Below are 144179 nucleotides of genomic sequence, written 5' to 3' on the forward strand. Positions count from 1 at the left end.
AAGATATCATTTACCACAGTTAAAATGGCTATTACCAAAAAGAGAAAAAGATAACAAATGCTGATGAGGATGTGGAGAAAGGGGAACTCCAGTATCCTACCAGTGGAAATGTAAATTAGTACAGCCACTATGGAAAATGGTATGGAGGTTCCTCAGAAAACTAAAATAAATCTACCATGTGATCCAGTAATCTCACTGCTGGGTATATATATACAAACAAAAGGAAATTAGTATATTGAGGAGAAATTTGCATGCTGATGTTGATTGAGCACTATTCATAATAGCAAAGATGTGGAATCAGCCGAAGTGTCTACCAATGCATAAACAAATTATCTTTAAATGTGATATATATATATATATACACATATATACACACACACACACACACACACACACACATATATATAGAGAGAGAGAGAGAAGGGAAAACAAGAGAGGTTGGTTAAAGCAAAACAGAAGAAATGAATTCTAGTGTTTGATAGCACACTAGGGTAAATAACTACAGTTAACAATCACTTATTGTATATTTAAAAATAGCTAGAAAAGAAGATTTTAAATGTTCCCAACACTAAGAAGTAATAAATGTTTGAGGTATGAATATTCTAATTACCCTGATTTAAGCATTACACATGCTATGCATGTATCAAAATAGCACATGCACCCTATAAACATGTACAATTATTATGTATCAATTAACAAAAGATCATGGAAAGGGGAATTATAAACAGTAACAAGGACAAAAATACAAATGCAAGAATATTCTTGTTAAAAACATTTTTGGGGACTTCAACTTATTTTTGATTAAACTTTCTATTCCATAGTTTATTGAGATATCCTTAGATTTTACCCATTGTCTGTTCCCCATGACCAGGATCTTATCTAGGATATCATATATTTAGTCATTATGTCTCCTTAGGCTCCTTTAGCTTATGACAATTTTTTCAGATTTTTCTTATTTTTGATGACCTTGTTTTTTAAGTTATTTTTCTTGTGTAACAAAGCTGCACTTGTACCCCTGAACTTAAAAATAAAAGTTAAAATAAATAAATAAAACTTTTTTTCTTGTTTTTTTCTTATTTTTGATAACCTTGACTGTTTGGTGGTATACTCGTCAGGTATTTGTATAATGTCCCTCAACTGAGGTTTTACTGATTTTTTAAAAAGTCGTAATTAGAATAAAATTATGGTATTTTGGAAGAATGACCAAAGGCATGAAGTGCCATTTTCATTACAGTATATCAAGGATACACATGATCAAGATGACTAATAATCGTTTATATTTACCTTAATCTCTTCACTGAAATACTGTTTGTCATACGCTCTATTATAAAGTTAATCTTTTCCACCTCTTTCCATACTGTGCTCCCTGAGAAAATGTCACTATGAACAGTCCACACTTAAGATGACAGTTATTCTCTACCTTTTTAAGGGTGGAATACCTACATAAATTATTTAGAATTCTTCTGCAGGGGAGAGTTGTCTACTCTCCATCATTAATTTGTTTTTTAAATAATTTCTGTCAATATGGACTCTATTTTTTAAATAAAATGTTTTATGAAGTTAAACTCTCAAATTTGGTGCCAACTCAGATTATTTAGAATCAAAATACAAGGAAATAAATAAATACATATATATTTACACACATGCAGAACATAAAGTTTCTAAATATGCTAAGCTCTTGTTTTATTTTCCTATATGTTTGTAAGGAAGGCTTGTCTAGTAGCAGATGAGCCTTTCTTCCCCACATATTGCTACTTTATTTTTTAATAAAAATTGTATACAGTCATGGTGTATATATATATATATATGTGCGTGTGTATATATATATATGATTTTTACAGTCAAGTAATGTACATATTAATGTCTTCACATAGTTGCCTTTTTGTGTGTTGTGTTGTTAGGGCACCTGAAATCTACTCTCAGCAAATTTCCAGTATACAATACAGTATTATTAACTTCAGCCATCATGCTGTACATTAGATTTCTAGACTTATTCAGTCTTTGACCAGAATATTCCCATTTCCCCCACCTCCTCGGCCCTGGTGTAACCACTTTACCCTGCTTCTATTTACTCATTTTTTAGATTCCACAGGTACATGAGATGGTGCAGTATTTTTCTTTCTGTGTCTGGTTTATTTCAATTGGCATAATGTCCTCCAGGTTTATCCATGTTGTCATAAATAACAAGATCACCCTTCTTTGAAGGCTGAATAACATTTGTGTGTATGCGTGTATTTATATGTATATATACCACAATTTCTTTATCCATTAATCATCAGTGGACACTTTAGTTGCTTCCATATCTTGGCTATTGTGAATAATACTGGAATGAATGTGGGAGTGCACATATTTCTTTGACATACTGAGTTCATAAGCTTTGGGCATATGCCCAGATGGATCCTATGGTAGGTCTACTTACAATGTTTTAAGGAACATACATACTGTTGTTCATGGTGACTATACCAATTTCCATTCCCACCAGCAGTATACAAGGGTTGCCTTTTCTCCACATCCTTGCCAATACTAATCTTTTTGATAATAACTATCTTAACAACTGTAAGGTGACCTCATTGTGTTTTGTTTTGCACTTCCCTAATGATTTGTGATGTTGAATGCTTTTTCATATACCTGTTATTTATATGCCTTTTTTGGAAAATGTCTATTCAGGTCATTTGCCCACTTTTAAATCAGGTGTGTTTTTTTGTTTGGTTTTGTTTGTTTGCATGTTTGTTTTTTGCCATTGTATGAGTTTCTTATATTTTCTGATATTAATCCATTATAAAATACATAGTTTGCAAATGTTTTTTCCTAGTCAATAAGTTGTCTTTTTTTGTTGACTGTTTCCTTTACTATACAGAAACTTTTTAGTTTGATGCCACTCTTGCTTATTTTTGCTTTTATTGCCTGAGATCTTGCTGCCATATCAAATAAATCACTGGCAAGGCCAATGTCACGGAGTTTTTTTTCCTGTATTTTCTTCTAGGAATTTTATAGTTTCAAGTCTTATGTTTAAGCCTTTAATCCACTTTGAGTAGTTTTTAGGTTTAGTGTTAGATAAGGATTCAATTTTATCCTTTTACAAGTGGGTATCTAATTTTCCCAACACCATTTATTGAAGTGACTATCCTTGTCTCATTTTGTTTTTCTTGTGACTTTGGGAAAAATTGGTTAACTGTTTGTGCTTGGGTTGATATTCAGGCTTTCTAGTATGTTTCATTGGTCTATGTGTCTGTTTTTATGCCCATACCATACTGTTTTGATCACTATAGCTTTGTAGTATAATTCTAAATCAAGAAGTGTGATTTCATGTTTTTTCTTCTTTGTCAAAATTGCTTTGGCTATTCAGGTGCTTCTGTGGTTCCAAAAAAATTTTAGAATTATCTTTGCAATGGTATATGAGCTTTGAACAGTGTGCTATTCAGGTGGATAGGGAGAACTTAACTAATAATGACTTTTAAAAAGCAGGTGTATATTTTTACCCAATAGTGTTTATTCAGCTGCCAAATGTGGAAACGAATTGCCACTGTAGATTGATATTGACAGAAATAGCAATAAATAGGAAGGCGCAGCTCCCCTTCTTTTACCTCCTAATATTTCTCTAGTGCTGAAAAATAGGTCTCTGAAATACAATTTCTACAGTCCTAACCTAAGCATCACAAAGTTGAGTACAGGAATATGGATCTGGAGCCTAGGACCCATAGGTAAATGACTAGTACATCTTCCCCCCTGAGACCCTCTGTCCTCTCCAGGTCTGCCATATGGATGCCATCTATTTGCTTCCGTATGGCAGACCTGATTGCATTTTTTGGGTTACATATCTTCCTCTTTCTTGAATTAGATACTCTTCTGGCATATATTTTTCTGTGGTTTAGGAGACTATTCTAAGGGCCGGATATTATTACTGGAACACCACTCTCCAAAGTCTTCTTCCTTCAGTGACTTCACATGACACTTTAAAGCTCTTGGAGTTGGAAATTCACTCTTGGGAATTCTCTCTCTCTCTCTCTCTCTCTCTTTTAAAGAGTCTCACTCTGTCACCCAGGCTGGAGTGCAGTGGTGTGGTCTCAGCTCACTGCAACTTCTGCTTCCCTGGCTCAGGTGATCCTCGTGCCTCAGCCTCCCAAGTAACTGGGATTACAGGTGTGTGCCACCATGCCCAGCTAATTTTTGTATTTTTAGTCAAGACAGGTTTCCGCCATGTTGGCCAGGCTAGTCTTGAATTCCTAGCCTCATGTGATCTGCCTGCCTCAGCCTCCCAAATTGGTGGGATTACAGGCATGGGCCGCCACGCCTGCCCCATCTTAGGAATTCTCTATGTCTTTTTCTATATTCATATTATCTTCCATTACCTACCCCCACCCACCACACACACAATCATAAGGAAAACATAAAGAATAGAGAAATAAAGGAAAGATCATTTCTTCAAATGTCCAATAAATTGTCATATAGAAAAGGCATTAAAGCCTGTATCAAAATATCACATGTACCCCATAAGGATATATACATCTACTATGTACACCAAAAAATTGAGAATAATCTTTAAAAATAACAAATAAAAATGTGAATAGCTAAAAAGAAAATAAAAGGCATTAAAGCCATTATCTTTTGCTCCACAGAGCTGAGATAGAACTGATAGATACAATTATGAGGTCAAATTTGCCATAACATAAAAATAAAACTTAAACAATTTACTCAATGCATTCTTTACCATATCGAGGGGTGATATGGGATTAAGAAAATAATAAGTCTGAGTTTGATTGCTTGTGCTTGGCTACTGTTAAGATATATCTTTTTCAGAATGAACTTGCCAAAAATAAGATGAAACAACATAAAATTTAGTTTTCTGACATGTACTGCCAACAGGAAGAAATAGAGGTGCTTTTAGGATGCTATCCTGATAACTTATGTTCCTGCTTGAGCTTGGACAGTGAAAACTCAAAGGCAACAGCTTTGCCCATGAATATGTACCTATTATAGAAGTGAAGCCCAGGACATTGGAAGGCCAGGAGGCAACCTCAATTATCCAGGAAATGTGCATTCACTGCAAAACAACTATTATGGGATGTAGTATGTTCAAAGGGCAAGGATGTCTGCATGCGTCATAGGAAGCTGAGTGTTTGGGATTTAAATGTGGACTTTGACTTGAGGTCTGATGATTCTACTTCCTGACTGTAAAAAGGGACAAGTGTTCATCATTGTATCCATGAGATATGTGGTTAAAATTCCTCTTTATTGATTGTAAGCTTGTCATCTATTTGAAAGATTGCCTGGGGCTCCTAAAGTTAAAAATATTACTCTTAGTACTTTTGATTTTTGTGGCTCTTGAAGAGGTAGTGAAAATAAATGCTTAGAAGCCTCTTTTCATTAAAAACAAATAAAAAATGGTAGAAGGAGAGAGGAAAGATTGCAACTACAAAAAAGAAAGAAGCTGTTAATCTAACCTCTCGTGATGGTTAACAGTGTTTTGCTTATGTATCACGTATTTTGAGAGCACATAAGGATACTAGAAAATAGCAGAAGGCTATCTAGTAGCCAGTGAATTCTTGGAAAGCAGGAGGTGCAGAGATGACAGAATAAGCAACAAGAAGACAAGTAGAGGAGCGATCTCATCATGGGTACCAGGAAGATGGCTTCAGTGGTTTTAACAAGGAAAAACAACATGACGGGCATGGTGGCACATGCCTTTAGTTCCAGCTACTCAGGAGGCCGAGATGGGAGAATTGGATTGCTTGTGCCCAGGAGTTCAAGGCTGCAGTGAACTATGATTGCGTCACTGCACTCAAGCCCGGGCAACAGAGTGAGATCTTATCGCTTAAACAAACAAACAAATAAACAAACAATCCTACGCCGAAAAGCCTCTTTTCTTTTCTGGTACTCCCAAGTAAGTTAACTCACGCAAAGCCAGGAACATCACAGCACGGTTGTAGAGTCGGGGAAAAAATTAGGGGAGGGTATACATCAACTTTCCATATCATCCTCTGTGTTAATCATAAAATGTGTGGTTTTTGTTGATACATGCTGATCTTCCTCTGTCCCTGTAGTACCTGATATATGTGTTGTATGAGAATGCTGCCTAATTTATGCGCTACACATACACTACTAAAACACCCAAAGCGAGATTATTTATAAAATATGCTCTCAACAACTTTCAAAGTCATACAATATGAGATAAAAGTTGCAAACACAATTAAAATAGTCCCTCTGTGCACTTTGGAAATTTGTGACAAGGAGCTAATATTTTACCCAAATTACTAGGTAAAATAAACTTTATTCAATATGTACATATGTAACCAAACGTATCAGTGGGATTATACAGGATTAGTTCTCTGGGAAGCAGATTCTGAGAAGCAGTTTAGCTTGCAAGATGTTTATTAAGGAGTGTCCATGGAGTCCACATCTGTTGAAGGAAGGGGAAGGAAGCAGGAAGCAGCAGGGAGAAGTTGATGGGCAAAGTAATCTCAATAGCAGCCTCCACCAACCCTATGGGGAGCTCTGAAGCTATCAGAGCCCTTCATTGTTGTCCAGACTCGGGCCAACTTGGCCAGGCCTTCTATATGGAGCGGTCATTTTATCCAGGCAACCCTCTGGAGGGTGTGTGGTTGGTTATGGCCGCTCTGTAGCTGGGGCAATCTCTGAAGGGGCTGACAACATTCTCACCTCTTAGAGCACCAAGTCCTTCATTGTTGGAGGATCTGGGAAGCACATCAAGTGTCCACCCCCTGGGATGTCTGTGTGTCCAGGACTACACCAGATAATATGGAGAAGATAGATAAGTAATGTATCTAAGATACAGTTATCTCTCTCAAGTGAAAGAGAAAGAGAAACCATGTGTCACACACATTCAAAGTAGAGCATATTTAATAGCATCAATTCTGACAATTGCAAGTTGTGTAAGCTTAACTCTTGTATGACTCCAATTTTTGTTTGAAAGTTATAGATAACACCTTTACTAAATTTATTTATCAATTCTAATAGTTTCTAATAGTTTTTTGGTGGAGTCCAACTATAAGATCGTATTATCTGCCAACAAGGATAATTTGACTTCCCGCTTTCCAATTTTGATGCTCTTTCTTTCTTTCTTTTTTCTGATTCCTTAGCTAGGACTTTCAGAACTACGTTTGATAACAGTGGTGAAAGTGAACATCTTTGTCATGTTCCAGATCTCAGAGAAAAGGCTTTCAGGCTTTCCCCATTCAGTATGCAACTAGCTAAGGTTCTGCTGTATATGGCTTTTATTATATTGAAGTATGTCCCTTCTATAGCCAGTTTTTTGTTAAAGATACATCAAAATATAAAAAAGAAAACTACAGGCCAGTATGTCTGATAAATATTGATGCAAAATTCTTCAGTAAAATACTAGCAAATTGAATTCAGCAACACATTAAAGAGATAATTCATCATGACCAAGTGGGATTTATCCCAGAAATAGAAACTTTATTGGTTTTCTACTTCTGCTGTAACAAGTTACTACAAATTGAGCAGCTTAAAAAACACAAATTTGGCCAGGTGCAGTGGCTCACGCCTGAAATCCCAGCTCTTTGGGAGGCTGAGGCAGGCAGATCACCTGAGGTCAGGAGATGGAGACCAGCCTGGCTAACATGATGAAACCCCATATCTACTAAAGATACAAAAAAATTAGCTGGGCAAGGTAATGCATGCCTGTAATCCCAGCTACTCGGGAGGCTGAGGCAAGAGAATCACTTGAACCCAGGAGGCAGAGGTTGCAGTGAGCTGAGATTGTGCCATTGCACTCCAGCTTGGGCAACAAGAGTGAAACTCTGTCTCAAAAAAAAAAAAAAAAAAAAAAAGCCCAAAAGACCCACAAATTTATTATCTCACAGTTTAGATCCATAGATCAAAAGTCTCAGCTTGTTTGCTTTGGGCCCGCTAAGGCTGAAATCAAAGTGTCATCATGGCTGTATTCCTATCTGGAGGCTCTAGAGGAGAATCCAATTCCTTGCTCATTTGGGATATTGACAGAATTCAGTTTCTTACAGTTGTAGAACTGAGCTCCCCATTTCTTTGCTGGCTGTCATTTGAGGGCCAATCCCAGCTTCTAGAGGCCACCTACATTCCTTTGCTTATTGCCCCTTTATTCGTCATCAAAGTCAGTTACAGTGGGTCCGGGCCTTCTTGTGCTTTGGATCTCTCCTGCAACTTCTTCTGTCATATCTCAGATGAACTGTTCTAGTTTACTCTTCCACTTTTAAGGGCTCATGTGAATAGATTGGACCCACTCAGATAACCCAGGATAAGCTGTGTGTTTTAATGTACATCGCCTTAATTTGTAAATTTTTTGTCATGTTACATATCTACAGCTTTCAGGGATTAGGGTGTGAACATCTTTGGGAGCCATTATTCTGCCTACCACAACAACTTACAGAGTTATGTGAGGAGATGTGAAATGCCTATGTGGCTGGCATGGAGTAAACTCTCAATAAACAAAGTTCATGTCTGGAGTTTGGAAAAAGACACTGAATAATAAGTGCTGGAATCATCAGTAGGGCTTCATGGAAAAGAGGGACTGAGTTTTGAAGGAAGGAAAGGACTCAGATAAAGGAAAGGACAGAAAAGAGGCTATTATGTCATGTAAATAATATAAACAAAAGAACAAATGCTTCAAGTTGTAGCAGCAAGACACAGGCCTTGATAAAAAATTGAACTGAATTCAAATGCTCACGCACTTGTTATGAGGTTTGTTATCTTAGACATTTAAATATATCTCTCTGGGTCTCAGTTTTCCTGTTTTTATTATTTTTTTCTTATCCGTTGAATGTCTATATTCTAGAAGAAAAGCAAGGCATTTTCATATCCTCTTTCTGGCCCCTCAGTTTGACTAGTTACTGTAAACTCACATTGGCTTCACAACCATATCAGTAGTTATTCCAGAAGGCTAAGCAGATTCATCTGTAATCTGCTCATGTCTTTCTAAAATGTTGAAGTGAATAGTTCTGCAAGATTCATGAGCCTATGAAGAGAAGGTCCAGAGTGGCAGTCTCCAAACTTCTTTGATGCTTCACCCATCAGAGAAAATTTTGGAAAATGTATTTCTGATACATGAATAATGAATATGTGTTAGTCTATTATATTAAATATTATACTACATTAAATGATAATTCTTATCTTATATAAAAATAGAAGTGTTAATATTTTTATTTTACATTGTAATTTATTGTTTTGCTTATATAGTCTCTAAAGTGATTTTGGAACAGCAGTCTTCCTAAATCCAGTTCAGAATGCCAGCGTGTACTTTCTGACCAATCTGTCTCTATCATATCACACATGCTCTTTGTTCATAACCTGATATATAATCCTTTCTTTTTTATTTGGTCAAAGAACTATTCCAACATGGACCTAAAAAGGGTATGTTTGGTTTCATGGTAAAAGACTGAACTGAGGTGCCTTCTATTTAATGGTGCATAAAGAACTATGCAGATCAACAGATTTTTTTTTCAAACAGCCCAAAGCTGCTTCTGATCAAAAATTCAGTGAAACTTGTTCAGGAAACCCTGGAGATTAGAAAGGAAGGCAGAGTAAGATCAGCTCTGTGTGCATTTTCCCTGAGGCAACCCCATCTGGCTAAAGAACCTGGGTCTCAGTCCCCAGAAACTGCCAGGTGGCCTGCCAGTGTAGAGAAGAGAGATCTTGGGAAGTTCCACCTGTGCCTTTTTCTTCTATGGGAGTCGTTCTATGGGTTCAAGCTTCTTTTCTGAGGACAATACTGCATCCTGCCTCCATTGCTTCTTGTCCCCCTTTGTCATGATGGAGTATGCCTCTGACTTTGATATTAGGATTGGATCCTTCCCTGAATCTCCCTCAAATAGCACTTACTCCTCCAATTTAAAATCTAAAACTTGCCCTATGCATACCTTCCCTCCCTCATTACAATACTAGTTCATAGGGTTTGATTTTGTAGAGCTTTGTTAAAGAAGCTTAGATTTAATAGTTTTAAATGAGTCGTTGATTATTTTGTTCTGATAAGTCAATATTTTAAGATGATGTTCTTGTTCATGGATTCAATGAGCATAAAATTTGTGGCTGGAATTGATTGGGAGCAGATAGAAGGACTCAGAGTTGTACTAGCCAATAATCCAGCCATGGTGTGATGGGATATTCACATGGCTCCCCTGCCTATGTCCTTTTTTGGAATGAGAAAAGAAAAAGTTGTATCAGTGGTTTACAATATTTATGGTAGCTATCAGCAATGCACATTGAATGAGCAAACTGCTAGATGCTATTCTTCACTCAATGTGCTTGCTTAAGCAAATAATAAGAAAAATATATTTGAAAAGGGAAGACAAAGTTTGATCATAAATATATTCTTTCTGAACTTCTGCTTTCTGGTCATGTAATTCACTTTGGGGATTACAAAGGAAAAGTGAAAGTAGAGTCAAATTATTAAGTAATGCGTTATTAAGGAAGTCAGATGTGTCAGGTTGGGGATGTTCTGGCACAAAGTTAAAAAATAACTTTTGTCCTGGTCCTGTGCTGGTACCAATTGACTATGTGATATTTGGCAAAATGCTTAGGTCTATAATTTTTTCAGCTATAAAAAAAGATATTCAATAATAAAAACTTTAAGATTTCTTCTTGTTCTAAAATTCTATGATTATAAAATACATAAATAATGGCTGAATTTAGAGAAAATTCATTCTTTCCTCTTTTCTTTTATTCAAGCATTATCCATCATTCTTCAACCATTGTCAATTTTTCATGTGTACTTATATTTTATTAATCTATTGCATATGTGAGCCTATCTCAAAGCCTGTTTAAGAGGAAGCAGCATATGAATAAATATTTACTATATGGTATTTAACTGTAATACAGAATAAATAAAACCAAATATAATAATAACCATTATTTCTTAATAAAATGCATATGATCAAAATTACATTTTTTTGGACTTGTAATATTGCAATGTTTTGAAAGCAATAAGATATTTTCACACTGAGGAAGCCAAGTTCAGTGGTTTGTTGATAATTTGAGGAAGTGCACATATAAGTCACATATAGAAGGCACCATTAACTTCTCTGGTGAAGAAAGGCATTAGTATGGGGAATTCAAAAACAATTACATTATATCTTACTCTGAATGGAGCTTACAAAATTATGCTTAAACATGTCAATGTCTAGTGTCTTAAGGACTAACGATACTTCAAATTACATAATGGGATTCCAAGCCAGTCTAGTTTCACATGCAACCAGAGCTCTGAAGAGAATGAAAATTATCACCTCTAATTCCAAGCAAAACTGACTTCCTTATTTCTTCAAGTTTACTTTCTCTAAGCAATTAATATTTTCATTTAAATAATACTTTTTGTGGATTGGAGAAAGCTTGGTGTCAGAGACTTGTATTTAAGTTCTGACATCTTCTTTTACTAGCCATGAGACATTGAGCAAGGCCATAAATTCTTTGAACTTCAATATCATCATTTGGCATGTAAAATTTATAATAGAGTGATAACTATACTATGTTCTTCAAAGGGATATGGCTAAGATATAACAAAATTGTTAGTGTGGAAATTATTTTGAAAACTAAGTTTATAATGACTTACCAGGGATAACATAAAACAAAATGTAACAATATAAAGAAACAAGTGACATTTGCTGAATTAATTATATTACATACAAATGCTATGAAGTAAACTGAATTAAAACAAAACAAAACAAAATATGACTTTACCTTCAAGGATGACATGATCTGCCTTTGAAAACATATAGGCAAGAACACCTAATATTCTTCAACTAACACCATAGAAGTTTGACTAAATCTCTAAAACTCTCTGCAGCTCAGTTTTCCTTAGCTATAAAGAGTGAGTATTGGTTTGGTAGTCCCCATGTTTTCTGGAACTCCTTAACGTATTATTTGAGGAGACTATTTGGAAGAAAGCTGACATTTTTAAAAAGAGTTGGCATTAACGTAAGAAAATGTTGTAGTATATCTTAATTGCAGAAACAAGAATTGAAAAGAACAATAGTATCTTTAAATCATATCAATCTCTAAGAATAGTGAGTAGAATGATTGACTAAATAATCTACAAATGAATAACACTCAATAGTGACTTGGATGTTTATGATAACCATGACAACAAAACACCATGTTGCTAACCTATTAAGACTTTCTTTAAAAATGTAAAGTACCGTGAGCCATCATGAAAAACTGCTAGGTTTTCAATTAAACTCTCAACTTTGGCATCTGTGCTTCATAAGACCATAAAATGGGCACTGTACTTTGCACGGTGCCATGTGATACTGTTTTCAGTAACCAGAGCACTAAAATTCTGCAAGTAGCATCAGTCCTAGGCTGTCAGGCAGAACAAGGCACGGGTGCTTCATCTTGAGGGAGTGGAACTCTGCATTTTTCAAATCAAGCCTGTAATAAAAATGATCCCTTAGACCATATAGTGCTATATATACCTATATCTATATAATCTCATATGATGCTGCCAAGTAGGTACAATAGGTAGAATTCTCCAATTGTATAGATGAGGGAAAAAAACACATGTGACTGAGGTTACATAGCAAATAAATGACAGAGCCAGAACTAGACCTTGTATTTTTTAACCTACAGTCTAATCTTGTGTTTTGTATGCTTGTTTGTTTTCCTGCTCCAGACTTGTCAACAATAATTATGGCTATTATTTTCCGAGCACTTAACTACGTGTCAGGCACGATGCCGAGTTTTTCAGATACTCCCTTTCTTGTAATCAATTTTTTGTCTTTGCTGCCCCCTCTGTCAGAAAGAAAAAAAAAAAACTCATTGTATTTAATAAGCAAGGAAACTGAAGCTTGGGTAGAAGAAACACAGCACCTTGCAGATGGTCACATAGCTACCAAGAGGTAGAGCCTGGACCCACAGTCATGTCTGCCTGGCTTCAGCTTTTCCTAACCCCTCACTTGGGCAGCTTGTATATCTCTGGCAGCTGCCATCTCAGAAGTTTCTTCCTCAAGAGGTTGTGTTTCCTTGAAACAAAAAGCAGTTTGACTTAGAAATATCAAGACAGTGCAATGAAAGACCTTGCACTATCGCCCTTTTAGGGTCTATGATATCTAAGATTGGAGTGTGATGTTATTTTATGTAACCTATACATGCTGAGTTTAAATCTCATGCCAGTCACTTTGGAGCTGAGCTCTCTATAAGGCAGTTTTTCTCAATTTCTACACTACTAAACATACTCAGTAACTGTGGATAGGGTTCTATGCATATCTACCTTCGGTCTTCCTCTTGTTTCACATGCTCAGAAGGATTTTTCTCCTGAACATTGACAAATATTATTTTAAAACTTTCACACAATTCAGGATGCTCAAATATATTTCTCATTGTATTTGAGCATCTTAGAAAGTAAGATACTCTTGAAAAACATTAATTCCATCTTCCATTACAAGCGCCTATTCCGCCCCTTCTTTCTTTTTCCTTCCTACCTTCTTTCCTCCCTCCCACCATTCCTTTCTTCATTCCTGCCTTCCATTCTTCCATGTAATAATAATTCAGTGTGGCTGCTAATCATGAATGTGACCTTTGAGAACTCACTGTTTAGCTGAGGCAAGAGCCCATGTAGGTGTTAAACAACCAACATATAAGAGTAACAATGTGTCACAGAACATACATAATGTATATTTTAATGTCAACTCACAGAGATCATAAAGAACAATTTCCTAAGAAACACCTGAACTGACTCCAGTAGAACCAACATACATAAAGAAGGAAGGAGAGAGGAGAAAATTTTGTAAATTTCAAAGAGAAATCAATAGATTAATATTAATTCAGTCTCACCTCCCAGCAAATCATTCTACTCTGTTGCTAAGCAGTAAGTACAGACCATATGCACTTCTCCAGTTTAATATGTAGTCTCAAACCTCTTTTTCTTTGCCTCTGCTGCCCCCTCTGCCTGGAATAGACTCCCAACCTCCCATGCAAACCCTCCTGACTATTTTTGAAGGTCAGCTCAAGGGTAAGTCTATACCATCCTCTGTGAAGCCTGGCTGCCTTCCTCTAGCCTCCCACAGTGTGTTGCACACAACTCCACTGTAACGGTCACCACTTTGCTGTGTAAATGCTTGTTCCTGCTCTCTCTGTGCCACACTGTGTTATCTGTTGTTTCAATCCCAGAACATCAACAGTGTGGAGCATTTAGTAAATACTCAAGATATGTTTCAGGATTAGATAATTCTATAAAAGCCTGTGTCAACCTGTTCTATATAATAATTTGGGTATTAGGATAGTGCCTCTAAGTGTTAAAGGCTCCATGTAATTCAGACTGTTCTCAAAAATATTTACTCTGTGGTTCGACTCTGAGTAAAATAATGACAAAGAAAATGGCTGAGAATACGAGAACCCACACTATGGAAGGAACTACATGCAATGAAAATAGCTAACTGAAACATAAATATGCACAGAAAGAGATAAATAAGGCATTCATACAACAACAGTGTCTGAGTCTACCACAAGTGGGTTATGATTACAGGACGCTGTGGAGCAGCATGAATAAAAGATTAAGTGGTGCATATTTTAGGTAGGTGGATGGGTGAACACTGCAGAGAACTGGTTTTAAAAAAAAGCAAGAATATTCAGATTAGGTACTCAGAAATACCTAATATAAATAATTCATTTTCCTCTGAGAGTGAAACCCAAAAATGACAGTCACTAAAAGTATATTTACATGACACCTTAAACAAATTTTGTGTAATGTTTTTATAATAAAAAAATGAAGCAACCTCTAGATGGAAAAGGTATTTCACACAATGTGTACCACCAATATACAGAGACTGTGTAGAAGTGAGAGTGACCATAAAGGTTTCCCCACTTCATGGTAGGTCAAAACCTAGCAGAGACTGTGTTTAGAATAAAATAGAGTATGCAATAGGTACTCATTATTCTCACTTATGCTGACTTTCCAAATCATCCCTGGTAGTAAAGACCTCTGGCTACTTTCCAAGAAATTAGCAAAAGAAGGGAATAGAATCACTGGATGTTAGAGCTTGAAGATTTTGAGGTTCTTTTGCCACCCTTATTTTCAGATGAGGATATCTTTCACAGCCCAGAAAAGTAAAGAAATCTACCAGGTGGTCAAATATTTTAAAATGACAGAATTGGGGCTAAAATCCAGGATTCTCGATTCCCAGTCCAGTGCTCTTTCTTACACACTAAGCCATGCCAAAATCCACTCTAAAATAAAACCCTAAATCTACTAGCCTTAACATTTATAAGGTGTTTCCACAAGGACATACGTTTTGCTCCATGCCTCATGTGAGGTCTTTGTTTCCTTCTTGTTTAAAGAAAGAGTGACCTGGACAACAGTCTCATAGTGACATCTGGTGACTAAGTCCGGGTAATACAAAACATAAGAAGAAGAAAAATAAAGTATCAATGTGCTTTTGTTTGTTAAGATTTAGGTAGGACAATTAAATCCAAAACTTAGAGGACACATTGTAATTCCTAAAGATTGTGTTTCATGGTTCCCTTCTTCTTTAATATGTCTACAAACAAGGTGATGTTTTATATTAATTCTCTTTTTGTAATAACAGTGAATTATTGCCAATCCTGTGGCATCTGGGTCTACATAAGCTATTCAAAAAAGATTTATGAGAACCTACTATGTGACAGAAGCAGTTGTAGCTCCTGGGGACACAAAGCCTAGTTGTGGAATTAACCCAATACAGCAAACTATGAAATAATGTGATAAGAGCTAGAGTTAAGATATACATAAAATATGCTGAGGAAAGAGTGACTGACTGACTGGTAAGTCAGAAATGCTTTAGAGAAAATGAGAACTTTTTAACTTAGCCTTTAAAAGTTATTAGGAGTCCACCTGACTTAAAAAAACAAAAATTCTCAATTCATTCTCTCAAATGTAACAAAAAGCATCCAAAATAAAAATATATTTTTATTAAAATTCATTCCATGAGTGTGATCGTCAGTGACATTGCTTCGTTATTGATTAGCTTAGTCCCTGTAAAGAAAAACTATATGTTGCTGTTTCTGGTCAATAACACAGGTAGAGAATACCTAGTATCCTCAATATCTTCTATTTCCTATTTCAATTTCTGGTACAGAGGTCTAGGGAAGAAACCCTAGAGTTGACTGCCTTTAAGTATTCAATTGTTACTTATATAGGGTCTTCTATATATTAGGTTCTCTTTACGGTGTTGGAAATGAAACAGTGAACAAAATCCATGCCCTCATTGTACATATATTCTAGAGGGGAAAACAGTCAATACATAGATATGTCACATATGTAGTAGGTTAGATGGCTGTAAATAGGAAGAGAACTGTGCAGGGATGGGGTTAGATAGTTCTGGGGTAGGAAAGCGTAATCTTAGATACGGTTGCCAGGGAAAACCTCCCTGAGAAATTGGCATTTGAGGAAAGGCCTGAAGGATGTGATGGAAGAAGATAAGCAGATATTTTGCAGATATTTAAGGAAGAGAGCTCCAAGAAGAGGGACAATCAGAACAAAAGGCCTTTGCTGGGTATGTGCTAAGAGTGGAAGCACACCAAGGAGGACAGTATGGCTAATGAGTGAAGCCTGAAAAAAGTAGAAGAAATTAGGTCTGAAAAGAAGTGGGGACCAGATCATGTAGGGCCTTGTTAGCCTTGATAAGGAGGGTGGTGGGAATCACTGTAGACTTTGGGACACAGAGGTGACAAGACCTCTGACCCAGATGCTATGTTCAGAACGGATAATAAGGAAGCAAACGCTGAATCAGAAATACCAAAAGTAAAGGATTGTATTTATCCAAGAGACAGCTGATGGTCATTTCAACAAAAGTTAGCAGTGGAAGAGGAGTAATTAGATTCCTGACACATTTAAAAGGCATAATTAACATGACTGATGGATCAAATATGCATAGGGAAATGAGAAAAGTCACTTCGAGAGTGACTCTGAATTGCTTAGGCAACGGGAAGAAATAGACATTTAATGAGATAGAAAATGTGCAAGAGGACCAGGTTTGGAGGAGCAGGACATCAAGAGTCCAACTTAGGATATATTAAATTTGATGTGTCTATTAATTGTGCAGGTAAGGATGTCTAGTAGGAGTTGAATAGAATCTCGAGTTCAGGGGAAATAACATTTGACCATCATCAATATTCAGATACTATTCAAAGGCTATGTGATATCACCTTGTGAGTGAATGCTGATAGAGAAAGGATCTAAGGACTGAACCCTAGTGAACTCCAGTGGAGGGATGAGATAAATGAGTAAACAGAGCTTAGGGGAACATCTAAAGTGAATAGGAAAACTGAGAGTAGCTCCCAGAAGTCAAGTGAAGAAAGTATTTTAAGAAGGAGATAATTACCCGCTGAATCAAAGATACCGAGAGGCTGATTAAGACAAAGACTAAATTTATCACTGAATTTAGCACTATGGAAACCATAGGTAATCTTGAGAAGAGCTTTTTTTCTTAGTATGGTAAACCTTTTGAAGTAGATTCAAATGAGAATGGGAAGAGAGAAAAGGGAGAGAAGCAACATAAGAAATCTCTTTTAAGGAATTTTATATAGAGAGAAACAGAGGAATCAGTTGATAGTTGGAAATTATTTTAAAGAAAATGGGTTATTTTAAAGAAAAAAGGTATTACAACATGTTTGCAGTATTGTGGGAATAATCAAGTTGAGACAGAAAATTATTTTTTAAGGAAGTGTCTAATTGCTGAAGTGAAAGAGAATGAGACCCTGTGCATAAGTGTGATCAGATAGGAGCATGTACAGCTCAAGTAAGAACAGGAAGAAAGAGACAATAAACATGTACAGATAGGATGGGATGGTCGATGTGGTGGTGAAAAGACATGCGAGTTATTACTAATTACTTCTATTTCCCCAGTGAAATAGGAAGCCAGGTTCATAAACCAAAATGAAGAGGAGCAAGGCAGTATTGGAAGTTCAGGAAAAGTAATAGGTGTAAAAATATATAAAGTAGAATTACCAGGGAGTATGAAGATACATTTCCAATTAAGGATGAAGAATTTAAAGTGAGGCCAGCCAATACCCCTGCTTTGCTTCAGCTACATCAGCTGCATAGGTTCAGGCACAGAATACATGGAACATTGTATTTAAATAGGGCCTGGATTTTACAAAAGTAACACAATGAAGAAGAGAGATGCAAGGCTATTTGAGGGTGTTTGTGGGAGAGATTGTAAAATATTAGCTAAGTAAGAAGGGGACTGCAAATTTTAGGGGTATAAAGGAATGAGGAAAAGTGTAAATACAGTGGGGTCAAAGAATGTTTGGAGCCAAGGCACTAGAGGCAATTAGCTGAAAATGTAGGTGATTATTGGTGAGTGACATGGTTTAAATGAAAAGTATAGAAGGGTACAATTATCCATCATGAAAAGTTCTAGGGTACAACTAAGATCTGAGTAGCTGAAGTAGAATGAAAGTAGAATGGACCTTTCCATATCCAGCCAGGTTCAGTGACAGAAGGTTAGGAAACAAATTACCAACCACTTGAGAGAACATATCCCCTAAGTTGTTTTAGCTATTTTTCTTTCAGCATATATTTGTTGGAATGCCAACTATGTTCAGTTCAATTAATATGGGCTTCTTAAATAAGGGCTCCAGCACTGGATAATCCTGCCATTTATTTTGATACATTCCATCCTGCTGCTCAGATCTATTGGCATCTACAGCATGTCTTTTGAGAAGATGGGCATTCACATCCCTATGTCCTAGCAAATTTCCAACTCAGAAAACCACATTAGGCTTCTCTATATATCTTCCAACTATTTCAATGGAAAATACAATTCTCTGATTTCTTCCTATGATATTTATCAAAGAGAATGGTGCCTGCCAGTTCTAGGGTGGGGGAACTCAATACAAATCACCAACCTTTAGATGACACCCCGTCTTCAAAGTGCTTTCAAAGTCTGGCAGAAAAAAAGTACCCAGTGGCTATAAGACCACCCAGGAGTTCAGTCATGCATTCTAAGTAGCAGATCACTCGAATGTAATTGGCTAGTGAGTTCATTTTACTCTTCTCTTCTTGGTCACATGTTACCGCCCTTGTACCCTGCACGTTCTCTTTCCCAGACTTACAAAGCATGTTCTCTTGAATTCGTTCTCTTTTTAAATTCACACAGTCTTAATGATTCTTCTTTCACAAGAGTCTTTCACTCTTACAATTCAGTTCAAGTCATCCACATGCTTATTAGGAGCAAGGGTCTGGGACTTAGGGGAAAAGGGAATAAAAAGATGAATGAAATTTGATCCCTGCAGTCCAAGAGCTTGCTGTGAAAAAGGAAGTTTGGCTTACATTGCCTCCCTAATCCCTTGGCTAGGCCAGAACAGAATATTGTCTAAAACCTCCTCACGTCAGCAGTCCTCTGGGGTGGTGACTGGAAGTAGAATTTAAACAAAAATATAATTGACACATAATAATTGTGCATACTTATAGGGTACAATCTGTTGTTTCAATATGTGTTTAAATGGGTGCATTGTGTAATGATCAAATTGAGGTAATTTATCCACCACCTTGAAGAGAGATTTTTGAATATTCTCATTGCGAAGAAGCAGGAATTTTTAGCAGACAACTGAGATGCTTCTTGTTCACACTAAGTCATTCTGACGATGGATTTACATAACTTGTTGTTTTGTGTGTGTGTGTGTTTTTGAGACAGAGTCTTACTTTGTCGACTAGGCTGAAGTGCAGTGGCACAATCTCAGCTCACTGCAACCTCCACCTCCTGGGTTCAAACGATTCTCCTGCCTCAGCCTCCTGAGTAGCTGGGATTACAGGTACATGCAACTAGGCCTGGCTAATTTTTATATTTTTAATACAGATGGGATTTCACCATGTTGGCCCTGCTGGTGTCAAATTCGTGGCCTCAAGTGATCTACCAGCTGCGGCCTCCCAAAGTGCAGGGATTACAGGTGTGAGACACCAAGCCTGGTATATTTACATTTCTTATCTGGATCTTTCCTTTAGTAAGTGCTAAGGAATCCTACTTCCCCCAATATTTTTTCCTATTTCAATGTTTTAGCATGTATCATGTTACTACTTTGCAGACACTTGATTTTCCCCTTTGTTTACTGTAAAGTATATTTTTATAGCCTTTGTAATAGAAGTATTCTAAAATCTGCCTGCAACCTATCTTTCTGACTCTGCATTTTAGGGAATAATTCTCTGTTGTGGAATGAAAAAAAACAGAGCCTGTGGAGTCAGAGATCTCATTTCAAATTATAGTTATCCCTAGGAATAAATCTGAGTGACAGGTAGTATGGTATAATAATAAGTATAAAGCTATGGTTAAGGAAAACTCAACAACCTTATCTGTAAATTGGGATGACAACAGCCTACGTCAAAAAAATGTGAAGGTAAATGAGATAATGTAAGGCTGATACTTAGTAAGCATTTTAAAAACACCCAAAAAACTATTGCCATGATTACTCTACTTACTCTATTTCTCTATGCTCCAGGCAAATGAACTACTAATGACCCAGGGGTCCTTCCCCATTCTCTTCTTCACAAGGAAATATTCTCTCTCTGTGTGCTGTTTATTAAAATCTACTGCCCCTTTTAGAGGCCTTTCCAGATCATCCCATGGCCAAGAACGATCACTGCTTCCTCTTCTTTACATACAGATGTTTTTCTCCTGCTTGACAATTATTTTTGTGCAATTATTTTCCTTTTGATTGTGTTTTTAATGTCCCCCCACCCCACAATTTTCCAGACTGTTTGCTCCACGAGAGAGGAGACCATCATCTCTGTGCTCACCGTTGTATGACCAGTATCCTGAGGAGTGGCTGTTACATAATTACATCAGGCACTCAATAAAAATTTGATGAATAAACACTGGATTTTAAGGCAGGTATCATATCTTACACAGCATATCATATCTTACATTTTATGTCCCTCACATAAATACCACAGAGTGAAGTATATGACAGATAAGGTCATTTCTCTTGATAAGTACATAGTCCAGTCTGAAACAGATATGCCAAAAAAAACAAAACTGGAGTAAACAAGATGAATTGTTTTAATAGAGGCACTGTATTAGTTTCCTAGGACTGCCAGAACAAATCACCTCAAACTTAGTGGCTGAAAACAACAAAAATTTATTGTCTCACAGTTATAGATGCTAGAAGTATAAAATTAAGGTGTCAGTGGGATTGGTTCTTTCTGGGGGCTGTGGAAGAGAATCTGTCCCAAGCCTTCACATTGTAAAGTACAGTACTGGAGGGATAGGACTTCAACTTGCTCTATCTGAGATAGAGAGGAGCCATTTGTTGTGAATTGAGAAGAGAGGTATGTTGAATCCATAATAAGCACATAAAAACTTGGCTGGTTCATAGGAGAAGTAACATGTTTCCAGCTCTAGTAAAAAACAAATTGAAGTGGCCTTTAAAAAGGTACAGAGTACGACAGAATGAAAAATAAATGAACAAGAATACAGAGAGGATGTGGTAAATTATCATGTTTCCCTAATATGTTATTGGACACTAAATCGTATTAGAATTATTTATCAATAATAATTCTAAACTGTTGCAATTGAAAGAATATATTAAGTGGTGTTATTTGAGAAGCGCCAGGGCATTCTCATTTCTGTCCAATGGGAGAAACATTTTCGTTTGAGACCTCCGTGAATAATACAGTCTTTTAGTTAGGAGAGCTGCATTTTGAGTGGTGCAGGCAGAATGGTGATCTCTCACCCACACAAACACTAAGATAGAGAGAGACAGAGACAGAGACAGAGACAGCAGAGAGAGACAGAGAAAGGAAGTACAGGTACTCAGATAGAGATAAGCCATTTCTTGACATTAAGAAATAAAGTAGAATCCACTGGAGGGAAATAAAACCGCCTCAGGAACAGAATTAATTCACATACACATGCAGGTAAACACACACTGCTTGATACTTACTGTGGACTTTGAAAATTATGAATGTGTGTGTGTGTGTGTGTGTGTGTGTGTGTACATTCGGCCCTCCATATCCATGGATTTTGCATTCACAGATTCAACCAACCATGAATTAAAAACATTTGGAAATAACAAACATTAAAATATAACAACACAACAATAAAAATAATACAAATAAAAAATATAGTATAACAACTTTTTACATAGCATGTATGTTGTATTAGTATAAGTAATCTAGAGATTACTTAATGTATACCAGAGGATGCATAGGCTATATGCAAATACTATGCCACTTTAAACTGATAAGAACAGATACTAAACTTCATCTTAGCCAAAAGTCAGAGAAACAATATAACTATGCCATTTTACATAAGGGACTTGAGCTGAGCATCCTCAGATTTCAGTATCTTTAGGGTTCCTGGAAACAATTCCTTGTTTCATATATATATATATGTATATGTATATATATATAAATATGTATATATATATATTTATACATATATGTATATACATATATATATATATATATATGATAGCTACTGAGTGACAGGTGATATTATACCATACCACTTGTCACTCAGTAGCTGTATATGCATATGTATATATATACATATACATATGTGTGTGTGTGTGTGTGTGTGTGTATGCTGTCTTTCCTCGGTATCACAGGGAATTGGATATATATATATATATATATATATATATATATATATATACTTTTCAGTACAAAAAAAATTGAACACAGATGGGTATGGTACCAGAACAGAAGGTAAAGACACATGAAAAAAATTTGCTACAACATGAATGGAACTGGAGATCATTATTTGAGAAGAAATCATCCAGGCACAGAAAGACAAGCATTTTATTATTTTAGGTGAAAGACAAACATTTTATTTTAGGTGAAATAATCCAGGCACAGAAAGACAAACATTGCATGTTCTCATTTATTTGTGGGATGTAAAAATCAAAACAATAGAACGCATGGAGATAGACAGCAGAAGGATAGTTACCAAAGTGTAGTAGTAGGCTTTGAGGGTGAGGTGGGGATGGTTATTGGGTACAAAAAATAGTTAGAAAGAATAAATAATATCTAGTATTTAATAGCACAACAGGTTGACTATAGTCAAAATAACATAATTGTACAATTTAAATATGAAATTAAATATATATACAAGACTAGAACACCAAGTTGAATGACTCCAGCTTGCGAAACCCACATCGATCACCATGCTTGCCCCAAGGGAAGCTGTACAATGTCTGGCTCGTCCAGAACCCCATCATTTATCACTAGCAATCTATTGTCCATAATCATGTTTAAATTAATAGCATTTTAAAGGTACAAATATTTTTCAAAAAAACAAATAAGTATTTAATTCGCCTTTTAAAAGCTTTTTAAAAACGTTTTTAAAAACTTTTTTAAAGTCCTGAGGACTATTTTCTTTAAAGTCCTCAGTTATAGAACTCCATATATTGGACTATGATAGCCTTACCTGATTCTTGCCAAGAATCTAGTGCCCAGAAAATGCAAATACAAAGTAAGCAACTGAAAAATAAACAAATAAATTGGAGGTATGCTACCTGTTGAAATATGACCTAGCGCAAACACCTATGCCACTTGCTTATGAATCATATAGGTTTTCGGTGTGCAGAGTTTTGACTGAATGAGGGAGTTTACTCTGGACTACAAGGGGGCCCCTCTGTCAATAACGTACTCCATTTGTGTATTAAGTCAAAAATGAAATGGAAGAGAAAAGAAACATCGATGACCCCAAGTCTCTTTAATTGAATGGAGGTAAAAGGGAAACAACGAATGAGAAAAGTACTCTGCCCTTTTAAGAATCTTGCATTCACATTCCTGATGAAGTTATTTTTCCTCCTCTCACTGATTCCCATTTCACTCTATTACATAGCACCGTGTTCCCCAGGAGCTCCTGAATGAAGGGCATCACTCAGCTGTGTTAAGTATCTGGAAAAATAAATATACTAGTTTCAATGTCTAGGCTATGGGTATTCCTTTTTACTGAAGGTATGACATATAGCTGCCCAGGCCTGACTAAATTAATAGTAATAATAATTAATAATGGCAAATTTTTATTCTATTAAGTTACTTGGCTTGTCTTGTAGAAATAGCAACATTCATCTGAAATGCCCCCTCCTACACTTATGTCTAAGGACAAATCCCACATACACCACAGATAACTTCATTTTACATGTTTTATTCTGTTACCAAACTAAATTTTTATCATATAGTCTGTTGCTCACTGAACTCTTCAGTAATTCTCAACATACCATGTAAGGTATTAAGCACAGTCCCAACACAGAGCAAATGAGCAATAACTGTTAGTTATTATAACACTATTATGTATTTTCAGTGCATTAAACCACTGGTCTGATACCTAGCCCAACATTCTATTAAACCACATAATCCAGTTGAATAATATATGATAATATAATAAAATGGCGATAAGTGCTAAATATCCAGATAGAAACACAGATGGAATCAGACAGCTTTCCCAAGAAATAGAGAAAATAGTAGATAGGCAATCTAGGCCTAAGCACTCTAAGCAGAAGCTAAGTTATCACAGGATATCTTGGCAATCTGTGGCACGTGAACCCTTTTCTTCTGGAGTCTGGAACTATGTTGCAACTCTCACTTTCTCCCTATCTAGAGACTCAGTTTGTTCCCTTGTGATTATCAGCAGTTGAGAAATCCTTAGACCTTCTGAAAGGACTACTTTTTAAATTTATATATATAATATTTAAAATACATATCTTTATAATATGTATTTAAATATATAATATTTAAATTAATATATATTTAAATAAATAAATTTATATTTAAATATATAATAATTAAAATATATTTTTAATGAACAGAGAGTAAAGGATTATTTTGTACAGAAACTCCTGGTGCCCACTTAAAATCCTTTCTTGTTTCCGAGTTTTTCAAATGGGGCCCTCTTTACCAGCTTGCCCCCTCAGAGATAAGCTGTCCCCCTACTTATTCAGATCTGAGATCTGAAAACATTCCTTTTCCTATGAGTTCAGCTAGGACAAAGATGGAGCTTTTTGATAAAATTTGAAAAACACATTTTTTAAAGATGAAAATTTTTAAAAATTGAAAAAAAAAATTTATAGAAAGAGACTTCTAATCCAAATTTAACTTCTCAAACTATGTTTTGACCGGGTAGCATAATGTTTCAGTCTTTCCGGAGAATGCCCCTTGAAACTGTTTTCTTCTACACAACTTCCTCCTTTCCTTTGACTTTCCTGCTCTGGAAGGGAAGAACAGGAAGAGGACAGATCAAATTACTCAAGAGGAAGGACAAGAAATAAGGAACCAAATTATCAACAATTGGAGAAAGAAAGCTGATGTCAGTATCATTTCATATATGATTATGTCAGAGTCAGGTGGATAAGCCAATCCTGTTGAATAGCATACTTTTCCTGCTACTCCTGAAGGGTAAAGAGGTCTTTCTCTTACAAAGCTGTCCTAGCTAGTAATCTTACAGGTGCAAAGAGCTTGTTTTCATGTTATTTCTTAGTAACTCAAAATACCTCTAAAGTTATACATATTATGAAAGTACTACAGTCACAGTGCTGAGAAAAGGAGTAAATAAGACAATGTATATAAAAACACTTGGCTCTGCCCCTGGCTCTGTGGTTGATAAATATTAAGTTAGTATTCATTATTATTATAATTTCCAAAGAGTCCATTACAAGATATAGAAGAAGGGAGGCAGCAATAACACTAAGAGAAAATTCCATTATCTCCAACTATTTATCCTCTAGCCCAACATAATTGCCATTAGAAAGAGCAACTTTAACAAAAATTTTAAGTTGCAATAGATGTTCAACTTTAAATCCATCCCAGAAAAATTTCTAACCAAAGGAGCATAGAAGATTTAATCTTATTTTCTAAGTAGTATAGACTTAATTGTGAGAACAAAATAAAAACTTGGGGAAATATTAGGGAAGAGAAATAAGGGTGTGAAGAGCTGATTATTACAATTCCTTCTTTCCCTTCTTGAATTTTATTGCTGATGGGTAATGAAATATGCAAAGAATGTGCTGAGAAATAACCTAAACAAATAAGCCAGTATACCACAAAGATCATTTGAAACTTAAAAAATTAAAATAAGATATCATCTGCTAAAATAATAATTGGCAGGGCTAGCACAGTTTCTTCTTTCATGTATTTCTTCCTTCATTTGACAAATAGACATACAACTGTGTGTCAAATCGTGTGGTATACTTGAGGCATTCAGAATTAATTGGGCATCATTCCTGCCTTTGCATCAGTCTAATGAGGAAGAAAATCTTTCAATAATGATTTCATGTCCTTCATGTCATTACAGATGGGTAGATAGAGTACTATGATGGCACAAAAGATAGAATTAAAATATCTTCCTGCAGAAGGTCCAAATAAGTCCAATGCAAGGGTGATATTTGAGACGAGCCCTAATGCATGACTAAAACATTTCCAGAAAGCTAAGTGGCAGTGAATATCACAGGCAAATGAGACAGATTTTTTTAAAATCTTAATATCACAAAATAGCCAACAATATTCTAGAAACCATTTGAAGTTCAATGTATCCAGTTTTCATATGTGATGGCAGGAGGGAATCGGGGAGTACTAGTGAATTAGAGATGAGGCTGGAAAGCTTAATTATTCAGGATTCTATACGGTAGATAAAATAAACCAATTCCAGTTAGCTTAAGCAAAAAAGAGAGGGAGTAATGGTGGTAGGGGCTTATTATAAAGACACAAGAATGTCTCACAGAAGCCAAATCTAAAAATGACAATGGGTCTCAGGAAATGCAGGAATCAAGATCTTGGAGATTATAAATTGAAGGAGTGCTCCATTTCTAATATTGTTTCTGCTCCTCTCTGGGCACTTGCTTTATTCTGCTTTCTAGTTAATCCTGCTTTCTTCGTTATTCAATTCATATGTGAGGTAGAAGCTAGCTAGCCACTCATGTAATGCTTCCAGTCACTTTAAACTTGAATTCAACACCTTAGCAAAAATATTCTCCAAAGCTGAGTCATATATCTACTTTTCATCCATTTCACTGTGACCAGGGGCATGAGGTTTTCAAGGTAGAAGTTCCTCACAAGACTAGATTTGTATGAGATTTTGCAAAGATTTGTACATCTTGATAAAAAGTTTAAACTTTGTTTTGCAGAGAAAAATAGAGTAAAGGCAAAGGTTTACAAGGAAAAGATGACTTTTTTTCCCTTTTAGGACTAAGTAGAGGTAGCTGCTGGTTATGAGTAAAATAGACAAGAGTGACCGGATTTTAGCCTGAACTGCTGTGAAGAGTGGTGTCATCATTTATTCAGGTACGACAGGGAGGGAAGTCTGGCAATAGGTTGGGTTGGTATTGGGGAGGCACAAAGTAAATTTGTTGGGCAGTGGGTTGTAGAGCAACTTATCTTTCACTATGTGAAGTTTGAGCTAATAGACTTCCAGTTGGAGACCTCAATTAAGTAATTACATATTTAATGCTGAATCTCAAGGGAGAAGTCTAAGTGGACAACAAATACGAAAAAAAATGCTGATCTCAATCAAGATCAGAAGTGTTTAGTGCACCAGCTTCTGTACCAAATCAATCCATTCAGTTAAAAAAATAATTTATTCTTTTATTGCTATAAAGTTTATTTGGGTATTATTGATTGCTCCTAGCAATGGTTCGGTAATCTAGGCTCTTTCTGTCTGTGGCTGTATCATTCTCCAGGGCCTCTGAATCCTCTGCTAGAGCCTCTGTGTGTTTCAGAAACCATTAGGGTAAACAAAGAGAGGGGAAAATTGTATAGGAGGTTTTCGGAGAGGGGATAAGCTTGGAAGGGGCATACATCACTTCCTCTCAGATGTTATTAGCTCTTACACAATAATGAGGACACCCCTACCTTTAAGGGACACTGAGACATGTGGCCTAGCTGTATTCCCAGAACAATAGGGAAATGTGTTTGGTGAACCTCTAGCCAGTTGTGGCCAGACATAGATGGTACTTGGAGTTTGAAATCACCTCAAGAGACACTATAGAATGAAAAGAGCAGGGCCAAAGGGAGAGCCCTGGAACACTCCAGCATTTAAAGGTCTGGTAAAAAAGGCAGGGCTGGCAAAGGAGACTGAGAAGGGACGCCAGTCAGTTTCAGAGGACGATGGTGTCATACAGTCTAGAAGAGAAAGTGTTAATGAAGGAATTAGCAATTAACTTTCTTAAACTCTCTGAGTGTCTGCACTGACTGTTTTTTTATATCCTTGAGGACAGGTTTATATACCGAAAACTCTTCATAGTTTTACTTTAATTTTCATAATCAATATTTAACTGATTGAAGCTACATTTTTTTAAAAAAAATCCCTGTTCTTTACCTTCTTGATTATCTATCTATCTATCTATCTATCTATCTATCTATCTATCTATCTTTGTTGGGAGCAGGCCCCCCAAAATCTGGCCATAAACTGGCCCCAAAACTGGCCATAAACAAAATCTCTGCAGCACTGTAACATGTTCATAATGGCCCTAACGCCCAAGCTGGAAGGTTGTGGGTTTACAGGAATGATGGCAAGGAACACCTGGCCTGCCCAGGGTGGAAAACCACTTAAAGTCATTCTTAAGCCACAAACAACAGCATGAGTAATCTGTGCCTTAAGAATATGCTCCTGCTGCAGTTAACTAGCCCAACCTATTCCTTTAATTTGGCCCATCCCTTCATTTCCCGTAAGGGATACTTTTAGTTAATCGAATATATATAGAAACAATGCTAATGACTGGCTTGCTGTTAATAGATATGTGGGTAAATCTCTGTTCAGGGCTCTGAGCTCTGAAGGCTGTGAGACCCCTGATTTCCCACTTCACAACTCTATGTTTCTGTGTGTGTATCTTTAATTCCTCTAGTGCTGCTGGGTTAGGGTCTCCCAGACCGAGCTGGTCTCGGCATATCTTACTCTATTTAGAAATCTAATAAACTTTAACAGTAACTTACAGGATATCTCATAGTCTTCATCTTATTTTACATAGTTAATTAAATACTGTTAAGCATTTTAAATAACATTTATAAATGTATTCTATTAATATTTTAGGTACTTCAATGGTCTGTCCAACAAACATTTCTAAGTACTTAAAATTAATTCTTGTAAGTCTAATATATTTAATTCATAATTATGAGTAATCTTAACTTCTTTTTTCTTTTCTTTTTTTTTTTTTTTTTTCTGAGACAGGATCTCACTCTGTCACCGAGGCTGGAGTGCGGTGGCTTGCACTCAGGCTTACTGCAGCTCCAACCTCCCAGGTGTGAGCTATCCTCTCACCTCAGCCTCCCCAGTAGCTGGGACTATAGGCGCAAGCCATCACATCCAGATAATGTTTCTATTTTTTGTAGAGATAGGGTTTCACCATGCTGCCCAGGCTGGTCTGGAACTCCTGAGCTCAAGCAATCTGCCCACCTTAGCCTCCCAAAGTGCTAGGATTGTAGGAGTGAGCCATTGTGCCTGGCCCGATTTTAACTTCTTTTCCATATTCCAGTCACAGTGCATATAAATACAGTAAGTACTTTGAATTTAAAAGTCAAAAGGTGAGCTCAACTATTCAATTTATACAGCTTACATTGGAAACAAGTTTCATTGAATAGTCAATATTCTTCTGAACAGTACACATCACATTTTTGAAATACTAAATATGCTTAAACTTATTGTAACTAATGGGTTTAATTACCTAAATATTTCTATGTTTACTTTAAATATTTTAAGGGTAAAAGTAGGCTTTCCCACAAAGGAAACAACAGTGTTACCACAGAGTCTTTGAGGATACTCCCCTAGATGGTTGGAATATGCATATTCGCCTAAGATATTGACCAGGGACTCTGATATCTGTTACTGTGATAGAACATACTCATTCTTATCTGTAGTCACCATATCAACTCACTAAATGGTCTTGCAGATCTTATAGCTCAGGTACATTACATGCTTCCGTTTGGATTTCACCTGTAATATTTTTTTCCCACAGAACTCTGCAAACCCACCCAGGGTTATATCACTGGATTTAATTTTCTTTGGCTTTTATATTATTTAAAATATCTTCTTACATAGGTCAAAATACTTCTGATCTTGATGGAAACCTACACCTTTGTCATGTTTTTCCTGTTTGGTAAGAACAGATGTTCTTATGGGTCTAAAGAATTCTTATGGCTATACCACGTCACATGGTTCAGTTATTCCACTGACACACACACACAACAGAATCAAAGAACTGATCACTGCCTTTGAAAAGACGTAGACCATTGGTAACTTTGAGAAGAACCTTTTCTGGGAATGGTAAACATTACGAATGAGGCAAAATTGAACAATTTGCCCATATTTGCATATGTGAGTTACTGACTGAGATAAATTTAAAATCAGGTATGTATGATTCATATACTAACCTATTGAACATTATAACTTAGCCTCGCCTAAGTTAAACATCCCAGAACACTTACATTAGCCAACAGCTGAAAAAAGTCGTCTAATACAAAGCCTCTTTTGTTATAAAGTGTTGAGTATCTCATGTAATGTATTGAATACTGTTCAAAAAGTGAAAAGCAAAATGATTGTATGAGTACTTGAAGTATGGTTTTTGCTGAATGTATATCACTTATGCAGCATCATAAAGTTGAAAAATCCTAAGCCAAATCATTGTAAGTCAGGGAGCATCTATTAAATTCTCATGTGAATCAGGTACACATAAAAAAATTTGTTTTAAGTACTCATGTGATATTACCAAGAAAGTGAAAAGACAACTAGAATGTCAAATGAAATGTTTGCAAATCACTTATTTGATAAGAATTTTGATATGAATAAAAATGAAATACCCCATTTTATGTCTATTCTTTAAAATATTATAAATATAATATTTTATAAATACTATAAAGTGACAAAATGATAAGATAGATCCTTTATATGCTCATGTAAAATTCTGCATTATTGAATAAAATAAATTATAAAATTGTAGTCATAATATATACAAAAACTCCTACAAATAAAAAAGAAAAAGGCAGAATACCCAAGAGAAAATGGGACAAAACACTTGGTCAGTGCAAAAAAAGAAGAGTACAAATTAGAAACAACCACATGAAAAGCTGCTCCATTTTAGTTGTCATCAGTAAAATACCAGTTGGTTGGCAAGAACAGAGAGAAACTGGAATTCCACATACTCTTCTGGTATGAGTAGTACATAAAAACCTTAGAAAACTCTAAAATTTTCTACTAAAGCTGAACATATACATACCTATGACTTCTAGATAAATACCCACAAAAATAAATACATAAGACCTCCAAAAGATATGCACAAGAAAGTTCACTGAAGTACAATTTCTAATAGCCAAGAACTGGAGAAAATCTAAAAATCTATCAAGGAGACAATAGATAAATAAATTGCAAAACATTTATACAATTGATAAATCCACAACACTGAAAATGAATGAACTATTGCTACATGGAAAGACAGCGAGTGTCCAGTGGTGTGCTGCAGCCTGCTTCTGCCAGCTTACAAAAGGCAATTGTGGCCTTCCCTTTGAGACTGCACATTCAGTAACTTCTTGCTGTTTCCTTGAAATCTGCCATGGTGGGAATATTAGCATCACAGAAATCAGTAAATGCTGCAAACCAAGGCTTTTCCCCTTCTTTAGAGCTGATTTACTAGCACACTACTAATGTATTTCACAAGCATAGTTCCTAGGGAAACAAGCCAAACACAAACATACAAGTACTACATGATTCCAATTACAGAAATTTCAAAAGAGCAAAACTAGACAGTATTTAGAATTTTGAATAGGAGAATAGTGGATATCCGTCAGCATGAAAGATACTGATGTAAAGGGGATGTGATGAGGGCTTGTGGAGTTGTGTTGATACCCTGTCTCTTGATCTTGATGCTGAATGACCAGTGTGTTCATTTTGTAAAAACTCATCAAGCTGTACACTTAAGACTTGTACATTTTATGTATGTATATGTTAATTAAAAGTTTTCTTAAAAATAAAGGCATAGCATGATTTCATTTTTCATTTGAACTATTGTGTGTATTTGAAGAAAAATGTCTCAAATAATTACTACCAAAATGTTGATGGTATTCATCTCTGGATGGTGATATGTTAAGGGAAAGGACAGAGGGTTATAAAATGGTACTTAAGCTTCTTACTTTTTATACTTCTGTATACATCAAAAAATAAGCATTTTGGCCAGGCGCGGTGACTCACGCCTGTTATTCCAGCACTTTGGGAGGCCAAGACAGGCAGATAAGGAGGTCAAGAGATCAAGACCATCCTGGCTAACGTGAAACCCTGCCTCTATTAAAAATACAAAAATTAGCTGGGCATGGTGGCACACACCTGTAGTCCCTGCTACTCAGGAGGCTAGGCAGCACAATATCTTGAACCGGGGAGGTGGAGGTTGCAGTGAGCCGAGATCGTGCCACTGCACTCCAGCCTGGGCAACAGAGCAAGACTCCATCTCAAAAAAAAAAAAAAAAAAAGCATTTTATTTTAGTAATAAAAATTAACAGAGGAAAAATATATATTTTATTTAAATATTACAAGCATTTTTTCCCTAAAATATGTTCATTTACTACTCCATTTCATCATTACATTGGAAACAGTATTACCACATTTTCTATTTTTCAAAATTCCGAAGCAAAGAAATCTGTCTACAAAGTTCCCTCTGCAAATGTTCCCCTACTTTAGGTAAAGTTAGCATAAGGAGAATGAGAATTAATTACTTTGAAACAATGGAATTCAGATGAACCATTAGGGAAAATTCTTATTTATCTATGGCCATATCTTTTTGTTTATATCAATTTTAAACTTTATACTTTAAATACAATAAAGTGCACATATTTTTAACATATGACAAAAGGAATTCAACAAATATAAATGCCTATGTAACCACCCCCAATTTAAAAAGACTGAAATTTAAAAAAATCAAATTACTTGGAGAAATAAGTTAGAATTTTTATCTTCTAGAGCTATGTTATTTAGCATGCAGTTTAGAGTCCAAGAATGCTATGTTTACAGATTAAGAAGTAGCCAAGGAGGCTGGGCATAGTGGCTCATGTATTTATTCCCAGGGCTTTGGGAGGCTGAGACAAGAGGATTGCTTGTGGCCAGTTCACGATCAGCCTGGGCAACATGGCAAGACCCTGTCTCTCCAAAAATTTTTTTAAAATGAGTAAGGCACGGTGGCTGGTGTTTGTAGCTTCTGCTACTTGGCAGGCTGAGGTGGGAGGATGGCTTGAGCCCAGCAGTTTGAGGTGACAAAGCCAGACTTTGACAATAAATAAATAAATAAATAAATAAATAAATAAATAAATAAAGCAGCCAGTGATTTTTCTTGACTAAGTATTTTTCAAAGGCAAATATGGGTAAAAGGCTGGAAATAAGAGGAATTAAAAATATTTTAATTTTTTTCTAAAACACACCTCATAGATGAGTATAATACTTTGATTTAGTTCATGTTTGTTTCTATAAATTCTGACATGAAGAGTCATCTTCAATCTTTTTCCAATAGTTAAAGAAGGAAGTATAGTATGGCCTAATGCTTATTGGTGGGATTCAGAAAACAAACATCTGCCAATTGTTTTCTTGAGAAAGTTGTCATGGTCAACTACTGTGTGAGGCTGGTGTGCAGGTAGTAAAAGAATTTACCTTAATACCAAGACAGTAATGAGTTTAGAAAGGCGTATTTATTTAGAGAAAAGGGGAGACACATTGAAAGGGAGCAACCGGCCAGACAGCAGAGGGAAGGCTGTCTGCAAAGAGGCAGGGACTTGAGTGGAGTTTTATAAGGGTGCTCCTTAGGCTGAATGCTTGCAGACAGGATGCTTGGTTACAGATGGGCTATGAGCTGGGTGCTTGTAAGAGGATGCTTGGGTGTTAAGTGAGCCATTTGCAGTTGACCCTATTCTTGGAATATTCATTCCCCTCTACCCCTGTTTCTGTTCCTGCCAGCTAAGCCCATTTTTCATTTTTCTTTTAACTCCTTAGCGCTCCGCAAAACTTAATCAATTTCTCTAAACCTCAGTTTTCTTATCTGTAAAAGGTAAATAATAATACAGGGTGCAACAGAAAAATCTAGTGTGGTTTACATAATCACCTCTTAGAGATTTTAAATTATTTCAGGATAAGTCATGAGAATTAAATGAAATAATGCATATAAAGCACATAGTGTAGTGTCCTCCATATAGAAAATGCTCAGTATATTGGTTATTAACTACTTGTTGAACGTTTATCTTCTCCACTAAACTGTAAGTTCCACAAGGCTTTCAATATGTGACAGATGTTCATTCGTTGTCTGAATTCTTCAAATACATCCTCTTCACCATAGCGTCTTATTAATTCAATTATTAATTGAATAAATTCTATTGTTCAAAAATCACTTTTATATTTAACTGAAATTTGCTCACTTATAATCACATCTAACCTTCAAAGAAAACACATTAACCAACTGTACTGCGTAATGTTACTGGGTGATCCCACGTTTTACAAATGAGAAGATATATTCTGGTAAGCTGAATACTTAGCACCCAAGGGTACACAGCTTGGACAGGACCAGGTCCAAAGATTATTAAGAGTCTTCTGACTCCAAACTCAGTGCTCCCTCCAGTGCCACAAGCAAACTCCATAAAGGTATCCTGTGCTGAATAGAGACTGTAGAGTGGTACAAAGACAGACAGACATTATATTAAGTCTTAGCTTTGTGACTTTGAATGACTTACCCAATCTAGCTAAATTTCAGTTTTACCATGTGTAAATCGGGAAGAGTAATAGAACAAACCTTGAAGGGTCCCAATGGTGATTAAATGAGGTGACGTACATAAAATGCATCACTCATAATAAGTGCTCTTTAAGTATTAGTCACTATTATTAGCCATCTCTGATTAGATTTGACAATAGGAACATTGGGAAAGATATAGTACATTCAGGATTTTGTTAGAAAGAGATGAAGAAATTCCCTTCCTTCCTGCCCTAGGTCATCTAGGAGTTGTCATGGTTCATTGTTGACAAATTAATTTTCCCAAATTTTTCACTTTGCTCAGAAAGTCTTCATCGAAGCACCCAAGACTGTACAATCTAGCCCATCTTTCTCCACTTAACTCATACTGTGCTCTCCCTTTCTCAAAGCAAACTGTTTGCTATTCCTTGAATACACTCTGAGTTTTCTGCCTTTGCCTACTCAGCTGGCCCATGGCCCCTAATGTTTCTTCTCATCTCCACTGGGTCAAATCCTACCTGTACCTTATGGTTCTGTTAAAAGCAGTGCTTCCATAAAGTACTCCTAGTAAATGCACGGCCTCTCTCACGGATTATAAGAACACAGTTTATTTTATAAAGCATGTAGCTATTCTCTCCCTCGAAATATCACTATTATTATTAAGAATTTATAGCAGGGATATAATTTTGTATGATGATTCTTCTGGTTAATCCAACCAAGACTGATTTTATATCTATTAGGTAAGACAGTAGCCAGACATAGCCGGGATATGAAAATAAAGTCTCTGCCTTCAACAAGTTCCAGTATTCTTTTCTTTCCTCCCCTCCCCTCCCCTCCCCTCCCCTCCTTTCCCCTCCCCTTCCCTCCCCTTCCCTTCCTTTCCCTTCCTTTCTTGACGGAGTCTCACTCTGTCACCAGGCTCCAGTGCAGTGGCGCTATCTCGGCTTACTGCATCCTCCGCCTCCCGGGTTCAAGCCATTCTCCTGCCTCAACCTCCTGAGTAGCTGGGACTATAGGCGCCCACCACCACGCCCAGCTAATTTTTGTATTTTTAGTAGAGATGGGGTTTCACCATGTTGGCCAGGATGGTCTCGATCTCTCGACTTCGTGATCTGCCAGTCTCGGCCTCCCAAAGTGCTGGGATTACAGGCGTGAGCCACCACGCCCGGCCTATTTCTTTAAAAAATGGTTTTGTAATGTAAGTGGAGGATAATACCTTACATGTTTATTAATAACAATAATATTCATTAGGAAAAAGGGCGCGGTGGTGATTTACACTGATGACAAGCATTCCCGACTATGGAAAAAAAGCGCAGCTTTTTCTGCTCTACTTTTATTCAGTAGAGTACAGTAGAGATTGTATAGAATTTCAGAGCTGAATAAAAGTTCCTCATAATTATAGGAGTGGAGAGAGGAGAGTCTCTTTCTTCCTCTCATTTTTATATTTAAGCAAGAGCTGGACATTTTCCAAGAAAGTTTTTTTTTTTTTTTTTTTTTTTTTTTTTTTTTTTTTTTTTTTTTTTTTTTTTTTAAGGCGCCTCTCAAAAGGGGCCGGATTTCCTTCTCCTGGAGGCAGATGTTGCCTCTCTCTCGCGCTCGGATTGGTTCAGCGCACTCTAGAAACACTGCTACGGTGGAGAAACTGGACCCCAGGGCCTGGAGTGAATTCCAGCCTACAGAGCTGATAAGCGAGGCATTAGTGAGAGTGAGAGAGACTTTACCCCGCCGTGGTGGTTGGAGGGCGCGCAGTAGAACAGCAGCACAGGCGCGGGTCGCGGGAGGCAGGCTCTGCTCGCGCCAAGATGTGGAATCTCCTTCACGAAACCGACTCGGCTGTGGCCACCGCGCGCCGCCCGCGCTGGCTGTGCGCTGGGGCGCTGGTGCTGGCGGGTGGCTTCTTTCTCCTCGGCTTCCTCTTCGGTAGGGGGGCGCCTCGCGGAGCAAACCTCGGAGTCTTTCCCGTGGTGCCGCGGTGCTGGGACTCGCGGGTCAGCTGCCGAGTGGGGTCCTGTTGCTGGTCTTCCCCAGGGGCGGCGATTAGGGTCGGGGTAATGTGGGGTGAGCACCTCTCGAGTTAGGAGGAGGGTAGCTGGGAACGGTGCAGGGCTGAGTTCTTGACAAGCTGCTGGTAGGACAGTCACTCAGGTTGAGGGTAGAACTGAGAGAACCTGAAACTCGGCGTAGGAAGGTTCCACGTGCTGGAGCCCTGCAAGACAGGGCACTTTTAAGGGTTTAGGACAAGCGCCAAACCCTGAGGGCTGTTGAACCAGGTCGCCCAGGGAGCTGTGCACCAAGACTTGTTTAGGGTTTTTATCGGGCCGTACTGTTTCAGGTGTACGGTAGAATTCAGGATATTCTGCAAAGGAAGTTTTTTTTGTTTTTTGTTTTCTTTTTTTGTTTGTTTGGTTTTTTCCTCTCTGTGCATTCTTTCTTCCTTGGAAGTAACAGAGGCAAGCTTGGGAACTGTGTGAACCAGGTCAGCAATCTGGACAGGTCTTTACCAGCAGGTCTTTTGCTGTTTTTCCTGGGTACTGATTTGCAGACTTGATCCAACTTTCTAAGAAAAGCAGAACCACACAGGCAAGCTCAGACTCGTATTAAATTCCAGTTTTGACTTTGCCACTTCTTAGTGGCCTTGAACAAGTTACCGAGTCCCTCTCAGCGTTAGTCACCCTATTTTATGATGAGGATAATATTATCTGCAAATTATTGGTAATAGTAAATAATATATCATGTAAATCTAGCACAGTACTGGGATTTTCGCCACTTCATTTCTTCTTTTACCAAGATGCTCCTCATTGGACTTTAATACACAGGACTAGTCTAAGGTATCACCAGGTAGTCCACTCCTGCTCGGAATTCTTGACCCTCTTTCGGGATTTAGAAGAACAGGACATGGACCAGATGGGTTTAAACAAATTCAATATCTTCCACTAGCTTCACCTTGGGGTTGTTAAAAGATTTTTGAACCACACACTGTGCTCATAACAATCTTCATCTCTTAAAAGGATTTTATTCTTCCTGGTATTGCCCTCACTCTCATCCCTGTATTCCGTGCTCAGTGGCTGACACAGAAGAGTTCTTTATTGATGTCCGCCCCCCACCCCCTGGGATTCTCTGCTCTCCCCTCCCCCTGCAGGCCTCCATCCTCTTCATCCTGTTCATTTTTCAGATCTCAGTTCAAGCATCTCATCCTCAGTGTGGTGTTTCCTGATCCCTCACTCTAATCCAAGTCTTTCTGTTTTATGCACAGGTGGAATCTTATTTCCGTTTGCGTCCAATCATGTATTTTAATATGCATGGATATATGTATGTGCATTTGTATGCACGCGATTAAGAACTAGAATAATTAATAATTGGAAAGCTCCATGAAAGCTGGTTGGGCACTAATTTTGTAACTATTTTATTCCCAGATCCTGTAATTTCTCTAAATAAACCCTGGAATCTTGCCTTATCTCCTTCAGGTTAAAAGCCAACTGCAAGGTCTAATGACTGCAGGATCTAGCTATCCATTGTTTCTGGCCGCCTATGCGTGCACTGGGTGTCTGGCAGAGAGGCTGGGTAAATTGTAGTTTCATTGTAGCTGTCTGAACTTGGATTTCTCAAGCCTACTTCACTGGAAACACAAACTCTCACAGCATTTTGTTTTAGTTTCAGAATCAGAGCAAATTAGAAGTCTGAATTTCCTTCAACACTTGGAAATAATTTATGTATTTGAAATATATTCATAATTAATTCATTATAAAAATGTATTAAATGCTTATTCTGAGTCAGCAGAGGAAGATAGAAACTTTATGAAAGTAGAAGGTGGATCTCCTTTTTGCCTTCATTTTCAGAACATCTCATTTATACCCATTAGTTGAAACATCAATGTCATTTTATTTTCGTCCTGATTATCTCATAAAACATTTCTTAGAGTAACAGCAATACCTATCATTGAAGTTGGATAAAAAATATTTTGCAATTGGTTTGCAACTTAAAAATCTGTTTGCATGACTCTTTTTCAGTGAAAGTAGGCAAGAGAAATTAAAACTCAGAAATATCTCACCTAATGTCAGAGGTAATATTGATAATTTGTGTTTTACAAATGATACATACAACAATAATGAAAAATAAGTCCTATCTATAGGCTCATATCTCATGCCTATTTTTGGATGTATTTTTCAGGGTGGTTTATAAAATCCTCCAATGAAGCTACTAACATTACTCCAAAGCATAATATGAAAGCATTTTTGGATGAATTGAAAGCTGAGAACATCAAGAAGTTCTTATAGTAAGCACATTCTCGAAAGTTTATATGGACAAGTTGTTAGAAAAACTTATCATTCTGTTTTGGTCCAATATTTTATATATAGGAACTGGCCTTTTTTCTTAAAATTTTATTTATTAAAGATCTTGGATCACATTTCATCTGAGGAGGACTATACTTTCAGCTAAATTTTGTCATTACAGAGGTTTAAAGCAGGAGTCAGCAAACTTTTTCTGTAAAAGTACCAGCCTTTTTAGGCCAGCTGATCTGTGTCACATCTAGTCAGCTCTGCTATTGCAGCACAAAAGAAGTCATAGAAAATACATAAACAGTCAGTTCTGATAAAACTTTCCTTATGGGCACTGAAATTTGGATTTCATATAATTGATGTTCAAAAATATTATTTTTAAAACCAATTTAAAATATAAAAACCATTCTTAGCTTGTGGACTGTACGGAAACAGTTAGTGGTCCAGATTTGGCCAGTGGAACCTAGTTTGCTGATTAATGCTTTAGAGAAAGATATTGCATTTTAGTTAAACAAAAATGGACTTTGAGTTAGAATTGAGTTTGAATTCCATCTTTGCCTATTAATACTTTGGATGAATACTTAATCTTTCTGAGCTCTCTTTTCCACATCTGTAAAATGGGAATAATGATCTTATTATTATATGGATGAAGTCAAAGAGCGTATATTTAGCATATATTTGGCATATTTTAAAAACTAGCTCCCTACTTACTGAAATAGCTATTTCCAGTGTAGGACAAAAGAGATAAATAAGTAAATTTAAAAAGCAACCAAAAAGAAAATACTTATATAGAATTACTATATATAATTGATTAGAATACTTGTTTTTTTTTTCTTTTCTTTCTTTTTTTTTTTTTTTGAGATGGAGTTTCATTCTTGTTGCCCAGGTTGGAGTGCAATGGTGTGATCTCAGCTCACTGTAACCTCCGCCTCCCAGGTACAAGCGATTCTCATGCCTCAGCCTCCTGAATAGCTGGGATTACAGGCGTGCACCACCACACCCAGCTAATTTTGTATTTTTAATAGAGACAGGGTTTCTCCATGTTGGTCAAGCTGGTCTCAAACTCCTGACCTCAGGTGATCTGGCCGCCTCGGCTTCCCAAAGTACTGGGATTACCAGTGTGAGCCCCCACACCCAGCCCAGAATACTTGCTTTTATTTTTAAGCATGAGATCCTTTTGTGAATTTTTACAAATTGAGTTAGCTCATGTGTCCAAAAATACATGAAGTCCCTCTAATGATTGCAGGATTCCCTGGTGAATAAAGGTTGTAATTCTAAATTAAAAGGCCATTAGACACACACACACACACACATAGGTATGCATAGATGTGCACACATATAATCATACAAACACATATATGTTTGTATTAATTACAACGGAATTAAAAGTATAAGTAAAAATTGATAGGATACCTCTCAGGTCTTTGGAAGGGCCGTTTTAAATGTGAGACTCTGAAGCTCGAACTTCTTTATCTTTGTGGAAACCCCTCCTCTGCCTGTTGTGCTTATTCCACTATAATAATGTATAGTAGGTATAATAGAAGTGGAGGTCTGGCAAGGTATGGTCTTTACTCCTGGACAGAGCTGCTGTTCCAGCTTTCTTCCTTTCCCAATATTAGTGGTGGAAGAAATCCAAGTTACTCCAGGTTATCAGCAGCCTATCCATAACATAAGGTTATGCAGCAACTTCAGTCCTCGCCTCTTCAGAAGAAAGAATTCAACTGGGGGCAAAAGCAGAAAAAGAGACCAAGGCAAGTTCCAGAGCAGGAATGGAAGTTTATTTCAAAAGGAAAGAAAGGAAGGTGTGCTTGGAAGAGAGCCAAGCAGGCACATGAAGGTGAGAGAAGGCCAAGTGCCCCACTTAACTGTGATCGTAGGACTTTTTTAGGCTTGCCTCTTTCCCATGATTCTTCTCTTAGGGTGGGCTGCCCAGCCCTCCTAACCCTTCGGAAATGAGCACCTGCAATGTGTTTAGGGAAGTAAACACAGGCCCATCTGAGTCTCTCTTCCTTTTTCTGGTGGAGTGTACCTGGAAGATTATACTATACCATTTTTGTCTCTAACACGCATGCCCAGGAAGTTGCTTCTCCCTGGAGTCTGCATTCAGTTAACATTTTGGTGTTAACAGGTGTGGACCATCAAGAGCTGGCCTCTCCCTGGCACTGCTAAATTATTTTTAGAGAGGCAATGCGATCATTGCTGAACCGAACCATCACCTGACATTCTAGAGGGTAGGGGGAGAGCCCCCTCCTGCCTTGCTCCTGTCTAACTACCTGTAACATTAACTTGTGACATAGATTGACCAACAAAGAAGAAAAATAAATGCCTTTCTTTATTTCTCTTTTTGGACCCTCAGCAAGATTAAGCAGTCAGCTTCTTGTTTATTCTCCATGTCCCTAACCAAGCTCCTCTAACCAGAACTCAGGGGGATATTCAGCATAAACACACAAAAGAAAGAAACTGAAAGAATTCCCTCTCATTCCTCCAAGGATCACAGAATCTCCAGAAGCCTCCTAAACTCTCCAGATTTTCAATTTGCCATTTGTCCATCAGAGAGCTTTCAATTAAAATATACCCATGGGTCAGGGACTATTAAAACCTCTGACCTTCCATCTGGTCCCCCTTTAAAATCTTTAGTTCTGCTCTTAAAAGCCCCCACTGCCTCCGAAATGTCTGCCTCAGTAGTGAATGGGAAAATTAATTAGGAGCAGCTTTTTTTCACTCTGCCTTGGGGTACAGGGTTGTCTGTGTTTTCCCTTCTTTGAAAACACCCAGTTGAATTCACAGATCTGTTTACCATTTTGCATCTCTCTAGAGGGATTCTTCCTTTTCCACGTTGTTTTGCCGGATAAGATCGTTTTAAAAGGCGTTTTAGACTTTTGGTCTCAGAATTTTACTGGTCTGTATTTGAATACATAGGTCTGTATTTGAATATATAGGCCCAATGAAATCACATATTAAACTACACTTCTTAATCTATTAATCACTTGAGATGTGTGTCACAAGTAATTTGTTGATACTAGTATATCAAATTTTATTTTTAAAAAAAGGTAAGAATAAGAATTTACACATTTTCCAGAATAGCAAAAATCCATTCATAGATCTCTGTCAGACTGGTTTAAATATATTCCAAGTATTGTCTTGTCACATTATCTCAATTATTATTATTATTATTATTATTATTATTATTATTTTCAGACAGGGTTTCACTCTGTTGCCAGGCTGGAGTGCAGTGGCACAATCATAGCTCACTGCAGCTTGGAGCTCCAGCCTCCCCCGTAGGTAGTACTACAGGCACATGCCACCGTGCCCAGCTAATTCCACCTTTTACTAAATACCTTCGTCATCTTGAAGTCTTGGAAACACTGCCAAATTATTTGTAAACAAGATGAAATGTACTAAAACAGAAATAACAGTAGCTCTCTTAAAGGACTGAGATAATGTATTCGGGCATAGTGGCTCACCCATGTAATCCCAGCCCTTTGGGAGGACAAGGCAGGCAGATGCCTTGAGTGAGACTCTGTCTCTACAAAATATTTTTTAAAATTATCTGGGCATGGTGGCATGTGCCTGTAGTCCTATCTACTCAGGAGGCTGGAATTCCAGGTTTTAGTGAGCTATGATTGCACCACTGTATTCCAGCCTGGCAACACAATGAGACTCTGTCTCTTACAAAAAAAAAAAAGAAATAATGTGACAATACTAGAAACACATTTAAAGCAGCCCTACAGTGATATATAAACAGAATTTGGCTATTTGGGAAAATTTGTAAATTCATATTTTTATTCTTATTTATTTTTTACAAAATTTGATATTCTGGTAGGTTCAACAACTTGTGACACACATCTCAAATGATTAAAATCATTGAGACGTGCTATTTAATAACACAATCTAACTGAGCCTCAAGTCTTTTTGAAGTAGTGAGACAGTGATGTTCTCCCCATATACAGATGAGAAACTCAAGACACAGCTAGGGTTACATACCGAGTTAATGACAACACCTGTATTATACCACATACATGATTTATGCTAATTAATTTATTTAGTATTTGCAATGGATCTTTTTTTCTCCTACTAATCTTTTCGAGGATGTGTTTTGTTCAAATGAGTGAGTCCCAACCCTGATAATAGCAAAATGTTGTTTCCTAGTTGGTAGTGACAAGACTGTTACAAGGAAATTCACTTAATAGTAGCAAAGCCTTATAATGATTTTCTCCTGCTTTTTTGTGAGTAGGTTCAAGATTCCCCACAGTAATTCCTTTTGCTTATAGGGACAGAGGCATAGCTGGCACTTCAGGATATCTGCATCCTACATTAATTACACTGCAGTTTGTGATCTTTGTAATATTCAAGAAAATAGCGATATGTTGGCTGTTTTTCTGTTTTCCCTGCAGGTGCTCACTGATAAGGGATAGAGACTCCTTAGCTGCCTCTTATGTTTGTGCCCTTTTTGTTACAATATTTTCCATATTAGAAATTCTGTGTAAGATATTTTGCCCCTAAACATTTACCAAATGAGGATTTTAATACTATTTTTATAAATACAATTTAAATAACTTTAATATAATTATTAAACAAGTTACAGGAAATTCCAATTTTAAAAAATCGAGTTACTTTAATTCATTGTTGATTCACCAAATGAAAAAAAATTAAAATACATGGTAGAATGAAGCTTGAAACTGTAATTATCATAGTCACGTTGGTTATTAGTTTTTTTAAAATCACCATAAGGATGGAATTATGTTGATTTTATAAAACTACATATTTAAAACTAGAAACGTATGAAGTTCCAAAAGTTTATGAAATATATATATATATTTATCTTTTCATGCTACATAATATCTTGTCATATATTTAAGGGCTTAAGTTAAAAATACTTAACAATGAGCTCTTTAGGGAAACAAGAAATTTCCCAGGAGGGAGAAATTTAAAACAATCAAAAGCACCAGAATCTACATATATTAAATGAGAAATTAGTCTGCTCCTGAAAATATTTCTGGTAGCCAAATTTTGGCCCATAATTTCTTTGTTAAAGATATTCCTCTTCAGACTAATTATTGTCATTGATTTTAAGGGTGTTACTCTGTATGATAGATGGAGTGCAAGAGATTCATTCTGAACTTGTATCGGTATGTTCAGATTATTCTTTGATGAAGATACTTTATAAATGGTTGCTAATCAAAAAGTTTATCACTTGTCTATAACTCTCAGTATTTAAATAAATGTAATTATTAGTAATTCTTGCCATGTCACACCTTGGTCTTTTGGATAAAATATTTTTGTCTGTTTCAATATTTTACACAGTGATATAAACAGATAATTCCATGTAAGTTGCAAGAAGTACAGGTCTTAAGAAAGAATATGATAATCTACCATACGAGGTTATAGTAATAGGATTACACATAATGGTACAAAAATCAGTTTCTCCAATTTTTCTCTTGATTTAGTACAAATTAGAGCATAAAAATTTCAAAGCAGACTTTGAAAATCTATTTCATGCAATAATAGTACCACTTTAATTTTTTAACGTATTACACTTCAAAGTACTTTTGTGTAACTCTGCTTTTCTTTGTTGATTTGGAATAAAAGTTGATTAAACATTAATATCTAACCACTTTCAATTTTTGTTCACCAGTAATTTTACACAGATACCACATTTAGCAGGAACAGAACAAAACTTTCAGCTCGCAAAGCAAATTCAATCCCAGTGGAAAGAATTTGGCCTGGATTCTGTTGAGCTAGCTCATTATGATGTCCTGTTGTCCTACCCAAATAAGACACATCCCAACTACATCTCAATAATTAATGAAGATGGAAATGAGGTAAAAAATAAATAAATAAATAAAAGAAACATTCCCCCCATTTATTCTTTTTCAAATACCTTCTATGAAATAATGTTCTATCCCATCTCTAAATATTAATAGAAATCAATATTATTGGATCTTGTGAATACCTTTAATATCTCATTATCCCTGTCAACTACTTTCCTATGATGTTTGAGTTTACTGTGTTTTAGAAAGATTCTGAGAAATTAATGCTTGATAACAGCTGCTATTTTTTAGTTTTTAGTACTACACACCAATATCAAATATGATATACTTGTAAACCTCCAAGCATAAAAAGAGATACTTTATAAAAGAGATTCTTTTTTTCTTTTTTTTTTCCAGGTGGAGTTTCACTCCTGTCAGGCAGGCTGGAGTGCAGTGGTGCCATCTCGGCTCACTGCAACCTCCACCTCCCATGTTCAAGGGATTCTCCTTCCTCAGCCTCCTGAGTAGCTGGGATTACAGGTGTGCACCACCACACCCAGCTAATTTTTGTATTTTTAGTAGAGACCGGGTTTCGCCATGTTGGCCAGGCTAGTCTCGAACTCCTGACCTCAGGTGATCCACCCACCTCAGCCTCCCAAAGTTGTAGAATTACACGCATGAGGCACTATGCCTGACCAAGAGATACATTTTTTATAGGTTTAATTTATAAAGACACTGCACAGATTTGGAGTTGCTGGGAAATGCACGGATCCAGTATGCAGTTTGACCCAGCAAGTTTTTATTGGTACTTAATGATTATGTCTCAATTGATCAGGTTGAGCTCTGTGCGAAGAATTTGTGTGTGGACATTTGGAGAGGACAAGTTTGGAGGCAAGGTCTTTAGCATGGTATTTAAAGAATTTGCAATCTTGTTTGCAAGTTGGGGCATATACTTGAGAAAGAGAAGACAATGCAGATAAATTGATATATTTATTATGATGTATGTTCAATATGAAAGATCACAAAATATAACATACATTCATCCTTACTTAACATACCTCAGTTTTAGAGCTACCGTATGCAGAAGAGTCCATTTCTATTTAGGTAAGTTCCTTTAGTCCTTTTATTACTGGGCACTCTTAATTACATGTAGCTTGAAATATGTCCAGTTTGATCAGTGAAATGAAAATGTCATGTGATTTAAGTACATATATAATTTTTTTTTCATAGTAGGTCAATAACCTCCGTTTATTGACTAATGAATCAGTGTCTTCTTAATGATTAATATGTTGTTATGTTTTACAGTCAGTGATATAATTCCATACTAAATTTCCTAATGTGATTGGAGCCTTTCATATTAACTACTGTTCTCAATCATAGTAGTTAACAATATAACTTTAAAAAATATTATTAAGCCAGGCGTGGTGGCATGTTCCCCTAATCTCAGCTACTTGGGAGGCTGAGATAGGATGATTGCTGGAGCCAGGAGTTGCAGACCAGCTTGAACAACATAGCAAGACTCCACCTTAAAAGAAAAAAAAAAAAAGAAAAACAAACTAAAAAAACCCTAAAATATATTATATTGAAAAGGCAATACCACTACACGTCGTATAGTCTCAGAATGTTTGTTAAATAAGTGGTGGCATATCCATACAGTTAAATACCAAGGGGTCTTTAAAACATGTTCAGAAAATTTATTTAAAGAAATAAAATATTGACAATGTTAAAATGTATACATATGCTTAAACGTCTCTTTTGATCTATCAAATTTGAGAATTGTCTAGGTACAATGTGGAAAAGAGCAGACATATAATATATTTTAGTTTAGTTTTTTTTTTGTTTTTTTTTTTGAGACGGAGTCTCGCTTTGTCGCCCAGGCTGGAGTGCAGTGGCGGGATCTCCGCTCACTGCAAGCTCCGCCTCCCGGGTTCACACCATTCTCCTGTCTCAGCCTCCCGAGTAGCTGGGACTACAGGCTCCCGCCACGACGCCCAGCTAATTTTTTTGTATTTTTAGTGGAGACGGGTTTTCAGCGTTTTAGCCAGGATGGTCTCGATCTCCTGACCTCGTGATCCACCCGCCTCGGCCTCCCAAAGTGCTGGTTAGTTTTTTTTTAAGATGGGGTCTTGCTGTGTTGTCGTTTTTTCTTCTTTTTTCCTTCCTCCTCACTTCCCAGTTTTGACTATACCATTGCTTATTTTATTTCATTATTTACTTTTGTATTACAAGCATTCATAATGTTACCAAAGCCTGTTACATAATACAAAATGAATCATGTAAAAGTTTCACTTGGGAGATTTTCCGAATAGTGTTAGATACCTAGTTTCTTAATTTTTTAAATTTATATCATTAGTTCGTTTTTCTTTTTATCCATGTTATATATGTACATAATCACATAATTTTCCTGAGTGCCTTGCTTTTTCTCTATTTTCCTCTTTCCAGAGGCAATCATTATTCAACTATAAGTTCATTCTTTTGGTATTTACATCTATTTCTATAAATTACATGCTTATATGGCTTTTATTTCAGATGCAGGCATTATCTATTGACATTGTGACAAGTCAGCTCCCTGTTCATCCCTTGGCCCCAACCACCATGTTCTCTTACTACCTCCCATCTCCCAGTACAATTTAATTGTTATGAATAACAGTTCACAGCTGAGCTATGTGGTACACTATGATTCCGTTTATACCCCTGCACAAAACAGACAAGTTCTCCATCCCATAGGCAACAAATATGATTAGTATTTTGTGGATCCTATGAGAAATATTTTTAATGTATACAGAGACATTGTTTCACCTTTGATTATGCAGAAATAACATCCCATAAAGGTTTAACTATATATTGACTTTTTTATGTCACAAAATGTAAACAGAAATTGTAAACTAATATTGTTTTAGTTATACTCAGAATATATAATTTGAGGCTACCAGTGCATTTTGGAAAGTAAAAAATACTTTAAGACTGAAATTTAATCTAACTTTGATAAAGTCAACGAAAAAAGGCATTTCCTTGACATTAAAAACTTTTCTTACTTGTTAGAATAGCTCATAAACTTGCTGTAAAATTCAGTGTGGCATAGTGGTGCTGCGAAATTGATTACCATAAAGGCAAATCAAGTGAGACAAGTTTGAATATTCCCTTGCCTGAAAGACATGCTTATATAATGACTTTGTTCCTTTATTGATTTTTATTGCACCTCAGCATAATTTTTGTTTTAATCTTACCTAGTGATACAGATGAGTTCATTTCTTATGTGAATCACAGAAAAAAATATGGGAAATTTGGAATATGTGGGGATGTGGCAAGTCGTAGTTGATTTGGTTTCATTTTAGCTTCTATCAGTGTCAGAAAAGGGAAATAACTACTGCTCTAGTCAGTACAATGTAAAATCTGCCCAGATCCCCTCCTCATCTCCAAATCCCTCCCATTTGTATTACTGCACTGGCCAAGACCTATACAATATAATGTTGAAAAGAAGTTTTGATAGCAGATATCCTTAACTTTCTTCTGGTCTTGAAGGAAATACCTTTAATTCTTTCTCACCATTAATTATGATATTTACTGTTTTCTTTTTCTGGTTATCTTAAAGTACATCCTTTCCACATATACTAAAATTTTTTGCTATATGGATTTATATTAAACACATTTTTCTTTGAGATGAGCATGAGATTTTTCTTTCTTGATCTGAAGATGACATTCGGTGATATTCTAATGTTAGAATAATCTTACATTTTTTGAACTTGTAATATTAGCATTAGGGTTTTAAATTTATATATTGATATATATTATGTTTATACTCATAGCATGTTTAGTCTGTATTTTTTCAATCTATTTGTTGGGTTATAATTTCAATATTCTACTTGCCTTGTAAAATGAGTTGGGTTTTTAATATTTTCTGAAATAGGTTTTGTTGTAATTAAATTATTTTTTCCTTTAACCTTTCAAACTCAAGGAAAACCAGTTGGCCTTGACTCTGTTTATGGAAAATTTTAAACTACTAGTTTAATTTCTTTATTGGTTGTTATATGACTATTTTATGTCATATAACAATTTTTATTGTTTGTTAAATGACTTTATTGTTTGTCACATGATAATTTTATGTCATAGAACAATTTTTATTGTTTGATATATGACTTTATTGTTATATGGCTATACAACTAGATTTTTTTGTTGTTTTTGACTGAGTCTTACTCTGTCACCCAGGCTGGAGTGTAATGGCATGGTCTCAGCTCACTGCAACCTCCGCCTCCCGGGTTCAAGCAATTCTCCCGCCTCAGCCTCCCAAGTAGCTGGGACTACAGGCACGTGCCACCACACCCGGCTCATTTTTGTATTTTTAGTAGAGACCTGGTTCCACTATGTTGGCCAGGCTGGTCTCGAACTCCTGAACTCATAATCCACCCGCCTTGGCCTGCCAAAGTGCTGGGATTACAGGCGTGAGCCATTGTGTGTGGCCGATTTTTTAAAAAATGTATTCTTATGTCAGTTTTCATGAGTTTTATTTAAAATGCATTTTCCATTCATGTAAGCTTTCAAATTTATAGTATAGTTGTTCCTAGTATTTTCTTATCTTTTTAAATCTGTTCAGCATCTGCAGATGTGCCTCTTTTTGATAATTAATATTATTTATTTGTGCTTTTGCTATATATTTTTTCTTATTGCTCTTGAGAGGGATATGTCGAATTTACTAGTGTATCCAAAGAATAAACTTTGGCTTTGGCAATCTTTTCTCATCTATCTTTGCTTTACATTTTATTAATTCTGTTCTTGTTTTATAATTGCCTCTTTTATCTTCTTTGTGTTTACTTTGCTGTTCTTTGTAAAATCCTCAGTAGAATGCTTAACTTACTGACATTCAGTCTTTCTTCATTTCTACTATGAGTATTTAGAGCCATAAATTTCCCCTTTAACTTCCTTTTCCACTTCAACTACATCTCACAAATTTGGATTAGGAGTAGTTTAATTATCATTAGTATGTAAATATTTTTTAATTTCTGTATTTTCTTCTTTGATCCTGGAACTATTTACAAGTATTTTTTTAAATCCTGAATATAAAGATTGTTATTGTTATTTGTTTGATCTGATCTCTAAATTGAACATATTGAGATCAGATAATGTGGTTTGTAGGACACTAATCCTTTGACAATTGTTGAGGCTTCCTTTGGAACCTAATATGTGCTCTATTTTTATAAATGTTCTGTGTTTCTTTGGGAAAAACATGTATTTGATGGTTGTTTGGTTTAATATTTTATATTTGTACATTAGTTTGAGTTTGCTTATTATTTGGCTGAAATCTCCATTATCCTTAATGTGCTCTCTCATTTTGTCTGCTTCCTTTATTAATTAGAGATAAATGTTAAATTATCTCACCTCACCATAGTGATGTCTGTTTTATACTATATATATAAAATTTATAATTCCATAAATTTGTGTTATGTATAATTTGGAGACCTATTAACATATATAAACAAAATTAGAATTGTTGATGAAATGACAGACTTATACTTATGTAGTAGCCTTTTTTATCTCATCATAATGTTATTTGACTTTGTCCTAAAATTTTTTTTAAATTAATATTTTTTTGGTATTTCTTTTTCAGTAGGTTTTTGTCACTGCTTGTCAATTGGTGCACAGCTGATTTTATTTAGACATGCCACGCTTTTTAATTATTCTTTTTTCCATTTTCATTTTTTATAATTCTAATATACAATATTTAGGTCACTTTTACCTTCCTCTAGTGTGAATTTTACTCTTCCTTTTTTCCCCTAAAGCTTTGGTGTCATAATTCAATCAATATTTCTACAATACAGAAACCTTAGAACACTTTCACTTTTGTTATATATTACCAATTTATATGCATAATTTTAATTCAGTCTTGTTTCATAAACTTGATAAATATGTTTATTAATATGATAGTAATAAGAATTTGGGAATTCTTTAAGGCTAATTTGAAGGCTGATTCCTCCTGATCATTTATTTCTCTTAGGCCCCAGGGAGCACTACAAACCTGGCACTGCTTTAAAATAAATATTTTAGCTTGAGGCATACTATATAAACAGTGAATAGAAATTTGTGAATTATCTGGAACCCTTTTTTCCTGCTTTACGCTAAACCATTACTTTCCATGGAGCAAGTTTATTTTGAATTTATCCTTAACCCTGAAGGATATTGTTGTTCTTTTTTTTTTTTTTTTTTTTTTTTTGTCACCCAGGCTGGAATGCAGTGGCACGATCTCCACTCACTGCAAGCTTGCCTGCCGGGTTCAAGTGATTCTCCTGTCTCAGCCTCCTGAGTAACTGGGATTATAAGCACGTGGGCCCGGCTAATTTTTGTATTTTTAGTAGAGACAGGGTTTCACCATGTTGGTCAGGCTGGTCTCAAACTCCTGACCTCGTGATCCACCCACCTTGGGCTCCCAAAGTGCTGGGATTACAGGCTTGAGCCACGGCGCCTGGCCAGGATATTGTTCTTAGACCAGCTTTATGCACAGTCTTCTGCTAGATTCCATTATGTGAACCAGCTTTAAACTAACTCCTGAATCCTTTTCATGGGGCCATAGGCTTTGATAGATCCATCTAAGGCAAAGCCAACTTTCGTGCTACCTCTGAGGATTCTTGCTTTCATTTTATTTTTTTGCTTCTGAACATTCCTTACTATTTTTTTCCAATTTAATTATAAACTTAAAAAGACATATATTTGGTTCAGTGTTTTTCATTCTTTTCAGTGCATATGTTGTTCAGAGAATCTAGATACGGCCAGTTGTGGATTCCCCAATCATACACTTTTTTTTTAAGTAAATTTAATATTTAATTTGTTCCTAGGTAATTATCTAAGCACTATTATAATGATTGAGATTACCAAACAAAGGTACTTTTTATTTGGTGATTAAAATCTTTCTCCAAAATCAAAAGCTGGTCCTTACAAGTTCTCTCAAGAAATTCATGAGGTTAATTTACTTCTAACCTTCTGTGAAGCAACTACATATTTAGGCTTTTATTTACACTAGCTTAGTATGTATGCCACTTACAAAAAAATCAATTTCTAATTCTTCCTTCTATCAGTACACAGTTTACAGTATACAGTATTCCTTTTGGAAGAGTATCTTTTTACCTCCTCTGAGCTTTTCTTTCTATAGTACTTATTTTATGGTTGTTGTTTTTTGTTTGGTTGAGTTTTAGTTATTGGTGGGGTTTTTTAGCTTTGTTTCCTTGAATAGATCTTACCATTTTGAGGACAGAATCTGTGATTTATTCATCTCATGAATTCTTCACAACTTCTAGCATAGTGCTGGGTATCTGATACTATCATCAAAATCCTGAAGGATTCATTCACCCTCTACTGACATAAAATATAATATTCATTTTTTGGTGTTTGATTATAGTAATCAAACTTTAACTGATTTATTTTGATTATAATATTTGGTTTCTCTAGATTTTCAACACATCATTATTTGAACCACCTCCTCCAGGATATGAAAATGTTTTGGATATTGTACCACCTTTCAGTGCTTTCTCTCCTCAAGGAATGCCAGAGGTAAAAACACAGCGCAACAAATAAAAATGACAAAAAGAAGCCTTCCTTCTCTTCATATGTTCAGCCAATAATTAAAGGGTCATAAAGGGACGTTTGATGTAATACAATTCATTTTTTTCCACATTTAAGAAATGAGAATGTCTTAGTAAGAAGAAGGAATATTGATTATATTTAATTAATGGTATTTTTAAAGATACAATTTACTGCAATGAGATGCACAAATCCCGAATGCACATTTATTGATTTTTGACAAATGCCTACATCCGGGTGATCCAAATCCCATCAATGTACAGAATATTACCTTCACTTCTGAAAGTTCCCTTATGCTTCTTCTTAATCAACTCTACATACCCCAGAGGATATGTTTCTTTGACATTTTTGCCACCATAAATTAGTTCTGCCTATTCTAATTTTTCATCTTTTTTGTTCACTCTGTGTTTTCCTTTGTTGAAAAGAGATTCTTAATTTTGATATTGTCAAATTATTTTCCTTATGTTTTTGCACTTTGGGCCTTCTTTATTAATATTCTCCTTCTTTATTATTTACAGTGATATAACTGCATGACTTATGTATACTAAAATTTAACAATACATTTTTCTTTAAAAATAGTATTAATATTATCAGATTGAAGCTAAACATAAATGACCAAATAGTATATGATAGCAGAAAGTGTAATGAATAAATTTAATTTAAAATAGCTAAACAATATAAAATATACTTTAAAAATCTTAAATGAATGTGATCTATTGAAGAATTTGAAGTGTGAAGTGTGAAATTGAAGAACATTAAAATGTGTTGAGCAGTGAAAAGACTATGTATAAAAAAACAGGTTGGCCGGTTGCGGAGGCAGGCAGATCACCTGAGGTCAGGAGTTTTGAGATCAGACTGGCCAACATGGGGAAACCCCATCTCTATTAAAAATACAAAACAATTAGCCAGATGCGGTGACACACACCTGTAGTCCCAGCCATTCAGGAGGCTGAGGCAGGAGAATGGCGTGAACCGGGGAGGTGGAGCTTGCAGTGAGCTGAGATTGCGCCACTGCACTCCAGCCTAGGTGACAGAGCGAGACTCCATCTCAGAAAAACAAAACAAAACAAAACAAAAAACAGTTAAACCGTTTATGTTTCTGGGTGAGAAGACATCATATTATAAGGAGAAAATTACACCTAGATTAGTTTGTAGGTTTACTACATGCCCAGTTATAATCTTCCAAATAATTTTTGGACTTTGACATTACTATTAATCGTAAGAAAGAGTTTTAAAGACCGTTGTCTCTTATTTCCTTCAAATAGACTTAAACTCTTCCAGATCAATGGCTAAATACAAAGAGCACACATGTTGTATGGGTTTGCTGTTTATGTTCAAATATCAGATGAGTTTGCTGATCGGTGTTCCTCACTGGATCATCTGTAACCCAGCCAGTGGAGTGTTAATTCTTTCAAAACTATGTATGTCCGTATGTGTGTTTAAAACATTTCACGGGCCAGGCGCGGTGGCTCACGCCTGTAATCCCAGCACTCTGGGAGGCCAAGGAGGGCGGATCAAGAGGTCAGGAGATCGAGACCATCCTGGCTAACAGGGTGAAACCCCGTCTCTACTAAAAATACAAAAAAAATTAGCCAGGAGTGGTGGCGGGCGCCTGTAGTCCCAGCTACTCGGGAGGCTGAGGCAGGAGAATGGCGTGAACTCGGGAGATGGAGCTTGCAGTGAGCCGAGATCGTGCCTCCTGACCTCAGGTGATCTGCCTGCCTCCGCACCCGGCCAACCTGTTTTTGTATACATAATCTTTTCACTGCTCAATACATTTCAGTGTTCTTCAATTTCACACTTCACACTTCAACTTTTTCAGTAGATCACATTCATTTAAGATTTTTAAAGTATATTTTATATTTTTTAGCTATTTTAAATTAAATTTATGCACTTCAGCCTGGGCTACAAAGCTAGACTCCGTCTCAAAAAACAAAACAAAACAAAAATTCACGATCAGTAATCTTTGAATTTACATCTGAATCCTGTGGAATATAAAATATGGGACTCTGCTTTATGCTATTTAAAATTAGCAATTTGCGATGTTCATAAAATATAGTCTATCTAGTGGTTCTCAAGCTTTAGTGTCTGTCACAATAATCTGGATGGCTTGTAAAACACAGATTCTAATTTCCACTTCCTAAGTTTAATGGGGTGGAGCCTGAGAGTTTGTGTTTGTAACAAGCGTGATACTGTTTCTGAGGGTTCAAGGATCATCTTTGAGAATTACTGGTTTTGCCTCCCAATTCTATCTCTATAAATAAGAGTTAGGGAGATGGAAGCTTAAGGAAACAAAGAAAATTCCGGGCTAAGAGTGCAAGATTCTATTTATTCACAGTCACAGAACAATGGATGGTACAGTGTAAGTTGTACAAGAAGATCTTTGTCTAAAAACAAAGCTCTTTTCTAACTAACAGTGACAACTTGCATTTGAGAAGTGCTGAGAGGGAATATCTGTCACACTTGTTTTCATTTTCAAAGTTTACTCTCATTTTTAAGCTAATATGTTTTTCAGTTTTCTCTCCCTCACAGTTTGTTTTGTGAGGATTGCTGATATATCAAAAGACAGCCACATTTAGAGACATTTAAAGGTACAATCTCCTCAAAGTTACTTATATTAAGGGTAAAGAAAGTAGGATACTTAACTAAAAAAATTATTTTGCTGAAATCTCATTGGTTAATGACTTTGTAGCCACAGTTAAAATAGAATAAGTGTGCTCCAGAGAGGGCTAACAATGATAAATCAGACATATAGTGTTATGATTAATAGTGCATTAATATTACATTGGTCTTAGGAAGAAATACAAGAGCTAAATGTAATCCTTTTACAGAGGCAAAGATTCAAATGTCAGTTTCCCAATTAGACTTTCCTCATTTTCTTTAATATTACACCCACTTAAGCTCTAGTTCACCATTTGTATACTCTATTTAAATGCTTTTTAATTTTTTCTATACTACTTATCACCTTTTAATATAATGTATGCTTTGCTTAGTTATTAAATTTAATGCTCATTATTGTATTATCCCATCCACATTACAGGAAACCCCCAATTTAAGATGGCTACTTAAATTTTTTTGACTTTATGATGGTGCAATAGCCATACTCATTCAATACACTTCTCAACTTACCATGAGGTTATGTCTGGATAAACCCATTATAAATTGAAAATATCCTAAGTCAAAAACACACTTTAGATGTATAATTATTAGGTGAGTTTAATAAGACTTAATCCCATTGTGACTGAAGGAGGACCTGCAGTGTAAGTTCCTTCAAGGGCAGAGATTTGTTGTATTAACACAGGGCACTGCCTAACACATAATGGATCTTCACCAATTTGTCAAATGAATCCTAGAATCAACTTGGAAACAATTCTATTTTAATATCTTATATATATTTGTCATGTACATGCTATGAAAAATGTAGTCAAAAAGGAAAACAATAACCAAAATAAAATGATAGGATATTGGAAATCATCTGGGACAGGGGTTTCAAACTAGGGTGTATAAAGACTTTCCAAAGGCAAGCATGACATGGTTTTAAAGAGATCAGTTTCCAGATCATCAATTACCCTGTGCACTTTTTCATGGTATTGAAAGCTAGCCTGTCGTGAGGTCCTGCTCCCTATTTACAAGCATTTTCATCTCATTTTATAAATGAAAAACATCTCCTACCCATTCTAAGTCAATATGAAGCATATATCTGTGTTGTAAAAATCTCTGGGGCTTCAAAAAAAGAGACAATTAGAAATATTGTTTTCAATGTTAAGATAGTGAATGGTTCTCATAGCTGGGTAACAAATTCTTAGCAATTCAAATAGTTTACAATTGAGCAAAATTAAAGGTAAACCCAATTGAGTTTCCAGCTAATATCATTGAAAGACACTTGTATGATAGACTAATTTGTGATTTTCAGATTATAACTTGAAAGAAGTTTAAATAAGTTAGTGACAATTCCATAACAAATCTTTCGTTCCTATCCAAGTTTTCTCAGAACTTACTGTAAAAACAAGAAATGTAGATTGAACTGTTGTTACTGATCCCTGTCTCATTCTAGCAATAATTTGTTCACCCACTGAACAAATGTGTTAAGATAACACTTCACTGTCCCACTCATTGCATTAAAAGATATATTTCTAATCAAATTTTATCATTATACATTATTTATAAGAATTGCAATGATGTTGTTAGACTTAATTTGATACTGCTAGTAATTATAATTATAACTTAATCTATCTTTTTTTTTTTTTTGAGACCAAGTCTTACTCTGTCGCCCAGGCTGGAGTGCAGTGGTATGATCTTGGCTCACTGCAACCTCCACCTCCCGTGTTCAAGCAATTCTCGTGCCTCAGCCCCCGAGTAGCTGGGATTACAGGCAGGTGCCACCACGCCCAGCTGATTTTTGTGTTTTTAGTAGAGATGGGTTTTCACTATGTTGGCCAGGCTGGTCTTGAACTCCCAACCTCAAGTGATCCACGCACTCCAGCCTCCCAAAGTGCTGGGATTACAAGCATGAGCCACCATGCCTGGCCTATAATTATAACTTACTCTTGAAGCTGTTTCTTAACACAATCTGTCACAAAAATAATTTTTTTAAAAAAAATTGACTTCTATAGATATACTGATTCAAGGAAATTTGACAGTGATTAATAAAAGACTTTCAAGCATACCCATATTTAAGGTAATAGATTCTGAACTGAAATTTAGAATGCTAGTTGATAATTGTGGAGTGTTGTCTTGGGATCAACATCTGTGAAAAGCAGAGCTGGATTGGGCAGAGGGAGAAGTCACCCTGCAATGCGAGCCGAAGGATAGCCTTGGTTAAGCCTATAAGGAGGTCTGGAATAGTTTCTCAGAATTTTCCTACGTTAGGCTGAGATGTCCAGGTCTCTGTACCCTCACATCAATCAGTCACTGAATGTGTAGCATTCTAGGAAGGGACATGACCTTGAGAAAGGGGGCTGTCTACAGCTGAGGCAATCCTTGAAGGGGCTGACAGATGAAGATTGTCTGCAGAGAGCCTTCCCTGCAGCTGGAGCAAAAAGTCCTTCGTTGACCATGAATCTGGACAGCTCATCTGGTGCCCAGCACAAATACATTTTACTTTAGAGTAAAATTCTGTGGGGGAAGATGGACAATATACAAGTTCAAGAAAAAAAAAAAGAGATGACAAAATTTTGACTGTAAAGAAGAGCATGTTCATGTAATTTTTAAAATTGATGATGTTGAATGGTAAATAAATACAGTATTTAAATTGCTTTGGATCAATATAAAAATTGTATACAATTTCTTCTAAAAATGTTAATATTTATAGTAAGCTAGATATTGCATGCTTTGCAGCTACTTAAAGGTATGATAAAAATTTTTAAATTTTAGATGAAGGGGTACATTGTCAAAATTAATTTAGGGAATAGGTGAGCAAAAAAGGTTGGAAGATCACTGATTTAATCTAGCAGATCATTGAGCCAATGAGAATATTGAGACTCAAATATGTTATATGATTTGCACATAATCACATTAATGATTGAAATCAGACCTGTAAAGCAGTGATGTTACCTGTGCATTTTTCTTTACTTGGTAGTTGTTAAGAACCATTAAGCTACTCCCTGTGAACACACACTGAAGAGAGAAAAGGTCTCATGAAGGGCTTCTTAGCCTAGGGTATCTGGACCCCTTCCAGTTGCGTGCAGCAATGTGTATATGTATATGCTTTTCTGTGGGGGGATGCTTCTGTAGCTTCAGCTTCATAGCCACTAAATATGGGACAAATACAAACAAATATTACTTTATTCATGTGCTTCTAGCCCAACTAATTCCATTCTCAATTTAAATTCATTTTTCCCTTGAATCTCTTCTTTGGAGCTCATGCATTTCTGACCCTCCTGTGTGCTCTGACCTCTTCCCTCTTTCAAAAATGTCCAACAGTCCCCATGCAGAAAAACCTCCTTGTTTTATATCTGACTCATATTAAGTCATTCCTGATCTCAACAGGGTGATCTAGTGTATGTTAACTATGCACGAACTGAAGACTTCTTTAAATTGGAACGGGACATGAAAATCAATTGCTCTGGGAAAATTGTAATTGCCAGATATGGGAAAGTTTTCAGAGGAAATAAGGTAAGGTAAAAATTATCTCTTTTTTTTTCTCTCCCCCAATATAAAAAGTTATAGTGGGTTTTACATGTGTAGAATCATTTTCTTAAAACTTTATGAATACCATTATTTTCTTGTATTCTGTGACGTGCCCACCTTACAGAGAGGACACATTTACTAGGTTATATCCCAGGGTTAAATTCGAACATTGGAATTTGGCCAGTGTAGATGTTTAGAGTGAACAGAACAAATTTTTCTGTGCTTACAGGTTATGGCTGTGGCCTACAAAGAAGCATGCACTGGGTTTATTATTAACTTTCAGTATCTTTGTTTTAAATATTTTCTACAAAAATGTTTACTAAATTAAATTGTAGTATGAATTGTTATAAATAATGAGTGAAAACAATTTACACATAGCCAATTTAAAAATTACTGTCATTTGATTTGTTAATAAATATATTTTTCTCTTTAGTGGGAAATTAAATTTTAAAAAATTCCCTTTAGACTGTAGAACAAATAGGAATTTGGCCTGTGGGGCCTACTTGCTTATTATACTTCTAAGCTAGTGGAAGGAAATAGCAAATACTCACTACCACAAATAAGAACATTTCCAAATCTGATGTTCTGAGGATTTTTAGAGCTTATAGTAGCAAAAAGAAAAGGGAAATTCTCTCCGAGATGTCCTTTGTTGTAGGCCTAATGACAAAAGGTTGAAGATAAAGTTCTAGTACTCATTTAAGTGTAATATTGAAAATTGATATTACCGAATCTGGAACAACCAATTTAAAATAAGGAAAGAAAGACACTGTGTTTTCTAGGTTAAAAATGCCCAGCTGGCAGGGGCCAAAGGAGTCATTCTCTACTCAGACCCTGCTGACTACTTTGCTCCTGGGGTGAAGTCCTATCCAGACGGTTGGAATCTTCCTGGAGGTGGTGTCCAGCGTGGAAATATCCTAAATCTGAATGGTGCAGGAGACCCTCTCACACCAGGTTACCCAGCAAATGGTGAGTGATCAATCTTTGAATATCACAGGAAACTTAACATTTAAAAGAGACTTTATTAAAGAATTTCCTTTGGCACAATGGACTAAGCATGTCTTTTTTTATTCTCTTTGCATTTAAGAATGAAAGAATTTTGAACTCTAAAGTGATTGTTTCAGGCCTCTTACCCCCTTATTTTGAAACTTGGGCCTGGTGGGCTTTCAAATTCAGACTTTTCAGCTATTTAAAAAACATTATGGTGTTACACATATACCATAACTTGCATAACAGTGACATAGGGGGCTGGGACAGAATATGGGGAAAAAGCATATAAATATTTTTGCTGCAGAGTGTATGAATACTTACGCTAAATAGTAAGTGGGGGGCGGGGAATAAGGAATATAAACAGACTTATGTCTACTTAAGTCAAATTTTGCTTTCAAATGAGTTCAGGTCAGATCAGGTTTTGCTGTTGAATAAATTCCCCCCAGATTTACAGATTTCACAGTGTGGGTAAGGGACAGGAGAGCAGAAGTTCCATAAACTTTTTAAATGGCCCATTTAGGATATAGAGCCCAGGAAATGCATATTGCTTCATTTCTGTAAGATAACAGAGATAACTTTCAAAGAGTGTTTCCTAAATGCCAGCATTTTACTTGCATTAACAACCCTAAAGCTAGGGGGTGTTATTATCTCTTATTTGACAGGGAGGAAAGTGAGACTAGAAGTCAGCCCAAGATCACCCCTCCTCTGAATGAGCAGTTGGATTCAAATTCAGGCAGTCTGGCTCACAGAGTCCACATACTAGTCTTATGCTGACAGGCTCCCCTGTAAAACATTAACAAAGGGAGCTAATTTATTTTGAATGTGCTCAACTATTTGATGATGTTTACAAAAATCTGTGATCATTAAGTTTGTGTGGTTTAAAGCTAACTAAATTTTTAAAACTTGTATAAAATACTTTGCCAAGTTATCTATGACATTTATGTCTTCATCTGGTTTTACTCTTAAATTGTAGACTCCTGTAAAGATTATGTATTTTTTTTTGGCTTTGTAAATCTTCTTAGAACATAATACATTGTCAGAAATTTTTTTCTTTTTTAAAAAATGATACATATTACCCTATAGTAAAATTATATAAATCTACCTGAACTTTATTTGCTCCACCTTTTTATTTCCAAGTTTTAAAAAATGCAGCTTAGCCTAAGCTTTATTAGTTATGCAAAGTCAAAATAATGAAAATAAAATGAGATTAACTGGAATGTTTCTGTTGATTTTCTTCAAATTTGAATGATGGTATTTTAGGGGGAAAATTATGTTATTTCTATGGGGCTAATGTTTATTGAATTATTTTTTGTGCCCTATACATTTTTATTTTCCTTCTAATTTTACTTTTTATTATGGCATAATTCTAACATATACGAAAGTAGAGACAGTTGTCAACATGTTGTCAATCTTTTTTTATTTGTTTATCACTCCAATTTTTTTTGCTATTATTCTAGAGAATTTGAAAACAAATCCCACACAACATGTCATTATGTCATTTTACCCATAAAAACAAGGATTTGAAGTTACCTAAGTTTCTTATTAGATTGTTTTAAAAAGAGAAAAAAAATGGAAAAACAGCTCTAATTTTTCTTAAATCTGAAGAAATGATAGGATGTGTGTGCTTATTTTGAGGTAGAGCTTACATGCAATAAAATACATAGATCTCAAGATTTCAGTTCAATAAATTTTGCAAATCGCATGTGTTTATGTCACTTAAAATAGAATGTAGGGGCATTTCCATCACTCTGGAAAGTTCTTTTATACCCCTTTCTGGTCAATTTTCTCTGTGTCCCCTAGAAGCAATCACTTTCTAATATCTAGCATAGTGTATTCACTTGCCTGGGTCTGAACTTCTCATAAGTAGAATCAAACAGTAGATTTTTTTTTAAAGCCTTGCTTATTTCAATGTAGTAATTTGAGATTTTCCATCATATTGTATGTATTAGTTTTTTTCTTTCAATGATTGAGTAGCATTCCATTGTGGGATTATACTATGGATTGTTTATTCATTCTTCTGTTGTTAGAAACCTGGACTTTGTCTAATATTTGGCTAATATAAATGTGGCTGTTATGAACAATTTTGTACACGTCTTCTTGTGGGCATGTGCTCATCTTTCTAGAGTACCCAGGAGTGGAATTGCTGTGCCATAGTGCACATTTCTGCTTGACATTGCTTTTCAAAAGAGTTACCTTAAGTGATTGTATAATTTTAGACTAGATTCTCACAAGCAATGTATGAGGATTTCAGTTGCTCCACATTCTCGCTAACATTTGAATTGTTAATCTGTTTTACTTTAACAATTCTAGCAAATGTGAAATTAGAATTTATTTAATGTGATTTATAGAGAACCGTTTGAATGAAACTGAGCTTTTACTGGAAATATGGCAATTTTTTTTTTTTTTTCAGAATACGCTTATAGGCATGGAATTGCAGAGGCTGTTGGTCTTCCAAGTATTCCTGTTCATCCAATTGGATACTATGATGCACAGAAGCTCCTAGAGTAAGTTTGTAAGAAACAATGGATGGCTATTTGGGTAATTTTCATTAATGACAGTTTTCAAATGTTAGGCTTTTATCTCAATTTTTTAGTACTTAAATTTTCCAACATGAGTGCTGCTTGTAGTTTTATCACTATAAAATAGAAGAGTGGTTCTGTTCTGGAATTTAGTATATACATGAGTGTCTAGTGTATGACAGCCATGAAAATGAGCCTTTCAGATATTTAACTGCACGGAGCCTAATTGATCAATTGCTCCAGACACTGTGCTTTGAAACCCCACTATATTTGTGTCAAGACTATGCTTCCTGTAGGTGTTCTCGGGCAATGACTCAGTGTGGCAAGGATACTACTACAGGCCTGTTTCTGCAAGGCACTGGACTCCTCTGATGCAAAACTTTGGCCCCAGGGACTCCCTGATAGCCTGGCTTAAATAGATGCTGCACCCAACACTCCTCTTTCTTTTCCTCCTCCCTTTTTCCTTTATTCAATATTAGACCTACCTTGCAGTCTAAGGACTTTCTCAGGGTTTCCTAGCTCTCTCCTCATTTTCCACACATGCTTTTCCCTAGTAAATCTCTTACTCATGTATTCCTCTTACTGTCTACGTCTGGGAGGACCCAGAATAACACACTGAGAGCAACTTCCATTTTGTTTTTATCTCTATTCTTCTTCCCCTTCTGCTTTCATTATTGAAACTTTCTGCTTCCATTATTGAAACTTTCCCAGATTTGTTCTGCTTCACCTGGCATTGGAACTGTTTCCTCTTCCCTGTGCTGCTTTCTCCCATTGCCATGTCCTTTTTTTTTTTTTTTTTTTTTTGAGACAGAGTCTCACTCTGTTGCCCAGGCTGGAGTGCAATGGTGTAATCTCGGCTCACTGCAAACCCCGCCTCCCGGGTTCAAGTGATTCTCCTGCCTCAGCCTCCTGAGTAGCTGGCATTACAGGTGCCCACCACTATGCCTGGCTGATTTTTGTATTTTTAGTAGAGATGGGGTTTCACCATGCTGATCAGGCTGGTCTCGAACTCCTGACCTCAGGTGATCCGCCCGCCTTGGCCTCCCAAAGTGCTGGGATTACAGGCATGAGTCACCGTGCCCAGCCACCATTATTCTTTAGAGGTGAGAGAACACTGGCTTTTCTAAAAAGTGAAATTGATAGAGACCAAAGCATCTGGCCAGGTAGTCCCTTTTCTTCTTTAAGTTCAAGCCTTTCTTAATCATTTTATTCCAGTATCTATGAGGAAGCACTTTTTGACCAAGGGCAAGGCACTCATTTTTAGAGGTGAGGAGGCTGACATCTGGGGAGTAGGACACATCTGTTCAAGGGCAGATTAAGAAAGTACCCTGGTCTTTCTTCCTTGGGGCTATAAGATTTACTGCATTGGCTAAGATTCAGGACCAGGCACAACTTTTAATAGCACCATAGACTATGCATTTGCCTAAAAATATGTATAAATAAAGACTAAGTATTCATGATATTTAAAAGATAAAAGTGATTTTAGCATTACTTGTAATAGTGGAAAACTGTAGACAACACAAATCTTCAACAATTTATATGTACTCAAATAATACATTAATGACTATGATAGTAAATGATTAAAAGATATTATATGTTGTACCAGAATAATTAATAATATAGAAAAATGCTTATGATATACTATTAAGTGAAGAAAAGCAAATTTCAAAACTACATATATATAGTATTATCTCAGTTATATAAGAAATTAAAATATGGGGCTGGGCGCGGTGGCTCACGCTTGTAATCCCAGCACTTTGGGAGGCCGAGGTGAGCAGATCATGAGGTCAAGAGATGGAGACCATCCTGGCCAACATGGTGAGTGAAACCCCGTCTGTACTAAAAATACAAAAATTAGCGGGGCATGGTGGTGCATGCCTGTAGTCCCAGCTACGTGGGAGGCTGAGGCAGGATAATTTCTTGAACCCGGGAGGCAGAGGTTGCAGTGAGCCGAGATCGCGCCACTGCACTCCAGCCTGGGCGACAGAGTGAGACTCCGTCTCAAAAAAAAAAAAAAAAAAATTTAAAACATGAACCTGTATTATCTTTGTAATTAGAAAAGAGGGATGCGTAATGTCATGGAATTAGATGTGAGATTTATTTAGACGTCTATGATTTGGTCTGGTTTACTAGGTCAATATCAGCTGTGCTCTGATAGTGTAATGGAATTATCTGATTGATTGAAAAATAACAAACACAATTCATCTGACATTACTGTGTCAGCCTCTGTAAGCCATTTTACAAATACAATCACCATTAATAACATAACTTTCATGGAAAAGTGCGTTCTACATTCAAAATTTCATAATTAAAAACAGACACTTTCTATTTATCCACCCATACTTTCTAAGCCATAATGAAACAGTCCATATAAGTGGAATTTAGTTTTAAAAAATTGTTTAAAAGAACATATGGTTTGTTTATGAATTTCACTGTGAAAATTTACTCTCTTGGCACAGGTACCTTGGGATTATGCCAAGATACTCAATTCTCAGGTTCTCTCAAGTGGTTAAGCAGTTTAGCATTGTGCACTAATTAGAAAAGACAGTGTTTTACAAATGGAATATATCATGAAATAAAAGTTTATTAATAAATGTGTGAGTAAATGAGGAGAGATATAAAGTCATATAATGGCCCAAGAATGCTGAGAACTTAAATAAAAAGTTGATGAAATGTGAGTGATGGTAAAAACTTCAATGTTGACTTGAGTGTGAGAGAAAGGGGACAACATATATATTGTTTCCTATTTTTCTTTACATGTATACTGAACACAGTGTGATTATGTGGTTTTAATTTGCCTTGTACAGTAACTTCTAGGACAGTAACTATAGTGCCAACAGTAACAGTAATAGCATGTATCCTGCATGGAGTGCTAATTATGCTTTAGCAATTACTGTTGTGCTAAATGCTTTACATACATCTCCTCAATTAACCTATAAAACAACAATATGAGTTAGTATTGTGATACTCATTTTAACCAATGTTCAGAGAGTAAGTGAGAGAGCCAGGGCCCAAATTCATGTCTGATGCAAAAGACACTTTGGTAAACACTACTTACTCTCTACTCAACGACGCAAGCATTTAGTAGCCACCTCTATTGATTATGGTGTTGTCTCATTCTTATGCCTCTGCTTGGGAGACCTTTAATGGCTTCTCACAGCCCACTCACTCAAGAAACATTTATAGAATGACTTTTATATTTCAGGCACTGTGGTAGAAGTAGGAATTAGGTAAAGTCAGTAGTAACGTCCTATCTTGTATTCTTGATTTTAGTAATTACTTTTTAAACTTGGTCAGTTTAACTAATGGTTTGCTAATTTTGTTGATCTTTCTAAAGAATCACCCTTGGTTTCACTGATTTTCTCTATTTATTTTATTATTTCTCTTTCAATCTTTTTAATTTCCTTTCTTATGCTTTATGAGTTTAGTTTAGTTTTCTTTGTCCAGTTTCTTAAGGTGAAAGCTTAGCTTAATGATTTGAGATTCTTTCTATATAGGTGTTTACAGCTATGTATTTTCCTTTAAGCACTGCTTTTGCTGCATCTCATAAATATTGGTATGTTGTGTCTTCATTTTCATTCATCTCAAAGCATTTTTAAATTGTATTTGCAAGTTCTTCTTTGACCCGTTGGTTATTTAGGAGTTAGTTGTTTAATTTCCATATATTTGTGAATTTCCTAAATTTACTTTTGTTATTGATTGCTAAATTCCTTTTATTGTGGTTGGATTAGTAAAAGAAGTATATGAGTAATAAAATGATTGTATAATTTCAACCTTTTAAATTTATCCAGACTCGTTTTACAGACATGATTTATTATGAAAAATGCTCCATGTGCACTTGAGATACACTATTTTTCAATTTCTTTCTCAAGGAATCTTAGTCATTTTATATCCCAACCAGAATAATCATCATGCCTTACACTTGCTCTATACTTGCCTGCCTCTGTGCCTGGAAGGCTCTTCGCCCTCATTTTTCCATGCCCGGCCCTTATTCATCTTTAAAATCCAGATCAAGTGAAACCTTCTTTAGAAAGTAATTCCTGATCTCACAAGCTGATTCAAGCTTTCTTTTGTCCAAATTTTTTAGAACTTTACCTTTGGTCTGTCATATTCTGTTTTATATTATGATTGGTTTTATATGTATTTTCTTCCGAGTGATTTATAAACTCTTTGGTGGAAAGACTGAGTCTTGTAAATATTTATATTTTTTAGTGAATAAAACACAGTGCCTTAAACATAGTAGACAACAAATCTTCTCCAAATGGTCAAATCAAAATTAATATGCTACAAGATACAGAATTATAAACTCAATACTGTCTATACATTAATTACTGTACACCTACCATCTACCAAATATGTTCAGAGACATTTTCCAACATTTATTTGTACTTCCTAATATTTTTGTGGTTTGAAATTTTAATATTCAACTTTTAAATATTTGTGGAATTTATTTATTATTTATAAAGTGAGAAAATGACCTAAAGAGATTTATACCTCAGTAACATTTTTCAACTGAAACTTCTCCATGTATGTGCATTATTTTTTCATTGGTATATTAGATTCTTATATATAACTATTATTATGTTCTCTTCTAGTCATTTGTTTACCTGTCCTTGTGGGGACACTACAATCGTGGCTTTATATTGTATTGTTTTATGGAAATATGGACTATTAATTTTTATTCTGAAAAGGAAATACATTTACAAAGTTCAAAGTTTGAAGGGATTTATAGTAAAGTTTTCCTCTCATCCATTTACACCCCCAAAGCAACTGATGTTATTAGTTTATAGTATATTAGCATAGTTCTCTGCTGCAGAGAGAGGTCCTGGAAAAAGTGTGTTGCTGGTCCACTGCAAAATGCAGAGGGTTTTATAGATGAGCTGGTGAAGAGGTAGTGTCTGATTTATATAAGTCATGGACAGACTGGTTAGGCCAGGTGTGCCATTTGCATAGGGTGTGAATTTCTGGTGGCCCCACCCTAATCTTTTATTATTCAGGTGAGTTCTCTGCCTGAGCTGCGCCATATTGCTCATTTCTCTGTTACTGTGCATGTGATAACAAAAACAGGGAAGATGGACCCTCCATGTGTACATGCCTGGCCCCCAGGTAGCCTTTTTTTTCTTTTGCTTTTTTTTTCAGACTGAGTTTTGCTCTTTTTGCCCAGGCTGGAGTGCAATGACGTGATCTCACCTCACCACAATCTCTACCTCCCAGGTTCAAGTGATTCTCCTGCCTCAGCCTCCCAAATAGCTGGGATTACAGGCATGTGCCACCATGCCCGGCTCATTTTTTGCATTTTTTTTTTTTTTTTAGGAGACGGGGTTTCTCCATGTTGGTCGGGCTGATCTCAAACTCCCGACCTCAGGTGATCCGCTTGCCTCACCCTCCCAAAGTGCTGGGATTACAGGCGTGAGCCACCGCGCCCGGCTCCAGGTAGCCCTTTTCTATTGGCACAGCTGCCAGCATTCTCCCGCACTTTCAGCTTGCTAATCTATGTTTGCAGCTCGATTTTTCAGGCTGCTTTTTGTTAGAAAAAAAAAGTAATTTATTGGGCTGCTTTTTGTTAGAAGGGAAGCTCTGCTGAGGACTCTGTTGCCCCCATTATCTGCTTACTAAATTTCTTTCTACCTCCTGTATCAATGTTTTATGTATAATTAAGTATATGTATATTCTTTACTTGCCTTTTGCAAATTTTCTGTTTATTTAATACTCTGCTGTTTTGACTATGTATTATGCTTTCTACCAACGTAAAATGCCTCTTCATCTTGCTTGATGCTTTAGACGTGGCATTTTATTGTAAATAGTTTAAATAAATTTTATAATACATTACTTGAAATTCTGTTTAATATACAAACTCCTTAGTGAAAAAGGGAAAAAAGAGAGGAATTATTTACACTTTGATAGAGCATTTTAAAACGAGATGTTAATTCTAATGAATTTTCCATGAGAGAGTGATCTTACTGATTGTTTCCTTATTGCATGTGCAGTAGATTCTAGGTTAAGTTGAGCTATTCATATTTCCTCAAACAGGTAGACAGGGAACAAGCACCTGTGTACAGGCACAGAAGAAAACAGGACACGACAGAGCATGCTCCACCGCACAGCCTGGAGTGCATGAGGGTGCGTGACCACAGAGAAAGCCTTACAGGACAGACTGAAATTCTCCACTTTTGATTTCATAACTAAACATCTCAGTATAATATCAGATAATGACATTTATTTTTCCAGGCCATTATTTAAGTGGAGCTGGGTTTAAGATTTGGAATATTCATTTAACAGGAACAAAATGCCTGTGGTAGGCCCAAAGAAGTCTGTTTTTGCCTTACAGCTGGATTTTCATAAAAATATAGTTACAATTAAGGTCGAGATTATTCAGTTTGAACACTCAGTCTCTTAAGTTTGTCTGGAAACACATTTGTCTCTCTGTAGCTGTTTAGTAAAAGTATATTGTTTTACATGCCCATATCAAGAATAAGTTAATCCATCATCTTAATACAGTAAAGGCAGATATGTTGAAGTGAAACTACAAGAACCCCACCATTTCATAAACATTACCATGTTTTCTTTCTCAGTCACCTGCTGAAAGATAACCAGGGACCATGGCATATACTGGGTGGTCTGCCTGAATCTTTATTTCTGAATTTTAAAAAATAGCGTGAAGCTTTTAGGGGCTTCTGAAATGAAATCCTTTCTTTTGATCCTCCTGTCTTCTTAGTAGGTGTGTATGAAAGTACTTTGTAAAAAATAACTATATACCAGTGAGACAAATAAGAATGGAAAATTTCAGAGAGTTAGACATCAAGCTCTTTCTTCAGCACATGCTCTGGAAAGCACTTTTAGATTTACTACTAGATAGTGGTAAGGCAGATCAAATTCTTATCAATAATTTGAATCTTAATTATACCACTTACTAGTTGCATGACTTTGGGCATGTTATCTAAGCCTCCTGTGCCCCATCTGTGAAGTGGAGGTAGCAATTCCTCAGAATTGTGGTAAGGTTTAAATGACGCATTATATTCAAAGCACTTTGCACTCATTAAAGATATTATGAGCAGATGCTCAATAAAGTGAATCCATTAACATTTTAATGTGTTACTTCAAGGTTTTTTTGTGGCTAATAATTTTTTTTGTGTCCAACAGAAAAATGGGTGGCTCAGCACCACCAGATAGCAGCTGGAGAGGAAGTCTCAAAGTGCCCTACAATGTTGGACCTGGCTTTACTGGAAACTTTTCTACACAGTTAAGAGACTATTTTAATTTTAACTCTTTTAAGGGGGAGCCTTAAAGAAAAAAATACTATAGAGGATGACAGAAAAAGTAAAATTTAGGTAATACCAGCAGGAAACAAAACTGCAAGTTAGAACCAGTGTAATTTTTGCCTGTGAACAATTAGAAATCTTTAAACAAGATTGAAGATTTAAAAGTTATGAGTGTTGTTGGAACTCAGAAAATGAATAACCCAAAGTATGGTGTTTTGGCATGCTGAGCACTTTGAACTAAAGGATAAAAGTCCTTAGACGCAGCTTCAGAATCAATAATTCTGACCTCTTACTTCACCCCACAAGAGCAGAGTGTAAGTTTCTCTCTGAAGTTCCCTTATCTGAAGCTCCTGCAGAAGGAAGACAATGACTTTCCTTCCCCTCCCTGAAATTTTATTAACCAGGGAAGATTGAACTCATATAGTGGGAAGGAAGACTGAGGCATATCACTTTATCTGCACAGGCTTTGTCACAAGCTGTTGACTGTTCTCTAGCTCCATTCAAGTTCCAAAGAGAATTATTTATAAACTATTGCCTGCTCTTTGGGCCCATTTAACTCTCTTGAAAACCATTTACCACCCCTCAAAACCACCTGCACTCCCCCACTTCCCCCTCCTCTATGAAGAGGGTGCTAGTTAAACTTCAGCCATTTGGCCTTTGAGTCTCACATTTTGTTTGGCTCCTGTATACACTGGTGTGTTAGCAAGTTTGTACGCCTTTTCTCCTGTTAATCAATTTTCAGTTTGTTTTACCAGACTTGAACCTTCAAAGGCAGAGGGGAAAATTCCCTTAACCCTTACAGTGTTAATCTGTTAACCAGTTTTGTTTTGTTTTTTTTCAAAGAATGTCTTTTATTTTTGCATTAGAAAAGTCAAGATGCACATCCACTCTACCAATGAAGTGACGAGAATTTACAATGTGATAGGTACTCTCAGAGGAGCAGTGGAACCAGGTAAAGGAATCGTTTGCTTAGCAAATATTGATCAAGTAGCTGTTATGTGCTGGATACTACCAAGCTCTGGGAGTGCAAAGTGAATCAAAGCAAACAAACAAACAAACAAATGAAGAAAATCAGTGGAACTCACCTAAAAACAAAAGAAATAAATATGAAATAATTTTGTATTGTGGTACAGGTGGTGAAGAAAAGTGAACATTTGGTGCTAGGCTGGGCAAATGACCAAGGTGAATGATCAGTTGTGCAGGCCTCAATTAAAGGATGAAGGGAAGCAGGGTAGGGAAAGATTTGTTTTCTTCTGAGTTTTCTGAATTTTTTTTTACCATATTTTTGCACAGAGAAATATCTTCATGATAACTATGAACATCTATATAAAATATCACACTCTTAGAAAATTAAGATAATCTTGTATTAATGAATCTTTTGCATAGTTTTATTTTCTACCACTAAAGCCACTGATAAAATATATGGACATATGATTTCCATAGAAGTTCAGATGATCTACTGATTAATACATTTTATGCATAGTCTTAGTTCGTGAAGGCTCAGTTTCTTATGAACTATTTGGTTCTGTATTTCTTACCAAAACAGATACTATTAAATGCATATTAAACATATTAATTGCATGTTTCTTACAAGCAGCTAATGATTTATTTTGGATCAAGAATATTGATATCCTTGTTGTTTGCATATTCTAAAGAGTACTAAACAATATATAAGTGGCTACTATTGAATAATACTGAGTACCTATTTTGTGCCAGCTCCGTGATAAGCATTGGAAATGGGGAGATAAAAGAAGACACAGATCCGAGGCAAAGAGCTGACAGTTTGTGAAGGGAGCCATATGCTTAAGGGTGATCAATGCTTTATCACTCCTGATAGCTGGGTAGGCAAAGAAATTCCCTCTTCTATAGAAAATACTTGAGCTGTACCTTAAAAACTGCATAGAGGGAGAAAATATTTGAGCTGTACCTTAAAAACTGAATAGAGGGAGAAAATATTTGAGCTGTACCTTAAAAACTGAATAGAAAGAATAGGAATTGGAGAACTTCCTATGTGGCCACTATGTTCTCTTATTTTGGATATATTCGAAAGTGGTAAGTTAGGTAAGAGAGGAGTATTCTCTTATTCACACAAAAAAATGTGAATAAGGATAACGTTAAACTTTAATTACTTAATGTAGTACTTATAATTATAGTAATACATTTCAATATATATTTGCTTTATAGCATGTATGCTTTCTCAGATAGAAGAAATACATATTAAAATCAGAAATAACATATTTTCACAAATCTTGGGGAACCTAGCCTTTTTTTTTTTTTTTGAGTCATGAGTGCTTTGTATTTAGATGCTACTGAGTTGTTTGCAATGTTCTCTTTTATTGACCTGAAATGACAAATAATCTTGTATCTATGCTTTCTAGACAGATATGTCATTCTGGGAGGTCACAGGGACTCATGGGTGTTTGGTGGTATTGACCCTCAGAGTGGAGCAGCTGTTGTTCATGAAATTGTAAGGAGCTTTGGAACACTGAAAAAGGAAGGTAATACAAACAAACAGCAAAAAAACCAACCTATCTGAGTCTCAGTTTAGTCTTCTGTAAAGGGAGTATAAAAATACTACCTCAACCATTACATGTGTTTGGTAAAAATACCAATACAATTTTTAATGTTGGTTGGTTAATTATATTGTTTATTTATTTTTGCATTTATTTATATAACACATATATTGTTGATATTTATGTATTAAGTGATAATCTGAAATAAAGGAATTATACTGTTAATGGTTGTTCTTGGCAACTAAGAAGATGAAGATGGGTTATTACATCACTAGAGAAAACACACTGAAATTAGATTATAAGCCAAAGCTTCCTAGTCAGAGACTGTAAGCGATGTTCCTCCGTCTCTTCTAACCCTAGACCTCAGATTACATGTGCAGAGTAATTAAGGAGATAGATGCTGTATTCGGAGAAATACTGGTCTTAGGTCTAATGGGATTCTGTCAAAAGTTTGGAATCTGTGTTCTCACATCCTGAGCCCTGGTGTGCTCTCACAAAAATTAGGTTTACACTCGTAACATCACCACTTTAGCTATTTTAGAATCTTCATATGAAAGCCAAAGTAAAATTTAGTTCAAATGTTTGCTTTTTTTTTTTTTTTTTAATTATACTTTAAGTTTTAGGGTACATGTGCACATTGTGCAGGTTAGTTACATATGTATACATGTGCCATGCTGGTGCGCTGCACCCACTAACTCGTCATCTAGCATTAGGTATATCTCCCAATGCTATCCCTCCCCCCTCCCCCCTCCCCACCACAGTCCTCAGAGTGTGATATTCCCCTTCCTATGTCCATGTGATCTCATTGTTCAATTCCCACCTATGAGTGAGAATATGCGGTGTTTGGTTTTTTGTTCTTGCGATAGTTTACTGAGAATGATGGTTTCCAATTTCATCCATGTCCCTACAAAGGACATGAACTCATCATTTTTTATGGCTGCATAGTATTCCATGGTGTATATGTGCCATATTTTCTTAATCCAGTCTATCATTGTTGGACATTTGGGTTGGTTCCAAGTCTTTGCTATTGTGAATAATGCCGCAATAAACATACGTGTGCATGTGTCTTTATAGCAGCATGATTTATAGTCATTTGGGTATATACCCAGTAATGGGATGGCTGGGTCAAATGGTATTTCTAGTTCTAGATCCCTGAGGAATCGCCACACTGACTTCCACAATGGTTGAACTAGTTTACAGTCCCACCAACAGTGTAAAAGTGTTCCTATTTCTCCACATCCTCTCCAGCACCTGTTCTTTCCTGACTTTTTAATGATTGCCATTCTAACTGGTGTGAGATGATATCTCATAGTGGTTTCAAATGTTTGCTTTTTAAAATAATAATTACACATTGAGAGCAGGAAGTTCATTCTCTTTATTGACCCTGCAAACAAGGTGTCTGGGGCTGTAAAATGTAATCTATATATTTTTATCAACAATAAAAACAATAATGTATGTTGTTTGCATAGTATTTACTTTTTTTTTGAGAAACTGTTTTTATATGTCCTAACTTCTTTGAAGTCATAGCAACTAGGGAGAAGACATATTTACTTATCTTCTCATGTTACAGATAAGTTAACCAAGGTTTAGAGAATCAAGTAATTTCCCCAGGATTATGTAGCTAGCATGTGGCAGAATAAGAGAATCAGGGCTCAAACTGAAATTTCTGACTACCAGTCCTCAAAACCATGATGTCTCTATTTAAAATAAAATGTAAAGGCACTCAGTTCTTTTTTCTACACAGCTATCTTATATTTGAAGAAAACAAACAATGGAGACCTAAATTTACATAATTCATGAAGTAGGTAGTATTTAATTTTATTACAAAAATGTTTCATGATTTTTCTAGGAAATTCCTGTGGTAACTATACAAAAGATCACTGTGACAATTATAGAATATGCCAAAGAAGTGGAATGTTGATAAATAATAATAGGAAATTTGAATAATACTATTGACAAAAACAAAAGACTCGAGTTAACAGCTATACTATACACATTCTTAAGCACACATGAATATTTACTAAGATGATGACTACTCGCAATTTTGGGGGCATCTACTCAGTGCTTTCTAAACATTATTCCATCCAATCCTCCCACAATCAAGTGGTGTCTTCATCTTTACTCTCTTGTTCCTTGTATACAGATGAAGAAATGGAAGTTTAGTAGGTTTGAATAACTTTCCCTCAGTCATGCTGCTAGTGAGAGAACCAGGGTTTGAAACAAGATCTTGCCTTAACTCCAAGGTCAGTGTTTATAACCTCCGAGACACATCACCCCTCTATTGAATTATGTGGTTTTCAGCAACAGCAAACATTGCTGTTGCTAACTGAGCCCTTGTTGATTAATTCTGGCAGAGAATGGACTGAAATCATACGGACCAGCTGATATTGAACAATTGTTCATTTGATGTCAGAACAACAGGAAAGAGTTCTAAAGGATTTTCTTTCAGTTATATCTGCTTTCAGAATACCAAATGCACCTAGAAATTTCTTTCTTTCTTCTAGGCAGTTGCAGACCACCAATGACTTCCTGTGCATAGCGAATCATTATAAACCTATTAGAATGTTTTATGATCTTGCAAGATTTTTACTGTCACATTTCCCCCCTTTTCTATGTAATTGTGCTATTTTGTATTGACAACTTTAAAATCTTACCAAAGAAAGTTACGTAAGTAAAGATTTTTTACCACAATTTGCCCTTCCCAAACCATCAGTGACTTTTTTTTTTTTCCCAATCTGGGCTTGGTAGTGTCCTGGGTATATTATGAATTTTTTTTCTATCATTTATATATACACTTACATTTTAGGGTGGAGACCTAGAAGAACAATTTTGTTTGCAAGCTGGGATGCAGAAGAATTTGGTCTTCTTGGTTCTACTGAGTGGGCAGAGGTTAGTTGGTAATTTGCTATAATATAAATTTTTATAAAATAAAGTAGCCAGGACTTATTTGCCAAGCATGTAAAAATAAGAAGTGAATATAATGAGAAAGTATTCAAAGTTTTTTCCCCAAAATCTGAAGTAACATATTCTTGTTCAAAAATCAGCAATAAAAATCTCTGTTGCTAAAGAACTAAGTTTTGTTTGAACCTTTTAGAGCCACTTAATGTCAATTGTCAAAATTAATTGATCTTTATTTCCTGGGAGTATGAGAGTAAATAAGTAGATATGCTAGAAACCAAACATCAAAACAAGGAGTTAGTTTCTTAATCATATTGTAGTTTATTCTTCAAAATATTGTCTTAGCAAACATGAACGACCTAACAGACTTTTTCAGTGAATATCTTCCCATAAACACGTCATTTAAATGGAGAATCTTGTCTGATTCAAAGGGAATTAAGCTATTTCAAATTTATGAAAAATATGAAGTTAAATTGTCTCTATTTCCTGACCATGAAGCCAAATTTTCCTGTATCATGTTTGATTTCTATCACGATTCTATTACGCTTTCCAAAATATCTCCTAAAGCTAACTATACAGAGTCTCGCTCTGTTGCCCAGGCTGGAGTACAGTGACGTGACTTCTGCTCACTGCAGCGTCAGCATCCCGGGTTCAAGCAATTCTCCTGCCCTAGGCTCCTGAGTAGCTGGGATTACAGGCATGTGCCACCACACCTGGCTAATTTTTTTATATTTAATAGAGACAGGGTTTTGCTGTGTTGGCCAGGCTGGCCTCAAAGTCCTGAGCTTAAGTGATATGCCTGCCTCGGCCTCCCAAAGTGCTAGGAATACAGGCGTGCGTCACCACGCCTGGCTGTAAGGTATACTTTTCATTTATCTTTCTTAATTCATAATGACCTGCTCTATGTTAAATTATGCTAAAAGTAAGGCAGAAATCTCCACCACAGAATATTTACTAAGCCATTTGAAAAGTAATTTTACCTGCATGTATTGTTGGCTTTATATAACAGAAACATTAGCTATAAAGTAAATATATGTAAAGTCAATGTTTATTCCATTAATTTCCAGTCAAGCTGTAAATATTTATTGGCTCCTTTCATACTCCAGATATTATGTGAAACCCTGTGGACTTTAATTTTCTTTGAAAAAAAATGGTGCTCCTGTAGACTTAGTCAAAGTTTTATAAGAAAGAATTTTGCCACTATCTGGAAGAACCTAATATTTTGACGGTGTAATTTGTGTCTTTCAAATTATTTTTTTCCCTTACAGTTGCATTTTTTTCATTTTTTATCTTATAGTCAGAATGCTTAGGAAATTACGTATTTTAGAGACTCAGAATTCACACTGATATCTCAAAAAAACTTTGCTACGCTTTGTTTTAAAGTGTGCAATTATCAATATTGACCAGGAGATGGTACCATCCTACAGGAGAGCCTGACTTCATGGTCAGGAGATGATTTAAGTTCACTTATTTTTCATAATATGAAATTTAATTTGAAATTTCATACACTTAAAATACCTTCATTCCATATGAATCAGACAAGATTCTCTGCTTAAATAATGAGATGTTTATAGGAAGATTTTCACTGAAAAGTCTCTTAGGTCATTCATGTTTGCTAAGACAATTTTTTGAAGGATAAACTACAGTATGGTTAAGAAATTAACTCTTTTTCCACTTACCGTAAGTATATGGACAATTTCATCTTAAATATTAGCTTTTAACAAGTTTTGCTTGTTGTTTCCTACCAGTAATCTTTATTGAAATTCTTTCAAAGCAGCTCTTTTATGAGAATTTCTTATGTCAAATTTGTCGTTAATATGGGTCAGCTCAATTAGAAATCTACATACATTAAATGTAGATGTGCATTTTGTGGGGGAGGAGGAGTGGGTTATAACTTTATATTTATAGTTTTCCTTTTTATTGTAGGAGAATTCAAGACTCCTTCAAGAGCGTGGCGTGGCTTATATTAATGCTGACTCGTCTATAGAAGGTGAATATCGTTGGTCTCATAAGAAAAGATGTGATTAAACTAGGAGCAGCAGTCTAGCTAATAAATTATGCACTAACAAGGAAGGCTATGTATTAACGTGTGGTTAGGGAATCTACTGCAACCTCTGACAGGAAGCAGTGTGTGAACCCTAGTTGAGAGTTGGGTGAGCCCTAGGTGAGCAGGTTTTTCTTTTCTTCTTTCCTTTCCTTTTGTTTTCTTTTCTCTTTTCTTTTCTTTCTTTTCTTACTTTTTTTTTTTTTTTTTTTTTTGCTTTGCAGTATAGAGTACTAATTCAGAAAAGCAGCATTCTTTGATTAGCTTCATCTGGCAGATTTCTTTTTATATACAGCAGGAATTTAGTAAGTATCTGTTGAATGATTAACTCAGGGACCTAAAGAGTTCTATAATTTAGAATGGTGTGGAAAAAAAAGTATCATTTGTGGGGTGCAGTGGCTCACGCCTGTAATCGCAGCACTTTGGGAGGCTGAAGCGGGTGGATCACTTCAGGTCAGGATTTCGAAACCAGCCTGGCCAACATGGTGAAACCCCATAGCTATTACAAATGCAAAAATTAGCCGGGCGTGGTGGCGCACTCAGTATAGATAATATGCTAAATCAATCTTGAATTATAATGTATGCAGGTACTTTAGAAAGGGTAGGATAAAACCACTCTGGGAGTTCAGAGGAAAGAATAATAGAAACTTCAGGAAAGGCTTGAGAAAGGGGATAGGCATTTGAGGCTGACTTTAAAGAATGGAAATACGCTTAATAAGCAAAGGACGAAACTAAAGGAAATCTCAGATTGATTTTCATGAAAATGAAAGAGTCCATTGTCACTACAATCCAGCTCCACTAATATATCTATATCTTGACCATATGCAACATCCCAGTCATTGCACTCCTGTTCTCTACACTCAGATTGCTCTTCAACACCTCTTTATGTGTTTAATCCTTATCCTTAGACCCTCCTTTGAAATGCTACTTTTTCAGGGAAGACATGTCTTCATGGCACTCATCACTGTCATTATTAAGTAATTATTTGTTTTACAAGTAATAGACTGTATTCTTTAACAAGGAACAGACAGTATCTTGCTTATTCACTCCTAGATTCCTAATGTCTTATTAAATAAATATTTGTGGTATGGTTGCAAAAAAAAAAGGACTAAATGAATGAAGGGGCAATTTTTTAGAATATTTTCTTTAGTGTATTAGTAAATTTGCCATGTCAACACTCGGAACATGAGAACTTGATGGAGTCACGTTGGCATTTTCTTTTTCTTTTTCTGTTTTTTTTTTTTGTGTTTTTTTGTTTCTGTTCTTTTTCTGTTTTTTGTTTGTTTGTTTGTTTTTTCTGTTTCCGTTCTTCTTCTTTTGTTTGTCTGCTTGTTTGTTTTGAGTCAGGGTCTCACTCTGCAGCGCAGGTTGGAGTGCATGGAGCAATCATGGCTCACTAGTCTTGATTTCCCAGGCTCAAGTGATCCTCCAACCTCAACCTCCTTGGTAGCTGGGACTACAGGCAAACGCTAGACATCCAGCTAATTTTTGTATTTTTAGTGGAGATGACGTTTGACCATATTACCCAGGTTGGTCTCAAACTCCTGGGCTCAAGCTGTCTATCCACATTGTTCTCCCAAAATGCTAGGATAACGGGTCTGAGCCACAGCTCCCAATCTTCCTTTTCTTCTTTGTCAATGCCTCTGAGCTACACTGTTCTGAAAGTTAGTTTACACAGTGCATTTGGTTATTCTTTTCTCCTTCTCTTAGGGTAGTGGCTAAGAGCTTGACCTTTGGCATCAGATGCAACTTCCCATTTGTGTGACCCAAGCTATTTACTTTCTGTGCCTCAGTTTTCTCACATCTAAATATAACTTCTAAGAGCCCCTATCTCAAAGGCTCCTGTAAGGGCAAAAAAGTTACATTTGCAAATTTCCCAGACCTGTGCCTTGCACAGAGTAAATGTCAAAAAAATTTAACTTTGATTAGTATCATTACACCTACTTAAAACACATAATAAGGTGAAATATATATATGTATATATATGTATGTATATTATATGCCCACCCAGAATAAATACTCCAAATATGTTTTCTTGAAAAGTAGAATAACGTTCTCTTTATTGATAGTTTTTTTCTGTTTTTTTTTTTTGTTGTTGTTGTTGTTGTTGTTGTTATTGTTGTTTTGAAATGAGATCTTGTAGTATTGTCCAGGATAGTTTCAAACTCCTGAGCTCAACTGATCCTCCCCCCGTCAGCCTCCCAAGTAGCTGGGAAAACAGGTGTGTGGCACCATACTTGGCCATAGTTTTTTAAGATTTGATATTTTAATGTATTTTAAAAACTCATTAAGCTTTGCTACTTATGTCATCCCTGGCTTGAAATTGCTTCATTGTGTCTCTATAATTTTCAAAATCGAGAACAAAGGACAGGAGGTACTATATGATTGGGACACCATTCATCTCACTTGTTTTATATTTTTACATTGTATTAATTTTTCTTTCTCAAATAATACAAATAATCATAGATTCTGAAATTTCTAATGTTAAAATGTAAAATTTACAAATAAAGCAAAACTCCTCAATGCAAACTACTCTCAAACTTAGTCCTCTCTCCAAAGGTATTACTGTCCTCAGTTTTGGGTGTTTCCATCATGTTGGCATTAATATATAGAATTTAGCTTCACAAAGCACTAAGAGCCTAGTGGGTGCTATCTCAGGTGCTTTACACGTAAAAAAATTATTCAGTACTCACAATAACCCTCTGAGATAAGTAGGTAAACATTTTTATTATCTCTTTTGTATAAAAGAAGAAACTGACACTCAGAGAGGTTAAGTAACTTTCCCAAGGCCATACAGCTAGTGAAGGGTTGAGCTTAGACTCAAATCAGACTAGTCTGTTCCAACTTTACCCTTCTAACCACTACACTCTATTGTCTCTCACCACCTTATACAGGTATTTGGTATCATATTACAGCTAAATGGTTCTACAACTTGCCTTTTTCATTCAGCAACACATTATGAAAAACTTTCCATATCAGCACATATCTCTGTTTCACTTAAAAAACAAACACTACCACCAGACAACAAAAATCTACACTATAATCAATAGGACAAATTCTGTATCAATTTTCTAGCTGCTGGACAGATTGCTTCAGTTTGTTGTGGTTAATATTATTTTGTTTGCATGCTTTTTTGGTATAATGTGAGGAGAGGGTAGAGAGCTACAAGTATATTTATTTGGTCTTAGGATGTGGGCAATTAAATTGTAATAAATGCTGCCAAACTACTCCCCTCCCCAATTTCCACTCCTATAAACACTTCTGTTTTAAAAATTACATTGGCTGTTTGTACGTATTTATTCTTCCAGATAAATTTTAGAATCTAAAATCAAATCTTTAAGTTCCATAAACAAATCTGTTGTGGTGTCATTATTTTAAAAGCCTCAACTTTTGCTGTTCTCAAACATGGATCTGGGGCTTTGGGATAAAAGCTAGTTGCCATCCTCTGAGTGTTTCATGTGCTTTTACATTTCTGGGCATTTGCACAGTCTATGCCTTTAGCTGCAAATACCATTTTTCCCCCCAACTGTGTCCTGGTTCTAGAAAACCCAGTTCAAGAGTCCCCTCTCCAAGTTTGTGAAGTTGTCTTGACTTCCCTCCCCCAAAACTCCTCCTGAGTCAGCAGCCCCTCCCTGTGCTGTCTTGGCTTCCCAAGAACACCTCTCCTGGGTGCTTCACTTGATTGTCACAACCACCAGCCCCCTCCTGAGGAATGGGGACTGAAACTCTAAGAAGAGCACCTGGTTCACAAATTCATTGTCACAACAAATATTGATTGGTTAAATGCCAAATTCTAGGATTGTTCTAAGCACTGGGGTATGGCAGCAAACAAGAGAGTGCACCTTATCCCAGGGGACTTATCTTCTAGTGGGAGGGCCAATAATAAAAAGACAAGTACTTAATATGTTTTATGTTAAATAGATGAGTAATATGGAGAAACATGAGCCAAGGTTAAAAGAGAGAGTGGCTAAAATTAGGGGGTAAGAGACTGCTATTTTAGGTAGGGTGATCAGGGGAAATCTCTCAGAAAATCATGATATTAGACCAGAGGAGGAGGAGTAAGTCATGCAGATATAATGCAGAATACTGTTCCAGGCTGGAAGGACAGTGTGTGCAAAGATGCTGAGGGAGTATTCTTGGGCAGAATGTAAAATGCAGATTTTGAGAGGTGACCTGGGGTTTCATACATGGCAGTGTGGGCCATGGTGAGGATGATGGACTTTACAGAGTTAGTTGGGAAGCCACTGGAGAGTTACAGTTGATATCAGGTTTTAAAACAATCATTCTGGTAGGAATTTAGCAGTGGTCTTTGAAGAAAATAATAACAGAAAGAAATTAAATTTTAAAATCTATTCTTTTCTTATTTTTCAGGAAACTACACTCTGAGAGTTGATTGTACACCACTGATGTACAGCTTGGTATACAACCTAACAAAAGAGGTATATAATTACATATAATTTAAGAAAACCCAAGTTCTACAAATGATGTTTTCTTGAGGTATTATTATGTTAAACATTGGTGTTGTTTTATAACTTCTTGTCTTCTTTTCATATAACATATATGACATCACATCTTCACAGACCATCACATCTAGTAAACTGTTTACACAGATTGACTCATTTCTCACCACACCACTGTGAGGTAGCCCGTGAGTAGCATCATGTCTACCATCTCCATTCTTAAAACAGTGAAACTGAGCTCAAAGAACATTGGCCACCAAAGTCACACACAACTTGGACGGTAGCCGAACCAAGACTTGGTCCTATGGCTCAACTCCTTAATTAAAAAACTTGTTTATACTCTTCAGTATATTGATACCAATTAATTCAGAACACAGGAATCATTAAATGTTCCAATTGATTGAGAAAGAATATTCATAAGAATACCAGGTGCTGGCTTCCAGGGACAGAGGCTAGATGAGATCACAATTACATTTTTTCAGATAGGGATTATAAATAAAATTTAAATGCCATTAAGCTTTGGTTGCAAAAGAATGGAATGGAGGAGTGACCAAGATGACTGACTAGAAGCAACTATGGTGTGTGGCTCTCACAAAGAGAAATTGAAGGGGCAAGTAAATACAGCACCTTCAACTGAAATGAACAGATACTTACATTGGGACTAATCAAGGAAACAACCCAACCCAAGGAGAATGGAGAAAAGCAAGGCAGGATGACGGCCTACCTGGGAATGACACAGAGTCAAGGGAACTTCCCCCACCCAGGAAAATGATGAGCGAATGTGCAACCCCAGGAAACCATGCTTTCTCCATGGATCTTTGCAACCCTTAGGTCAGCAGATACCCTCATGAACCCACTCCACCAGGGCCTTCAGTCTGATACACAGCTGCATGGAGTCTTAGCAGAACAGCCACTCAGGCATGCACGGAGACACAGGAGCTTTAGATACACCAGCTTTCCAGGCTTCATGGCAAAAGTAACTGCAACTCCAGCACAGCAGGAGGTTAGACCCCCATACATACCCATAAAAAAGAGGCCGAATTCAAGGGCCTGAGCAGTGATGGTCTGCAGGCCCCACTTCCACAGCACTTCACAGGATAAGACCCACTGGCTTGGATTTCCAGCCAGCCACTGGTAGCAGTGTTGTGCCTATCTGGGAAAGAGCTCCTGGGTGGTGGTGGGGGGCAGGGAGGTGGGGGTGGAGGGGCGGGCTGCCATCTTTGCTGTTTGAGTGGCTTAGCCATTCCCACCTTTAGGCTTTGGAGAGCCCAAGATGACTGGGGGGTGGGGGTGGAAGCAGTACCCCAGCACAGCACAGTGGCCCCACAAAAACGTGGCCAGACTTCCTTATAAAGCAGATCCCCAACTGCGTTCCTCATCAATGGGTGGAGCCTCCCAACTAGGGCTTCTGGCTACCCCCACTGGTGTTCTCTGGCTAACAGAGGTTTTAGGACACCCTGGGATGGAGCTGCCAGGAGGAGGGGCAAACCACCATCTTTGCTGTTTGGGTGACTTAGCCATCCCAGGTTTCAGACTTCGGAGTGTCCAAGACAACCAAGGGCTGAAGTGGACCCTCACCACAGCACAGTTGCTCTACAAAAACGTGGCCAGACTACTTTTTAAACTAGGTCCCTGATCCTTTTCCTCCTGTCTGGGTAAGACCTCCCAGTGGGGTCTCCAGCCACCTCCTACAGGTCTATTCAGGCTGGCAACATGTCTATAACTCCCTTGGATGGAGGTCCCACAGTAAGAAGCAGGCTGCATTCTTTACTGTTTCACAGCCATCACCGATGATTCCTCCAGGTACTGTAAAATCTGAGGCAACTAGTGATTGGAGTCGACCCCCCAGCACAACACAGCAGCCCTGCAGAAAAGTGGCTAGACTGTTTAAAAAAAAAAAAAAAAGAAAAGAAAAGAACAAGCTCCACTCAAAGGTCACCAACCTCAAAGATTGAAGGCAGATAAGCCCACAAAGATGAGAAAGGATCAGTACAAGAATACTGAAAACTCAAAATGCCACAGTGCCCTCTTTCCTCCAAATGACTGCGTCACTTCTCCAGCAAGGGTTCAGAAACGGGTTGAGGCTGAGATGCCTGAAATGACAGAAGTAGAATTCATAATATGGATAGGGACAAAGTTTACTGGACTAAAGGAGCGTGTTGTAACCCAATTCTAGGAAGCTAAAAATCATGTTAAAACATTGCAGGAACTGACAGTAAAATAAGCCAGTTTAGAGAAGAATAGAGCTGAAAAATACTACAGCAACTTCACAATGCAATCACAAGTATTAATAGCAGTATAGACCAAGTGAAGGAAAGAATCTTAGAGCTTGAAGACTGTCTTTCTGAAATAATACAGGTAGACAAGAATAGAGAAAAAGGAATGAACAAAACCTCCAAGAAATATGTGATTATGTAAAGAGACTGAATCTATAACTGATTGGTGTACGTGAAAGAGATGGGAAGAATGGAACCAGCTTGGAAAACATATTCCAGGATATAATCCATGAGAACTTTCCCAACATAGCTAGATAGGCCAACATTCAAATTCAGGAAATGCAGAGAACCTCAGTAAGATACTACTTGAGAAGATCATCCCCAAGACACATACTCATCAGATTCTCCAAGGACAAAATGAGAGAAAAAATGTTAAAGGCAGCTAGAGGGAAAGGCCAGGTTACCTACAAAGGGAAGCCCATCAGCCTAACAGTGGACCTCTCAGCTGAAACCCTGCAAGCCAGAAGAGATTGGGGGCCAATGTTCAACATTCTTAGAAAAAAGAAATTCCAATCCAGAATTTCATATCCGACCACATTGAGCTTTATATGTGAAGGAGAAACAAGATTCTTTCAAGACAAGCAAATGCTGAGGGAATTTGTTACCACCAGACCTGTCTTAACAAGAGTTATTGACAGAAGTACTAAATATGGACAGGAAAGACTGTCACCAGCCACAACAAAAACACACTGAAGTACACAGACCAGTGATACTATAAAGCAATCACATAAGTCTGCAGAATAACCAGCTAACATCATGACGACAGGATCAAATCCACACATTTCAATTCTAATCTTATATGTAAATGGACTAAATACACCAATTAAAATACATAGAGTGGCAAGCTGGATAAAGAACCAGGACCTATTGGTATCCTGTCTTCAAGAGACCCTTCTCATATGCAATGACACACATAAGTCAAAATAAATAGATGAAGGAAAGTCTACCAAGCAAATAGAAAACAGAAAAATGCAGGAGTTCCAATTCTAGTTTCTGACAAAACAGACTTTAAACCAACAAAGATAAAAAAAAAGACAAAGAAGGGCATCGCATAATGGTAAAGGATTCAATTCAGCAAGAAGAGCTTAATGTCCTAAATATATATGCGCATAACACAGGAGCACCCAGATTCATAAGGCAAGTTCTTAGAGACCTTCGAAGAGACTTAGACTCCCACACAATAATAGTGGTAGACTTTAATAGCCTATTGAAAATATTAATTAATTTTCAAGACATAAAATAACAAAGATATTCATGGCCTAAACTGAGTACTGGATCAAATGGACCTGATAGATATCTACAAAATTCTCCACCCAGAAACAACAGAATAGACATTCTTGTCATCAGCTCATGGCACTTACTCTAAAATTGATCACATAATTGGAAGTAAAACACTCCTCAGCAAAAGCAAAAGAAATGAAATTAAAAACGTCTCTTGTACTGCCGTGCAAATTCAAAATCAAGAGAAAGAAATTCACTCAAAACTATTCAATTCCATGGAAATTGAATAACCTGCTCCTGAATGACTTGTGGGTATATAATGAGATGAAAGCAGGAATCAAGAAGTTCTTTGAAACTAATGAGAACAAAGATATGACACACCAGAATCTCTGGGACACAGCTAAGGCAGAATTAAAAGGGAAATTTATAGCACTAAATGCCCACATTAAAAGTTAGAAATATCTGGCCAGGTGTGGTGGCTCACACCTGTAATCCCAGCACTTTGGGAGGCCGGGGAGGGCAGATCACAAGGTCAGGAGATCGAGACCTTCCTGGCAAACACAGTGAAACCCTGTCTCTACTAAAATTACAAAAAATTAGCCAGATGTGGTGGCGGGTGCCTGTAGTCCCAGCTACTCAGGAGGCTGAGGCAGGAGAATCGCTTGAACCCGGGAGGTGGAGGTTGCAGTGAGCTGAGATCACGTCACTGCACTCCAGCCTGGACAACAGAGAGAGACTCCTTCTCAAAAAAAAAAAAAAAGTTAGAAAGATCTCAAGTTAACAACCTAGTGTCAAAACTAAATATACTAGAGAACAAAAGTAAACAAACCCCAAAGCTAGCGGAAGACACGAAATAACCAAGACCACAGCTGAACTGAAGGTGTTGGCGACATGAAAAACCCTTCAAAATATTAACGAATCCAGGAGCTGATTTTTTGAAAAAAAATAATAAAAAATAGAGTGCTAGCTAGACTAATAAAGAAGAAAAGTGATAAGATTCAAATAAACACTGTCAGAAATGATAAGGGGGAATATTCCCACTGACCCCACAGAAATACAAACATCAGAGAACATTATAAACACCTCTATGCACATAAACTAAAGAATCTAGAAGAAATGGATATTAGCTGGGTGTGGTGGCAGGTGCCTGTAATCCCAGCTACTCGGGAGGCTGAAGCAGGAGAATTGCGTGAACGAGGTTGCAGTGAGCAGAGATCGCACAATTGCACTCTAGCCCAGGCGACAGTGCAAGACTTCATCAAAAAACAAAACAAAAACAGAAAAAAAAAAAAGAAAAGGAAAAAGAAAAAAAAGGATAAATTCCTGGAAACATACACCTTCTGAAGGCTGAACCAGAAAGAAATTGAATCCCTGAACAGGCCAATCATGAGTTCTGAAACTGAGGCAGTAATTAATAGCTTACCAACCAAAAAAAGCCAAGGACCAAATGGATTCACAGCTTAATTCTACCAGAGGTACAAAGAAGGGCTGGTACTATTTCTATTGAAACTATTTCCAAATAATTAGGAGGAGAGACTCCTCCCTAACTAATTCTATGAGTCCAGCATCATCCCAATACCAAAACTTGGCAGAGATACAACAGCAACAAAAATTCAGGCCAGTATCTATGATGAACAATGATGCAAAAATCCTCAATAAAATACCGGCAAACAGAATCCAGCAGCACATTAGAAAGCTTATCCACCACAATCAAGTAGGCTTCATCCCAGGGATGCAAGGTTGATTCAACATATGCAAATCAATAAATGCAGTTAATCACATAGGCAGAACTAGAAACAAAAACCACATGATTATCTCAATAAATGCAGAAAAAAGCTTTCAATAACATTGAATATCTCTTCATGTTAAAAACTATCAATAAACTAGGTATTGAAGGAGCAAACCTCAAAATAATAAGAGCCATATATGACAAACCCACAGCCAACATCGTACTGAATGGGCCAAAGCTACAAGCAGTCCTTTTCAAAACCGACACAAAATAAAGTTTCTTCTCTAATCACTCCTATTCAACATAGTATTGGAAGTGATGGCCAGGGTAATCAGGCAAGACAAAAAAATAAAGCTCATTCAAATAAAAAGAGAGGAGGTCAAACTATCCCTGTTTGCAGATGACATGATTCTATATCTAGGAAATTCCATTGTCAAAGCCCAAAAGCTCCTTAAGCTGATAAGCAACTTTATCAGTCTCAGGATACAAAATCAATGTGCAAAAATTGCTAGCATTCCTATACACCAACAACAGACAAGCCAAGAGCCAAGTCACAAATTAACACTCATTCACAATTACCACAAAATGAATAAAATACCTATGAATACAGCTAACTCAGGAGGTGAAAGATCTCTACAAGGAGAACTACAAACCACTGCTCTAAGAAATCAGAGATGACATATTCAAATGGAAAAACATTCCATGCTCATAGATAGGAAGAATCAATATCATTAAAATGGCCATATTGCCCAAAGTAATTTATAGATTCAGTGCTATTCCTATTAAACTATTATTGGCATTCTTCACAGAATTTGAAAAATCTGTTTTAAAATTCATATGGATCCATAAAAGAGCCCATATAACCAAGGCAATCCTAAGCAAAAAGAACAAAGCTGGAGACATCAAACTATACTATGAGGCTACAGTAACCAAAACAGCATGATACTGGTACAAGAACAGACATTGCGGTTTATTGTATGTTATTGAATGACTTTGGTAACCCTACTGGCAAGAAACAATTTTGCTTCTTTTTATTTTCTTTGTTGTGAGATGAGAAATAGTTTTGATTGTAGTATCTTTTAATTCAGAAAAATAGACAAAAAGATCATACACTATGCCATTCATCTAAAGACGATGGCTTGGTATGAATTTGGTGTAGCCTGTTTATGCTATGCACTTCATACATTTATTTTTATAATATAGTTCACCTATATATAATCACATGAGTATTTTCCCACTTGTCAGAAACTTATAATTCTTGATGACTGCTAATGTATGGATAGCATCCCTTGTTTTTGCTGAATTGTGGCTTAGTTACTCACTTCTCGTTAATGGACATCTAGTTTTTAATATATCTGATTTGTAAGTATTCTCTTTTTTTCTTTTAATTTGTGTAGCTGAAAAGCCCTGATGAAGGCTTTGAAGGCAAATCTCTTTATGAAAGTTGGACTAAAAAAAGTCCTTCCCCAGAGTTCAGTGGCATGCCCAGGTAAATAAATGAATGAAGTTTCCACTGAATTCAGTGTGGGATCGTTTTGAAAATAAAAGCATATTTTCTTTCAATCATTAAGTGAAAAATTAAGTTTCAAAATGGTCTAAAATCTGATAAAGGAAAAGCATTACTTTGGTTCACAAATAAAATATTACTGTGTGTTTTGTAGTTAAATCTGCAGGATATCAAAACGTGATTTCTCTTTAGAATATGTAATATATACATATGGAACATTTCAACAGATTATAAAGATTGGTCATTTCTTATATGAAATGCATGGGATGAGAAGTGTTTTGGACTTTGGATTTTTTTAAGATTTTGGAATATTTGCATTATACTTACTGGTTGAACATCCCTAATCTGAAAATTCATAATCTGAAATGCTTCAGTTAGCATTTCCTTTCAGTGTCATGTAGGTGCTTAAAAACTTTTGGATTTTGCAGCATTTTTAAAAATGTTCTAATCTTTAATTTTTGTGAGTACGTAGTAGGTGTATTTATTTTTGGGGTGCATGAAATGTTTTGATACAGATCTTGGATTTTTGGATTAGGGATACTCAACCCATGATAGAGATAATGATGAAAAGTAATTTTCCTCATTTTTCTGCCATCTCATCACCTTGTAATTATCCTTTTTCTGAATATCATATAGTTAACAAATATTTTGCTTATTGCAATAAAAATGCAAGCATCATTTCAACATTGGTTGTATCTTCACAAGCAAGGGAAGAAGAATAAATATCTCAGTGCTCTCAGTTTATCGATGTCAACAGCACTATTTATATTATTAAGGGCAAAATTTATGTCCAAATTATCTGAAAAATATTTGCTTTTCACTCTATTATGTACAACAAATACAGATGATAAATGGAATGAAATAAGCTTAAGGAAAATGTTTTCCAACTTCAGAAACCTTTAACAAAATGTGACATAAAATAGTCATTCCTACACGAAACAGTCTCATAGAAGGAGATATTTTGTGATCAAAATTAATATTCTTTTCATGTTTTTGCTGCATGTCTAAAGCTGTATGTTTAAAATTACATTTATTATAGTAAGAATGGGGTTTAGTTTAATGGACATGTAATCTGTGCTTAATGAACAAATTACTTTGAAATAATTCTGTTGTTTTATCTCTAAAAGGATAAGCAAATTGGGATCTGGAAATGATTTTGAGGTGTTCTTCCAACGACTTGGAATTGCTTCAGGCAGAGCACGGTATACTAAAAATTGGGTAAGTGAATCTCAAATTATCCAAGATTATTTATGAATATGTTTTAACTAAACAAATAATTCTGACTCCAAAAAGTGAATCAAGCATTAGAGGAATAGAGAAATTTGAAAGCAGAGGGAGAAGTCTCAATGGTTGACAGTATCACTACTACATAGGATAACTCCTGTATCTGGTATTCCAACCCTAAATTCAAGTGTCAGTTGGTATCAATACTCATGTCTGCAAATGTGAACTTCCGTGTACTCCTTTAAACATATTTTCTGTTTCATTTGGTGGCATTGCATTCACTCAGTCATTTAAGTTGGAAATGTAGGAATTGTCTTTGATTTTACCCTCCTCCTTATTCAAAATTAGTCAGTATTTCCCCATTATCATTCAAAATTAATGAGTGTATTTGGATTTCCATCTCTTACTGTATCTCCAATTATTAAACAAATAACAAGTCATTAAACAAATGAAAAATGGTATATATATTAGTCTGTTTTCCTGCTCCTAATAAAGACATACCTGAGACTGGGTCATTTACAAGGGAAATATGTTTAATTGACTCACAGTTTCATATGGCTGGGGAGGCCTCACAATCATGGCTGAAGGTGAATGAGGAGCAAAGTTACATCTTACATGGCATCAGGCAAGAGAGGATATGCAGGGGAACTTCCCTTTATAAAACCATCAGCTCGCATGAGACTTATTCACTATCACAAGAGCAGTGCAGGAAAATTCGTCCCCCATGATTCAATTACCTCCCACAAGGTCTCTCCCATGACACGTGGGGATTATCATAATTCAAGGTGAGATTTGGGTGGGGACACAGAGTCAAATCATATCAGTATAATACACTGTGTACGTGTAAAAGTCATGATTCCCTTTCTTTTGTTGTTGATTATATATATATATATGGTTTTCATTTTCTTCAAAGTAAATTGGGTACATAGTTTATAAAATGTCAAGTAGTTTTATAAGAACACTGGTTTATAATTAAAAACAGTTGTTTCTTATTTCCATTTCATATTCATACCACCCCTGATTTCTGTTCATCAGATGAAACCTTTGTCAACTTTTATGATACATCCATATTTATAAGTAATATTTTAATCCTGATACTTCTTCAATTTTAAATTTTATGTTATAAAGAAAAATCATTCTCACAGTTATAAAAATGGTAAGGAAGAGTTCATTCAAAACTATTCCAATAAGAATATTGCAATAATAAGAAATCGAGCTCAACTCCAAATACAGAAAAGACATTTGGTGATTTAGAGTTGACATTAAGTTTCTGTAAGCCTTTCCTCATGGGCTATTCTTCCCAGACAGAAAATCTTCAATCTCCTGTCTGTGAGGTAGGAAGTTAGGCAGAGTTATGTAGGAGGTGATAGTGAGGATAAATATTAATATTGTCTACATTTTACTACGAAAAAATTACAACAAAGAAAAGTCAAATGACCACCTAAAGTTTTTGGTAGTAAGTCCTGAAGCCTAGATTCAAACCCTGGCAGGGTAATTCCAGAATCCCAGTCTCTTCAACACATCAGTACATAAAATGTCCTTTTATATTAATAATAAAAAATAAGCATCTTAAGATGATCAAAAGTGATAAACCAGCAGTTCACAGTTTGAAAAGTCCTTCCTTCTACCTATACTTTTGGTTTTCCTGACACCTGTCTGGGCCTCCCTTCTCTCTCCTTAGTGAGATTTTGGATCCACTACTGCACCCCTCACCACTCAGACTCTCCAGCCTTCAGCACACTGCTTGTCAGACAATCATTTACCCATGGAATTTTAGTGATTAAACAATTTAGTGTCTTCTCCTATATAATATTGTGTAATACTTATGTACTTGCCTTTAACAATTCGTCTTCTTATTTTTATCCAAATGCAAGATGTCTTGTCTTTTTTTTCAGATTCTTAAAACATGAATCTAAGAATGCAATCTTCTGCATTCTTAGAGGCAAGCCAGTTTGGTCCCTTTCAAATAATTTTTAAATAATATTTGTTATATCATATACACATATTTTAATTGATACAAGCCTGGAGTGTGTTTACGTATCATAATATTAGCCGTTTAGGATGTAGCTTATTGAGATCTTAAGTACTTTCCTTGATCCATCACTGACCAATCTTACTAATACTAATAGTAAATATGGTGCTAATCATTTTTTTGTAAGCTATCCTATAAGAGATATGTTTTGTCATTTTTTCTGTAGGAAACAAACAAATTCAGCGGCTATCCACTGTATCACAGTGTCTATGAAACATATGAGTTGGTGGAAAAGTTTTATGATCCAATGTTTAAATATCACCTCACTGTGGCCCAGGTTCGAGGAGGGATGGTGTTTGAGCTAGCCAATTCCATAGTGCTCCCTTTTGATTGTCGAGATTATGCTGTAGTTTTAAGAAAGTATGCTGACAAAATCTACAATATTTCTATGAAACATCCACAGGAAATGAAGACATACAGTGTATCATTTGGTATGTTACCCTTCCTTTTTCAAATTCCTCATCTGTATGGTTCTATTAATCTCCTAAATATAATGGACTATCTTAGGTCATTTATTATTTATTGCTATTTCAAGTGATCCAATATTCTGTTTATGTCTATAAATGTATTTTCCATTTTATGGATGCTCACATCTTATAATATAAAAATATAAATACCTTGTAAAACACAAAAGATGATGGCTTCTATATTGTTCCTTTTCTTGAACTATAGAGCAGTGCCATTAGAAATTATGTTCTTTAAGCATTTGATGATCCCAATTTCTATTTCAGATTCACTTTTTTCTGCAGTAAAGAATTTTACAGAAATTGCTTCCAAGTTCACTGAGAGACTCCAGGACTTTGACAAAAGCAAGTATGTTCTACATATATGTGCATATGTGTATATGTGTGTGTGTGTGTGTGTATATATATACATATATTTAAAAGTAAACTAACATCACTGTTGCTGAACTAGCTTTGGGAATTTCTTGCTGTTTTCTTTTTTTTAAATTTGTTTTACTTTAAGTTCCTGGATGCACGGGCAGAACGTGCAGGTTTGTTACATAGGTATACAAGTGTCGTTTCCTGCTGTTTTCTGTCTTTCCACTCTAGCACATCCTATGTAGGGCTGCCCTATCTCAAAAGACCTACTTTCAACATTCTGAGTGGCAATTGTGCTGCTCAGAAATGTCAGTCCCTCCCTCCTGCCATTTTATCAGTTACAAAATACTCTGCTTAACATTGAAGGTCCTCTACTGTGTGACCCCAGCTGTTTCCAGTTTTATTTCTTGCTTTTTCAGTATCTGTACATCATAACTCAGCCAGACTATTTATTTTTCAAAGCATGATTTCTTTCTACCTCTTTTGTTTTTGTCATTACCTCCACATAGAGCTCCTTATTTCCACTTCCATCTGGCAAAATTCTGTTTATCCAGAATAGCAAATATTGTGAAGCCATTAATTTTGGAAATGTTAAACATTTAGGATTAATTCTGTGTAAGATTACACAAGTACAACACAATTTGAACAAAATTTTAAGATGGAAGGAAAAATACTTGGTGAGAATACTAAGGTAATTTTTTTAAAGTATAATTTTGAGGGTACAGATCTGTGTATTAAATATAGTATCATGATATAAATATCAAATCCCCAGGAGCTGATGTAAGAACACATAAAAAGATTACAGTAGATGATGTAGAAATAGGCTCGGTGATCTATAAGGAAGTATTAGTAATAAACGATACAGCAAAAATTAATGGGGAAAGATTACTCAATCATAATATTATATAAACTATGTTAGTACCTGCTATAAAAGTAAATTCAGAATCGCACTTCACATTGTATGCTAACATAAACAACAGGTGTAAAGAATTATTTAGTAAAAATGGAAATTTCTTGAAAGATGCCCAGTTTAGAAGCAATGGGGAAATGATGCAATCAGATTTGAGACCATTTGAAATGGTTCAGAATACGAAAATTAATATTCACAAGAAAAATTAAGAAAGTTGAAAACTTATTTTCTAGCAAAAATGGAGAGTAATATATACATTATAAAATATTTTTTGAAAATTAAACAGTCCAAAAGAACCAGCTGAAAATATCGGTAAGAAACAAGACAAATAATTTTTAAAATGTTGTCAAAGATACACCTGTAAAGAAACATAGCAAAATATTGCAGTTCACTGATGCATAATTCAGAAATACAAATGAAAGTAATGTGATGTTATTTTTACAACACATTAATAACAATTTAAACCTTGGTTGTGCACATTGCTGTAGCTGGTACACTGAAGCATATGCTCTCCATGCTTTTCTGATAGCATTATGAATTATTTTAGCCTTTTTGAAAAAGATAGATACATATTGCTAATGTGTTCAAGAGCTGTCACAGAGTCCTGTGCTTTGACATAGTATTTCCATTTCTTGGATTATTTCTTAGGAAAAAGTCTCCATTTTGGAAAAGAAAGGCTGCCTGGAGAAAGATTTGAAGTACAAAATTATAATAGCAAGTAATTCAAAATAACCTAATGCCTAAGAGAAGAGAAATTACTAAAAAATTTGATATTCACCAATTTGAACATTTTATAATCCTTACAATGGATTATTAGAAATACAACATAATAGAAGATACTTAGAATAAAATATGAAGTAAGCAAAAAGGATGTAAAATTGTAAATATAATTTGATTAATTTTTATTTAACAAATACAGGAAAAACTTAAAGAGAATTAATGAATTATTATAATAATTGTGCTATCCTCAGGGAATATTGGAAGAATTGTTTACCTATTCTTTTCAATTCTTTATAATTTTTATATGTGGGTAAAAAAGTCAACAATAAGAAATACATTTTAAGGAGATCCCAAACACCATGTATTCTATAAAACTGGTTTTCTTTTTGTATTTAAAAGAAAAAATGTTTTCTCCCTCTGACAAAATGCCTCATGGTTTGAATTGTGGTTTGTTTAGGACACTTATTGTTTAGCACACTCAGCTTCCCCTTCCTTTAGTATTTCTATATTTCTTTTATTTTCTCTAAGTGATAGTGAAGATCCACTCTGTTCCCTATATGATATTTACAAATTCTGAAACACCTGAGCAGTGCTTTGCACATAATAATAGTAAATTCTGACTAAGTAAATTAAACTGAATGTTGAATTTCTCAACCAAAACTTTGAAATCTAAGGAAGAGATATGACTTTATCCTGCTTTTCTTGTATCACTTCTTGCCTCATCAAAGAATATAAGACGTTAACACAGGATACAGAGAAAGAGAAGTGCGTGTGTGTGTGTGTGTGTGTGCGCGCGTGCGTGCATATTTACATGTGTGTAGCCACATGAGTTTTTGTACTTGTAGCAATGCTTTGTGAATTTGATTCCGAAACCCATAGCATCTTATTGAAATTATCCTTCATTCGATTGTCTCAACTGTTTATCGGAGTTGCTAACAGGTATTCTGTGTTTCATTCACCTTTATAATATCACAGAATCAGAATTCATGATGCCAAATACATAAATGTTAAAAATAGCTCAAATCCAAATTATGGGAGTTTAAGTTGTTCCTATTTTCCTTTTGTCGGCAAGGTGCAGTTGAAAGAACAATATCAATCTCCTATTTCACTCTAAAACTTCCTAGTGTGAATTTAGGCAAGTTACGTAACTCATGATCCTTTGTTATCTCATCTACAAAATGGGGCTGTTACCCTACCCAACTTGCAGAATTGCTCTGAAAATTAAAAATCACATTTGGTATAAACATTCAGAACAGTAATTGGCACATAGGAAATGATCACTAAATGCTAACTTTTAGTAAAACTAAATTATGAAAAGCAAGAGGTAAATTAATGAATAAGATGATTCATGCTTTCTTATTGTAATGATTTTTCTCAGTTAATTAAATTGTGAAATAATTGGTATATTAAATTCAGTAACTCATTGTTGAAGTATTCAGAGCTTGCTGATAAACTTTCAATTATATTGAATCATCCTTATTATAATAACAACCTCAACACTCCTTTTAGAATGTAAGTTCTGTAAAAGCAGGGAGTGTTTGATAAATAGGAGATATCCAAATATTGTTGAAAGACTTAAGTAATCACCATCTCTTGTGTTCATAATAGGTTTAGCTTTAAAAATAAAAGGAATATTGTTAGTTATCACTTGGTAAATATTTATAATTTGCCAGGCATCTTACTAAACATTAGCAAGTCATCTTATTTTAATATTGATATTACTTCAGTGAGTAGATTGCTAGGATACCTAAGGTGAAGAAAATCTTGCCTATATTTGTATATCTGGGTTGATCAGTTAATTATGCCAATGTAAATAAAAATCACTATTATTTTTTCCATTTGCACATACAACTGTTTCTGTGCTTTTATAAGCCTGAGCAGTATAGTATTTTATAAGATTTTAAAGATGTCATAGCTATGCATGTTATTGTTTTTAATTTGCATATTACAAAATGTTAAAATTTACAATTGACATTTGAACAACAGTGATTTGAACTGCACAGGTCCACTTACATATGATTTTTTTTCAATTAATACAGTGAGCCCTCTCTATCCATAGATTTCATATTAGCAAGCAAACGCAGATGGAAAATTCAGTATTATTCACTGTAATCCCAGGTACTCAGGAAGCTGAGGCAGAGGGATTGCTTGAGCTCAGGTGTTTGAGGCTATACTGAGCTATGATTAAGCCACTGCACTCCAGCCTGGGCAACAGAGCAAGAAAATCTCTTAAGAAAACAAAATAAAATACAGTATTGAAGGACTAAAACCCACATATATGGAGGGCCGACTATTCTTGTTATTTTTAAATATGGAAAACTTTTTATTTTGCCAAATTAAATCTTTTATTTTCAAGCTTACATCTGAAAATATTAGCATTGCATACAGAAAATGATTTCATTAAAAACATCTAAAAGTAGGATGGACATAAATCTAGAACAAAAGTATTTTAAGTGAGTAAATTCATTTATGTGGAAAACATCTCAACAAACATCTTTCTTTTAGCTTTGATATATTAGAACATTTATCACAGAATAATGCTCATTCTACAAGCTTGAATCTGAGAACCTCAGATGTAGCTAATGAGAAACTAATGAAAAATATAAAATAAGAGAATTATAGAAACTTAAAAAAAACCTGTTACATTCCATTTGGACTACTAGCCATGTGTTCCATAAACATTTTCTATTTTATATAATTGCCTATCTCATTGTCTTAACAATATGAAGACTAAGATGTGAAAGGGGGATTAAGCATGTGGTAAGAGTTATACTGGGGGCAGCTAACCCAAGGGAGATCAGATGTGGCTTCAGATTCCACATACACAGCTACATTTCCTCATTGAGGCAGACCAAGTTAATCCAGAAAGTCATATCAGGCTCCAAGAATGCTGTACTTAAACCATTCTGAAAATCACTTGAAATGATATAATTTTAGGTAACTTTTAGACTTAAATCTAGATCATTATACCGAGAGATCTATTTAATTTGTTTGGTAGTTTGTTCATTTTCACCCTGTTAATTCCACAGAGGACTCGTCATTTACATTAGGTATATCTCCTAATGCTATCCCTCCCCCCTCACCCCACCCCACGACAGGCCCCGGTGTGTGATGTTCCCCACCCTGTGTCCAAGTGTTCTCATTGTTCAGTTCCCACCTATGAGTGAGATAACGGGTGCATCACACCAACATGGCACATGTATATATATGTAACAAACCTGCACGTTGTGCACATGTACCCTCGAACTTAAAGTATAATAATAAAAAAAAATTCCACAGAGGAGGAGGGCCGACTTTTCATATACATGCGTCCTCCTTGCAGGACTTGAGTATGCACAAATTTTGGTGCAGAGGGTGGTCCTGGAACCAATCCCCGGAGATAACTAAATTCAGTTTTTCTCTGAAATTTTTATTTTCTGGGTAGAAACATTTTCATGAAGTTATAATTGTATTCATTTTCTTTCTCAGCCCAATATTATTAAGAATGATGAATGATCAACTCATGTTTCTGGAAAGAGCATTTATTGATCCATTAGGGTTACCAGACAGACCTTTTTATAGGTAAGAAAAGAAAATATGACTCCTTTCTGTAATATCACTTTTTCTGCTAATTATTTTTATTTTTTTCACTGTGGAAAAAATATTGAAGTTGACTTCTTGCAAGCAAATGGAAAATTTCAAAATATATGTAGTAAGTGATAGTTGTATTGTTTCTTCATATAATGTAATATGATTTTTGCATATCTTTATTTTGAGTATCTTTGTTCTGATTATAAAAGAATATAAATTTATTTTAGAAAATATAGAAGATCCAGAAAGCCACGACAGAAAATAAAAATCTCCCCAATTTTATCAGAAAAATATAAAATCATTGTTATATTCTTGTGTGTATAATTTTAGCTCCTTTTCTGTCTTAAATATATTTTTACTTATGTATACACACAACCTAAACATCTCTCTATATATAATGTATATAATAAATATATATTTATTTATTCTTTTCCCTAATGTTGATATTTAGATATTTTATTTCCTCCTAAATCCTGACAGTTGGATTTTTTTCTGTCAAACATTGACTGTCCCGAGGTTGATCTTCTAAATATTGCAGAATGAGATAGATCATTAGACAGCCAGAAATGGCCCTAACTTTCTTTCTAGGGATTATCAAAGGGTTGGGTTTGGGAGTAAGAACATCTTCCAAATAGGTTGACTCGATCAGATCACCAATGGCAGCATATTTTTATCCATCCCCCACCCCCTTTTTTTTCCTAAGAGATAGGGTCCTATTCTGTCTCCCAGGCTGGAGTTCAGTTGTGCAATTGTAGCTCACTGCAGCCTCAGACTTTTGGGCTCAACCAATCTTCCTGCGGCAGCCTCCCAAGAAGCTAGGACTACAGTCACATGCCACCATGCCCAGCTAATATTTGTATTTTCGTTTGTAGTGACAGGGTGTCCCTATGTTGCCCAGGCTCGTCTAGAACTCCTGGCCTCAAGCAATCCTCCCACTTTGGCCTCCCTAATATATGGGATTACAGGCATGAGCTACTGCTTCTGGCCTTATTTACATCTTTACTTTGGAGTTTGTCTTTCTCTTCTGTGGGCTATTACATGAACTGTCTTAGCCCATTCTATAAAACATTTTCTGCTTTGGTCACGTGGAACATTACGAAATTGTTTTTGATGATTCTTCAAACTCTATATTAAGTATTCTAACATGGTAGTGTGACTTTTTTAAAAAAGACAAAAAAATACAATAGAGGGTTTACTGATCACAAACAAGACTGTAACGATCACAATTGTGCTGTAATGTAGGGGGTAGCATGATATACTAAAAAATCAGCAGTTACTTGTCATGTGCCTTGAGACAAATCATTTAGTTACTTTATCTTTCAGACCTCAGTTTCCTCCTCTGTGAAATACTAATATCAACTGTGTAGAGTTTATTTCTAAACATCAGAAAAATTGTAAGTAAACACTAAATACCAAGAATGATTGCTGTGGTTACTATCATCATTGTTAGTTTTGTAGTACTGAACCACTTTAATTTATTTGTTTGAAATAAAATATAATTAATTACTATAGATTTCATATAATAGTCTTCAGAGATGATTGAACTTGGAAGTTCAGTTGACAAGTGGCTTGTTCAAATTGTTATAGGAATATGCAATCCAGGAATTGCAGAGTGCTCTTGTGTTTCTCTTGTATATCATTTGGGCACCTAATAAACAGCAAATGATTTTATCAACAGGCATGTCATCTATGCTCCAAGCAGCCACAACAAGTATGCAGGGGAGTCATTCCCAGGAATTTATGATGCTCTGTTTGATATTGAAAGTAAAGTAGACCCTTCCAAGGCCTGGGGAGATGTGAAGAGACAGATTTCTGTTGCAGCCTTCACAGTGCAGGCAGCTGCAGAGACTTTGAGTGAAGTAGCCTAAGAGGATTCTTTAGCGACTCTGTATTGAATTTGTGTGGTATGTCACTCAAAGAATAATAATGGGTATATTGATAAATTTTAAAATTGGTATATTTGAAATAAAGTTGAATATTATATATAGTTATGTGAGTGTTTATATATGTGTGTGTTTATATTGTTTATCTTCTCCCTATGGATTAAAAATAAATTTCATAATTATAAGAGGTTATTCTGAAGTGGAAACATTTAACTCAGTATTAAATCTAAGGAGAATGGCCTAATATAGTAAAACTCTCATCTGGCATTATCAGGGAATCAAGTCTAATCTATTCATGTCACTTCACACAGAAGAAAACATCAGTATGTCAGAGAGCACACTGGGGAATATGCACAAGATTATCCCAAGCCAAAGGCCTCACGGCCTGCCTGGCCACCCTGGGCTGAGAGGATCACTATCTCAGCACACTATTTGGGAAATGGATCAAATGACACTTTTAGTAAATGTTATCACTCTATAGCATAAGAAATAATTAATTTCTTTTTATTTATATAAAAGGCTATATAGTATAACATATATGTATAGTAATTAAATGAACATTTGTGAACCTAATAGCCATATGAAGAAAATAACATTTCTAATATCTTTGGATGCCCCATGTACTAATGACAGTTACGCTTTTGCATTTTCTTGAATTTTATGTTTATTTATCTTTCCTCTGTCATTATTTATAATTTTATCACACATGGCTGTATCCTTTACATGTTTTGGCATTATGTATTTTTGAAATTTTTATAAAGACAATCATACCATGTGTAATTTTCAGGGACTTGATTTTTTTCATTGACTTTTAAGGGTTCAAATATATTATCACTGTGGATGTAGTTTGCCATATTTTGCTGATATAGAGCATTCATTCACATGAGGGTAGGATTCAGGGTCCATCAAGACAGAGAAAACATACAGTAATGTGAATAGGGAAAGTTAATATAAAGAATTATTAATTGTTACAGCATTGGAACAATGAAATATTGTCTAGTAATATGTAAAGAGAAGTCTCAAGAATATGTGATGAGCAGATATAAGGAATTGCTCTTGTCTCCATGGTGAATTTGGAGCAGCCAATGAAGAGTCCCCTCACATTGTGGCCTCGCTCAATGTTAAGAAGTCGCTGTAGTGTTACCCTTGGAGAATCTGCTTCAAATTGACACTTCAGAACTCCCCAGAAACTTGTCTTCTGGGCCACTGTGTAAAGCTGTTTATGAAGAAATGTCAAGCCAGAGGGGCTGTACTACAAATTTGGCAAAGGACAATTTCAGGAGAAGCTCTTGGCCGCTGGGTTCTCCTGGCCACCATGAACTTCAGGAAGTGGGTGCCATAGCAGCAGCCTGAACTACAGAATCTGGGCACTGGTGTAGCTCTGTATGCCCTCCGTGTCAGATGCTGGAGATGTCATTTGCATTGCCAGAGTTTGCCAAGGGTGCACACAGAAAGCAGATTGAAAAGCACCTTCTTGAAACATCTCTCCAATGCCTTCTACTCACAAAGTTTAACATCATTAACACGTGACAAAGAAGATCTATTTAATGGGCCCAGATCTATTTATGTAGACAATCAAGTGGGAGTTTGGAGTGGATAACCCAAATTTGGATAACTGGTGAATAATAAAATGTATTTATTCATTTTCTGCTGGTGTATATTTGGAATGTTTTCTATATTTTGCTTCTGTGAACATGTATCCTAATGCAAATATTCAAGAGATTCTCCTTCCAGACAGTATCTACCTATAGGTTGAATGTCTGTGTTGTAAAGTTTGTGCATCTTCAATTTTACAATGCCAAGCTGTTTCAAAGTGATTTCATTTATTTGTATTCCCACTGGCAAAGTAATCATGTTATTCAAGATAAAAAACAAGTACAGAAGATTGTGGCATGTTAAAGAAATACAAAGAACTCAGTGTTTCTAGAATCCAAGGGATTTGTGGGAAGAACAATCCATACATTGAGCACGAAATACATCACATAGGACGTAGAAGACATCCAGAGGAGTGTAAGTACTTTCCTGTAGTTTATCAAAAACCCGTAATAAGGTTAAGCAGGATAGGGATACGAGCATATTTGCATTTCAGAAAGCATTCTTGCCTAGATGGATTAGAAGGGCATCAATAAGGCCTCAGAACATGTGCAATTGAGATCTCAACCAGAAAACTATGACTCTTCCATAAAGATACAATTCCATGGAGAGCCCAAGAAGCCCCTCATGAATGGATTCCAAAAGTATCATCAAGATTCATGATTGAGTAGGAAGCTGCAACAGGTGCCATTGAGTAAGACCATGACAGAGATTGGCAGATACCATCAGTATATTCTGCAGAGCCTTAAGGAACATAAGAGCCAGGCTGAGGAGTTACTGAAATACTGCAAGATAGACCTGAATCTCTGGCTCAATTGTCTGTCTCAAAAAAATTATGCTGCATAGACAGTCAACTTCTAATTAGCACAAGAACATGAGCATCACAGGAGGCCCAAACACCAGGTTTGATAGAAAGATCTGCCATCCCATCAGAATGGAGTCTGAAAGAAGAATTTGAAGAGGAGCAGAGGCTGCTGGCTCCAGGAACAAATTCATTAGAAACCATTTGGGTCAAGTATAATTCCTCATAGGGATTAGGAAAACAAGAAGGAAGATGGAAAGAGGATGAAAGTAGTAACTACTCCGACTCTAGCAGTGGGAGTGAAGATGAAGATGGCTAGTCTGAGGGCAGCAGCTCTAGCTCAGCTTCCTCAGGGTACTTCTGACTCAGGCTCAACCTGAGCCTGGTTAATAGCCTAAAAGGTTGGACAGTCCTTCCAAGCCAAAAGTCCATCTATGTTATCTATGTCAAAGGGAGGGGACCCTCCTCCTGCTCCTTTTTACTTCCTTGACTTTTCCCTTCCCTCCTTTCTCCCCCTCCTCCTCTGTACAAAGTGGGACGGGTTATAAACAAGGAACTTGATGCAGTGCACTACTCTCTATATTAGGTCCATAAACCCAGGAAGTGGGGACCAACCATAGAGAACAAATATTAGTATTAGCCAGTATTGCCTCCCCACCCATATACACAACTAGCCAGAGAGAGAGAGTTCATGGAATTGAGGTTTTTGGAATAAACAATGAGATGATTGGGCTATGGGGTATTAGACTGAGTATTCCAGAAGTAACAAGTTTTTCTTTCCTTATTTTCTGCCAGCAAGAGGTGGTAGGGGGACACTGAGTCTGTAATCTCCACCTTCTTTGTGAAGTGTCCCTCAGGACTCCTGTGCTGAATGTAGAGTGAAGAGTAGCTGGTGGGAGTTAGGGCAGGTGCCTTAAGAACGTTGCCAGACTCCTGCCATCACTCTCCCCACTCCCTGAAGTAAGGACTTGGCCATTCCCATGCTTGAGTGTGGGCAGAATGATGTAGGGGGCAATATTTTTACATGTATATCTGATTCAGCTCCCAAAGAGACTTCTTACTGATTTCAAAAACATGAAATTAAACATGGAAATTTATCTATTTCACTTGAATAAACTTCTCCATAGAATCAATGCTTTGTGACTGGGCAGGGCACTGCTTCTCCAAGTGGTGTCTGTTGTATTTACTCTGCTGGGTGGAAGCTCCAGATTCTTCCTGCTGCCTCAGGTGCAAGTCCATCTCACTTTTATCATTCAGGAGATACAGAAATATACATGGATACCTAGAAAGATACAGGAGTAGATATGCACACTATACTGTTCTCCTGGTCCACCTGTGAATTCACCAGTACCACATAGCTTTAATTATTTTGGTTTACTGCTATCTTTTAAAGTCAGTTGAAGGCTACTGCCCTCTCATACTTTCCTCTGTTTTCATGTTCTCATTAACGTTTGCATCATAGAAGAAGTGGCATCCATTTTATATCCATTGATTTTAGTGTTTTTGTTCCCAGATTTCTTAGCAAATTATAAGTGATTTTCTAGGTAAACTGTACCAGAAAATAATGGCAATATTTATATTTTTAATACTTCAAATCTCTTTTTATTTATGTGTTCTTTTAGAAAATACAGAGCAATATTAAATAATAGCAGTTATATGTTTTTGTATTGCTTCTAATTTTTAAGCTAGTTGTTACACCACTTACAACTGTAACAATTATGCTAATATTTGAAATAATAACATATTAATAAAATGCCAATTTGGATTAATCAGTTTTATTCCATAATGTGTATTCATTTTTGTCAAATCTCTTTTATTATGTATCTATGTAAATTTTCCTTAAGGTATTTGTCAAAATTCTCCAGAGAAACAGCAGCAATAGGGGACTGTGTGTGTGTGTGTGTGTGTGTGTGTATGAGCATGTGTGTGTGTGAGCATGTGTATGTGTGAGAGAGAATGTGATTTTATAATGAGAAATTGGCTCTACAATCCTATCATCTCTAAACAAGAAGCTCTGGAAAAAGCGAATGGTGTAATTTAGTCTGAATCTGAAGGCCTGAAATCCAGGGCAGCTAATAATGTAAATCCTAGTGCAATGGCAAGAGATGGTATGACACGTCTTAGCTTACCAGTAAGGCAGGGAAAAATAAAAAGGTTGAATTCCTCTTTCCTCTGCCTTTTGCTCTATTGGATTCTTTCATGGGAGAACGGGAGACAAATGAAGACAGATAGAACAAAGTTCTCTTGGCAGCAAATTATTTCATGTGCTCAGTAATGGTACTTAATACACAAAAAGTAAGGAAACTGGACAATTTGCCACATATTTTGGAGGTAAAAGCAAGATAATTTCCTGAAATGGAAAGTAAAAGTACAAGAGAAATCCAGATCATTCCTAGTTATTTTGACATTTAGAAAAAGGTAAGCAGGTTTTGTCAGGGAAGTTGGGAGTTCTAATTTTTGAAATGCCCATTACCTATCCCAGTGCATATAAGAATCTGGAGTCCAAATATTAGTTTACTACTCCATGGCCGAGCGCGGTGGCTCACGCCTGTAATCCTGGCACTTTGGGAGGCCGAGGTGGGCAGATCACCAGGTCAGGAGATCGAGACCATCTTGGCTAACGTGGTGAAATCCCGTCTCTACTAAAAATACAAAAAATTAGCCAGGCTTGGTGGCGGGCGCCTGTAGTCCCAGCTACTCAGGAGGCTGAGGCAGCAGAATGGCGTGAACCTGGGAGGCGGAGCTTGCAGTGAGCGGAGCTTGTGCCACTGCACTCTAACCTGGGCGACAGAGCGAGACTCTGTCTCAAAACAAAACAAAACAAAAAAATAGTTTACTACTCCATAATATGTATTACATTTGTTTGGTTCTGTTAAAAAACCAAAGTGACAACCATTAATTTAAAGATCCTAATTGGCTTTATCTGTGATTCCAGAAGTTGGCAACACTGTATTTCATAAAATAGAGTAAGTGTTCTTATAAGGTGAGAAAAGCTTGGTTTTATATACAGAGCTGAAGAAAGCAAAAACAATGAATGGAAAACTGGCTGATCATCTCAAAGTTAAAGTTATGTTCCTTGTAAGGCAGGGACAGGGAGAAAGAGTACAGAAAAATAACTGCTTGGTTAATATCAGAATACTTCAGGTTACTTTTTGGGGTAAACATTAAAACAGAGAGAACCTCAATATCGTGCCGACTGAAACTACCCTATTTGGGAATTTACGTAATCTCTATCTTCTGATTTCTATTAATAGGACAGTCAGAAATCAACCCAACAACCAACACTTAGTTTTGGTTTGGTGATGTAGAACTTCAGTATGGGAAACTTCATTTTGGTTTTTAGTCTGCTCTGTTGGGGCCTAGCACAGGAGCTTGGTCCAAAACAAGGGCCCCTATAATTTTTACTGAACAGTTTAGAATCTGGAACAATGCCTTGCACTCATATTTAGTGAGTAAATATTGAATAGATGAATACATCAGTGAAGCATGACTTTGGGTAACATTATCAGATATTAATTAAAGCATCACACCATATGACACTAATTTTGAGCATAATCAAGGAGGGAAAGGTAGCAAAACTGAGCACTTGGACAGTCTAATAGTTGGATATGAAACAGAAAAGAAGGAGACTTCCAAAAAGTCTGCTAAAAGGTGTTCTCTGAGGTAGGCTGGAAGTCAGATGAATATAAATTTTGTCTGAGAATCTAATAAAAATGAGTGTTTTCAGAATATGAAGTTATAAGAATAAAATGAAATCAAGAAGAAATAAGTAACCAACAGTATTATTGAAAAGAGAGTGATTAAAAGGAGGTTAGAGATAGGGTATTGTACGTAACAACGTTGAAGTGGATGGTGACTTAAACAATCAAATGGAGTAGACATGATGGAAGGCTGTAGAGTTGGTTGTAGAAGGAAAGGTAAGAAAATGTAAGGGTCAATTTAGAAATATTTTATCAAAGGGGCTATTTCATGAAATGTTTTCAGTAAAAGTGAATTTTCAATGGCTGCTCGTTTTAAATAATATAATCCACAGACATTTATAAGAGTCTATTTAAAGTTCCAGGCACTGATTCAGACATACATAAATTGATCACTATCTGTGTGATGGAATCATTCGTACCCCAAACCTCAGCATCACACAATATACCCATGTAAAGAACGTGCACATTTACTCCCTGAATCTGAAATAAAAGTTGAAATTATAAAAAATAAAAGTTAAAAAAAGAACAAATCATAGATACATAAAATCATGATGAATCTCAAAAACATATTAAATGACACAAAGGATTATATATTGAATGATTACATGTGTAATATTTATTAAAAGTCAAAACGCTATAGACAGGTCAGGTGGGGTGCCTCACACCTGTAATCCCAGCAGTTTGGGAGGCCAAGGCAAGAGGATCACTTAAGCCCAAGAGTGTGAGACCAGCTTGGGAAACAGAGTGAGATCCTGTCTCTACAAGAAATTAAAAACTAGCTGGGTGTGGTGGTGTTTGCTTGAAGTACAAACTATGCAGAAAGATGAGGAGGGAAAATCGCTTGAGCCCAGGAGGTTGAGGCTACAGTGAGCTGTGATAGTGCCACTGCACGCCAGCATGGGCAACAAAGCAAGACTCTTCTTTAGAAAGCAACAACAAAAATAGCAACAACAAAAACAAAAATCTTACAGACAAGAAACAGAGCAGCAGTTCCTTGAAGACAGGGATGTGAGTAGAGATTGACTATAAAAGGGGAGAAGAGTGCCACAATAAACATATGTGTGCACCATTGAATACTATGCAGCCATAAAAAAGGATGAGTTCATGTCCTTTGTAGGGACATGGATGAAGCTGGAAACCATCATTCTGAGCAAACTATCGCGAGGACAGAAAACCAAACACCGCATGTTCTCACTCATAGGTGGGAAGTGAATAATGAGAACACTTGGTCACAGGGTGGGGAGCATCACACACCAGGGCCTGTCCTGGGGTGGGAGGAGTGGGGAGGGATAGCATTAGGAGATATACCTAATGTAAATGACGAGTTAACGGGTGCAGCACACCAACATGGCACATGTATACATATGTAACAAAACTGCACGTTGTGCACATGCACCCTAGAACTTAAGTATAAAAAAAAAAAAAAGCAGAGGGAGAAGAGATGTTTTTGAAAGAATTAAAGTGTTCTAAAAGTGGATATGGTGATCAGGCATAAAATGAATTTAACAGCAATTTATTAACGTCTTTAAACTCTATACATTAAGTAAATTTTATGGTATGTAAATTATACCTCAGTTAAGCTGATGAAATAATTGAGAGTCTCCACAAGCTTTTGTTGATGTGGGTTTTTTAATGTCAAGATATGCTGTATTAGAAATTAAAGCTGAAAAACAAATATCTATTTATTAATAATTTAAAATAACAATTATAAAACCATAATTGGTAATGTAATATTTCTATAAAAAATAAGTATACTTTCCAAAACCATAAAAATAAATAAAAGAGTGGCTTTGATTACATGTTTACAAATCACTTTAATGTCTGGCTTAATAGAAGTTATCTGGATTCTCACATCTGCTTCTCTATTCAATCTTTTGTGATATTTCATGTCATGTAGCCCCTGGGAAAATCTCCTGTATACTCATGGGATAATAAAATTTCAAAGGGCAATTAATGTCTAAATAGTATTATTATTATAAAAATAGTTTTGACTTTATGAACCCTAAAAATATTCACAGCCACACATTGTGAACCTCTGCAGTAAGGGCCCATTTCCTGATCACCTACTGGTTGTAAGGTTGGGGTAAGGAAAGGAACTGTCTAAAACTAGGGCTGCCTGGGACCCTGCACATTGGGTCTATATCTTGTTCCTTGAGCTCCTAGACCCTGAAAAGCAAGAGTCCTGCACAGTAGCCTTCCCACGGTGCTGTGGTTGTATGGGCAAAAGGGGATGCATTTCCTACCATTCTTAAGAAGATACAGTGGCAAGTTTACATCCTGGACTTCTATTTTTGTGCTTTCCAAATAGATTTTTTAAAATTGTCCATCCTTGTACAACCTAAACATATCATCTTTTATGAACATTGGGCTAAATCAGAGATTCTCAAAGAATGGTTCAGGGACCAGCAGCAACCTCTTATAAGTTGCCTAACACTCAAACTCTCTGGCCCCACTCCAGACCTACTGAATGAAGAATAGCCATGGGTAATCCCCAGCAATCTGTGGCCTCAGAAGCTTTTCAGGTGATACTGATGCACCAGCTAGGCTAACTCATTAGCCTGGCTGTTAATCTGAGAAGGATCCCTTTTCAGAGAGCAAACAAAGCACAGCTGGTAATGAAGACTTCAGCCCTCTCCCATCTCCTCCTCTTTCTGGATCTGGACAGTGCGGGCAGCTACAAAGCATCAGTTCTGTGTGGTGGGGCAGGCAGGATAAGACAAAGGAGGTTCCTTGAGGAGAAGCACCAACTGTAAGGTGAGAAAAGTGAGCTTCATGAACTAGGCTACCTGACTTCTGGTTACTGTTTGCTTTTCTTTCTCCGTAGTTTTCACGGAGCCTTTAATAAAGCCTTTAACCAAAGGTCCAGTCGCATCTCTTTCCTATGTTTCAGAATACATTGAAGCTGCGTTCAGCAAGCATATTAATGTGGAAAAGCCCCATTTGTGGCCACCTGGATGGTGGCAGTGGTTATCCAGAAATCTTTTAAAGGAATAGAACTGGAATGAGAACCACTCTCTGCACCTGGAGACCCTCCTCCTGAGTGCCTTAACAGGTTCTGGACTTTTTATGTTAAAAAGTTTTGTTACTGTTAATTCAAAAGCCTATGGTTACTATACAGATACCTGTCTACTTTTATTCTCCCAATTCAACTGTGCACATATATTTTTGCTACTTGTAAAAAACTTTCAAAATGAAAAATAACATAAAAATAAATTACATTAAATTAATCCATGATACATAACTAGTCTTTGTCACTATTATGTAAATATTCGTTAACATAGTTGGTATAAATTATTTTAAATGTTGTGTTTCAGTGGGAGAAACATTAAGAAAATTAAACAAAATATCAGCAGATTCACTGCAAAGGGTGCTTTTATGTGTATTGAGAAAGGCAGAGACTGGAAGAAAGAGATCTGGTGTGAAATCACTTTCAGTTTTAATATAGTGCTTGGGGAAAATGCATGGTGAGCAAAGCTTCTAGGAATTAAAAGATGTTTTAAAATGTATTTTTTCTTCTTCAACATTTAAGTTCAGGAGTACATGTGCAGGATGTGCAGGTTTGTTACATAGGTAAACGTGTGCCATGGTGGTTTGCTGCACAGATCATCCCATCACCGAGGCATTAAGCCCAGCATTTATTAGCTATTCTTCCTGATGCTTTCCCTCCTTCCACCCCCTACCCTTGAGAGACCCCAGTGTGTGTTGTCCCCCACCATGTATTCATGTGTTTTCATCACTCAGCTTCCACTTATAAGTGAGAACATGTGGTGTTTGGTTTTCTGTATCCTGCAGTTTGCTGAGGATAATGGCTTTCAACTCCACCCATGTCCCTGTGAAGGACATTGTCTCGTTCCTTTTCATGGCTGCATAGTATTCCATGGTGTATATGTACCACATTTTCTTGACCTGGTCTATCATTGATGGATATTACGGTTGATTTCATGTGTTTGCTGCCATTTTTCTCTCCCAGCCAGTACCACAAGAAGGGAAAATTTCTCTTGATTCTTCCTGGTTTTCCCTGTGAGAGCCTCTTGGCATTTCTGTTGGAAAGGTCTGCCCTTTGGGTGAGGATTCTTCTATGTCTGTGACCCTAAGGGTCTTTGCACACTCACTCTAGCCCAGCTTTGATTTTTAGCAGGAAATTAAAAACCATTTGGTTTATTTTCTGTTTTTATGGCCTGTGGTAAAATCTGTCCCAGATAAACACATGCATGGGTCCTGTTTTTCTCAGTGCTGTACCTGTCTCTATCCAGAACTGATTGAGTTGTCTTGTTACCTCTGTTCTCTAATGGTTTACAAAGCAAACAAACAAACTAAACCTCATTAATCTTTAGTTTCTCTCGGACTTTTTTTCTTGCAGGGAGGTGGCAATAGTATTTTCAACCTTCTCCATTTCTGAGCTGCAACCATAAGACTCTACTAGGTTTTATGATATCCCTGAGCGTTCTAAAAATGTCCTAATCGGCTGTTACTTTTTTCAAACCAGGTACAAATCAATGATACTATAATTACATCTTAGTTAGATTTTTTATTTCTTTTAGTTATCTTTGCTATATAGCTGTTTCCAGACATTTTCTCCTTAGAAATTAAAATTATTTTAATAGGCCAGTTTTATTTTTTGCATAGTGTTTTTCAAATGCATTTATCTAATTTCCTCCCATGGTTACATGCAGGTAAAATGTTTTTGGCAAAAATACTACAGAGGTGTTTTGTGTCCTTAGTCATCTACCTCTGTTTGTATACATTAAATTATACACTTTCACTTATCTATTATGCCTCAATAACACTGTGGATAGAGCTAACATGTGGGGTAGAACTTTGATGATATGTAAATAGGCTCTTTCACAAAATCTATGACTTAGTTATTTTATTATCCATTAATGATTCTTGCCTGATTCAGTTATTTTTATGGCATCAGTAAAATGATGATTGTCCACCATTCCTTCTATTGCATTAGTTGGCCTCTCCAGAATTACGTAGTGTTCTATTGTATTATTAAGGATGCAGGTTCTTTCCACTTTTCTGTTTTCCTTAGAGTATTGGCTTTGGTCTTAGATTAGTTCACTATGAGTCCACAAAATGGTTACACAAACAAATATTGCATCCAAATAATGTCCAGAGGCAGAAAAAGCAATTGTTTCTTCTATGTGTCTCTTCTGTAGCAAGAACACCTTTTACAGAATTATTCTACGAGTCTACTTTCTTGTTCTCTTGGCCAGAATTGGAGTACATGTCTTATGATGACCAATCAGAGAGAGAGAAAAAAAGGGGGAAATCTTGATAGCTTTGGACAAAATAATGATCCACTGCCTGTGGCTACAGATGAGCCCAGGACTTGTAATTTTTATGTTTTTGTAGAAGAGATAACAGATATGAAAAATATTGGATTTCTATTAGGGAACTGGAAAATAGTTCTATAGGCCAAGGTTGTCAAGAAAGACGGCATGTGATCAATCTGTTGCACTGTTTGTGTCTCTCCATCCTATTTTAGTCTTTCAGAAAACATGGCCTGTCATGCTACAGTGCATACACAAATTAGTAAAAAAAGGTCTTAAGCTCATTTCATATGCCATGGGGGAAAGAATGACACTTTCCTTTTATTTTCTCAGAAACATGGCTTCTGCTATCACGCAGTGTTCTACCAGTGAGCTCACCTGCTCGATCTGCACAGACTATTTGACAGACCCTGTCACCATTTGTTGTGGGCACAGATTTTGTAGTCCCTGTCTCTGCCTCTTGTGGGAAGATACACTAACTCCTAATTGCTGCCCTGTGTGCAGGGAAATATCACAGCAAATGTACTTCAAACGCATTATTTTTGCTGAGAAACAAGTTATTCCTACAAGAGAATCAGTCCCCTGCCAGTTATCAAGCTCTGCCATGCTGATCTGTAGGAGACACCAGGAAATCAAGAACCTCATCTGTGAAACTGATAGGAGCCTGCTGTGTTTTCTCTGCTCTCAATCCCCAAGGCATGCTACTCACAAACACTATATGACAAAGGAGGCTGATGAATACTATAGGGTAAGTAAATGCTACTGATTGCACTTTGAAATGTGAAGAACCCTGAATCCTACAGGTAATAAGGAAAGATATACTTATCATTATTGTTATTAATAATTTTATGCAATAAACAGAATTGCTTATAACCATAAATTAGACACTGTTCTAGACACTAAGATAAAGCACTGAAGAAACCAAACATCCCTGCTCACCTGAAATTTAAATTCTCTTGGGCTGAGGGAGAAGAATGATGATAAAGTTGATGAGCATTAGGGTTCTGGTATTTCAGTGTAAGAAGCTCTACATTAATCACTAGTTTCCATGATAGTCATTGGCTAACACAGTCATGATTGCAATGAATCTATTATAGAAAATTCTAATAAATACTGGTCAGTATGCTCCAATAGTACTGTAGATAAGTTGAGGGCTAGCATTTTAAAATTAAATATAAAATAAGAGTTACTTCTGAAAATTGACAAGGTTGTATCAGTTTCAGTGCCAGACTTCTAAGATAATGGGTCTTGTTTTCTAAATTTGGGAATTCTACCTTTGGTTTCATTGACCTCTTGGACTTGACAATCAGTGCCCTTAAGAAAAGCCCCTGCATGTCTGCATTCTGCACTCTTTACTTGTCCCATGTCTGTACCTCTTTTGGTAGTATCTGAAATATACTATATTTTCTTTTCTAGTGCTCAGATTTATAGTTTTGTTTTTCAGAAGAAACTCCTGATTCAAATGAAGTCCATCTGGAAAAAAAAACAGAAAAATCAAAGAAATCTAAACAGAGAGACCAACATAATCGGAACATGGGAAGTAAGCAGTAAGCTCATTTCTCTCAGAACCAGTTTGGAATAGAAAATGTGACTTGTGGGAGAAGAACTTGAGTTAACCATATGTCCCCTGAATAGGATGATCAGAAAAAGGACCTACATGTGTTTTTCTACAATATAACTTAATCTTTAGTGTGAGATTTCATGTTGAATCCAATATATAACTAAAAATATCCTGATTTTTCTGAATAAAGCAGTATCTACCAATAATACATCAGCAGTGACAAGAAATGTGCTAAAAGTGGCATGTAAGATCACTAGAATGAAGGTAAAAATGTGGTTCTACAGCAGGTTAGCAGACATGAAATGCTAAAAAAAATAGCTTCTAGGTGAAAATCAATCTGATGCTAATGTATTAGTAAAATTTAGAAATTTACTGATGATAATGTTGGAAGATTTTAGGAATAAGAAAGCTGAAAGTTAGAAAAGCGGTAAAATTATTTGGACATGTGAGTAACTCCTCTTGATTAATTCATGAAAAAGAGTCCGGCAGTGATGAGAGATATGGCTATAAATGTACTTATGGCCAGGTCTAGAATGTGAATGCTTAGGTAAGAATTTAGGATTATATAATCCATTCACAAACATGAATTAAGTACCTAAAACTGAATAAGTAAATTAAACAACATTTTTATTCTCAAAGATCTCAAGCACTTCTGAAGCAGACATATAAACAGGGACCAGTAGAGAATAATAATAATTGATACGTGATACTGTGAGAATGCCAAAGGGGAACCAAAAAATCATGTTGATCATTTCAGATGGATTTTCTGAGGAGTCCTGCATTCTCGTGAGGGCCTATCATGTGTTGCTCACTGCTGTAGCCCAACAAAATGATACAGAAGTGAACAAAAGAAGAAATAGATCACTTACCCTAGGAGTCTATAATCTAGTGGGGGAATTCAATCTACAAATTAAAATGTGAACTTTATAATAAATAATGTTCGTGAAGTGCTTCAGGGAAAAATAAAGCAGAGAATGGATACAAAGAATCCGGGTTTGTAGAATCTATGCTGGCCAAGAAGAACCCATTTTCAGGGATAAGAAAGTGCAGAAGAAATGAATCAGTGGCTTTGTAAGAATGTATTTTTCTGTGGCAGGAAAAACAAGGTATGGTTAAAAGGAATAAGTAGAAAATGGTGTCAAATGCAGAAGGAAGGTGAAGAATTCTAGGACTAAAGCATAATATTTGGATTTAGAAAAAAGAAGTTCTTGGTAAGTTGTAATGTTTGGTTCAGGAAAGAGTAGGTAAGACCTCTGTAAAGCGGTCTTTAATCACACACATGAGCACAGCAAGTTTGATCACATTTGATTAATTTAGCTTTAATAAGGATAGAAATGTTTTAGCAAGAGAGGCTAGATGAAGTAATTGGGACAAGAATATTTTAATTTTTTTTCCAAAGTAATTTGCAAAATTTGCACGTATTTAAAGGTGGTGTGGAAAGAAGGGAAAAACTGTGAAAAAGTAATTGAGGTCAGGCGCGATGGCTCATGCCTGTAATCCCAGGACTTTGGGAGGCCAAGGTGGGCAGATCACGAGGTCAAGAGATTGAGACCATCTTGGCCAACGTGGTGAAACCCTGTCTCTACTAAAAATACAAAAATTAGCTGGGCATGGTGGCGTGCACCTGTAGTCCCAGCTACTCGGGAGGCAGGCTGAGGCAGGAGAATCACTTGAACCCGGGAGGCAGAGGTTGCAGTGAGCTGAGATCATGCCACTGCACTCCAGCCTGGGTGACAGAGGGAGACTCCGTCTCAAAAAAAAAAAAAAAAAAAAAAAAAAAAAGTCATTGAGTAGCCTGGCATGGCGGCATGTGTCTGAAGTCGCAGCTACTCAAGAGGCTGAGGAGGAAGGATCTCCTGAGCCCAGGAATTCAAGGCTGCAGTGAGCCATGATTGCACCACCATACTCCAGCCTGGGTGACAAACTGAGGCCTTGTCTCAATAATAATAATAATATAATTGAGTGAAAGAGAGATGGGGGAAATAAAGACACAGTGACAGAAAGACAGAGACAGAGAAAATCAAAGACAAGCCAGGGAAAGAATGAGACAGAGAAATGGAGCCAGAAAGAGAAAGTAGGCAAACAATAGGGACAGAGACAGGAAGACAGAGGCAGGCAGAAGGAAAGAATGAACATTGTAAGAAAGTAATCTAGAGAAGGGGTGGATAGAGATGTGTAGTCTTAGGTAATAGGCAAGCATAGCCAAACACTGGTAAAAGCACCCAGTGTTTTGGAAATGGAGGTAATTTAGAAAGATGCAGCAATGTCTTATGTTCTCTATTTTCCTGAGGAAGTAAATTGTTATGAGTAGGAGTATTGAGAAAAATGGAATAAAATTTAGGTATAATGATGAAGAGGTTAGAACATTATATAAGACAACATAAATTTGATCTTAATTTATCTTTATTATCTTTATTTTTAAAATGTAAATATGGAGGTTTGAGGGAAAGTAGGTAGAGTGATGCAGGGAAATGGAAGAGAAAGGGAAGGAGGAAGAAAGGAAGATTTATACTATATTTGAAGTGGAAAAGCATTAAACTATATTTAGTAGAATAGCACAAAACATGAAACAAAGCAGAATAGCTGATAAGGAAAGAATAAAACCACCTAGACACATGATTTAATTAATCAAATATCACTACAGGTTTTTATAAATTTGCGGAGCATGATGATCAGCGCTGAATATCCTAAGGTGTGTCAATACCTCCGTGAAGAAGAGCAAAAGCACGTAGAGAGCCTGGCAAGAGAAGGCAGGATAGTTTTTCAGCAACTCAAGAGAAGTCAAACTAGAATGGCTAAGATGGGTATACTCCTGAGAGAAATGTATGAGAAACTGAAGGAAATGAGCTGTAAAGCAGATGTGAACCTGCCTCAGGTAAAAACTGAAGGAGGTCAGGGTGCTGAACACCACCCTGCTTGGGAATCGTATCTGCTAGAGTCTATATCCTTTTTGATCTATATTACTTTTCCGGTTCCAAATATTCAGATTCTGCCTCTCCTGACCTTATGGTGGCAGGTTTCACTCCTCTGTAGACCCGGTCTCACTCTTTCTTGTCCCATAGAGGAGAAGGAAAACTATTTGGAAAAGTTCTAGTAACAAATTCAGGAAAATTCTCTTCTAAAATTATCTTACTACACCCACTGATTCTTAGTAGTTGCAACAGAGCAGCTCATGAATACATGATTCAGTTTTGTATAAGGATGTGTCAATATGTGAAAGTGTGAGATTTATGAAATTTATTTACTCTTTTAGTTTTGAAGTCCTAAATTTGGGCCCCACACATCCTTATAAGAACTTTGTGGGGACCTCTGTCAATCTTGTTGCAGATGTTTGTACAGTAGAATGTCTTCCCTTCCTCTTCCCATTTGTTCAACCTCAGTCCATCTGACTATGTTTCATCAAGAGTGTAATTTTATCGACTACATGTAGACGTCAGACTGGGTTTCATATTTATAAAGAAAAAGAAAATGAAAAATGCCTTTATCCAAAGAAGGAAAGTGGAAGACGTTAAGTTTTCCAATTCAGTCCATATCCTCAGACTGCATGTCTAGGATATATTGAGAGAACCATGTTGTGCTTCAAACTAAGCAATCCTCTCTCTCTTTATAGGATTTGGGAGACGTAATGAAAAGGTAAGTTTGCCCCTCTATCCAAGTCCTGGTAATTGTGACAATAATCAGGCTGTTTCTGCTGGGATCGACCCACACTTTTAGTGAGGAATTTCTGTCTGTATTTATTCCTTTCTTATCAAAGGTCATCCAGGCTTTATATATTGACTACTTCAGATGAAAGTGAAGGATGGGAAGCAGTTTTAATTGCAAGGCCTAATGTAGAAGTTTCAATAAGGCAACTATTTTTCCTGCCTCTAATTTTCTACATCCTAATTATTTGAAGGTTATTCCAGGTTGTCAATGGGAAAGGCAAATAATCTCAGAGAGGCAGCTGATGGAAAGATAGTGAAAGTAGGAGAAAGGGAACATCACCAAGAAGGAATGTAGTATAGAGCTGAGGCTCCATATGTAGCAGGTGGCATGTTCCAAAAATTTGACAGCTATCAGATTTCAGAAATTAAATGAGTATTTCTGCATGGCTCACCTAGGGAAGCTGTGAAGGTGAGAACTGATATAATTATGACTGAGATAACATACTTTACTGGCATAGAGGTATTAAAAGCAGCAGAGCACATTGTAAAATACAGTTACAATTGCAATATTTCTTAGTTCTTGAGTTCAAGTCACACTCTTCAACCTAATTGTGAGGATTCTGATCAAGCATCTTATTAGTGGATTGCTAATGATTCCTTTGGGACTGGTAATTAAAAGTAGGTATTTTTCTTTGCAGGAATGAGTTTCTGAGGCTGGCCATGCCTCAGCCTGTGAACCCACAGCTCAGTGCATGGACCATCACTGGGGTGTCAGAAAGGCTTAACTTCTTCAGAGGTAAGAGTGTGAACTGCGCTAATGTTTCCAACGTAAGTATTTTTATATGGGTGACCTATATTCAGTTTAGTCTATATTCACTTCTCCGTCTCTATTATTATTTTCAGTGAACAAGCAGGTAAATATGGAAACCTTTATAACCAATTTTAAAACTGTTAATAAACTTTCAGGAAAAGCTAACTGAAGTCTGGAATAAATAAATAAGAAATACAGTGCGTAACATGATTATTTTAAGTGATTTAAAAAAACACTCAAAAAAGACCTGGAGGAATGCTATAAATAAAGCATTCATTTTTCAGTGTAGCATATAAAACTGCATATTCATTCAAAGCATTTCAACTCTGGTTATATTTACACGATCCGATTCTTAGAAATATCTTAATGTTGTTATTCGAATGTTTACCTAAAGATTGAAGTTTTAAGGAATACATTTGAAAAACCACAGGATTCTCAAAAGCAGAAAAACAAGTTTGTAAACAATAGGTACAACCACAAAGCAGTCTGAAAGAAAATCCCTTCACTGTGTAGAGGGCTATGCAGACGAATGGAAATGGAGGGTGAGTCTGGCATATAGAAGAGAGGCAGCCATGGGATGAGATGAAGAGAATTCTGATTTAATGGTGTCCAAACCAGAAATTCTGGGAGAGAAACCACCTTTTTAAAAAGGCACATATAGATTTTTAGTTTATTTCACTTTTGCTTGCTTAAGTTGTGAAGCCCTCATTACTTCTTGGCCTTTTGGCTAAGATCAAGTGTGAAGCCCTCCCATCTTAGGCAAAGTGGTATTGTTTAGGACTAATAATGATAACAGTGTCATAGCTTAAGTATAATTAATAGTATTTTTATTATTTTTAGTATGTTTTTTTATTTTGCGAAAATTGGTTAATAAGGAGGCTTAAATAAAGGCCCATTTTGATGTTTTCTTGGCATCTTATGAATAAGCTGGCAAATTTTTAGTAGTCTAGTAAAAATTAAATCAGAGCTTGACATCCTACATCTCTATGTTTTCTCTAAATTTTCTTTCATCTTAGTTGCTTGATTAAAGATTCATTTGCCCTGCAAATGGACAAGAAGCTGTTGCTAAACTGTCTCCATAATTACTCTGATATACTCTGTATGCCACTCGTGATAGAGTGGTAGGCCGGACCCAGTTAGTACTGACTCATGAGAGCAAATTGTTAAATGTTTTGAAATTTTTTGACTGATTATTAAATTGTTGGTAGCTTGAAACTGGCCTTAGTGAGGTGGAAATATTCCTAATAAACAAAACCAGTTGCTTTTGTTTGTTTGTTTGTTTTCAGGGATTGGTTGTTAAGCATTTGCCAGACTGCCTCTGCACCTGTACCTCCAAACTTTTAAACTGTTTTTTGCATTCACTGTTTTCTTTTGCCATAGTGTATATCACCTTGGATCGTAAGATATGCAGTAATCACAAGCTTCTGTTCGAAGACCTAAGGCATTTGCAGTGCAGCCTTGATGATACAGACATGTCCTGTAATCCAACAAGTACACAGTATACTTCTTCATGGGGAGCTCAGATCCTCAGCTCTGGCAAACATTACTGGGAGGTGGATGTGAAAGACTCTTGTAATTGGGTTATAGGACTTTGCAGAGAAGCCTGGACAAAGAGGAATGACATGCGACTTGACTCTGAGGGTATCTTTCTACTCCTGTGTCTTAAAGTGGATGACCATTTCAGTCTCTTCTCTACCTCCCCACTGTTACCTCACTATATTCCAAGGCCCCAAGGCTGGCTAGGGGTGTTCCTGGATTATGAATGTGGGATAGTGAGCTTTGTTAATGTTGCCCAAAGTTCCCTCATTTGTAGTTTCCTCTCACGCATCTTCTATTTTCCTCTCAGACCTTTCATTTGCCACGGATCTAAATAATCAGGGACAGGTCACAAACCTGACCAAGGCCTTGGGAATTCTAATAGCAGAGGAGGCTCCTATTCTGGTTACTTTCTTAATGGGGAAAATCAGTCATATCTCATTACCTTTTACTTCATTTTACCTCCTGGATATATATTTATCGTATCATTTTTTAAAGTGTTGATAATGAACATTTGTCATTTCTATTTTATTTGAATAGATGTAACGTCTCTTATTATATTGTATAGGATGCATGTTCTTTTAACTTGTTATCAAAGCGTACTAGAGGTGAAAGAATACATGAGCATGAAAACCCAGCTAACTGAGTCAAATTAAAGCACAGACAAGTTGCCTTCCAGATAGCCCTTATTTAAAACTCAGTGTCAGCCTAAAATTCTCTATTCCCAGCCTTCATCTGGATAAACCTTTCCCTTCACCAGTTCCCACCTTTCTGAACTAGACGAGATCTCAGATGTCAAGAATGGCTCATACATTTCCTCTGTAAAACTCCTAACAGAACTTGGGTCTTTTTTTCAAGTTTGTAAATTACAAAAAGGGAATGCCAATGATAGTTCTTCTCATTCATTATAGGAATAAGAAACAGTCTGATGATATGAGAGATATTCAAGAAATATGTAAATAATTAAATGAATAAACATGTAAAAATTATTAAAATCAAAAGCTATAGACCCAACAAAAATATGCTACAGTATAGCCATAATTAGCAAGACAGAACAGGCTGAGAAATATCATTACATAAAGGATACATAGATATGGTACCATGGTACTTAAGCCTTCTTGTTCAATTGAAACTTTATCATTTTGTAATGCTCTTCTTAATTGTTTTTGGTTTAAAGTCTTTTTTATCTTATGTAAGAATAGATGCTCCTGCATTTTTTTGTTTTTATTTGCATGGTAGATCTTTCTCCATCCTTTACTTTGAGCCTGTGGATGTCATTATATGTGAGATGGATCTCTCAAGACCAAATACACTTGGGTCTTGTCTTCTTATTCGGTTTGCCACTCTGTGCCTTTTAATTGTGGAATTTAGATCATTTACATTTAGGATTTGTATTGATATGTGAGATTTTGATCCTGTCATCATGCTGTCAGCTGGTTGTTTTGTAGAGTTGATTGTATAGTTGCTTTATAGTGTCTGTTAGCTATATGGTTTACTCAATATTTTGGTCTCTTTCAGCAGGAATGGAGCTTTCCGGTTGCATCTGTTTGGCCATCTTCCATTCTTTTTTAGCTGAGTGGTTTTTCATGCCTTGTATACACCACGTTTTATTTATCCAAACACCAGATGATGTGCATCTTAATTGTTCCCAATTTTAGCAACTGTGATTTATATTTCTGTTCAAATTAACCCACATATCTTTCATTTATTGTGGGTAGTTACTTGGGGTGAAAGTACTGAATTATTTAGTGGATTTTAATCATTTAAGAACCTGTCAAAATACTTCTTTAGAAAGTGACTGTACCATTTTACATTGCCACCAGCATCTTGGTAAGAGTTCTAATTCCTCTACATCCTCACTGACATTTAGTATTTTCAACCTTTATTACATAAGCTTTTCTATTTTTTAGTGTATAGTAATAGCTTATTGTGGGTTAATTTGTATATATATTACTAGTGATTAATGATGTTGAACCTTTTTTTTTTTTTTTGAGGGAGGATCTCCCTCTGTCAACCAGGCTGGAGTGCAGTGGCAAGACCATAGCTCACTGTAACCTCAAACTCCTGGGCTCAAGGTGTCCTCCCACCTCAGCCTTCCAAGTAGCTGGGACTACAGGCACACATCACTGCCCAGCTAATTTTTAAAATTGTCTGCGGAGATGTGGTCTCTCTATGTTGCCCAGGCTGACCTTGAACTACTGACCCCAAGTTATCCTCCTGTATTGGCCTCCCAAAGTGCTGCAATTATAGACATGAGCCACTGCACCTGGCCTTGAGCATCATTAGTTTCCAGCCAAGTATCTTCTTTAGTGAATCATCTGCTCATTGTACAATGATTTCATTGGATAGTCTGTCTACTTGATGAGTTGTAAGAGTTCTTTTTGATACAAATCCTTTATCACATATACGTTTTGCAAATATAATTTCTGCCAGTCTATGGCTTATATTTTAATTTTGTTGTCTCCTTGGAAGAACAACATTTTTAATTTTAATAAATCCAGTTTGTCATTTTTTAATGTTTCTTTTTTTGATGCCACGTGTTAAGAAATACTTGTCTAACACAAGGTCATTAAATTTTTTTATATGACTACTTCTAGAAGTTTTATAATTTCAGCTTACATTTAGGTAGGTCAGTAATCCATTTTGAGTTAATTTTTATGTACAGTGTAATGTGGGTTTGAAGTTCATATTTTTTGCCCCTGAATTCCAAAAATTTAAACACTACTTGTGGAAAAGATTATCCTTGAATCTTTTGAATGATCTTACCACCTTTGTCAAAAATCAATTGACCATATATGTGTTATCTACTTCTGGACTCTAATTCTGTTGCATTGTTGTAGATATTTATTTATCTCACCATACACTAATATACTTTCTTGATCCCTACAGACTTACAGCACATTTGGATACAGATAATGTAAATCTCATTTTATTCTTTTTTGAAAAGTACTTTGGCAATTTTATAACTTTTATATTCCTCAGTACTTTCAACAACTTTATTGAGACACAATCTGTATACCATAAAATTCTCCCATGTAACATTTTCCCATTTGTAACTTTCAATGAATTTTAGTATATTTATTGTGTTCCGCAACTGTCACCATAATTTAGTTTTTGAACATTATCATTACTCCAAAAGGATGACTTGTGCTGGTTTACAATTAATTTCACCATCTACCCTAGTACCAAGAAATCAGTTACCTCTCTCTAATGTTCTGCCTCTGAATGTTCCATATATATGGAATTATACAATATGTAGTTTTTAGTGTGTCTTTTAACTTGGCATAATATTTCCAATATTTATCCATATTGTAATATAAATCAGTATTTCATTATTTATTTTTTTTCTGATTAGCATTTCAATGTGTGAATAGTTCGCATTTTGATATTCATTAAAGAGTTGATCAAGATTTGGATTGTTTTACCTTTTTAGCTATTATAAATAATGCTATCATGTATATATGAGTTTAAGTCTTTGTATAAACATATTTTTATTTCTTTTAGGTAGATACTTAGGAAAGGGGTTCCTGGATTTTCTGGTACATTTATGTTTATTTATTTTTTTTAGGAAAACAAACTATTTTTCAAAGTGGCTGTATTATTTTACATGCTTACCTAGAATGCATTAAAATTCCCATTTTTTCATAACCTTAACAACGAATACTATTGTCTATGTTTTTTATTGTAGCTGCTGTATTGAGCTTATAGTGTCATGTAATTGTGGTTTTAATTAAAATAATCTCAATGACTATGATGTTGAGTATCTTTTTTGTACTTATTAGTTATATTAGAGATGTTCAATTCATGCACCATTTATAAAATAAATGTGAAAGGTCTTAACTTACCTATTAAAAGATAAAAAATATTTTTATAAGCTCAAATATAATTCCCAGCTATGTCCTGTATACAAAAAAAGACACCTAAAGCAAAATAATTCAGAAAGACTGCAAGTAAAGAGAAGGACAAAATTATGCTAGAAAGATGGAGACATTAAGAAAGAAAGATCTGAGAATCTGATAAGAAAGTCAGTATAATTTAAATCAACAACTTTCAATGTGACAACTTAATGCTATCAAAATTTGCAATGAAAAATTAAAACTTATAAATAGCTATGTACCAAATGTATAGGAACCAAAATTGTAAAGTTAAAAGTTAAAATAGATGCTAGAAAACCTAGGTAGAAACATACTCAATATAGAAAATATTTATATAGGACTTTTAGTATCAAATAGATGAGGAAGCCATATATATATATATATGGAATCTTTATATACATACATATATATATACACACACACACATAAACACACATATATATTATATAAAAGACTTTAAGATCATAATATAGATCTTGTGTGTATTTTAACACTGTGGAATTTACTACTATTTTCCTTTTGATTTAATTTATGATTATTTGGTTTACAGAATATTCTATATTATTTAAAAAATTGTATTTTCTATGATCAGGCTAAATAATTACACAAACATACACACAGATAGAAGAAACAGTTCTGATTAAGCCTCTGTTATAGGCAGACACTGTATCTCTGGGACTTGTAAATGGGACTTTCTCAGTGATCTTGCTCTGCCTTCGGTTCTAGGTCTTAATCTAACACGTATTTATGCTATTTCCCACCTTTTAATTTCTTGTTCCTGTCTATGAGCTGAAATAAATTTTTACCAGTACCTTAAGGGAAGCTATGTTTCTCAATCTTCCTGCAGTGGTTTAGACTTCTGTTACATTGCGGAGATAGGGAAGACGAGACAGGGAAGGTCCAGGTCTTTGTGTGTGACATCATCTTTAGATACATTGAAAGAGTAAAGAAAAAAGTGGGATAAAAGAAGAAAAATCTTTAGATAGAATAGAACTTGTCTGTTGTTAATATTTAATATTATTCCATATTAAATATTATTTAAGAATAAGTTTTGCCCAGATTCATTTCTTAAAGTGATGTTTGATATTCTTTCATTTTATTGCATGTAGTGAGAGTTCATTATTTTTCTTTGCTTCATAAAATTTATTTGCATGAATATATCACAACTTATTTAGGCATTCTACTGGAGATAAACTTCTTAACTTAAATTTTGGTATACTATGAACAGTAATGGTATGAAGAATGTTGTACTCTTGTACACATATTTTAATTAATATATGAATGCAGCCTGTAATTCCACTACTTTGGAAGGCTGAGGCGGGCAGATTGCTTGAGCCCAGGGATTTGAGACCAGCTTGGGTAACATAGTGAAACCCCATTTCTACAAAAAAAAAAGAGAATGTATTTATGTAGGATGTATATTTAGGAGTGGATTAGTGGGTCATAAGGAATACTTTATGTAGATTTCCCAAAATGTTTTCAAAGTGGTTGTATAAATTTACATTCCCCCGTGTATGACTGGAATTTCATTCGTTCTGCATCTTTGTCAGCACGTAGTAATAAATCTCTCGGTAAATTCTGGTCGCTCTTCTGGGCAATTAGTGGTTCATCTTGTGATTTTAATTTGCCTTAATCTAATGATTAATAAGCACTTTTTCACATAGAATAGCATTATGCTATGCATCATGAGTGATGATTTTCATAAAATGAATAAATAATACATAAAAGCACATTTTGAAAAGTATAAATAGGCCAGGTGCAGTGGCTCACACCTGTAATCCCAGCACTTTGGGAGGCCGAGGCAGGCAGATCACTTGAGGCCAGTAGTTCGAGACCAGCCTGGCCAACATGGCGAAACCCTGTCTCTACTAAAAATACAAAAAGAAATTAGCCAGGCATGGTGGTGCTCACCTGTAATCCCAGCTACTGGGGAGGCTGAGGCCTGATAATCACTTGAATCCAGAAGGCAGAGGTTCCAGTGAGCTGAGATTGCGCAACTGCACTCCAGCCTCCAACAGAGCAGGACTCTGTTTCAATAAAATAAAAAATGTAAGATGTCCAAATATGTCCAATAGTATAGTAAATGCGCTTTCATTAAATTAGAAGGAACTTAATCAGATATAACCCATGCATCTTATTTAAGAAGACACGCACACTAGAAGGGCTCCTTCAGGTACTTCTGTTACTCCATATATAGATAATTTCCTGATTTGTTTCTGGTCAGAAATGACTACAGTAAAAGACAAGCCTGATAAAGAGAAGGAGTGCTATATAAAAGGGAACTGAACAATATTAACAAAGTTCACAGTTCCCTTTCCATTAACTAGAAATTCTTTTGACTGAAAGACCATGGCACATATTGAAATAAAAGCGAGGAAGTGGTAAATAGATTGTAGTGAAAGTTCTCTTTAACAATCTAAGGAGAGAATCTCTCCATGTCATTTATCTCATTATCCCTATTCTTCCCTTTCCAGTAATATTACAGACACCAAAAGCCCAATTTCAAGAATCTCTCATCTCCAAGTAAAGTCTGCCGAAAGTGAGAGTCTGAGTTCTCATTCAAGAAAACACTTAGATCTTGGAGTTGTACATAGTAGATCTTGAGGATCACGTCCAACACTCATGCTTCTCAAATCTCCAAGTAGGAGGATATGGCTATTAGCCTTGTCAGGATACAGAGTAATATTCATTGCAAAAAGAAAAAAGATACATGCATACGTATACATACGTGAATAATGGGATCTTATCTCCCCAGAAAAGTGTATAAAGTGTATTTCTCCCCAAGATATTATATAACTGAGCAATATGAGGTCAAGAGGCCAATCACAATTCTGTTTAAACTGTTTAATAAAGTAGAGGATTACTAATACATCTGCAGAACAAACAAATCTCTAACCACAGACATTAACCATTTTCTGAAAATTCAAATATATATAAAAATCAAATATAAGACTAATATATTTGAGTTCAACTTTCATAACAAAATGCCCTATAAATTATCTGTCATTAACTCCTTTCAGCTATCAGAGATGGCTGGAAACATTTGTTAGTTCTAAATAATAATTTCCAGGAAAACATTTCTTGGTTCTAAATAACAACATCATTTGCCAAGGATGTGAGAATTTGCCATTTATTCAAGTTCTTCCCTAGAAAACAAAAGGAAGTCTACACATGTTATTTTTTGAAGTGAATATATATATATAAACATTTTAGAAGAGTTATTTATAAATAATTTTCTTAAAATTCTAGTCTGTCTGATTCTCTGCATTCACACTGGGCTGCCCTGAATTTTCTGATTTAACATTAGCTCTTCATACTGTAAGTTAAATTTTTTTTGCTTCCTTACTTAGTTTTTATTTTAATTTTTTAAAAACAATTTTAATATTTATTCAAATTTTATATCATATGAATAATATATGCCATTGTAAAAATAATATAAAGAACAGCACACCAGTACAACAGACAACCCCAAAAATCTACTCTTAGCAAATAAAAATTAAATATACTGAATAAATGTACAATTTTATATATAACATTGAATAATTTACCTGAACTCTGAACATTGCACCATTTATTCCTTTTTTCCCTTTGTCATTCTGTTTGCCTATTATGTAAGTCACCAATTGTGAGCCTGGATCTATTTAAGTTTCATACTGATTCATTCTGCATCTTGCCAATATGATTACAAGGATATATGCAATTATAAAAAGTCTGTACGGTCAAAATGATGTAATAATTTCTGAAAATAAATTCAATAATTAAAGTAAAAAGATTATCCATATGATTTCACACAAAAAAAATACTAGATTATGAGCGTATTGTTAATGGGCTGCCCCTTACATAGAAAGCAGTTAAGCTTTTTAATCAGTCTATAAATCAGCCCTGCTCTGAGCTCTGAGTTCACAGCCTAGGGCACTTGCAGCTATACTGCCTCACTTTTATAAGGAAAAATTTGCAGTTAACATTCATACAGCTACAAAAAAAATCACTAGTATTATGTATTTAAGATGCTTCAACAAAATCTTATTTTATTCCACAATTTGAAAACTACAATATCATCACTTTGTTTTTCCCAGATTAATTCTTATTTGTGGCTCCTAAATTTTCAAATCAAATGAAAATTCTCAGTCAGAATTAAGTCTATTCTTTACTTCTAATAACTAGTAATTTTTAAAGACCCTGACTCTCTTATGTCTTGAGAATATTCAGTAATAAAATGCTAGTATACAGTTTTTACCAGACTCCATTGCAATGCTCCCTGTGTGGAACAATGGAATTTTTTCAAGGCTAGTAGTTTGTGTGTTTGTTTGCCAAAGTGGAGGCTGTGAGATTGGTTTATAGAGCTGCCCTTGGGACCACATTGTTCTCACACGTATAGGGTCTCTTTCATCTATTCTAGCTGTCAATTGTAACATATAGGAGTAATTCACTAGCTTTTTCACTCCTGGGAGATTCCTTCTCTCCTTTTCTGTTGCGGCATCCACCATTCCTGCATTCACTAAAGTAATTGCCTCTGTTACACTTAAAAAAACTTAGCACTTTCACATATGCATAGGATTTTTAGAACTAAAAAATTAACCTGGAACAGATTATTAGGATCCTGTTTCTTTTTCTTTTGCAACTTTTAAACCATGCCAAATAAAATTACTGAATACCAGAAACATTTCTATATCAGAGGAAGGGAAAAATAGATTCATAAAAAATTGAGTTAACATTTTAATAATGTGTGAGCTCATTTCAGTAGCTCTTGTGAAAACTCTGAAAGTGCATCTGCTGGAATCAGGGACAGACTCAACTGTGCATTATGTCTCCAAAAGCCAGTGAAGGCAAAAACAGGAGGCTTAGTGGTCTTCACAGGACATCTCTTTCACTAAGTCCTGTCTAAGAACTTGAGACAATTTTGAAAAATAGTCTTTCCTCAGTTTCCTCATACTTGAGAAGTCATTGCCTATTTTCTTTAAAATAGAGACTCCCAATTGAGCAGATTGACAGAGGGGAAACCTCTGAAGAAGTCTTATTTCTAAGGATCTTCTCAGAGTGAGTGGGGGGGAAGGAGATCTGGGAAGCCAATGTGCTCTGTTATAAACATGAATGAGTTGTCCAAAAATTCCCAAGGTCTCATTCTTAGGTATATCTGACTCAAAGATGACCACAATACAAATCCAGTGATAACAGTTAAAGAGAAAATAGAGGAGGAAGGCAGTTAGTTAGCTAGAATCTCAAGCTTTTCTCATATTTCTATGACCAAAATATTAACCTAAATATTATTTTATGGATTTACAAAAACCTAAATAAATTTTTATTCATTTAAATGGCCAGTTTTCCTTCAGTCTTCTACATTCACCAATTCGCAAAGTTCATTTGTTCATGGATAAAGTATAAGTAAGCTGCACGAATTCTAGAGAATTTTTTGAGGGCATACAATAAACCAGCCACAGTTACAGAAGTATGTTTTTGGAAACAAATAATGAAAGTGGGAGGGAATGTGGATTTCATCTGAGAGAAATAATTTCCATGCATGTGAATGTTCAGCACTTTGACACCCTAAATCTTTCTCACCTGAGCAAGTCCATATCTGGCTTGTGGCGCATTTCCTTTTTAAGATCCCCCCTGTTATGAGACATTCTGGTCTTATGTGTGTGTGTGTGTGTGTGTATAAACATACACATATACACATATGTATACACACACATATGTGTGTGTGAATATATATATTCATATGTATATATATATGAAGTTACTAAAAATTCTTCTTGCCCTCTATTTTCAGTCTTTCTAAATTATGTTGTCTGTCCTCATGGAGAAATAGAGGCATCTTCTAAAACTAAACACTTATTTTCTCCTTACATTCATATAATTCTGCAGTGGTATTGGGTTAGCCAGAATATAAACCCATTTATCCATCTATTATTGAATCTTACTGATACTTCCTCGCTTTATCACAGATAAATCCATTATACTTCAGGCTTATTTGCCAATTGTCAGAATCCATAAAACCTTATTTCTTTTTTCCTCTGCACCAAGAAAAGCTATTATCCACCCTACTGAATAAATTCTTGATGAAGTGCATGTTAAATGAGCCACCAAGAAGAAAAAAATAATTGCTTATTGAAGAAAAAAATAATTGCTTATTCCTCCTTTGCAACCCATCTTTTTGGAGAGATAGGACAGCTGGTCCTTAAGAGATGGGTTTTGAAGCTAAATTGGCTGGATTGGAGTTCATTATGGACTCCTATTTCCAAGATTAGACATCTCTAATTTTTGTAATTACTTTTGTGCCGATAGGATATTTTTAAATTTTCCTATAATGTTATTGGGTTTCCTTTTGGTTTGTTTTTGGGTCCCCACCTGTCCCCCACCCCACTGTTTCTCTTTTTCCTCCTTCCTAGTATGACTGTAGATCAGCGGTCCTTAACCTTTTTCGCACCAGGGACTGGTTTCCTGGGAAGCGGGAAGGGGGATGGTTTCGGGATGAAAGTGTTTCACCTCAGATCATCACGGGTTAGATTCTCATAAGGAGAACGTCACCTAGATCCAATGCATGCGCAGTTCTCAATAGAGTTCCAGCTCCTATGAGAATCTAATGTCACTGCTGATCTGACAGGAGGTGGAGCTCAGACGGTAATGCTCGCTCACCTGCTGCTTACCTGCTGCTGTGCGACCGGGTTCCTAACAGGCCAAGGGTTTGAGGACCCCTTGTTGAATAGGGTGTCCTTTACCCACTTTATATTTTTGTTTGCTTTGTCAAAGGTCAGTTGATGTAGAGAATGCTGAGTTTTGTTGGTCTTTCAGCTTCTCTCATACAGCCCTAGGCATTTCTGTCTACAGGTTTTTTTATTGGGCTGTGCGGTTCGACCTACAAGCCAGTAAATGTGCTTATGTGTTAGAGCTGGTTTTGACCAACATGGCTGGGTTTATACTTGATCCTTGTTTACTAGAAGAAGCCCCAGGCAATGGGCTGATTCGTGGAGTACACAATGTTCCCAGCTCCCTCCTCAGCTCTGGGGTCAGCTGGGGCAAGATGGGCAGGGCCATACTGGGCAGGTTCACCTACAAGTCCCTCAGTGTCAGGCACAAGCACAAGCACCTAAGGAGAATCCAGTGGGTGGCCACCTAGTGCCCATGGAAAGTGGTTTTTCAGAAACAATTCGTGAGGCTAAATCTAATGGCGGAAGTAAGTCCAAAAATTAGAAGAAATTTGCAGGAGATAATGAAACTTTGAATTAAGAAAGAAGAAATTAGAAATGTGAAGGACAAAATATATCTGACAGACATTTAAAGTTTAATCACTTAATAACACTGTGTAGGGCCTGATAGGATGTAGAGGTTGAGGAAGAAAACAGCATCTAAACTAAATCTTAGTTTTCCAGTATGGATAAGGAGGTAAGTAGTCATACTGATTCCTGAAACCAGGAAGACAAGATGAGAATAACTTTTCAAGAACAAAACCTGACGGGTTTTTTTGGATGTGAGGAACTTGAAGTGGCTGTAATTTATATTAAGAGCCTGCGTAATATCTAGGTGGCTTTATGAATGTGCAACTCGGAAAAGAAAATAGAGCAAGAAATAAGGATTTGGAAGTCCTAAGAATAAATTGCCTCAAAATCTGGACATATACAAGAAAAAAAAAAAGGAATTCAAACAATATTTAGTAAAGTGAAAATAACCTGTTTTTATTTTAATTTGTTGACTATAACTTTCTATGTTATATTATTCTGTACTCTCTGGAGTTGACTAAAGAAAATGACTTTTGAAATAAGTTCATAAAATGTAAAGTCAGCTTAGGTGGAAAACTCACAATAGTGTTGGCCTGAATTAATTGAAAAGTTTCTAATATGTCTTTCTTATAATCTCCAGGGTTTTCTCTTAGCTAACAGAATGTTTAGTATGTATTAACTTTCTGAGAGTTAAATCTCCCAAATACAAAGCATTAGCTAACCATGTGTGGGTATTGATTATATTAGTAAGATTAGCTTAGTCTGCCAAAGAATGATATGCAGAGTAATGAAGAAATTATATAATGCTATCTTAATAGTGAAAATAAATCTATTAGTCTTGTATCAGTCAGGGTTCAACTGGAGAAGCAGAACCAGTAGGAGGGCGGGAGGGAGAATAAAGAAAATAATGACATATTACTATGGAGACTGACTACGCAAGTTGGAGATCAATAAGGCAGTCGTTTTGGGAAAACAAACAAATAAAAAAAAGACTGGAGCAGGCAGAAATGTAACTGGCACCATTTGATCCAATTATCCCATTACTGAGTATATACTCAAAAGAAAATAAATTATTCTACCAAAACGACACATGCACTCCTTTGTTCATGGCTGCACTATTCACAATAACAAAGACGTAATCAACCTAGGTGTCCATCAATTACACACTGTATAAGTAAAATGTGGTACTTATACACCATGGAATACTACACAGCCATAAAAAAAGAATGAAATCATATCCTTTATAGAAATGTGGATGGAGCTGGAGGCTGTAATCCCAAGCCAATTAATGCAGCATCAGAAAACCAAATGCTGTATATTCTTACTTATATGAAGGAGCTAAGCTCTGAACACATATAGGCATCAATATGGGAAAAATAGACTCTGGACTACTTGAGGGTGGAGGGAGAGGGATGGGTTAAAAAACTACCTATTGAGGGCCATCTCTACAGCCTGCCCCGCCTGTCTCTCTCCGAATCGCTCCTCCTGCTGCTCTCCTGCTCCTGGCAGGCCTTGTGCCCACCGGGTTACCTGCCCTCAAGCCTCCGCCCAGAGAAGCACAGCTGCAGGGGCGCGTCCTGTCACTCCGCCCCGCCAGCTACCCTCCCCTGAGCCCGGGTGCCCGGCTTAGGCCGCTCCGTGAGAGGAGACCTGGGACCCCGCACCCTCCGGTCCTACCCAGTGCTTCTGCCCTGGCGTGCGAGGCACCACACCTTCCTCTGCCCTGTGCGGGGCCTGGAGGGGCCCCTTCAGATCGCAGCCGTCACCACAGCTGCTGCCGCCAGCGGGAGAGCATGACATAGGGGTGGCTTTCCCAGCTGGCTGCCACGCAGGAGCTCTAGATGCTTAGCCCTCTCCGTGGAGAGATCTAAAATCAAGGCATGACTTAACAACTTACCTTGTAAGAGAAAAGCTCAACTCAAAGGCAGATTGCTAGTCCGGACTTTATTACAAGCAGGACTGCGATGATGTTTACAGCATTGAAGTGAGTTCCAGGCTAAGTACAGAAAGTGGCTTCTCTGCTTTCCCTCCCCAGCAGAAGTCTATACACCTTGCAGACTTGAATCACTGAAGATGTAAGGCAGCTGTTACTCTTAATATTGGGAGACCCCTGTGGACAGCATGAAGACTGTCCCTTATCAGAGTCTTTAGTGAGCACTAAGGAGTCAAGATTAAAGAATGTGTTTGATTACCCTGGACTGCATTACTATGGAAAATGAACCAAGGCCTGGGTTTGGATATGGAAGTCTGTCCAGCCTGCTTCTGTAATCTGGTGCTCTGCATCCAGATCTTGGCCCTTTATGGACACTACTGTATGTTACTCTGATGATTCTCTGCTTTTCTGTGAGTTCAGACGTGGCACCTTATTTCATTTTTGAGCAACTCTGCCGTCCAGAAACTTAGTGGACCTGTAGAACTATATTGTTCTGCTAAACCTGTGACCACTCACATCTCAAGGTCACATAATGGAAAAAAATAGGATAGAAACATGGATATATTAAGAATCATCAGGGGACTTTGACAATTTTTTTCTCTTAAAGCCTCCCTTTTGGGTTACTACCAATGCATTTCCAACAGTAGGTTGATGTTGTTGTAAGTGGCCCTGTAACAGTATCCACAGCACTTCTTGGTGATTTTGGTTCATCCACAAAGCATGTTATTACAGCAGAAGAAAAAAGTGCTGGTTTCATTGGCTGCAGGGTACCAGAGAGTAACCCCAAAGCTGAGGTGTGCGCTGAAATCCATGGGAAGTGGCTGAAACACTCCATGAAGAATTACTTAATCCTTCCATCAGGACATCTTTACATTTTGCATGTATCCTTAGAGGACAAGGGATCATACAAATATGTGGCTTATAATCCTGTCATACATGAATTAAAAGTTGAACCCATTGGCCAAAAGCTCCTTATGAGTCACCTTTCTTCAGATGATTTTGACATCCTTCATCCTGCTTGTTCACAGGTATTAGTTGTTTTTTCACATATTCCTCTAACCTTGGAGTGTGTGGTTAGTGGGGTCCTGGATCCTCAAGTGTATTGGCTAAAGGACAGGGAATATTGCTCCAGGAAACAACTGGAGAAGGTTATATTCTCATGTTGCGACAGATAGCATTGACCCAGCAGACTCTGGAAACTATTCCTGCGTGGTGGGAAACAAGACTGGAGATGTAAAATATGTGACATACATGGTTAATATGCTTGAATATGCTCCCATTTATAAAGGACTACAGGATCAGTCTCTGGGTGCCACAGTACATTTTACCTGTCATATTCATGGAAACCCAGCCGCCAACCATACTTAGTTTTATATTGCACAGCCTATTCATCCTTCCCCATGACATCTAACTGCAGGAAATTGACTGAAAGTCAGTGGGGTTATCATGGAAGATACTGGGCTGTATCAGTGTTTAACAGATAATGGGACTGGATTTATGCAGTCTACTGGAAGACTTGAACTTGAAAAAAGACAATGGATTCAAGCCAGTTATAATCATGGCACCAGTAAGTGCAAAGGTGTTATGTGGAGACTTTGTCACTGTGTCCTGCAATGCCACTGGGCTGTCAGTTCCAGTCATTCCTTGGTTATGACAGCTATGGATTAATAGCCAGCCATCTGTCTTAAGTCCTTAGATGTAAGTCCCCAAAGTCACACTTATCAAGACCTGGAATCTTGGACCTGAAGCCTGTCTACTTCATCATGTCCCAAGTTGGCTCTAGTTCTCTCCATATTCAGGATGTGACTCAGAAACATGTGGGGAAACACATATAGGAAGCTCCAGATGGACAGAGTACCATGCAGGGAGAAGCATCTCTCATGGTTGTTCCTTTTGAAACAAATACAAAAGTGGAAACAGTCACACTTTCTGCTGCTACTCAGAATGATGAAAGAAATAAAACAGATGGTTCAGAAACTGGATTGAGCTCATGTCCAGTTAAGGTACATTCCAGTGCAGTGCACAATCAGCATCAGAGAAAAATGTTAATGGCATTGCTGTTCCTGACGCCCCCATCCTACTGATCTCCTAACAGACCCACACACCAGATACGTACAACCTGGTGTGGAGGGCAGGCAGGAATGGTGGGCTATCCATTAATGTGTATTTTATGAAATATCAGAAGATGAACAATGGGGTTGGTTTGGTAGGAATTTGGCATATGGTTCGAGTCCCAGGTAGTGAAAATGAGCTCCATTTAGCTGAACTAGGGCCGTCTAGTCTTTACAAAGTCTTGATAGTAGCAAGAAGTGGAGCAGGTGAAGGACAAACTGCCATGCTTACCTTCTGAACCAACAAAGAAAAAAGAACATTGACAAAAAACACCCAGGCATCCTGTCCACCCATGGGCATCCATAAGTATCCTGTTGTTTCAGAAGCTGCAAACAATTTTGGAGTGGTACTTACAGATTCTTGAAGGCACAGCGAAGTTCCAGAGGCACCAAATGGCCCTACTATCTCCAAAGCATCAGAGACATTGGTCTATGTCACTCAGATTGTTCTGGAAAATTGGGTTTCTGCAATCACTGCTTTCAAAGTTGAATATGAAAGGATGAGGACCAGTGATTGGCTGGTGGCAGCTGAAGATATCCTTGCTTCCAAAATTTCCATTGAAGTTCATAGCTTAAAACTGGGTTCAACATACAAATTGAAAGTCATTGCTATCAATCATTAGGAAGGGAGTTTTAAGAGTGCAGAATCTTGTCCTTATCAGGTGGCTGGCTTCCCCAGTCATTTTTTCAGCCATCCAATAATGGAACTCACATTGCCTACACAGAGGCTGTCAGTGTTGCCCAGATAGTGCTAAAGTGGACATACATTCCATGAAGTAGCAATAACACTTCCATTCTTTTATATCTATTACTGACCATCAGATAGTGACAATGACAGTGATTACAAGAGGGATGTAGTAGAAGGTTCAAAGGAGCGGCACATGATTGGCCATCTGCTGTCAGAAACTTCCTATGGCATTAAAATGCAGTGCTTCAGTGAAGGAGAAGAAAGTGAGTTTATCAATGTGGTGATCTGCGAGAGTAAAGTAAAACGTGTTCCTGGAGCTTCTGAGTATCCTAAAGGCTTGAGTATCCCTCTGAATTCTTCAGGAAGTGAAGGAAATGTGAGGCCAGCAACCAGCCCTGCCAGAAGCAGTGACATGTTATATCTGATCCTTGGCTGTATGCTGGGTGTCATGGTCCTTATTTTTGTGGCTTTTTATTGCAATGTGCCTGTGGAAGAATCACCCGCAGAATATCATAGAGAAATATGACCCACTGGGTTATCTCTACCAGGGATCAGATATTAATGGGCAGATGGTGGAATACACCACTCTCTCAGGAGCAAATGAGATAAATGGAAATGTTCATGGAGGCTTCCTGAGCCATGGCAGTCTCAGCAGTGGCTCTTCCCACCTTCACCATAAGGTCTCCAATGGAGTCAATGCAACTGTGAATGGGAGCTTAAATGGAGGACTTTACTCTGGGCACACTAACTCTCTAACCAGGACATGTGAATTTTGAACAGCCTCATCATCTAGTGAACGGTGGTGGAATGTACACAGCAGTGCCTCAGATTGACCCTCTGGAATGTGTTAACTGTCAAAATTGTTGAAACAACAATAGCTGTTTCATCAAAACCAACAGCACTTTCAGCAGTAGCCCTTTTCCTGTGGTCTCTAGGGTGGCACTTTGTCCTCAGTATGGTGTGGGAATCAGGCCCTCAGTCAAATGAAGATGCCCGTATGCCTGGCTTCTGCATCCCTGATTGTGGCCAGTTGCCTCATGAGAACATCAAGAACAATGTGGAATCAATCTCTACTCAGCATAGTTGCTGTCAGGATAATAGAAACATTGTCAACTCTAATCACACAGAAGATCCAGAAGAGTTCAGCAGAGGAGACAGCTGTGTCTCTTCAGAAATGGACAGCAACATTTTACATTGGAATCCTCTTATTTTTGCCACCTATCTCAGAGGACTGTGCTGAAAAGACAACATGGCCTCTGCCTGGTGTTCCTTTAGACAGCCCCTCAGAGGTCCTACAGCAGCCCCAGGAAACTGGAAGATGTGCAAACAACCAGTCATGTTCTAACTTCAAGTCTGTAACCAACTGCACAAAACAGGCCTGTGAATGAACTATGTGAAGGACTTTAATTCAAATCAAAGAAAATCATTATTTATTTCTTTGTAGTATAATGTCATATGAATGCATCCTGAAATGTGTGCCCTTTTATATTATTTATGCCTTAAAAGTTTTCTTACCCATTCCTTCCTTCCTCTCAGAAAGAAACAACCTTGTTTTGCATAGCTTTCAATCACCCGGAGGGCAGAGGGAACATTCCATGTTTTCTAACAACCTTAGTGGCAGTAAGAACTCCTCATGCAAACGATTCCATCTCTTGGCTGCTTCAGCTCAGAGGAAATGCAGGGGCCAATTGAAGGTTGCCACCAGTCAGGTTTTCAGATGGAAAATTGTCTTTTAATAGTGTATTATCAGACTTTCTGAGAACACTTCGAAATCAACCACAGTTTTGACCCAGTGTTTATAATAGCAGACCTGGCTGATGAATTTTATAAGAGCGCCTTCCACCAAAGTGGTAATGTGACCAGATGACTTTCTCTCTATCTGCACGTGGGCACAAGTGATGTTCAGTCTTCTAGTCACTAGTCATAAGCGGTGTCGTGGACATGGTAGAGTGTAAGATGTAGTTGAATGATTGCAGTATGCAGAAAAGGAACCAAGGCCAGAGAGACAAATAATGCCTTAATGTCCCACTGCTTTAAACTTACATTAATTTATAAAATGGCCAGTATGGGGCTCTTTTTTACTGTTTCTAAGAGTAGGAACAAAATAAGATTTTAAGTGGTGGCTTGAAAAGAAAGATACAGATTTTCAGAAGAAAGAAAGGGAAGGGCTGTGGGAAGCTTGTCTTGGAGGGAGCTCTTCAGTCTGTTCCATGAGCCTAAGAGCATGCTCCTGGTGTCACACTGCCAGAAACCAGTCATCCTTTCACTTCCCACGGGGGCAACAGCCTGAAGGTGTGAGCGTCAGAACATATCTACTTTGGAAGAAAAGGGTTTTTTTTTTCTTCTGAAGTTTCCTGCTATTTTTTTCAGAATGTCATCCTTGTAAATAGGCACCTAAAGCAATGGTCGGCAGAGCTCCTGACCACTGCTGCCTCTGCGTGACAAGGACATTTGCAGCTGCCTTCGGAAGGCTCTTCTCCACATTAATAAATAACAATAATATGTTTTTTAAAAACTACCTATTGGGTACTATGCTGACTACCAAGGTGACAGGATCTGTATTCAAAAGTCAGCATCATGCAATACTCCCATGTAACAAATATGCACATGTACCCCCTGCATCTAAAATAAAAGTTGAAATTAAAAAATACATATAATGTATAAAATTATCTGCAAGTCACTTATGCAGAAAGCACCTTAGTTTATACTTCACTAGAATACATATATATATATATATATTTACTTCATGGATAAAATAATAGTGCTTGGAAAATAGCTTACTAATTAAAAAATATATAAATGACTACTTTGAAATATATATATACACACACACATATATATACACATATATACACACACACATATATATGCATATATACACACACACATATACACACACACACACACACACATATATATATATATAACCATGTGAGAGTAGCTGTGCTTTTGGCTTCTGAGGTGAACATATTCATGATGATAAATATTTACCATAAATTCAGTTAAACATTAAACTCAGCAATATCCATATCTATTTATCTCTATTTCTACCTAAATCTGTATTTCAAAAGTTGTGTCTAACCCTCCTAGTTAGATTTTTATCCTTTATCATTCAATGTGTGTGGCTTGGAGACAGCGTTCACTGGTCAGGAAGTTTACAATTACATCCCACATTCAGTGGACTAACAGCTCAGAAGTCCTCTCTCCGGTTACTGCTAAGACAGTGCATTGTCAGGCTTCCAGATCACCAGAGATGAATGTGATTTTGTTTTTAAGTCTGGCTTCTAGGAGCCACTCCCTGGAATAGAATAATTTATTGTTTACCCAGTGTTCACTCAGAATTTGTGCTTTAGCTCTTTAGCCAGGAGGTCTAAAGGCTCTTTGCTGATGAATCAGTGGTTAGCTTGGGGAGTGCTTACAAATTTGTCCACATTCCACCTTGATTGCTCTTGAGAGGGTGCAGTCTAGCACAGATACACAGCCTTCCAGATCTCCAGAAATTAGTGATCCTAAGACACCTTTTCTTGGCTTTCTCCTTGCCTGGTTTTCTTTGGTAAAATTCAGGCTGTCTGCCAGAAGTTTATTTGTAGCTACAAAGCATGCTAAAGATTCCAAGCTCTTCTTTAATGTTCCTAAGCAAGATCTCCATTGTTTTTGACAATGCCCTTGGGAATGTACCTTTTCATGACCGATTCAAAATCAGTCATTAATGTGAGGTATTGAGCAAAGCTCTCAGTTTTTCTGGCCTGTCAGTCCTCCTAGATGAATCTCTACATCACTGCAAAGGAGTTGACAGTGGCTTCTCTAGCACTCACACACACCCTACAAGTCTGCTCTGGGGTAGGTAGGGGGATGGTGTCCCCTGGTGTTTTGTCTTATCCCTTGAGGGATGGAAGATACAGCCAGTGGGAAACTTGGGCATAGCAACACTAGACCTCCTGTTCCGGAGTGGAGAGTCTACCCTATCAGTGGAGGTTGTATGTGCATTTTCTAATCCAGTCCTCACAATTATAAGAAAAACATATTTCTCTCATAAACTTATAAGAACTGCCAATTAAACTGAAGCTTAAATTATTGGCCATATTTAGGCCAGGCATGGTGGCTTATGCCTATAATTCCAGAACTTTGAGAGGCTGAGGTGGGAGGACCACTTTCTCTTATAATTGTGAGGACAGAATGATATAATGCACTTAAAGTTTTATTATCCACTGCCTGTACCTAGTATTCCTTCTATTAATGCTAGTCATTTTTTATAAATGAAATTTCATATTTTCATGAATTATTCTTAAACTTTAAGAACTAGTCTTATGAAGGTGCAATCATAAAGTAATTCATATTCAAGAACACATTTTAAGACACAGATTTTTTTATAATGAAAGAGCGTGAAACACAAATAATTTAAACTTCAGTTTAATTGGCTGAATTTAGGCCTGGCATAGTGGCTTGTGCCTATAGTCCCAGCAATTTTAGAGGTTGAGGTAGGAGGATCTCTTGAGCCCAGGAGTTTGAGACAAGCCTGGGCAACAGAGTGAGACCCTGTTTCTCAAAAAAAAAAAAAAAAAAAAAAAAAAATTACTCAGGCATGATGTTGCAGCCTGTAGCCAGCTATATGGGAGACTGAGGTTGGAGGACTGCTTGATCTGGGTTGGTTGAGGCTGCAGTGAGCCGTGATCTCACCATTGCACTCCAACCTGGGAGACAGAGTGAGAGCCTATCTCAAAAAAACAAAACAAAACAATAACAAAAAACTGGCCGTATTCATCCACTCTTCCTTATTGCTCTAATAGTTGTATTCTAATACACAATGAGGTAATACACAAGATGAGGATGGCTAAAAGAGTATAATACAATTAAAATATAAATGACTACAGAATTGTATGTTTGCATTACTCCTATCATTGAAATAACCCATTATGCAACCCATCTGTCATTAAACTTTTGGATTAGGCCTACTGCTTATAGATGGAGTCAGTCTTTTTTAGACTTTGCTGTCAGCAATCTTCATTAAAGGAGGCATTGTTGGATTGCTTTAAATAAATTAAAAAACTACATATCAAAAACTTTGGATATGTTTGTTGTGTGCCATATTGCCAGTAATTAAACTAAATATCAGAAAATACACCATTATATATGATATTTGGTATACAGTTGGACCTCCATATGATAGGGTTCTGCACCCATGTATTCAACTCACCATGGATTAAAAATATTCAGGAAGAAAATATCGGATGGTTTCATTTGCACTCAACATGTGCAGATTTTTTTTGCTTGTCATTATTCCCTAAATAATTCAGTGTAACAACTACTTACATAGCATTTACATTGCATTAAGTATTTTAAGTAATCTAGAGATAATTAAAGTACATTGGAGGATGTGCTTAGGATACATGCAAATACCTCGCCATCTTATGTAAGGACATCTGAGGATTATTAGCATCCAAGGATTTTGATATCCCTGGGGAGTCCTGGAACCAATTTCCAATCGATACTTAAGGAAAGGCTTCATACAAAATTAACATGATCAAAATATAGGTATTTCTGATAATAAGGATATTTTAATGCACATGTATTTTAAAAATTTCTAAGAACTAAATAAATTTGGAATTTTATTAAAATGCAATGAGGCTTCTGAGTATTCTGTATTTTCTGAAGCAAAAAGTGAGTCTTATTTTCTATTCTGCTAATGACATGTTCCCAGGTAACTGTGTGTGTAGGATGCCATCGGTGAAATTACTAAAATCTTACAGATTTTCAGTCTTTTTATTTGTATCATTGTCATTCTGTTAAGATCTGTGTTCATCAATAGTTTGTGACTGAGCTAAAGAAAATTTGCTGAGGCTATCAATTTGATAAGCAGTCCAATTTACAACTTTATTAAATAGTATTTTTCAGTATCCCTATTGATTTTGGTTACATTCAGTAGCCAAAATCAACAGAAATACAGAGGTAAATTTGGTTGCCTTTTAAACAGTTGTATCACATGTTTTTATCAATTATTTTGTGCATTTATTCTTTTATTCAAAAAATTATTGAATATGTTATATATTAAGCATTGTGTAATTTCTTAGAATATACCTGTGTGTAGTACAAACACCATCCTTCTCTTGCAATTTGAAAACCAGAAAAGAAGCCCAATATTACATTGTGAGTTTTACAAAGAAAGGTATAAGATTTTCTGAGTCTATACAACAAATAACCTTATCTAGTCCAGGAGCTAAAGAAATAATTCCCTGAAGAAATATTGAAACTTACACTTGATGAATTGGGACTTAGCAGGTGTCTAACAGAGAAAGGAAAATTCCAGGTCAGGGGGAAGAAACCTGTGCTCTTGCATTAGCCCATCAGTTTGGATAAACACACTCAGGTATTTATTTACCTGGACTGGCTTAGAGATCAAGGGAAAAGAAAAGATATAGCATAAAAGGAAAGACATGCACAGTATTCTAAGAGAGAATATTTTTATTTAAAGAGAATCAAAACTAATGTTACCTCTACACTTTTAAAAATGGTACAGAAAATGTTTCATAGAAATAGATAAAGAAAATCAAGTAGTCAGTATGTTAGCATTCTCAGAAGCTGGTGTTTCTGATACCTTTAGTCAGGTTACTGACCTATCCCTGATTCCGTGAGTCCAAAGCAAAAGAAAGGTGTAAGAGTGTAAGGGAAAGAACCTGACAGGCTACAAAGCATATTTATTCACCACATGAGTATGTTCTCTGTACTCATTTGTGAAACTTTCCATCTCTTTTGAAGTCAGTGAAATCTTTCATTCCCAACAGTTTACAGAAACCATGTTCTTCATCTCACCACCACCATCCTTTCAACTACATTCTTTATCTGACCACGAACTTCCTTTGCTAAACACACATATTTTTATTCCTATTATTTCTAGTCCTTTCTTCCATAAAACTCATATAAATAAAGTTGGTTTCAGAAAGTTATTTTAAAAAATAAAATAAAACTTTCGCTCCTATTTTTCTTCTATCAACTCATATTTACCAGTTTTTCTCTCCTAGCCTGGCCCATTAATGCAGATATTACACAAGGCGTTTTATTTTAACCTGACCCCTCCACTGCCTCCTTGGCTCTTTCATAATTACCCGAAATCTCCAGCTTTGGGGACAACTGGATCCCCTTTCATTACCCTGGATGGAGGCTGGTTTCGGTGGCCTCACAAGGCCCCAGTTGCCTTTACATATCTTGGTAGTGATTCAATTGTCTTTCTGGAAAATACTAATTTCAGTTCACTAATTTTAACCCATCCACTTTCTCTTGCAGATACAAAGAAAATGTGCAGGGAGAAAGCAGAGTTTTCTTTAATCCTGGAGCTGTGGATGATGGACAGAGAAGCTGACTGCTTTCTCTCTGCAAACTCTCTGAAAAAGCCCCAGTCCCTCCTCCCTGCAGTCCCTGCAGCCCCTCTCTTTACCCTCCCAAAACCTTTAGTGCTCATGATTTATCCAGCTCATGTAGGTACTATTCACAGTAACCAAAATCTCCCACCATTATTAACACAAAAGGAAAAGAGGATAAATCCACTCCCCACCCATACCACTCTCAGAGCAAGACAGCCACCCCAAACATCCCTTAATCTCCAGAATTTTCCCACTAGTGATAATGAATAGTTAAGATCAACCCTTTGGGTGCATATTCCTAACCTGATTTCCCAAGTGTAACTGACTGATTTGGAACATTTTCTAAAGCCAAAAACTTGCACTTGAATTTGCAGATAATTTGCTGGAGATACCTCGTGGTCCTCAGTACCATATCTGAGAGTAAATCACGCAGTAAAGTAATTAGCCATTGTGAAAAATGGGGGTGGTAGCTGCTTGTTATTAGGGATTCTATAAATTTGAGATCTCTCTCTCATATATGCATGTATAATGTACTATATATATAATAATGGAAGTAAACTACATATTAAGCAACATATAATGCATATATTCATGTACATGTATAATATGCATATATATTATACATAACTAAATACATAGATATATCGATATGTAGATAGATACCTACCTCTGCCTCTTCCTATTTCTCATTTTTTTTCTCACTGTGTCATCACTCTGTTGCTCAGGCTGAAGTTCAGTGCCGCTATCTCGATCACTGCAAATTCTGCCTCCCACGTTCAAGCTATTCTCATGCCTCCGCCTCCTGACTAGCTGAGAGTACAGGCATGTGTCAACACACCCTGCTGATTTTTGTATTTTTAGTAGAGAGGGGGTTTCACCTTGTTGGCCAGGCTGGTCTCGAACTTCTCGCCTCAAGCGATCCATCTGCCTAGGCCACCCAAAGTGCTGGGATTGTAGGTGTGAGCCACCACGCTGGGCTTATAATACATTCTTGGGTGAGGTATTATGGGACAAGGGCAGGCAGAAAGGCTTTTAGGTGGGGGTTCGGGAGGGATATTGCAGGGACCAAGAGGGGTGCTTGGAGGAGGAGAGGATTAGGACATACTCCAGAAATTGACCTTCAGGAATAACTTGAGGTGGCCAGGCACAGTGATGGAGCTGGATCCAGTGAGGTGGGGCTGAGGTTCTGCTGGGAAGGAAACAAAGAGGACTGCCCAGAAGCACTTCTCTCAAGGTTGCAGCTGCAGAATATAAGCTCACTGTAGCCCTGGCACTAAGGTTCTTTTAAAAACACTAGACGTTACTTCATGAACAGTCATATCAAGGTATACTATTTTGGGAAAGGCACTTTCTTCCCTCTGCACTCTCCTTAAATAAGAAACAAACAACAACAAAAGCATGCCATATTGATGCCATTTGTATGGAATTAAACTTGAACTTTTATACGGTAAAGATCAGTCAAGATAGCTTTCCTAGCATCCTGAATCTAGAGCTCTCCTGTTGATTTTATAAGATATTCAATAATAAAACCTTTCACTTTTTGCTCTGTCCTGGTTCTGCTTCTGTCCCCACTTACTTTTTAGAGGCCTTCTCTTTTTTTGGCCCTATTGTGTCAGCCTTGTTTAATATGTAGTTTACTTACAGTAAATTCTTCTCAATACGGAACTTGATCCTGGAAGAGAATTTGGTCTGGTTATTTTAAGAGTTGTAGAAGCCATATGGTCCCAGCCTCTTTTTTATCTCATCCTGGACTCTTGCTTATTGATGTGTGCAAACTCCCACCCTACTTAGTTTCTGTAGCTGTTTTTTAATTGCCTTGCACACTTTCTAATGAATCCTTGTTGCTGACTTGGGGGTTCTCAAATCCATAACATATTGTGTTCACCCTCTCTGCTTCATCTTGAAAGGATTCTGATTCCTCATGGATATTGCAGGTCTTCCTGATTTGTCTGTAACTATTTACACTGGGGATTTTTTGTAGGGCACATTGTTACCCAGTGTTGTTGTAAATATTGTTCATGAATTTTAATTTTGTTAACCTAGTTTTTCTCTGTTTTTCTTTAGAGGTTTGGAAATAGTCTGAAAGCACAATGTACCTCTCTATATTTTCAGAATTTTAAGGTGAAATTTTTAAAAATGTGTAAACAAGAAATGCCTCTAAACTGGATCTCAGTGTGTTTAGCAGTTTTCATGAGCTGTGTGTAACAGAAGACTGGAACAAAGAAATGTAGAAGTAGATTCTCCACAAGCATCATGGCCTTCTTCACTTTGAATGTTTGGGTATGCTGTTTCCTCTGTCTGGACATCACTTCCACTTCCAATACTTCCTTTTTGAATTAATACATGTTTTATCAAGGACAAATTTTAATTTAATTTCCTTTCAGAAACATTTTTACATTTTAAAAATTGTACTGCACTTCCTATCAATTGCCATTGCATTCAACGCTCTCTCATTATTATGTACAAATATATAGTGTGTATATATATATATGTATACACACAAACACACACACACATACATACATACACACATACACAGACACAATCCACAACACTATTTTAAAACATTTCTGGTATACTTGGGTCAAATTTGGGACCAAATTCTAGCAAGGTAGTAGGTCTTTATGTGCATTGCAGATAAATATCATTAATTGCATTTTAATTTATTTAATGTAATATATATTGTTACATAATATGCATTACTTAAAGGTTTTCATTGGAATTAAGTAAAGGAGAAATATGGATGATGAAAGAAATAAAGAAGAAAAAAAGGTGACAGCCTAACATTTTCTATAAATCTACTGTGAGTTAGGTACTTTATAAGCATTAAGTCTAACATTTACCTATATCTAATCTCATTGTAATTTTTTTGTTTTGTTTTGCTTTGTGAGATGGAGTCTTGCTCTGTCACTTAGGCTGGAGTGCACTGGTATAACCAGGGCTCACTGCAACCTCTGCCTCCCAGGTTCAAGCAATTATCCTGCCTCAGCCTCTTGAGTAGCTGGGATTACATGCACGTACCACTACATCTGGATAATTTTTGTATTTTTAGTAGAGATGGGGTTTCACCATGTTGGCCAGGCTGGTCTTGAACTCCTGACCTCAAGTGATCTGGCCTACTCAGCCTCCCAAAATGCTGGGATTATAGGCATGAGGCACCACACCTGGCCTAATCTAACCATAAT

The 144179-nt window shown here is 36.4% G+C and overlaps 2 protein-coding genes and 2 pseudogenes across 8 annotated transcripts; 3 read left to right on the plus strand and 1 right to left on the minus strand.

The window, feature by feature from the left end:
• Positions 1–22062: 22062 nt before the first annotated feature.
• Positions 22063–22203, minus strand: LOC112204947 (U2 spliceosomal RNA; annotated as a pseudogene).
• Positions 22204–36179: 13976 nt separating this feature from the next.
• Positions 36180–98995, plus strand: LOC451475 (Putative N-acetylated-alpha-linked acidic dipeptidase). 7 transcript variants are annotated; one of them, XM_063784380.1, is made up of 20 exons: positions 36186–36516; positions 38764–38869; positions 40493–40710; positions 44509–44695; positions 52058–52159; positions 58178–58303; positions 59098–59284; positions 61716–61809; positions 68965–69063; positions 69950–70035; positions 71462–71581; positions 74403–74485; positions 76421–76484; positions 80910–80977; positions 87622–87713; positions 88859–88949; positions 91154–91418; positions 91719–91800; positions 96907–96999; positions 98687–98995. In XM_063784380.1, the coding sequence occupies exons 5-20, from the start codon at positions 52151–52153 to the stop codon at positions 98874–98876; spliced, it is 1749 nt and encodes a 582-aa protein (XP_063640450.1). In that variant the 5' UTR covers positions 36186–36516; positions 38764–38869; positions 40493–40710; positions 44509–44695; positions 52058–52150; the 3' UTR covers positions 98877–98995. The 7 variants fall into 7 exon arrangements, with proteins under 7 accessions (XP_016777255.1, XP_016777253.1, XP_063640449.1 ...); XM_016921765.4 differs by lacking the exon at positions 40493–40710 and adding an exon at positions 38061–38157 and having other exon boundaries at positions 36359–36516; XM_016921764.4 differs by lacking the exon at positions 40493–40710 and having other exon boundaries at positions 36181–36516.
• Positions 98996–110599: 11604 nt separating this feature from the next.
• Positions 110600–119128, plus strand: TRIM77 (tripartite motif containing 77). Its single transcript, XM_016921777.3, has 6 exons — positions 110600–111011; positions 111708–111803; positions 114469–114699; positions 115435–115457; positions 116167–116264; positions 117660–119128. The coding sequence occupies exons 1-6, from the start codon at positions 110601–110603 to the stop codon at positions 118151–118153; spliced, it is 1353 nt and encodes a 450-aa protein (XP_016777266.2). The 5' UTR covers position 110600; the 3' UTR covers positions 118154–119128.
• Positions 119129–131175: 12047 nt separating this feature from the next.
• On the plus strand, positions 131176–135027 carry LOC100613455 (cell adhesion molecule-related/down-regulated by oncogenes-like; annotated as a pseudogene).
• The last annotated feature ends 9152 nt before the right edge of the window (positions 135028–144179 follow it).

Source organism: Pan troglodytes, chromosome 9, assembly GCF_028858775.2.
Source record: "Pan troglodytes isolate AG18354 chromosome 9, NHGRI_mPanTro3-v2.0_pri, whole genome shotgun sequence".
NCBI lineage: Eukaryota > Metazoa > Chordata > Mammalia > Primates > Hominidae > Pan > Pan troglodytes.

Excerpts from the sequence above, each read along its gene's own strand:
- LOC451475 (XM_016921764.4), top strand. The coding sequence starts at position 36,399 with ATGTGGAATCTCCTTCACGAAACCGACTCGGCTGTGGCCACCGCGCGC. Across the intron at positions 38,870-44,508 it reads AACATCAAGAAGTTCTTATA|TAATTTTACACAGATACCAC; the intron begins GTAAGCACATTC and ends TTTGTTCACCAG. Across the intron at positions 52,160-58,177 it reads CTCCTCAAGGAATGCCAGAG|GGTGATCTAGTGTATGTTAA; the intron begins GTAAAAACACAG and ends TGATCTCAACAG.
- TRIM77 (XM_016921777.3), top strand. The coding sequence starts at position 110,601 with ATGGCTTCTGCTATCACGCAGTGTTCTACCAGTGAGCTCACCTGCTCG. Across the intron at positions 114,700-115,434 it reads CAGATGTGAACCTGCCTCAG|GATTTGGGAGACGTAATGAA; the intron begins GTAAAAACTGAA and ends CTCTCTTTATAG. Across the intron at positions 115,458-116,166 it reads TTGGGAGACGTAATGAAAAG|GAATGAGTTTCTGAGGCTGG; the intron begins GTAAGTTTGCCC and ends TTTTCTTTGCAG.